The sequence below is a fragment of the Triticum urartu genome, chromosome 1A, assembly GCF_056163025.1.
Source record: "Triticum urartu cultivar PI428250 chromosome 1A, HENAU_Tu73, whole genome shotgun sequence".
Taxonomy (NCBI): Eukaryota; Viridiplantae; Streptophyta; class Magnoliopsida; order Poales; family Poaceae; genus Triticum; species Triticum urartu.
In genome coordinates, this window is record NC_141873.1 from 563,650,153 (window position 1) to 563,792,798 (window position 142,646).

The window sequence follows — 142,646 nt, forward strand, 5'->3', positions numbered from 1 at the left end:
TCATAGCTTCAATCAATTGCCCTACATGTTAGAACATATAAACCTTGATTAATAGATATAGATATATATATATATATATGTGTGTTTTTTCATTTCGAAAAGAGGGTAGTGTCCTCGGCCTCTGCATCGAGTGATGCACACAACCATACCTTATCGATTATTATATGATGTAGACAAAGTCTAACATCCATGCCAAATGCTTACAGAAAAAGAAGTCAAGGCCACCCAAAGTCTACCTCACTACAGGATGTCCACAAACCCTACTACATGTGATCGAACAATAATATACTACTCCTAGACAAAGCCTTGAAGAAGGAATCGTTATACGTGTGCCCATGTTGAAGACTCCAACCAAAAGTCAAACATGGGATTTTGATCCCCGAGGCCAAGCTTCGAGCCGACACCTTCAATAAGGGCATGCCACTCACACCCTGACATTGCCTTATCAAGCCGGAAAGGGTAGATCACGGGTTTTCACCTAGAATACATGCAAACTAGTCGTCGAATCCATCGCAACCATCAACCTCAATACCGGCTGACGACGTATCACTAGTCGAACCTGTTGGAGAAGATGTCGGATGCAAGTCAAACAACTCACACCATGCTTCCGGCCACTGCCGCACCTCCTTCTATCCATGCCGATAGGAGGTAGAGATGCTTGAACATAAGTTACTCATTCAGATCTAGCCACCATTGCAGCCACCTCACAGATCATCGCCGCTGCAGCCACCTCATTGATCCACTAACCATGTCCCCAGGGTTCCTACCCCGGCGTCCTCCACCTACACCTTGTTGACGGGATCAGGCCCCTAGGCAGGGCCACATCATCAGATCCACGATGCGCCTGTCCCTATGCGTCGCCGCCAACCATTCCTCCATGCGCTTGGGACCGATGGGAGAACAGGCCTGCCGCAGTCATCGATGACATGGAAAAGGAGGAGCGTCGAGGAGAATGCTGCACCCAGCCACTCCTGACTCCACACGGTGACGATCCTATGTCCGGCTGCTGTACTAGAGCTCTCACTGGGATCATGAGATCCACGACCACCATGACATCATCTACCAAGCAACCAGATGCCAATTTGGCATAGACGTAGCAATGCCTCGATAACACACGCAGGATCCGCCTGATCAGCGTGCGCCAATGACCTCCACGACACCCACCACCATGGACGACGATTGATTTTACGCCGCAACCACGGTTGATGCCCTTATTTGAATCCAACACTATGTTTCCATTTCTTCCCTTTCTTTTCCTAGTTGTTCAGCCAATATTTTCTTAGGCATGTTCAAGAAAATTTCGAGCATGCTATTTTTCTATTTAAATCACAGGGCTAGCATGGAACTTGCAAAGTCCTATGGATACAACATATCAGGATCTCAATAAATTACTGACTACATTGCATATTGCTTTTGTTCGGAGCTGGCATTTTAAAGCATCATCAGCAATAACCTTTGTAAAAAAAATGTTGCAAGGTTCTCTTACGAAATATAGGCTCATTTGTTCATATTGGAGTAATAGTTGGGAGCATCCTTATGTGCCCAGGGGCAAAAAAGCGACCATTCCATGGCTAAGGAAACCATATACTCCCTCCGTTCCTTGATATAAGGTGTATAGTTTTTTAAGAAAAAATCCAAAATATAAGGTGTATTGAGTTGCACCACTCTCTTGGATAATTTTTTTAGGGATTTGATTACATTTCCTTACATCAAGCAAACTCCTCTATTTTCTCATGTCAATTAGTTAGGTGTAATCTTGCCCAGAACTTGTAAAATTTTCCCTCCACGTGTGTTCTTTAATTTCCGTGCCAAAAACTATACACCCTATATTTAAGAACAGAGGGAGTATAACATTGATTGACGAAGAATGATGTGATGAACATGATGGATATGGATGAAACTCTTGACCAGGGAATTGAGTTGAGACATTGACGGACGATAACATCTAGCAACTCGCGCCGTGTGTACGTGTAGTCGATGTATTGGCTGATTCTTGCTTGGATTTTGACATTAGTTAAGTGTCCACATGATGATGAAACTAGTCAGTGTTGTTTGTATCATTCCCTATATAGAACCTTGGAGCGGAGTGGTCCAACTACTCAAAATCTGCCTCGGGGCTTTCCGATCAATAGTCAACACACTCACTTTTTTATCAAGCCACTGGACGAGCAAGTGGTACTCTATTTTGCAAAGGCTTCAAGAGACAAGCTGCTTCTGTAGACATTTTGCTTGTGTGTTGGTTACATTGCGATCTCTTTTCATGGCTCTTGATGGGCCAACTTTTTCATAATTTTCTTGTGCATCTTATGGTCTTCAGCTATGATCTTGTGTCCATGTGTTGACCCCAGATGGCAGAAATATGGTTACTAAGGATGAATGGTACGTGTAGGCTCTTTCTGCGACAAGCTTTGTTAGCTCATAGGGTTTGGTGCTTGGGACTTGAGGTGCTTTACATGAGCTGTCTTTGTTAGGGCATCTCCAATTTTTATGTAAGTATGTATGTATAGACATGCATATCATCAAACAATGGTATTTATACCCTTCGCAAAAAAACAATGGTATTTATACATCTACTCTAATTGTTCAGATGTACCACTAGTCCATAGTTATATATTTCATGTTATTCTTCTTCTCTTATGTTTCCTTCACTCTATTTTTTTGTTGTCTTGTGTGAAGACATGGCATGAAGTTTTACCAACAACAAACCATCGCTCTCCTATTTATTACCCTGCGCATAGGATTTAGATTATGTGGCAAGAGCCAATTGACATTACATGTCATTGTTGGAGATGTTGTCGAAGATGCAAGACGCGAACTACTTGTGTTACTAACTAGGCCATTTAGTATAATAATTGCCATAACCTGGAAAATGGGAGGTTTTATTAGGGATTTTTTTCTCCTGCGGGAGTTCCCGCCAGCAATGAGTTTATTTCTTCCTATTACTGCCAGAGTTTAATCTGCGGGGTTCACCAGGGTTAGTAAAGGAAGGCCCGAGTACCGATGCCCGTCATTGGCCTCTCAACAGCAATCTATCTTAGCGCTGATTCCACATCCTCATAGCAATCTTGGGTTCCATGGTGGACAACTAGGGCATGGGATCCAAAGGATGCAAATCCGGCATTCCCACATAAATTCATCATAACACAATGTCCCCGCCCCATAAAGGTGAAGTGACTTGTAGTCAACGGTCACACATTATAGGAAGTTACAACACAACATATAATAAAAAATTCAATTATTAATGTAATATATCAACTAGTTTTCTCCCATGTCCTTAAGAAGGTTATAGAACTACTCACAAGTCACAAACATGGGAAACACTTCCTATCTTTAGTGTGATAAGAAACAAACGCCAGACCACCCAATTTGTCGTTATCCCCTCACCATCCCACGACTGCTAGCTCGGGAAAAGAACTGGTCCAGACCACCCAATTACTACGCTTCCTCCTCCATTCCCAAATCACACACTTTTCCCGTTCCTCTGTCCTTCTCACCTCATCAACAAGATGACTACGGATCCATCTACGCACGCCACCATGGTTATCCTCCGCCAGTGTCCGAACCCCCCCCCCTTTCAAGCTCATTGTCCATGTCTTGCTTCCGACACACTGCACCGTCGACCTCGCAATCCTCCTCGCCTCCATCTAATTTGTCTGCTGAACTACCAAGGATTGGATTCCCTGCCCCACACCACAAGACGATGCGTCCTCCGATCCAGCCCCTCCCCCGGTGCTCCAATCCGATATTAGACGGCCATGCCCTCCATCACCAGGGCATTGCTAGTCTGACCTACCTTCGTGGAGGATAACTAGGCGGACAATAGTAGGTGGAGGCCAGAATCTTTCTCCGCTCATCTTCGCATCTTCACAAGCCCGGTTGGAAATGAAGCCAATACGGATGGAGGATTTTCACCAATCGCCTCCTGCACCATCATCAGTCGACCTAGGTTTTGGTTCACCTTGTTTTGATAACTTCTAATTTTTGCATAGCTAGTTGATCTGTAACATATTTTTTTGTGTGCTGAGTATTGATTGATAAGTATGTTGGGTGTGATTATTAGCATCCACTGCCTATTGGATCACTAAACTATCCCTGTGTTGGCCGCAACATATTCTTTTTGTTCCATTTTCACATTTACATGTTTCCAAGTAATACTAGTTATGTTTCCATAGAATCTTTTCTGTGATTCGTACTTATCTTGCTTCTTAATTGTAATATATATATGCTTCTGTCGACGAAAAGGTTTGCTTCCATTGGGCAAAAATAAGACATGGTGAATTGTGTACGTTGGTGACACGAAACAGCAAACATACACATGTTGGCTGCAAATTACTTTGTTTCCATTTTTAATGTTCCAAGCTTCCACTTTGATACCAACAAAAGTTTGCTTCAGAGCCTCTGTACTTCCTAGGTCCATATATGTGCTTCTTATGTATTGATCGATTGCCGCACTATAACTGAGAATTCTTCGATATTTGGCAGCTCCCATGGGCCTTGAACTCGACCCTTCATGCCCATACTCCATCCATTGAAACTGGACAAACTCCGAGGAATTCTCCACCAAATCATCCTACCAGATGTAGTTCTCTGGTCATCTTTTGCCTTTCGGCCCTACTAAGGTTAGGAAATCCAAGATCACCCTAAGTGCAAGCTCTTTGCTTGTCTTGCATGATAGAAACCTCATAACTGAGAATTTGGCAATTCATGGACGGCTTCATTACCCTATCTACCGCCTATGCGTTGCGTCCAATGAGATAGTTGCACATACTCTCGAAACAACCCTTTGTCACAGGAAAATTTGAAGGACCGCCAATGCCGCTGATGGGATGCCTTACCCGAGCCCGCCCGATCTTGGCATATCCATTAACCTGTGGTGGGAGGGTTATCTTGCTGCTACCTCGGATAGGAGCGTAGTGGCGTCACGATATATTCATTTTGGAACATACGTAAGGAAAGAAACCGCCTTGTCTTCACTAGCAAGAGGATAACGTACCGCGAGGTGGCACAACCTTGCATTAGAGGATATTTGTATGCACATATCAAGTTTTTTTCACGTTCGTGAGTAGTCTGTATGTTGTTGTATTTGGGGTCCTCTTGGCTTACCTCTCAAAAAAATGCCTCGTGTAAATTTTTTTGAACATAGTACAAGCATAGACGCTCATGTATACGCACATACAATCACACTTATGAACACACGCACACACACCCAACCCATATGAGCCTCTCTGAGAGACTGGGCCAGCACATCGTCTTAAGATTGAGAAAGTTCCCACAGGCACCTCGTAGTTGATGAGAACGTCTCCTCCCACTAAACGAATAAATTGAGGGCGAATAGCTCCCGTGCGACGTTTTTTATGTGAATTGGAAGGTGTGCGACGTTGTTGGAATGAATGGCTGTGATGTGACACATTTGAGCGTGTAAATAGCCCAGGGCCACATGGGGTGTTAAATGTGGTTAAATTGGTCGTCAACCAAGCCCGCCCGTTTATGTTAGGACATGTGGGTCCAACTTAATTATTCCTCAAAAAAGCTGACCGTGCCCTGCCGCCCGATCGTGCCGGGCCCGCCACTCTGCCCCCCCCCCTCCCTTCTTCTCCGGTGGCAGCGGATCTTGCGTTCTCGGTGGCGGCGGCGGAGCCCTCGTTCTCAACGGCGGCGGAGCCTTCGTCCTCAGAAAATGGTGAGTGAATTCGAACCCTGGTCGCCCTCCTGTTCCTCTCTCGGGCCCGTTGATACGTCTCCAACGTATCTATAATTTTTGATTGCTCCATGCTATATTATCTACTATTTTGGACTATCTTCGGCTTTATTTTCCACTTTTATATTACTTTTGGGACTAACCTATTAACCGGAGGCCCGGCCCAGAATTGATGTTTTTTGTCTATTTCAGTGTTTCGAAGAAAAGGAATATCAAACGGAGTCCAAAAGACCTGAAACTCCACGGAACCTGTTTTTGGACCAGAAGAAGCCCATGGAGTACCGGAAGCTCACCAGGGGAGTCCCGGGCTGGCCACGAGGGTGGGGGCGCGCCCACCCCCCTGGGGCGCGCCCCCCTACCTCGTGGCCAGCCCGGAAGTCCACCGACGTACCTCCTGCACCCATATGTACTCTCGTGACCTAAAACTTCCAAAACAGAGATTGGATCAGAAGTTCCGCCGCCGCAAGCCTCTGTAGCCACGAAAAACCAATCGGGGCCCTCTCCGGCACCCTGCCGGAGGGAGCCATCATCACCGGTGGCCATGGAGGAGTATCACGAAGGGGTCTTCATCACCATGAAGGCCAAGGACCAGAAGGTGGAGGCCATGGAGGAAGAAGCACAAGGGGGAGAACCTCTCCTCCTCTCATCCGGTGGCGCCGGAGTGCCATCGGGAGGGGAATCATCACCACGGTGATCGTCTTCATCAACATCACCATCCTCATCTGTTTTACGCGGTCCACTCTCCCGCACACCGTTGTAATCCCCTACTTGAACATGGTGCTTTATGCCACATATTATGATCCAATGATGTGTTGCCATCCTATGATGTTTTGAGTAGACATCTTTTGTCTTTGGGTTGATTGATGATCTAGATTGGTATGAGTTGTATGTTTTACTTTGGTGATGTCCTATGGTGCCTTCCGTGTCGCGTAAGCCTGAGGGATTCCCGCTGTAGGGTGTTGCAATACGTTCATGATTCGCTTATAGTGGGTTGGTGAGTGACTGAAACACAAACCTGAGTAAGAGGGATTGTTGCGTATGGGAATAAAGAGGACTTGATGCTTTAATGCTATGGTTGGGTTTTACCTTAATGATTTTTAGTAGTTGCAGATGCTTGCTAGAGTTCCAATCATAAGTGCATATGATCCAAGTAGAGAAACTATGTTAGCTTATGCCTCTCCCTCATATGAAACTGCAATAGTGATCACCGGTCTTGTTAACAATTGCCTAGGACAATTCCGCACACCGATCCACCATTATTCCACACTTGCTATTTATAATACTAAGTAATATATTCTAACTTTATGATAACAGCACCTACTTTTATGTTCTAGCTCTCCGTTACCTTGCAAAGTTATCCCCTTCATACCCACAACGTAGTTTTATTTCTCGTTGCTAGTTGGAAGCAAACGTCCGGTGCACGTAGAGTCATATCAGTGGCAGATAGGGCTTGAGAGAATATTGATCTTACCTTTAGCTCCTTGTGGGTTCGACACTCCATACTTATCACTTCCACCTTTGGAAATTGCTACGATGATTCCTTGCACTTGGGGATTATCAAGCTCTTTTCTGGCGCCGTTGCCGGGGAGCAATAGCGTGGGGTTGATATTCTCGTGTGTGCTTATTTGCTTTCTTCACTTAGTAGATTTTGTTTTTCCTTTTTGTTTCTGTTTAGTTGTGGGTGAAACATACAAAAAAAATTAAAAATGAAAATACAAAAAAATTATTACTTGCCTTTCATGCCTAAAAAGTTTTTCAAAAAGAGAAGTGATTGGAAGGTTTTGCATTGAAGAAGTGAGGGTCGACCTTGAGCACTTGTGCTCATGCTCACGGAAACAATGTAGAATTTTTCATGGAAGTTTCTCTGTAAATAATTATCCCCTTGTATATATTCATTGTATTATAAAAATAATGTGCCAAGCTTGGTTTTAGAATGATTAGATTGCTTGTTTGCTATGTGCAGAACAGAAAACAGAAACTTTGGCTGTAGTGCATGAATTTACATTTTTAACTGGAAAGTCAAATGGTTCTGATTCTTTTTGCACATTACTTCTGTACAAATTGTTCAAATTGTAAAATGTATTTTATATTTTTAGGAGTTACAGAAGTTTGCCAAACTTCCAGATTACTACAGACTGTTCTGTTTTTAACAGATTCTATTTTACATGTGTTGTTTGCTTATTTCGATGAATCTATGGCTAGTATCGGAGGGTATGAACCATAGAGAACTTGGAATACAGTAGGTTTAACACCAATAAAAATAAAGAATGAGTTCATTACAGTACCTAAAGGTAGTGATTTGCTTTATTACACTAACGGATCTCACAAGTTTTTGTTAAAGTTTTGTGTGTCCGAAGGTCGAGGAGCTATCAATATGAGAAGAATAAAGAGAGGCAAGAGTTCAAGCTTGGGGATTCCCAAGGCACCCCAAGTAAATATTTCAAAGTATACTCAAGCATCTAAGCTTGGGGATGCCCCGGTTTGCATCCCATCTTTCTTCTTCAACGATTATCGGTATACCTCGGTTTTTGTTTTGTTCACATGATTTGTGTCCTTTGTGTTTTTCTTTTTCTTCAAGAACCATGCTAGCATGAGATAGCCCTTCATTGGTTTATAAAACACTTCATGTGCTTCACTTAAATCTTTTAAGTATGATCTTATAGAATTGCTCCTTGTGCTTCACTTAAATCTTTTGAGTATAGTTTTATAGAATGCTTCATGTGCTTCACTTATATATTTTAAGCTTGAATATAGTTAGTTGTAGAATGCTCCATGAACTTCACTTATATCTTTCGAAGTATGAATAATACTATCATTTAAAGTAGGTTGGAAGAGTGTCAACTTTAGGAATTAGTGATCCCACTATTTTGGAAGAGGTTGAATCTTAGTGTGATATTTATGAAAGTGGATTTGGAAGAGTGTCAACTTTATCTAGTAATAATTCCACTATTTCGGAAGAGGTTCCAATTGAGTATGAGAACAAAGTTGCTATCCATGATGCCTCTGAAAATTATTATGAGGGAGGAATACGTGCTTGTAGGAGTTGTATTAATATCAAGTTTCATCCCTATGTGCTTAAAGTTTTGAAGTTATACTTGTGTTGCCTTCCTATGCTAGTTGATTCTTGCTCCCATAAGTGTGTATACTCACAAAATCCCTAGGCATAGGAAGAAGGTTATATTTAAATGTGCTAGTCATATTCTTCAAGATGCTCTCTTTGTGTTTCAATTGTTATCTTTTATGTGAGCATCATTGAAATCATCATGCCTAGCTAAAAGGCATTAAAGAAAAGCGCTTGTTGGGAGACAACCAATATTTACCCTTACTGTTTTTGTGTGTATACATGATTAAGCTACTGTAGTAATCATGTTTGATAGCTTTTGTTTCAATAAAGTGCCAAGTAAGACCTTTGGGAAGACTTGGGTGAAAGTTAATGTGATCTTGCTGTAAAAAACAGAAACTTTGCACTCACGAGAATAGATGTCATTTTTTTACAGAAGAGTGCTTTTGAGCTGATTCTTTTTGCAGAAGATTAATAGACAAATTCCTCACGTCCACCAATTTATTTCATAATTTTTGGAGTAGCAGAAGTACGGTTATTGTTCAGATCATTACAGATTGTTCTGTTTCTGACAGATTCTGTTTTCATTGCATAGTTTGCTTGTTTCTAGTTTCTACGACTTATATTCCTCAATATAATTTGTAGAAATGATATGGTACAGTAGGCATTGTGTGAAAACAATTATGAACCTTGTCTTTGTCAGTACCAAAGTGAATGGTTTGCTCTTTATCATACTAACCTATCTCACAAAGTTTGGCTAAGTTTTGTGTGATTGAAGTTTTCAAGTTTTTGGTGAGATATCGACATGAGGAGAATAAGGAGTGGAAGGACCCTAAGATTGGGGATGCCCAAGGCACCCCAAGGTAATATTCGAGGAAGACTCAAGCGCCTAAGCTTGGGGATTCCCCGGAAGGCATCCCCTCTTTCGTCTTCAAAACTATCGGTATACTTTACTCGGAGCTATATTTTTATTCATCACATGATATGTGTTTTACTCGGAGCGTGTTTGAAATTTTAATTGCTGTTTGAATAAAATCATTGGATCTGAATTACTAAATGAAAAAATAATCCTCCCATGGCTAGTTAATTATTTGACTACTCAATGTTCTTCACTCATATCTTTTGGAGTAGTTTGTCATTCGCCCATGTGCTTCATGTATATCCTATGAGTAAATGGTTGAATAAATTGAATATCATAAATCTGAATTTTTATAAGTTTCGTATGCTTATAACATGGGGAGTAATGGCTTCACACATAATAAGTATAGGTAGTAAACTTATTGGAAGTTAGCAAACGTAGAATTGGTTACTTGAACAATTCATGAAAGAATATTGAAGGAAGAGAGGTTTCACATATTGATATACTATTATTGACATATTTTATGATTGGGAGCACTCATTAAAATATGACATGCTAAAGAGTTGATGTTGGACAAGGAAGACAACGTAATGAGTTATGTTTTCTTATATCTGAGATAAAGTATGTTGTCATGGATCCTCTAACGTGTTGAGCTTGCCTTTCCCCCTCATGCTAGCCAAAATTCTCAGTACCAAGTAGAGATACTACTTGTGCTTCCAAAATCCTTAAACTTGTTTTGCTATGAGAGTCCACCATATCTACCTATGGATTGAGTAAGATCCTTCAAGTAAGTTGTCATCGGCGCAAAGCAATAAAAATTGCTCTAAATATGTATGATTGATTGGTGTGGGAGAAAAAAGCTTTGTACGATCTTGTGATGTGGAAGTAATAAAAGCGACGGACTGCATAATAAAGGTTCATATCACAAGGGGCAATATAAAGTGACGTTCTTTCACATTGAGATTTTATGCATCCAACCATAAAAAGCGCATGGCAACCTCTGCTTCCCTCTGCGAAGGGCCTATCTTTTATTATTATCTTCTACCTTATGCAAGAGTCATGGTGATCTTCACCTTTCCTTTTTCATTTTATCCTTTGGCAAGCCCAGCATGTTGGAAAGAACATGATATCTAATTGGATGTAGGGGAGCATGAGTTATTATTGTTGACATTACCCTTGAGGTAAAAGGTTGTGGGGTAAAACTATAAGCCCCTATCTTTCTCTTTGTCCGATTAAAACTCCATAACCACAAGTATTGCGTGAGTGTTAGAAATTGTGAAAGATTAAATGATAGTTGAGTATGTGAAGTTTGTTGAATCAAAGCTCTGACATAGACTCTTCCCGAAATAGGATGAATTGCAATTGTTTGATGACTGATAATATTGTTTGTTAGTTTTCAAGAAAGTTTATGATCCATACTTTAAACTTGTGACTTGCTTGTTACTTGATCATGAAAAGTTTTATGAGATGAGCTATTGTTATGATATGTAATGATGCTAGAAAAAGTGATGAGAATTATCATTGATCAAACTTAAGCACTTACTAGCATTCCACATCAAAAATTATCTTTTTTATCATTTACCTACTCGAGGACGAGCAGGAATTAAGCTTGGGGATGCCTGATACGTCTCCAACGTATCTATAATTTTTTATTTCTCCATGCTATATTATCTACTGTTTTGGACTATCTTCGGCTTTATTTTCCATTTTTATATTACTTTTGGGACTAACCTATTAACCGGAGGCCTAGCCCAGAATTGCTGTTTTTTGTCTATTTCAGTGTTTCGAAGAAAAGGAATATCAAACAGAGTCCAAAAGACTTGAAACTCCACGGAACCTGTTTTTGGACCAGAAGAAGCCCATGGAGTACCGGAAGCTCACCAAGGGAGTCCCGGGCTGCCCACGAGGGTGGGGGCGCGCCCACCCCCTGGGGCGCGCCACCCTACCTTGTGGCCAGCCCGGAAGTCCACCGACGTACCTCCTGCACCCATATAAACTCTCGTGACCTAAAACTTCAAGAACAGAGATTGGGTCAGAAGTTCCACCGCCGCAAGCCTCTGTAGCCATGAAAAACCAATCGGGGCCCTCTCCGGCACCCTGCCGGAGGGGGCCATCATCACCGGTGGCCATGGAGGAGTATCCCGGAGGGGTCTTCATCACCATGAAGGCCAAGGACCATAAGGTGGAGGCCATGGAGGAAGAAGCACAAGGGGGAGAACCTCTCATCCTCTCTTCCGGTGGCGCCGGAGTGCCATCGGGAGGGGAATCATCGCCATGGTGATCGTCTTCATCAACATCAACATCATCATCACCATCCTCATCTGTTTTACGCGGTCCACTCTCCCGCACACCGCTGTAATCCCCTACTTGAACATGGTGCTTTATGCCACATATTATGATCCAATGATGTGTTGCCATCCTATGATGTTTTGAGTAGACATCTTTTGTCTTTGGGTTGATTGATGATATAGATTGGTATGAGTTGTATGTTTTACTTTGGTGCTGTCCTATGGTGCCCTCCGTGTGGCGCAAGCGTGAGGGATTCCCGCTGTAGGGTGTTGCAATACGTTCATGATTCGCTTATAGTGGGTTGGTGAGTGATTGAAACACAAACCCGAGTAAGAGGGATTGTTGCGTATGGGAATAAAGACGACTTGATGCTTTAATGCTATGGTTGGGTTTTACCTTAATGATCTTTAGTAGTTGCGGATGCTTGCTAGAGTTCCAATCATAAGTGCATATGATCCAAGTAGAGAAAGTATGTTAGCTTATGCCTCTCCCTCATATGAAACTGCAATAGTGATCACCGGTCTTGTTAACAATTGCCTAGGACAATTCCGCACACCGATCCACCATTATTCCACACTCGCTATTTATAATACTAAGTAATATATTCTAACTTTATGATAACTGCACCTACTTTTATGTTCTAGCTCTCCGTTACCTTGCAAAGTTATCCCCTTCATACCCACAACATAGTTTTATTTCTCGTTGCTAGTTGGAAGCAAACGTCCGGTGCATGTAGAGTCGTATCAGTGGCAGATAGGGCTTGAGAGAATATTGATCTTACCTTTAGCTCCTTGTGGGTTCGACACTCCATACTTATCACTTCCACCTTTGGAAAGTGCTACGATGATTCCTTGCACTTGGGGATTATCACCCGTAGATCTCAGCTCGTTTCCTCTGTTTTCGCTTGTTGAATCGATAGGTTGTGAGGGGAGCCCGTGGACATACTAAGATGGAGCTGCCAGATTCAACTTCGAATAGGTAATGCGCCTCTCTCCGATCCAATTTTGCATGCAATTAGGGCCTCTTCTGCTCTTTCTCACGGGCTCACACTGTCAGCCACTGACAAAGGGGATGCTGCCGCTCGGACCTTCGAATTGACAGTCAATTTCTTTCCATCAAAGGCAAAATTAGTTGATGGTAGCATACAGAACATTGAGAGAGACACAATTGTTAAATGGGAGGTTGAGTTTACAGAGATTGATCCATAAGTTCTACAGAACATGGGAGAGACGACAGTGAAGAAATGGGTGGAAAAAATTGGGGAGAATATTGTTTGGGGTCCAGAGCAAGAAGTATCACTGTTGCGGTTTGATGATTGGAAAGGAGAGTATGTGAGAATAGAAGATGGTGAACAGATTGTTGAAGAAATCGATCGGCAAAACGGCTGGACAAGCAAACGGGCTAATTTTTTTGCTGAGCTCGTTGATCTGAACATTTTTTCGAAGGTTGGATATGTGCCATCACAATTGGCTGCTCAGATGGTAGATGATGATTGGGCTACACAGAGGCCATTGATTCCCATGTGTATTGAACTTACAGTAATAGCCGAAGAGGGACAGGTGACTGGAACTGAAACTAAAACTGCAGCAACTGTTGATTGGAATGTAGTTGAATTAGATGAGCCTACTGATTTGGTCATTGCACCAATGCCTGACATTGAGATGGCCAAACTTTTTGGCATTCCAGTCGATGACAGAGATAAGCAGGAGAGGGGCGAATCTAGTTTGCCTGCTAATGCTGATGAAGAAGTAGATGGACAGTTGATGGAACAAGCTGCGGATGAAGTAGATGATGCACATGATGATGAGCTGATGTATGTGTATGACAAAGAAAACCCTGTCATTGAAGTAGGCAAGTTGTTCCCAAGCATGAAGGAGTTTAGGATGTGTTTCAAGATTTATGCAGTGAAACATGAGTTTGATGCCCAGACTGTTTGGACTGATAGAAAGAAGTTTTATGCGAGGTGTAGAGGATTTGATGGTAGTGTGAAGCCTTGCAAGTGGTACATATCTGCTAGACTGCAACCTGATGGAAGTACTGTCAGGGTTAACCAAATCCCCAATCAACATACTTGTATTACAAGTTCACAGAGAGTATCAACCATGACATCACAACTTTGGGTTGCAGAAAAGATCACCCCAATTTTAGCCAAAACACCAAACACTACTGCCAAGAAACTCAAAGTAGACTTGGAAAAGATGTACCCCATTAAACTGAAATATACCACAGTGTGGAAGGCAAAACAAAGGGCAATGAAAAATTTATATGGTGATTGGGCAAATACATTTAGGATGCTTTACAACTTCAAAGCATAGGTGGAAAAGAGGTCACCTAGCAGTGTTGTGGAGATAGATACAAAGGTATAAGCCGAAGGTGAAGTCAAGTTCTCCAAGTTTTTTATGGCTTTGAAGCCTTGCATTGATGGGTTCAAAGCAGGGTGCCGTCCATATTTGAGCATAGACTCATCATTTTTGACAGGCAAGTGGAATGGTCAGTTGGCAGCATGCAATGCTCTAGATGGACACAACTAGATGTTTCCTATTGCTGTTGGCTTGTTTTAGTCAGAAACAGAGGCTTCATGGACATGGTTCATGATCCAGTTGAAAAGATGCCTAGGGCCAGTGTCACCTTTGGCTATACACACAGATGCATGTAAGGGGCTTGAAAATTCAGTGAAAAATGTTTTCCCACATGCTGAGCAGAGGGAGTTCTTTGGTCATTTGTGGATGAATTTGATCAAAAAAATTAGAGGAGAAGAATTTGGGCGCATGTGGCCAGCAGCAAGATCTTACACTAGACAGACACACAAATATCATCTTGATAAGATAATGGCAGCATGTGATGAGTTTGGTCCATGGCTGAACACCTACCATTCTTTGTTATGGTACAGGTCAGCATTCAACACTGCCATCAAGTGTGACCACATCAACAACAATTTGGCAGAGAGTTTCAACAAGGTGAAGGAGTTAAAAGATTTGCATGTGCATGACATGGTTGACCAAATCAGGATCATGCTCATGCGGTTGTGGGAATTGAGAAGAAGGATAGGTGATTGTCTGCAAGGTGATAAGCTTCCAGCAGTGGTACAACAGGTGTTTGATAGGAGCAGATGTCTTTCACATTTGTTTGTTGAAAAATCTTCACCTTGGGGTGCTGAAGTTAGAGATAACAAAACTGGAAGGAGACATGTTGTTAACACTGAATTGCATGATTGCACTTGCCTCGAGTGGCAACACACTGGTAAACCATGTGAGCATGCCATTCTTTTCTTAGCATCCCAACCGAAGATAAACATGCACCCATATTTGCATGAATATTATTCGGTAGCAAGATTCAAAGCTGCATATGCTACTCCAATTCCAGCACTTACAGATCAGTCTCAGTGGCCTGAAGTGGACATTGAATTTTCCATGTGTCCTCCCTTGACGAAAAGAAAGGCTGGCAGGCCTAAACAGAGTAGATTCAAGGCATTGTTTGAGAAAGGTGGGAGTAGTAAGAAGGGAAAGAAAGATGGAAAGCCAAAAAAGGGCCCAAAAAGGTAACAAAAACAGATGCAAGTTGTGCCAGGAACTTGGGCATAGAGTGGGATCTGTCAAATACTGTTACACTCCTGATAAGCCAAAGTATGTTCTTATTTATTTGTCTGTGTTTTGATTTGGTGCTTTTTTCCGATTACTATATCTATAACATTTTCCCAATGGCCAGGAGGAAGCGAGAAAGTCAGGCCCCTGTTGTTGAAAAGTGTTGGCCAACAAAAAAAGCAAGAGTCAATGGCGGTAGAAAGAAGAGAAGTGTGCCTGATCCTGAGCAGACTGAAGAAAATCCTGCTGCAGTCAACATTCAGACTGAAGAAACTGATGTGGAGGTGCACACCGAAGAAACTGAAATTGCAGCCAACATTCAGACTGAAGAAACTGCTCTCGAGGTTGAAACTGAACCTGAGCGTGTCGAGGTTCAGACTGAAGAAACCCATGTTGAGGTACACACCGAAGAAACTGAAACTGCTGTCAACATTGAGACTGAAGACACTGATCACGAGGGTGTTAGCGAGGTGTTGAAAAGACCAGTGAAGAAAACCAAGATGATCAGTGAACGTGTGTGTGTAGTAGAACCAAAAATAAGAAGTGCTAAGGCGAAGAAGGGCACACGACGTGGTAGGAAGAGGTAGAACAGAGAACAGTTTGAAAATTTGGGGCATGTAATAATATTTGTAACTTGGTGCATACTGGTAGTCACTATGTATCCCTGTATTTCTATTCGAACTTGTTTGTTGGTACCTTGTCTAAACCAGCCAAATAAAATTCAAATTTGGGCTCAAATTTGAATTAGGGATGGGGTATTGATGTTTTAATGCTATCTAAAGTACCTCAACTGAAATATGTTTGCTTGCTGATCATTCCGAGCCCTTTTGGTAAGTTGAACTCATAGTCATGAAAAGTGTGTCTCAAATGACCTCCAAAGGTAAGGTAATGTAACACCCCGGATATGACTTTCCCAATTTGTACTCCAACTCTTGCCGTTTCCGGCGTTAAGTTATTTTATTTTCTCGGGTTCGGGTTTTTGTCTCCGTGTGTGTTATCGTTGTCATGCATCTCATATCATGTCATCATGTGCATTGCATTTGCATTCGTGTTCATCTCATGCATTCGAGCATTTTCCCCGTTGTCCGTTTTGCATTCCGGCGCTTCGTTCTCCTCCGGTGGTCTTTTCTACCTTTCTTTTGTGTGTGGGGATTAAACATTTCCGGATTGGACCGAGACTTGCCAAGTGTCCTTGGTTTACTGCTGGTAGACCGCCTGTCAAGTTTCGTACCATTTGGACTTCGTTTGATACTCCAACGGTTAACCGAGGGACCGAAAAGGCCTCGTGTGTGTTGCAGCCCAACACCCCTCCAATTTGGCCCAAAACCCTCTCCATCATATAGAGAGTTCGATCATGATCGCGTGGCCGAAAACCGCACCTCATTTGGACTCTCCTAGCTCCCCCTATGCCTATAAATAGGTCCTCCTCGAAAAATCCGGATCCCCCTCGTCCAAAACCCTAAAAATCGTCTCCGCGCCGGCCGGACACGTCCGTCCGGGCCGGACATCGCCGCCGCCCCAACCAGGAGCTGCCACGTGGCGCCCCCGTGACCACATCGTCGCCCCGCGCCGCCAGGCCCGCTCGGGCCCGTTCCCGGCCCCCGCGGCCCACGTCGCCCCGCCGCCTCCTTCCCGCACCGCGCCGCCTCTCCCCCGCGACCGGCCGCCGGCGCCGCCGCGCGCCATCGTCGGGTCCTCGCCGCTCCGCCACTCCGGCCGCCGCCACCATCGCCGGGGCCGCCCCGCCCGGCCACTGCACCGGTCCCGCGCCGCCCGCTACCACCGGCGCCGCCCCGGCCTCTCCTCCCCTCGGCCTCCTCTTCCTCCCTCTACTCTGGCCGCCGCACGGCCATCGACGCCGGCAAGACTCCGGCGAACCTCGGGATCCGCGCCGGCTGGATCTAGATCTGGATCTGACGCGGTTGACTTTTGCCCCGAAACCCTAATTATCTTGTCATGTTCATCGCATCGTAACTTTGCATCCGTAGCTCCGTTCTGGGAATATAGCATATCAAAATGTTCATCTCAGAGAGTACATCATTTCATCTCATTGCATCATTTTCATTTGAGTTCATCTTGTTGCCTGAAATGCTGTTAGAAGAGGGCTACTTGAGATATTTGTCAGATCTGCTACTCCATTTGCATATTTGTCATTTTTGCCATGATTATTGTGTGCATGATATGCCCATGAGCTCTACATATGTTTTGTTAAGGGTTTTGTCATCTTTCCATATGTGCAACCCATGTATTTTTGTGATGTGTGTGGTGACTAGCACGAGCTTGCAAAGTGGTGCACTTGGTAATGCTGATTTCAGGGACTTAGCATTTCCACCAAGTCCTTGACCTGTTTATCTCATGATGCCATATGTTCATGTTGTTTCCTAGTGATCCGTGCCTCTTTTGAGGATGATCAGTAAGGATGTTTTGTTAATCTTGTAGTGCTCTATCCATCCATGTCTTTGTTTGCAATTATGGAGCACCCTAGCTTGAGTCAATCGAGCTCTACTTTTGCTACTTCGTGAATCTGGGCAGATTGTCTACTTGTTAGCGATTTTGCCGATGATGTTGTAGTTGATCCGTGCATGCTATGCTATTGTTCTTGCCATGTCTAGCTTGCATTTTGTGTATTCTTGATGGTAGTATGCTTAGCTTGTCATGACTCGCTCCGTAGTGAGTGCATCGAGCTCGTAAACATGCCTACTTGATATATGTTTCAGCATGTGCCAGTTTTCACTAAGTCTGAGAACTGATTATGTTTTTGCCATGTTCACATGCTTGCAATTGTATTTTCTGATCCCTTTTGACTCAAGGTCACTAAGGGACTTTTGTTAAGCTCTTTGAGTAGCTCCATGCCATGCTTTACTTTGCCATGTTCAGGTCCTGTAGCATGTAGTTTTGTTGCTCCGAAGAGTGCTACCTGATCTGAAATTCCAGACAAGTGTTAATTTCACTAAGTCTGAGATCTGTTTGTCATATGCATTTTTGCCATGCTTGTTTGAACCTGTTAATAGATGAATTGGCCGTAGCTCAGTGCTAGACTTTTGTTAAGTATCTTGAATGCATCCCTGCCATGTATTTTTTTGTCATGTTTGGGTGCTGTAGCATGTTCATCTCATTGCATTTAGATGGCTACTTGCTGTAAATCGCAGACCGGTGTCATATTTGTTTTGCTTGCCATTTCCAAACCGTAACTCCGATTCCGGCGTTCTTTATATCGTTTTCAAGCGATTTCATCTCATCTTTCCAGTGGCACACTTGGATTCCCAAGTTGAGTCCAGATTCATGCATTCCTTGTCAAATCTTGCATATGCATCCCGCATCGCATCCCGCATAGCATATCATCTTTGCATCATATTGTTTGAGCTTTGCATGTGGTTGATTGTGTCCTTGTTGCTTGTTTGTCTTGTTTGGGTAGATCCGGGAGACGAGTTCACTAATGAGGAGCCCGTCGAGTTTGCTTTCGAGGATCTAGTCAACTCTGACAACTTTGCAGGCAAGATGATCATACCTTCGAAATCATTACTATCTTTGCTTTGCTAGATGCTCGCTCTTTTGCTATGCCAATGCTACGATGCCTACCACTTGCTTTCAAGCCTCCCAAATTGCCATGTCAAACCTCTAACCCACCATGCCCTTGCAAACCGTCGATTGGCTATGTTACCGCTTTGCGCAACCCCTCTTATAGCGTTGCTAGTTGCAGGTGAAGATTGGAGGCCGTTCCTTGTTGGAACATTTATTTACTTGTTGGGATATCATTATATTGCTATGTTATCTTAATGCATCTATATACTTGGTAAAGGGTGGAAGGCTTGGCCTCTCGCCTAGTGTTTTGTTCCACTCTTGCCGCCCTAGTTTCCGTCATATCGGTGTTATGTTCCCGGATTTTGCGTTCCTTACGCGGTTGGGTTATAATGGGAACCCCTTGATAGTTCGCCTTGATTAAAGCTTTTCCAGCAATGCCCAACCTTGGTTTTACCATTTGCCATCTAGCCTCTTTTTCCCTTGGGTTTCCGGAGCCCGAGGGTCATCTTATGTTAGACCCTCCCGGGCCAGTGCTCCTCTGAGTGTTGGTCCAAACTAGAGTCCTGTGCAGCGCCCCCTCGGGGAAACTCGAGGTTTGGTTTTAGTTGTATGGAGCGCTCATCTGAGTGTGCCCTGAGAACGAGATATGTGCAGCTCCTATCGGGATTTGTCGGCACATTCGGGCGGTGTTGCTGGTCTTGTTTTAACTTGTCGAAGTGTCTTGAAGAACCGAGATACCGAGTCTGATCGGAACGTCTCGGGAGGAGGTCTATTCCTTCGTTGACCGTGAGAGCTTGTCATGGGCTAAGTTGGGACTCCCCTGCAGGGATTTGAACTTTCTAAAGCCGTGCCCGCGGTTATGGGCAGATGGGAATTTGTTAATGTCCGGTTGTAGATAACTTGAACCTTAACTTTTTTTAAATGAATCAACTGAGTGTGTTACCGTGATGGCCTCTTCTCGGCGGAGTCTGGGAAGTGGACACGGTGTTGGAGTAATGCTTGTGCAGGTTGTTCTCTAGTTTCTCGCTCGCGCTTTGCCTCCTCTTCTCGCTCTCTTTTGCAAACAGGATAGCCACCATATATGCTAGTCGCTTGCTGCAGGTCCACTTATTATTTACCTTGCCTTACCTATAAGCTTAAATAGTCTTGATCGCGAGGGTGCGAGATTGCTGAGTCCCTGTGGCTCACAGATTACTATTACACCAGATGCAGGGCCTAATGATTCCGCTCCAGGTGACGCGCTCGAGCTCAAGTGGGAGTTCGACAAGGACTCTCAACGATACTATGTTTCCTTTCCTGATGATCAGTAGTGGTGCCCAGTTGGGGGTGATCGGGACCGTGTCGCATGTTGGGTTATCTTTTATTTTGGCGTCGTAGTCGGGCCATGTGTGTTTGGTTGATGTAATGTTTTATGTACCTTGATTGACGTGGCGAGTGTAAGCCAACTATGTTATCTCCCCTTTATTATTATATTACATGGGATGTTGTAAAGATTACCTTACTTGCAACATATGCCTTCAATGTGATTATGTCTCTAAGTCGTGCCTCGACACGTGGGAGCTATAGTCGCATCGAGGGTGTTACAAGTTGGTAATCAGAGCCTTCCCCGACCTTAGGAGCCCCATTGCTTGATCGTTATTAGCGGCCGTGTTGTGTCTAGAAAAAATGTTTTGAGTCATTCAGGAATTATATATCGGAGAGTTTAGGAATTCTTTTTACTTCCCAGTCTCCTCATCGCTTTGGTAAGGCATCCTGACATAGAGTTTTGACTCTTCTCTTCTCAAATTTCACTAAAAAAAATTTAGGATCACGCGGGTATCTTGGAATCATTCCGATGGTTTTATGATGAGAACATTGTCTTGGTGCCTCCTGTCAGGGGTTTTGTGGAAGTGTCCCGGGGAGTTGAGCTCTGAGGTGTTGTCGTCATAATTTTATCGTTGCAGTTCTGGAATACCTGAGTTTAGTACGCCGACATCGAAAATCTCTTTTATGTAGTTCGTTGGTGAGATAACCTTGACGCCACCCAGTACTGGGGCGGGAGTTCGGGAGTATCGCCATAACTTGTATAACAGATGTTTTTCGAAGGTTGAGGTAGATGGTTTCCGAAGTTTTTCTTGGTTATGTGTTGAAGGATGGATACAGCTGGATGTAGGATTTGCTAGATTTGGGTGAGATATTATGCTTCCCCTGTATCCCCAACACCTGATTGCATAACCGGAAAGGTTTGGGAGTTTCATAGGTGGGAATTCTCGTAGCTCTAGTTCTTCTTCCACGGATATTGGTTTGAGATTGGGATTTCTTACCGATTATTCGTTCTTGATCCATACCTTGTTGATTTATTTCTCTACCTAATTCTAAGTGGCTTCTCAATTTATGGATATGTGACCATTTCAAGAGGAATGCATTCGTTCATTTTGTTCGGATGTGAAGACTATATGTTGCAATTTTCTTTCCGTTGCATTCAGCTTCATTTTATCTGTCTATGTGCTAACGGTGGTCAACCTCTTCAGGATGGCTCCCGCTAAGAGCACCAGTCAGAATCAGAATCAAGATCGGCCACCACCTCCACCTCCTCCGGAGGCATGGCAAGCTGTGATGGCCGCAACCAATGCAAACACACAGTTGATCATGCAAATTCTTCAAGAGCGCAACCAAGGGAACCAAGGCAACAATCAGAATCACTCTACTACACTCAACTAGTTCCTTGCTAACGGGCCAAAGACTTTCAGCAATTGTGTTGAGGCAACCGATGCTGACGATTGGCTTGTGGATCTGTGCAAGCATTTCGAGTGCAGTAACGTCAGGCCTGAGGACATTGTCAAGTTCGCTTCCTTCCAACTCAAAGATCAAGCTGCAGAATGGTTCCAGCAGTACAATGATTCTAGAGGTGGACGTGTTATCACTTGGGATGAATTCCGTCAAGATTTCCGAGCTCACCATATTCCTCAGAGTGTGGTTGAAAGCAAGCGTGAGGAATTCCGCAACCTGAAGCAAGGCTCTTTGTCTGTCTATGACTACAACAAGTTGTTCCAGAAGCTCGCCCGCTTTGCCAAGCAGGACGTACCTGATGAGAAGAGCATGATATACCAGTTCAGGGGTGGTCTCAGAGAAGAAATTCAGCTAGCTCTTGTTCTCTTTGAGCCCTTGAGATACGATGAGTTCTACAACATGGCATTGAAGCAAGAGGCTGCTCAATTGAGGTGTGATGCTTCCAAGAAGCGAGTCAGAGATGTTACTCCTTCTTCCTCTACTCAAGTGGCCAAGCAGCAGAAGTATTGGCTTCCTCCTCCTCCATTCCGTCAGCCGTATCAGCAGAAGAGCAAAGGTGGCAGTGGTTCTTCCCACCCACCCAACCCTGGCTTTCAGAACAAGACTTCGTCTCAAGCTCCAAGATCGAGTGCTCCGTACCACCGTCCGCTTTCAGAGGTCACGTGCAACAAGTGCCAACAGAAGGGTCACTATGCCAACAAGTGTTTCAACCAGAGGCGTCTTCCTCCTCCTCCTCCTGTCAGATCGGCAAGTACAGTTGTGGTCAAGCATAACCCCAAGCAAGCCAAGGTCAACTTGATGAATGCAGCTCAGGCAGAGGACTCATCAGATGTCATCATGGGTAACCTTCATGTTAATGATATTCCTGCAAAAGTTCTTTTTGACACTGGTGCATCGCGTTGCTTCATTTCCAAACCTTTTGCATCAAAGTATGAGTGCGATTATCAATATCTACAAAGTTCCTTGCAAATTGTGTCACCGGGCAAGCAGATGATAGCTAGCACCTGCGTCCCGGAGGTTACTATCACCTTGGGCGACTACAAGTTCCTTTATTCCCCAATTGTTCTTGGTAACTCGGATATTGATCTTATTCTCGGAATGGATTGGCTTTCTAAGCACAAGGCACATCTTGATTGTGCTGCCAGGCAGATTCAGTTGACTCATTCGTCTGAGGATGTAATTGTCTTTGCCGCTCGGGATAATACTATTCGTCTGTTTTCTCTAAATGAGAAGGGTGAACTCGATGCCATCTCGCAAATTCCAGTCGTTTGCGAATATCAAGACGTCTTTCCAGAAGAGCTTCCAGGAATGCCTCCGCACCGGCCAGTTGAATTCGTTATTGATCTTGAGCCTGGCACGGAACCTGTGTGCAAGCGTCCTTACAAGCTCGGACCTGAAGAGTTGAAGGAGCTGAAGAAGCAACTCGATATTCAAGAGAAAATGGGTCTCATCCGGCCTAGTTCTTCTCCGTGGGGTTGTGGTGTTCTTTTTGTGAAGAAGAAGGATGGAACGGACCGACTTTGTGTTGATTACCGTCCATTGAACAAGAAGACCATCAAGAACAAATACCCACTTCCCAACATCAACGAGCTGTTCGAGCAACTCAAAGGTGCCCAAGTATTCTCCAAGCTTGATCTTCATATGGGTTATCATCAGATTCGAATCCGTGAGCAAGATATTCCCAAGACGGCTTTCAGGACAAGCTATGGTTCATATGAATACACTGTCATGTCTTTTGGTCTCGTCAACGCTCCTCCGACGTTCTCTCGCATGATGAACTTCATCTTCAACGCCTACACCAATGACTTCGTTTTGGTCTATCTCGATGACATTCTGGTTTTCTCGAAGAACAAGGAAGATCATGCCAAGCACTTGCGTTTGGTGCTTGATAAGCTAAGGGAACACAAGTTCTACGCCAAGTTCTCCAAGTGTGAATTTTGGCTCGATGAGGTTCTTTATCTTGGTCATATCATCTCTGCCAAGGGCATTGCCGTGAATCCTGAGAAGGTGTCTGCAATTGTGAATTGGGAACCTCCTTAGAACGTGAAGCAACTCCCTAGCCTCCTTGGTCTCACAAGCTACTGCCGAAGATTCGTTGAAAACTTTTCTAAGATCGCGAAGCCTCTCTCAAATCTTCTTCAGAAGCACGTCAAGCACGTTTAGTCTCCGGAGTGTGACATTGCTTTCAACACTTTGAAAGAGAAATTGATCGCTGCTCCAGTTCTGACTCCGCCTGATGAATCCAAGCCGTACGAGGTCTTTTGTGATGCCTCTCTCCAAGGTCTTGGCGCAGTATTGATGCAAGAGAAGAAAGTTGTTGCTTATACCTCTCGCCAGTTGAAGCCCAATGAGAAGAACTACCCCACTCATGATCTCGAGTTGGCGGCAGTTATGCATGCTCTTTTGACTTGGAGACATCTCTTATTGGGAAGAAAAGTGGACATTTTCACTGATCACAAGAGTCTCAAGTACATCTTCACTCAGCCTAATCTCAACCTCAGGCAAACTCGATGGGTCGAAATGATTCAAGAGTATAATCCGAGTATCGAGTATACTCCAGACAAGGCCAATGTGATTGCTGACGCATTGAGCAGAAAGGCTTATTGCAACAGTCTAATTCTCAAGCCTTATCAACCCGAGCTTTGTGAAGCCTTCCGCAAGCTTAATCTACAAGTTGTTCCTCAAGGTTTCCTCGCCAACCTTCAAGTCTCTCCTACCTTGGAAGACTAGATTCGCCAAGCCCAGCTTCTTGATGCTATGGTGAAAAAGGTGAAGATTGGGATTGCCAAGAGTCAACCCAAGTACAAGTGCTACCGCCTTGATGAAAAGGACACTCTCTTCTTCGAGGATCGTATTGTTGTACCCAAAGGTGACCTCCGTAAAGTGATCATGAACGAGGCTCACAATTCTCTCCTCTCCATCCACCCTGGGAGCACGAAGATGTATCAGGACCTCAAGCAGGCTTATTAGTGGACTCGAATGAAGCGCGAGATTGCTCAATTCGTGAATGAATGTGATGTCTGCAGAAGAGTGAAGGCAGAACACCAAAGGCCAGCTGGTCTCCTCCAACCTCTTGCCATTCCAGAATGGAAGTTTGACCACATTGAAATGGACTTCGTGACTGGATTTCCAAAGTCCAAGTGTGGCAATGATGCTATATTCGTTGTCATCGACAAACTCACTAAAGTAGCTCACTTTCTGCCTATTAAAGAGTCGATCACTGCAGCTCAATTGGCGGAACTCTATACCTCTCGAATTGTCTCTCTGCATGGTATTCCACAAGTGATCTCTTCAGACCGTGGCAGCATCTTTACCTCCAAGTTTTGGGATTCTTTTTAGAAGGCCATGGGCACAAACATCCGCTTCAGCACAGCTTTCCATCCTCAAACTAGCGGTCAAGTCGAGCGTGTCAACCAGATTCTTGAAGATATGCTCAGGGCTTGTGTGATCTCCTTCGGCATGAAGTGGGAGGATTGCCTTCCTTATGCTGAATTCTCCTACAACAACAGTTTTCAAGCAAGTTCGGGCAAGGCCCCATTTGAAATTCTGTATGGCAGGAAGTGCCGTACCCCTCTCAACTGGTCTGAAACCGGTGAACGTCAGCTTTTGGGTAATGACTTAATCATAGAGGCAGAGGAAATGTGCAAAGTCATTCGAGATAACCTCAAAGCAGCCCAATCCCGCCAGAAGAGCTACTATGATAGTAAGCACCGTGATTTGGCTTTCGAGATCGGAGATCATGTTTACCTCCGTGTCTCTCCTATGAAAGGTACTCGTCGCTTCGGTATCAAAGGGAAGCTTGCCCCCAGATACGTGGGACCTTTCAAGATTGTCAGCAAGAGAGGCGATCTCGCCTATCAACTCGAGCTTCCTTCAAACTTTGCAAATGTTCATGATGTGTTCCATGTCTCTCAGCTCCGAAAGTGCTTCAAGACTCCTGACCGCATCGTCAACTTCGACGACATTGAGCTCCAAGAAGATATCTCTTATCGTGAGCACCCCGTTGCTATTCTTGAAGAGACTGAACGCAAGACTCGCAATAAGTCAATCAAATTTCTCAAAGTCAAGTGGTCACACCATTCCAACCGTGAAGCTACCTGGGAACGCGAGGATCACCTCCTTTCTGAGTACCCGGCGTTCTTTCAGTCCTAGATCTCGGGACGAGATCCTTTCGTAGTGGTGGAGTGTTGTAACACCCCAGATATGACTTTCCCAATTTGTACTCCAACTCTTGCTGTTTCCGGCGTTAAGTTATTTTATTTTCTCGGGTTCGGGTTTTTGTCTCCGTGTGTGTTATCATTGTCATGCATCTCATATCATGTCATCATGTGCATTGCATTTGCATTCGTGTTCATCTCATGCATTCGAGCATTTTCCCCGTTGTCCATTTTGCATTCCGGCGCTTCGTTCTCCTCCGGTGGTCTTTTCTACCTTTCTTTCGTGTGTGGGGATTAAACATTTCCGGATTGGACCAAGACTTGCCAAGCAGCCTTGGTTTACTGCCGGTAGACCGCCTGTCAAGTTTCGTACCGTTTGGACTTCGTTTGATACTCCAACGGTTAACCGAGGGACCGAAAAGGCCTCGTGTGTGTTGCAGCCCAACACCCCTCCAATTTGGCCCAAAACCCACCAAAACCGTCTCCATCATCTAGAGCGTTCGATCACGATCGCGTGGCCGAAAACCGCACCTCATTTGGACTCTCCTAGCTCCCCCTATGCCTATAAATAGGTCCTCCTCGAAAAATCCGGATCCCCCTCGTCCAAAACCCTAAAAATCGTCTCTGCGCCGGCCGGACACGTCCGTCCGGGCCGGACATCGCCGCCGCCCCAACCGGGAGCTGCCACATGGAGCCCCCGTGACCACATCGTCGCCCCGCGCCGCCAGGCCCGCTCGGGCCCGTTCCCGGCCCCCGCGGCCCACGTCGCCCCACCGCCTCCTTCCCGCACCGCACCGCCTCTCCCCCGCGACCGGCCGCCGGCACCGCCGCGCGCCATCGTCGGGTCCTCGCCGCTCCGCCACTCCGGCCGCCGCCACCATCGCCGGGGCCGCCCCGCCCGGCCACTGCACCGGTCCCGCGCCGCCCGCTACCACCGGCGCCGCCCCGGCCTCTCCTCCCCTCGGCCTCCTCTTCCTCCCTCTACTCTGGCCGCCGCACGGCCATCGACGCCGGCAAGACTCCGGCGAACCTCGGGATCCGCGCCGGCTGGATCTAGATCTGGATCTGACGCGGTTGACTTTTGCCCCGAAACCCTAATTATCTTGTCATGTTCATCGCATCGTAACTTTGCATCCGTAGCTCCGTTCTGGGAATATAGCATATCAAAATGTTCATCTCAGAGAGTACATCATTTCATCTCATTGCATCATTTTCATTTGAGTTCATCTTGTTGCCCGAAATGCTGTTAGAAGAGGGCTACTTGAGATATTTGTCAGATCTGCTACTCCATTTGCATATTTGTCATTTTTGCCATGATTATTGTGTGCATGATATGCCCATGAGCTCTACATATGTTTTGTTAAGGGTTTTGTCATCTTTCCATATGTGCAACCCATGTATTTTTGTGATGTGTGTGGTGACTAGCACGAGCTTGCAAAGTGGTGCACTTGGTAATGCTGATTTCAGGGACTTAGCATTTGCACTAAGTCCTTGACCTGTTTATCTCATGATGCCATATGTTCATGTTGTTTCCTAGTGATCCGTGCCTCTTTTGAGGATGATCAGTAAGAATGTTTTGTTAATCTTGTAGTGCTCTATCCATCCATGTATTTGTTTGCAATTATGGAGCACCCTAGCTTGAGTCAATCGAGCTCTACTTTTGCTACTTCGTGAATCTGGGCAGATTGTCTACTTGTTAGCGATTTTGCCGATGATGTTGTAGTTGATCCGTGCATGCTATGCTATTGTTCTTGCCATGTCTAGCTTGAATTTTGTGTATTCTTGATGGGAGTATGCTTAGCTTGTCATGACTCGCTCCGTAGTGAGTGCATCGAGCTCGTAAACATGCCTACTTGATATCTGTTTCAGCATGTGCCAGTTTTCACTAAGTCTAAGAACTGATTATGTTTTTGCCATGTTCACATGCTTGCAATTGTATTTTCTGATCCCTTTTGACTCAAGGTCACTAAGGGACTTTTGTTAAGCTCTTTGAGTAGCTCCATGCCATGCTTTACTTTGCCATGTTCAGGTCCTGTAGCATGTAGTTTTGTTGCTCCGAAGAGTGCTACCTGATCTGAAATTCCAGACAAGTGTTAATTTCACTAAGTCTGAGATATGTTTGTCATATGCATTTTTTGCCATGCTTGTTTGAACCTGTTAATGGATGAATTGGCCGTAGCTCAGTGCTAGACTTTTGTTAATGTTCGGACATGGGCTAAGTTGGGACTCCCCTGCAGGGATTTGAACTTTCTAAAGCCGTGCCCGCGGTTATGGGCAGATGGGAATTTGTTAATGTCCGGTTGTAGATAACTTGAACCTTAACTTTTTTAAAATGAATCAACTGAGTGTGTTACCGTGATGGCCTCTTCTCGGCGGAGTCCGGGAAGTGGACACGGTGTTGGAGTAATGCTTGCGCAGGTTGTTCTCTAGTTTCTCGCTCGCGCTTTGCCTCCTCTTCTCGCTCTCTTTTGCGAACAGGATAGCCACCATATATGCTAGTCGCTTGCTGCAGCTCCACTTATTATTTACCTTGCCTTACCTATAAGCTTAAATAGTCTTGATCGCAAGGGTGCGAGGTTGCTGAGTCCCTGTGGCTCACAGATTACTATTACACCAGATGCAGGGCCTGATGATTCCGCTCCAGGTGACGCGCTCGAGCTCAAGTGGGAGTTCGACGAGGACTCTCAACGATACTATGTTTCCTTTCCTGATGATCAGTAGTGGTGCCCAGTTGGGGATGATCGGGACCGTGTCGCATGTTGGGTTATCTTTTATTTTGGCGCCGTAGTCGGGCCATGTGTGTTTGGTTGATGTAATATTTTATGTACCTTGATTGACGTGGCGAGTGTAAGCCAACTATGTTATCTCCCCTTTATTATTATATTACATGGGATGTTGTAAAGATTACCTTACTTGCGACATATGCCTTCAATGCGATTATGTCTCTAAGTCGTGCCTCGACACGTGGGAGCTATAGTCGCATCGAGGGTGTTACAGGTAAACGGCCTCATATTTAAGCAAGCTTTTTTGGCATCTTGTCTAAACCAGCCAAATAATTTTTCTACACATCTATTCTACCTGTATAGTGTAAATCTAAAGTCTCACTATTTATTGAATTAATTTTCTATTATTTTCTTTTCTTTTTGAAAAAACAAGGTTTAATAGAAAATTATATATATAACAAGTTTAAAACATGAAAATGAGAAAAGTAAGTTAAGATCTTTCTTAGTTAATCCAAAATAAAGTTTTGGTGAGGTTTTCACACTTCTGATTTTCAAAACCCCACCTACTCTCGGGTGCCCACTACTCTCTCCCTTGAACTCCATACTACATTGTTCGAGGAATGACAATTTTGTGAAGGATTTTTCGTAAAAATGTATGTAAACCATATTTATTTATTTTTCTCGTTACTATACGACATAATAAGACTGTGCGCAAGTTTTATAATTTTTTTGATTTTTTTGAATTAGTTATGCTCAACCCTAATCAGTCAAAACCCCTCAAAACCTCTCAAAACCCCTCAAAACCCCGCACACTACCGGGTCGTCGATCATTGTGCGTGGACAGTTGAGATCAGGCGCTAGGGTTAGCTACAGTGTGCATCGATCCGCATGAGACGCGCTGATTGGTTGAATCAGTGTGCATCGATCCGCATGAGACGCGCTGATTGGTTGAATCGGTGGGGTTTGGATCAGCCTCTCTCGTTGGGGCATCGGGACCGTTCATTTGAATTCAAAGGCAAGAGTTGACGTGGTGCATGGACCAAGCCTACGCAGTGCCCTTTTCATCGTTGCATGCATGCCCGTGCCTACCCGCAGCATGCATGCCCACCCGCGGAACTGCGCCCGTGCGTTGCATGCATGCCCTCGACATAGCCCTGCTCCACCACCCCTATCGACGCAGTAAGCTGTCGCATGCCTACCATTAGAACCGATGTAGCGTCGCATCAAAGCATGCACCCGGCCACAATGCAGCAGCCCGATGAAGACAACCAAAAAGTCAACGTTGCATGGCGTGATGTACATGGTGTGCTCCTCTTTGAGGATGCAATACTGGCATGGGGTATCGATGTGGGTATCGATGCAGTTCAAACGGCTTGCTGCCCGTTACAAGATGGGCAAATGAAGGCGTCCATTATTGTCACGTCTCCCATCGACCGAACGTTGCCCTCTAGCCAGGCCCTAGCAAGATGGGCAAATTAATGGGCTACGGCATGAATGCACGGGCGGCACACGCAGAGAACCCGGGGCAGGCGTGTCCCCTTGACCCACGACGGCACAGATGCGTGCGTGAGCCCGTCCCCCTTGACCCGCGACCGGTGGCACAGAAGGATCGCAACCCGTTTCCTATGCTCGTGTACACACTTTCATGGGGCGCCACCAAACGCCACCCGCCCCCTTAATTCTACGGGGTGAAACCACGTCGCACTTGGGCTATTTAAGCCGGGCACTATCGTCTTCCTCTCCCTCCTCATCCACACCCCATCCTCTGCCTCCTCTGCCCTCCTTCTTCCTTCTTCTCCATCAAACCCGATCGAGCCCTCGAGCCACCCCGCCACCATGCAGTACAACGCCCCCACCTACCGCTTTCCCCCAACCGTGTCGGAAAGGCTCTACCTGGCTGGAGTGTATGTAGAGAGAACCCTTAGGGTTTGGACGATCTCGAGGTGGAGGGGCGCAAGGGAGTTAACGGAGTTCTTCCTTGTGGCCGGCTTTCGCCACCTCCCCCGCGGCTCTCCTCGGATGTACCATCTTGAGGAGGTCAACCACAACGGCATTGTGGTTGGGCTCCTCGCCACGTTCACTAACCCTTTTGATGCTTTCCATCTCCTCGGGCGAGCGTATTGGGTTGGTTGTGAGTTCATAGCTTTCACCACCTACAATATCTTCACCGACTTCAACAGCATCTTCCCCAACAATGGCGTTATGCACATGCTTCCGTACCCCATCAACAACGGGGAGGAGTGAAGGGCGGCGCCCGGAGGAGTGAGGGCCCGAGGAGCGAGGTGGCCCCGGAGGAGGAGGAGAAGAAGAACCCGAAGAAGAACCAGCGTTTGGTGCCCCCCGATCTATTTAGCTTGTTATAGATCTATCGTATTAGTTTTTTTAAGTTGTAATCATTATGCTACTATTATTAAGTTTTATTAGTACTTTAAGTTGTAAGGCTATCATGGAGTTGTAAGGCTATCGTGGAACTATGGGTTGCAAACATTATGCTTCTATATAATCGTTATGCTACTATATATATTGTGTGTTTCGTGCTATTATTTGTGGATTGCTATGGGTTGTTCTTGCTTATTATTCGTGTATTGCTATGGGTTGCTACGGGCCCGGGTTGCTACACCCCAATCACCACACACACCATCTTGAAAATATTGTCCAAACCATGGACATGCAACTAGGAGCCCCATGCAAACCCACTATGGACATGCAACTAGGAAATGCAAACTAATTTACTTCGAGCACTTCATGCAAGCATGCAACTCATTTAGTTCATGGAACCGTAGACATGCATAAAAACAATTAACATTTAGTTTTAGTGCATCAAAAAATGACCCATCACAAAATTTAGTGCAAGAAAAGGCCAAAGTAAAAACAAGTAACATTTTATTGGGCTCCATTTTATTTGCCGATGTTAGAGGTGGGCTGGTGCATGCCCCTACGCTGGTGGGCTGGTCTTGGGCATGGTTATTTTCTCAGGGCCCATTTTCTCACGGCCCAACATCTATTCGGCAGCCCAGTTTTGTTTTTTACTAGAAACTGAATTTGGGTGGGGCGTGTACTCTATTAACTGAAGAACAAAAACAGAGGAAACAGAGCATGAACACTGAATAGGGCCCCTGAGAATATCATTACAATAATTCAAGCAAGTTTTGCTTCACACAAATTCAAATTCATCTAACAAATGATCCCTGGCTAACTCAAACTACTGGGCACCCCTGAAACTAGCTGACACACTAACTGAAACTCTAACAAATTCTGGCGATTGATGAACATCAAGTAAAATAAACCCATAGCAATGACACAACCATAAAATGCTCCAGCCATCATATTTGCTTGCTGCTTCAAATCGACCAGATGCTTTAGTTGCTTGCCAATTTTCTTCAATTCACACTTCAGTTCTGCACTGTGCATCATCGGATCGGCTCTGTCCGCCAAATTGGGGGCTTGTTCCACGGCAAGCCGCCCCCCAAAATTGAGCTCTTGGGTTCGGGTTGATCCCTCCAATTTCAACCTTTCAACATAGTCATCGAGCCACTCAAAATGCCCACATTTCTTCATAACCTGAAAAACAGGGGGCCGGCGGCGCATGAATCCTAGATCCACCACCCAGATCCACCGCCCTAATTCGAGGAAAAAAGAAAGAAATCGGGAGAAATTAGACCATAGGATTGGTCAAGAACACAGATCTAACCTGCCCCGGTTGTGGCTTGCTCAAGCATTTCACAAACTCGCGCCCACGGTTGCCATTTTCTTCCCTCACACAAGTCAAACGCTTCAGAGGCTCCATGCGCGGGCAATCGGGGCCTCTTGTCAACAGCAGTGGACCGTACTGCGTCCATGATTGGCGGGAGGCCGAAGTCGAGCTAGACATCACTCGTCGGCGGCGCGCTTCGTTGCCGGAGCAGAGGAAGAAGAAGGTGGGAAAGGAAAGGGGCAGGGCAAGCAATGGAGGGCGGGGGGGAGGGGGTGGGCTGGCTCGGGTCGGGGCACGCTGATGAGCACGGGCATGCTTGCGTGGATAAGTTGTGGGTCCCACCCGCATGCGAGTAACTGCTAGGTCCCGCGTGTCATAACTCGAATCGCTAACCCGTCGTGTTTTTCATTTCATGGTTAAACAGAGCCATGTCGCATTGGAGCTATTGTTTGCTTCTAAAACGTCGCATCGCAACCATTCATTCCAACAACGTTGCACTCCTTCCAATTCGCATGAAAAACATCGCACAGGAGCTATTGGCCCATAAATTGAGGAAAATGCGAGCACCAATGCTAAGTTTAGAACTTGGAACATCTGAGCTAGGCTCGGTTCACTCTTTTCTTCTAATTGAATGGAGCTCTTACCGGTTACTCAAAAGAAAAATCATGACCAGAAGTAGATACTTCTGGACACAAATTTAATTGTATTAATTTTATATCAGAAAAAGTATATGCTAATGTGTAACAATTGTTTTTTAACGCAATACAATTGCAAATGCCCACATACACTCACGATGTGTAATAATTGTTGAAAAGCTTGTCCTAAAAAATACAATACGCCATGAATTTTGGGTTTTTGGCATAGAAAGTGACTTGGAGCTTGCCGAGGAATTAGCCCTCTTGGGACCGATCATGACATCCATGCTGACGATCGTTGCAATTTTCCTTCTTCTTTTCTTAGATTGTCGATCGTTGTCACTTGACTTGTCGAATCGTTAAATTTTTTTCCCTCTCTGACTGTGCTTTGTAATTTATCGTCAGCACGTTCCTGCTGGTTATAATATAATCCGAGAGGTTCAGACTTTGTGCAGCAGCCACCGTGGTCGTACCGGTGATGCTGGAAATGTAGCCCACGCCATAGGCCGTTGCCAGATGTTGGAGGCGTATTTTCCACAGCAGAGCTTTCGCTGAACTTTCTCGTGGAGGCTACAATATTACGTGAAAGAAGAACACCGTCGCAAACACTAGTTACCTTGCGACGTTTGCAGCCACGTTCGTCAAAATGGGATGCAATTCTTACCTGTATTTGCGAGACTACAGCAGCATTCATTCATCCAATCCAAACCTATAAATAATCCCTCCGTCTCACCATCCCTCCCACCCTCCACAACGAGAAGAGACAGAGGCCCCGCCCGCGACCTGACCGCGCGAGACGCCGCCGCTGCTTCGAGTGAGACGCCGCCGCTTCTCCGTCTGACCTGCGGGCGAGGTGAGCTCCACCGCCGCCCTCCCGCTGCCGCTGCGATATGCTTTTCTCGTTTGATTTTTCTAAGGTTTTCTCGGGGACTTGGGCTCTTCTGATTTTGTTGTGTCGCCCCTCGGGTAGTGGCGGTGCTACAAACAAAAAATTGGGCGAGCCAAGCTACAGAAAAGCACAAAGTTTGGAATTGATTTGGGATGATATTTTATGTTTCATCTCCATACGACAGGTTAATCCTATGTTTGTTATTAAGTACACTCTCCGTAACAAAACAAGTGTCTTAACTTTGTACCAGTGGCGGAGTCAGGATCCGAGTATAGGGGGAGGCGAGTACATATATTGATCTAATCTCGTTGTTAATTACTCATCGCTGCTACTAAAATTGTCGATCGTTGACGGGGGCCAGGCCCCTGCTCGTCCCCCTGGCTCCGCCCCTGCTTTGTACTAACTTCAATACAAAATTGTACTAAAGTTGAGACTACGGGTTGATTATCTCAAATATCATGGAGTTCTCGGCAAACAACAGAACATTTTTTGTACTCACTTAAAACTAGACAGAGGGTTTATTTAAAGAAACAATAGGGATTTTATGCAAAACCCGAAACATTTTTTCTGGACTCACTAAAACTTAAAATCGTGGGTTGATTTCAAGAAATAGCAGGGGTTTCTAAAAAGCGTGATGGACCAGCAAAAGTGTTTCTCCATGATTAACGGGTAAAATACCATCACATTCAGATTTTACACATTTTTCTAATATAAGTACATATATAACATGTTAAAATTGGAGTTGAGGTTTAAAAGATATGATTTTTTTAAAGCATTTGATATGGACTACTGGTTTATTATCCCAAATATTTGGGAGCTTTCGGCAAACAGCACAACATTTTTGTACTCACTTAAAACTGGACCGCCATTTATTTCAGAAAATAGTAGGGCCTTTTTTTTATTGAAACCCCAAACTTTTTTCGTCGACTCACTAAAAGTTAAATTGTGGTTGATTTCAAGAAAAAGCAGGATTTCCTAAGATAGCGCGAAGGACGGGCATAAGTGTTTCTCCATGGTTAACGGGTAAAATAACAACATATTCAAATTTTACACAGCGCAAAGCCTAGTGCCATTCCTAGCAACCGACACCTAGAGAAACACAGCTACCCAGGGCCGCCACCCAACGTCCAATGTTCCAGTGTGCCTTTCATGCTCTGCCAACACCGCCCTTCGGGGCCGCCGCCTCCACATCCCCAAGACGACTAGAGCCACAGCACCGCATGACCTGGACATCTCGCAACCCACGCTACACACGACATCCGCTCCCAGACCACGACCCCCACGCTAATATCCGGGGACAACGCCCCCGTGTTCAAGTCATGCCGCGCCGGAAGGACATGACGCCCTGGTCGACAACCTCACAACCCACACGACACCAAATTGCCACCCAAGCCATGCCAAGCCATAACCCTACTTCACGGGGCCATCGCAGCATCACAATCCGAGGCTACCACCTCTACGTAGCACCATCCTCACTGATGGAGCCGTGAAGCACAAATCACAGCTCCCGTGGGCACCACCAAGGTCTTGGTCTGCAAAAGGTGATGCCTCCAAGAAGGTGTAGTGACATACCCACTGTTGTCGCCTACACTGGCAAAACTTGGGTTTTCACCCCGGATCCAAGACCATCGCGGCCCATAGCTGAGATCGAGGGCCGCTAACGCCACCTTGGGGAGGAGCCACCCCCAGCACCGTCTGGCAGTGGCTCCTCTACCGCGACGCAGTGCCAACGGAAGCAACGGTGAGGGAGCACGAGAAAGGAAGGGGCTTTGACAGCGGGCAGTGGTGTACCCAGTGTTACGAAGATAACTCGGCGCAGAGAAAAGTTCCGTTTCTAAGCCTTTGGTTAGGTCTTAAAGCTGCAAAGGCTCGTGGGAATTTCTCAGAGTTTTGTACCGTCTGGACACGTTGAGTAAAATGCACAAAACTACCGTAGTAGCCACGCGATTAGCACTTTGTGCAACATAAAAAAATGGCAATGACAAAATACACTGACGGCGAATATTGAACACTTTGATGACATCATTGACTGTTCAGGCCCGTCCGTCAGGCTAAGTTGGAAAAGGAGGTAATAGCACCGCAGGTCCTCAAACTTGTCTTACATGTGATGATTTGGTCCTCAAACTTGCAAAAGTAGATTATTTGATCCTCCAACTTGTTCTCAAGGTGCAAATTTGGTCCTGGGCCAATGAACAGCCGCCAAGTGGAGCCAGCTCGGCCGAGCCGGTCAGCGCACCCCATTTTGCATTCAGCCCCCTACTGTATATGGAAATTAACCCGCAGGACGCCTTGATCATGACGAGCGCCTGCTGCCCAGGTTGTGGCCGGAGTGGAGGAGGGGGAGCACGTCGGCGCCCGGCGATGGTGGCCTGAAGCTGCCGGGGCAACCGAAGCTGACCTCGTTGCCGCCCACGAGGAATGGCACGGCGGCGTCCTGCTGCTGCTGCCGCTCCACCTGCGAAGTTCAGCAGCACAGAATTTTACATAACCTGACTAATGATGCTCAACTCTAGACAACAAATCGATCAGCAAGCAAGTAAAAAGTACTATAGGAAACTAGTTGCATTTGCATTGTTCAACTAGGAAACTACCTAGTATGTTGATACCTCTTAGGTTCTTAGCCCATCAACCAACTCTGGGAAACTGCTTAATCAGACACAACTCTAGGATACAAACTACCTAGTAAGTTGACAGAAACTATAGGAACCAATGCTGAAACACTGAAGCATCGATGAACAACCGACATTTCTGGCATACAACGGAATAAAAGTGAGGTAATCTCACGAGTAAACCAAAACCAAAAAGGAGGGCACAAATACAACAAGAAGTTGATCCATCACGTACACAAAATGATGACCGGAACAAACTGAAAAATACAAAGAACCCATTTCTGAGTTGGTGTGACGGTACGAATTACTCTACTTGTACATGTGTCATGTGTGTGTGCTCTACTGTACGAAATTCAGAGCTCGAATACAACACTACTCATATTCTGTGATTCACAAATTAATGACACCAGGAAGGACATATACAGCAGAATTAGCAGTTTAAAACATGGTATAGAGGCAACGTTGCTGGGCAAAATGCAAAGTAGGGCTTGTGTACTTGACATGCATGTAATCTGAAACATGTTACTCTGCACGTCCTTTCACTGCCTTGTTTCCAAAAACAAATGCATTTAAACAAGAGTGGTAACACGATAAATAAAGACCATGTACGATGACAAGTTTATCAGTGCATAATTCTACAGAACCTGACCAACATTAAGTTGCATTTGCACAACTCTAGAAAACTGCTTGATCAGACACAACTAGGAAATTGCCTAGCAACCAACAGAAACTAACTTAGCCCAGCAACCAACTCTCCAAAAACTGTTTGATGGGACACAATTAAAGGTAACTTTATTCAGGTTTCTGTAGTTGATCAATCCTAAGTACTGATAAAATCATGAAGCTTAGCGCAGCTACCAACATTCTGTCATAAGCTAGAATTTAACCGTAGTGAGTTCATCAGTCAAAACCGAAAAGATGGGAATATCAAAGAGTTTCAGTAAGGCTGATCCTGTATCTGAATGACGTTCGTCCTACATGATCCACGGTGCAAAAACAGAACATGCAGTCGATCAATCATGCACACCTTAACAGATCAGAAACAAGATGAACACCGTAATTAAGTTCGAGCCATAACCGAAAGGGGACTGCCAAAGACATTCAGTTAGCAATTTAGCATGATCCTATATAACATTCACGTTGTATAATCCATGGTGCAAAACACATAAATATGCAGTACTTCGGAGTACATCATAATAGAAGAACGAAATGATCATTGCAGTGAGTTTGTGGCATCCGGTCCTGTGCCTGATCATCAAACGCACACGCTTTTCAAACAGAATCCTAACAAGTGAACAACATTCCTTATATGCATAGGATGATTCAGAGTAAAACTGGAAGTGAATTGAGCAATCTAAACAGTAACTGATGCATGCATGAAAAAATTAGCACAAGCAACAACAGAAGTTGAACAAACAGTCGGAACAGAGCACAAGAAGATCAACCAAATTCGCACCAAAATTCATTCAAGTCGTACTGGATAAGCTAGACAACAACCATTCGGTGCCACAGAATGCAATCATAAGTACATAACACAGTGCTCATCTCTCATCTGAACCTCTATTGAACTAAACGACTACCCAAATCACTCATCCAAACCACTACGCACTAATAGCAGTAAATCCTCCATGGCTAGAAACATAACAGAGCAAGACGACTCACGTACGCGTCACTCGGCGAGGCTGGCGAGCTTCTTGGGCTCCATGAAGTGGGAGAGGACGGAGACGGCGATGTCGATGCGCTTCACGGCGAGCGATCCTGCACGCGCAGTACATGTAGTCGAGCGACTTGCCCACGTCGCCGCCGCCGCCTCTGGCTGCCTGACGGGGCTTTCTGGAGCCGGACTTGGCGGTGGCGGTGGTGTCCGGGTCGTCGGAGAGGTCGACCTTGGCAAGGGCCTCGGTGGCGGCCACAACCGGGTCCGGGTCGTCCCTGTCGGGGCTGCTGTCCGGCGAGGAGGTGGAGGAGTCGGGGGTCTTTCCGGGGACGGGGGCCTTGCCTCTGGCGAGGCACTCAGCGCAGCGCGGGATGAGGTGCTCCTCCAACAACTTGATGGCCAGGACGGCGGCCATGACGCGGTCGAGGGCATGGGCCTGGGATCTGGGGCGGACCGGGAACTGCTGCGCGAGCATCGCATCGTGGCGTGGGCGTCGGCGTACGCGTCAGAGGTTGGAGGCGAGCTCGCCGAGAGTGGCGTCTGCGTCCGCAGGGGTGGCGGTGGGGGCGCCGTCGTCGGCTGGAGGTCCTGCAGGCGGTGCTGGAGTTGCAGGAGGCGGTCGCGGGTGTCCTGCGGGTTGAAAACGAGTAATGGCAGGGGGCAAAATGCAAAACGTTCGGCGTTGAGCAGCTCGGCCGAGCTGGCTCCACTTGGCAGCTGTTGATTGGCTCAGGACCAAATTTGCATCTTGAGGACAAGTTGGAGGACCAAATAATCTACTTTTGTAAGTTTTAGGACCAAACCATCACATGCAAGACAAGTTAAAGGACCTGCAGTGCTATTACCTCTTGGAAAAATAACTGCCACATGGACATGTTGACTGGGTCTTCATCTTCCTTCTCCCCTCACTCTCTCTCTCTCACATTACATCAAACACTTCGTCGCACTGTCGCGAACCATGGTGCCCTCCCCGCGCCAGGTCAGGGGAGCAGCCGGAAGCCCCCCATCCCGAAGGGCCCGTCCTTTCGCGCGCCGCCAGGACTACCTTCCACCTCGGCGCCGACAAGGGCAGCTCCATGGCGTTCTTGAGGAGGAGGAGCTCCATGGCGTCGGAGCAGCGGCGTCCCGAGCAGCTCCATGGCGACCTCTGTCAAGGCCTAGGTTGGAGAGGCCCCGAGCGAACCCTCGATCTAGCCATGGCCGTGGCGGATCTGGGACCAGCTCGCTCCCTTGATCTCCCTCCCTCTGCTACTGCTCCTGCCGCGGCTGGACGGTGGGGGACCATGCCGCCGCTGCCTCTGCTCGCAGATGCACATGATGTGTTTGATGTAATGTGTGTTAGAGAGTGAGGGGAGGAGGAAGAAGTCCTGGTCAACATGCCCATGTGGCAGTTTTTTTTCTTCAACTCAGCCTGACGGGCGGGCCGAACGGTTCGTGACGTCAGCAAAGCGCTTAGCATTTACAGTTAGTGTTTTTTGCCACTGTTTTGGCCGGTGTAAAGTGGTGTTTTTCTGCTAATCGCGCCGCTATTATGGTGGTTCTGTGCATTTTACTCGGGCATGTTCGTAGGATATTGCAGGTCATTGGTTGAATTCTCTGCTTTCGTTTCATGAATTCAGGGGAAGATGAAGATCAGAACTGAGCGAGGACTGGGGGGTTGCTAAGAGAAGCGTTGAGATGGGGTTCAAACCACTGGAGTGGTACTGTCAGCCAGTGAAGGATGGGGCATGGTCTCATGCCGTCGAAAGCGCGTTTGGCGCATACACACCCTGCGGCATTGACACCATGGTGGTGTGCATCTCGTACCTCACACTTTTTGGCGTTTGCTTCTATCGGACATGGAGGACGACGAAAGACTACAAGGTGCAGAGGTACAAGTTACGCTCGCCGTACTTCAACTATCTGCTTGGGCTGCTTGTTGTGTACTGCATAGCAGAGCCGCTGTACAGGATTGCCACCGGTACCTCCATCATGAACTTGGATGGGCAGTCTGGCCTTGCTCCATTTGAGGTGAGAATCCTTCATATCACCGCTGTCAAATCTTTGCTTAATTTGTATGCTGAAATGGCAATTATATTTGTTGAGAACTGTGTAGCAATAGATTGCATTGGAGGGAATATATATTGTGTTTGGTATGCATCTCACAAGTCACTCGGAATGTGATTTTTTATTTTTCTGCTGCAAAATGATATGGGGTTTAGTTACGTGCCATCTGCAATATGCAGATAAAAGCTGAATGCGTAACCAATTATCTAAAGTTAAGCATTGACAATAGTTTTTCAGTGGCATTATATTATATGCTCTGCTTTCAGACCTTTACTTGTACCAAATACTTGTTCCCGTTACCCTTTTTAGTTACTTGAAGCTCTCCCTGTGTACAGATTACTTCACTGGTCATCGAGTCTGCTGCCTGGTGCTGTATGCTTATAATGCTATTGCTGGAGACAAAAATTTACATCACCGAGTTAAGATGGTACATCCGGTTTGTGGTCATATATGTATTGGTTGGGAAAGCTGCTATGTTCAATCTTGTGCTTCCAGTGAGGCAGTACTACAGTTCAAGGTATAGTAAGTACTTAATGAAGCTTATTGGGTGGTAACCCAAGGAGTTCCCCTGTTTAGATCTCTGTATATGTAGGCTAACTTTTTTACTTTGCTTATGCAGTTCAATATTCTACCTATACTGCAGCGAGATAATATGCCAGGTTTGCCTCTTGTGTTGTCTACTCTCTCAGTTCCTTCATGAAAGGCGTATTTTCTCTACCCAATTTCAAGCTTTGACCAATGGATGATCCATTAATATATGATTATGTTTGATACTGCTTGATTTGTCTCAGAAAGCACTACCTTATGATTGTGATTTTGTAACCATTAACAAAATATTTACAAGAAAATAACAGTAAAAAGAACTCATATAATATTTTACAAAAAAATCACGGTAAAACTCATACTTAGCCAAAATATGCCCTACCGGGATCTCTGCTGTATACTGAACGCATTTTGTGCAGTGCATTTTTGGAATTCTCATGCTGGTGTATCTGCCTAGCTTGGATCCCTACCCGGGTTATACTCCAATCAGGAGTGAGGTGCTTGTTGATAATACTGATTATGAACCTCTGCCAGGAGGAGAGCAGATTTGCCCCGAAAGGCATGCGAATATATTTTCCTGTGAGTAGATATAAATCATTGCACACTGTCAGATACTCACATTTTCTACTCTCATGACCTCTCTAGAAGTTTATTGATGTAAATTTGCTTGCCTTGTTGCTTTTCTACAGGGATATTCTTTTCATGGGTGACTCCTCTAATGCAACAAGGATACAGAAGGCCCATCACTGATAATGATATTTGGAAACTAGATAATTGGGATGAGACAGAAACATTGTATAGCCGGTATGTTCTACAACTGTTTTGGCTGAAATGAGTATACTTTTGTACATGCAAATCTGACATTGGGATCTTGTCTCAGATTTCAGAAATGCTGGAACGATGAACTTCAAAAACCAAAACCTTGGCTGCTACGAGCTCTCCATAGTAGCCTCGGTGGAAGGTAAATTTGTACATATGATACCTATATTTCTAAAAAATTCCGGGGTGCAGCTACTTGCTATTTGGTTTGTGCTAACATTTATTATTTTTCTTAACTTTCAAGGTTCTGGCTAGGAGGATTTTTTAAGGTTTGTACATAAATATCTAGGCTGTTATTTTAGAAGATCTGTCCTTCAGTTCAGTTTTTATATTAGTTTGAGTCGATCGCAATTATTGTGTGTTAATCTGGTAATCATCTCCCCTCCCAATTTGTAGATTGGCAATGATGCTTCTCAATTTGTTGGCCCAACCGTATTGAGCCTCTTGTTGGAGGTATGCTTCTCCTTTCATGACATTTCAGAGTCACTACGGCAAAATAATCTGTTTTATCAATTATTTATATCCATCATACTCAAACTACCACAGTTAGAACACACGAACCTTGCATATCTTAAATGCTAACTAATAATAGCATTTCTACTAGGTGAGAGCAAAGGGAATAAAAAATTTGGATGTACTCCCTCCATATCAAAATATAAGACCTTTTTTGACACTATGACAGTGTCAAAAAATGCATAGTGTCAAAAAAGGTCTTATATTTTGATATGGAGGGAGTACATCCAAATTTTTTATTCCCTTTGCTCTCACCTAGTAGAAATGCTATTATTAGTTCTGTGTGCCACTAAAGGTTGGTGATTTTGGCAGTCTATGCAAAAAGGCAATCCTTCTTGGAATGGGTACATCTATGCTTTCTCAATCTTTGCTGGAGTGGTATGGACTATTTTGTCTCTTCCATACTGTACATTGCATTTCTTTGCTAATGACGTGCACTTGAACTCCAAGATGCTGCTTGTGACTTGAAAAAAAAATCCTTTATAACTTTCTGTACCATTCTTCAGTTACTGGGAGTTCTTGCTGAAGCACAGTACTTTCAGAATGTCACGCGGGCTGGTTTCAGATTGAGGTCTACATTGGTAAGTCTTATATATAAAAGCCTAAAAATTACATCACATGCTTTTTAGCTTTCTGTTAAGAGGCAGAGTCAACAGGCAATCACTGAATCCCTTGTCCAACTTTGTTTTGTTGTCACTCTCATTTCTACTTATGGTTGATATGTTGATATGGGGCTTGCACTTCCTGATTCATGTAACAAGACATGTCTTACCTCGTGATTTACTAGTTTACTTTCCCTCAAATAAACTAGCTTAGCTGTCTCAGCTGCCCTAAAAGACGCATGGTTAGTTGTCATCCACTTATGACACACTAGACATGTGGACCTACTTACTCCCAATGATTCAACAATCATTTCATCAGTTTTATAGAAGTTTGTGGTTTCCTGATGTTCCGCAGATTGCTGCTGTTTTCCGTAAGTCCTTGCGACTGACAAATGATAGTTGCAAGAAGTTTGCTTCTGGAAGGATTACAAATTTGATTTCAACCGACGCGGAGTCCCTTCAGGTATGTCGTTTAGACTCAGTTATTGTTTCTATGTTAGGGAGGAGGGAGAAATTTAGTGCATACATACCATGCATGCTGGTAATTTGTCTCACTTTGCACACTTCTAATTTTATCTTCATATTTGCAGCAAGTATGCCAGCAACTTCACAATCTGTGGTCAGCTCCTTTTCGCATTGTTATTGCCATGGCCCTGCTATATGCACAACTAGGTCCTGCAGCACTTGTCGGTGCCATCATGCTGGCTCTTTTGTTCCCAATTCAGGTATATTTCTCTTTAGGGATGGGCAATTATGAAAACTCGTGTGTTACATATTGAAGGGTGTCTATGCCTTCTGTTCTAGTCCCAAGATTACTAAATATGTGATTCATGATGGCATTCGCTGCTACTTATGTTAGAGAAAGATGTTTTTCATATATAGATTCTTTTGCAGAGCCTAGAGTTCATATTATAGCCTTCATGTAATCATGTACTCTCTCCGTTCCTAAATATAAGTCTTTCTAAAGATTCCAATATGGACTACATACAAAGCAAATTGAGTGAATCTACACTTTAAACTACGTCTATATACATCCGTATGTAGTCCATAGTGAAATCTCTAGAAAGACTTATATTTACGAACGGAGGGAATAGCTGTGAACATGCTGAATTCCTATCTCAGAAACTCCTGGTTATGTTTTTTCTATGTATTTATCCCAATATGTAGATTGGAGTTGACCAAAGCTGCAATAAGTAATATCCAGAATGAGTAGTGGTTGAAGCAGTTCTCTCACTTGGGGTCACAGTTGAACTCCTTAATCATGGTTCAATCATTTTACTGCTTATATTTTCCCCTTTAAGCCAATAATGCCGTTTCGACAATTTGCAGTTGGATACCACTACCATATTCCATTTATAAAAATGATATATCTCCCTTAAATTATAGTAGTTTTACTCTTATCTCTTTCAATTTTAAATACACATTTATGCTTTCAACATTGGTTGTTCTGGCTGAAATTTTTGTGTATTCATTTTATCAGACAGTTATCATAAGCAAAATGGAAAAACTTACCAAGGAAGGGTTGCAAAGGACTGACAGACGAATCAGTCTCATGAATGAAATATTAGCTGCGATGGATACAGTCAAGTATGCTTACATCTACTTACAGTTTCATTAGTATTAATACTTGTATAATATATTTTTGGTATAAACTGTCCCAACTGTTTCCCTGTCTAGATGTTACGCTTGGGAGCAAAGTTTCCAGTCAAAGGTGCAGGACATCCGTGACGATGAGCTTTCCTGGTTTCGCAGTGCTCAATTGCTTGATGCGGTATGTTCCTCTTTTACCTGCATAAGGTTCTTGGAGATAAGTTGTCTTTCACTTGTTTCAAGCTTCATTGTGCAGCGTATTTGTCCGTTCTTTTTTATGTTGGTTGTCACACGGACTTCTTTGTTGCCATATGAGAATCGGAGTTCCGTGCTATAGCACCAACTCTATTGGTGGTTCTTAATCCCACGGGGTTTACTTTAAATTAGTGCTGTTACTTGACTTCAAAATAGGACTGAGAGTTTTTACATTCACTAATCTTTGCCTGTTACCCTCTTTCCTTACTTTTCCTTGCTTGTTGCAGCTAAATAGCTTTATCCTCAACAGTATTCCTGTCGTTGTCACGGTGGTTTCGTTTGGTGTTTACTCTCTGATGGGGGGTGAGTTGACAGCAGCAAAGGCGTTTACCTCTCTTTCACTATTTGCAGTGTTAAGGTTCCCACTTTTTTTGCTGCCAAATCTGATAACTCAGGTGAGCAAAATGATGCAAATCTTGTTTTCATGAAGTAATTTTGCAAAATACTGACAAGTTAACAAGTAACTTTGGATTATTAGACATTTATGATTTTTCTATTCCTTCAATTTCATTCTTCTGTGGCAGACATAGATAGCTAATTGTTGTAGTTAGCATTTTTATTGAAACAAATGATGGCTTGACATGGTTTGCTAATTGTTTTTCATTTCAATTTAACAGGCTGTTAACAGTAAGATTTCATTGAAACGACTGGAAGATCTCCTCTTGGCTGATGAGAGAATACTTCTGCCAAATCCACCTATTGATCCTGAGCTTCCAGCCATTTCTATCAAGAATGGAAACTTTTCATGGGAATTGCAGGTATATTAGGTCCAGATGAGTTTTCGTACTTGTCAATGTTCTTATTTTACTATTGCACATGCAACTTTACATTGAACACGAATCTTCTGATTTTGTGGCCCAAATATTATCTATAGGAAAGCATTCACACAGCTTGACACGGGAATAGAGTCGTCATAGTCTAGCAGCCTAGCATGCTTTGTTAATGGGAATGACAACTGCGAAAAAGCAGCTAATTAATGGATAGGCGAGGAGATGTATTTTACTAGTTCATAAGGAATTGGTGGTTATTTTGAGGGGTGCTATTCCCCATCAGTTGTGATATGAAGATATTTCCATTTTCCTAGTTCTCCTATTATTCTATGATGTTGCTTGAGAACTAAATTTTCAAACATTGGCAGGCTGAGCGACCAACACTATCAAATATCAATCTGGATGTGCCTGTCGGCAGTTTAGTTGCAATAGTAGGAAGCACCGGGGAGGGGAAAACTTCTCTTATTTCTGCAATGCTTGGTGAAATACCACCAGTATCAGGGTCAGATACCTCAGTGGTCATTCATGGATCGGTGGCTTATGTTCCTCAAGTTTCATGGATCTTCAATGCTACCGTGAGATACAATATCCTTATTGCTATTGTTCTGCTAATCGAACCCTTTATGACTGTAAGGAGAATTTTTTGTGATGTCTACAGGTACGGGATAACATATTGTTTGGGTCTCCATTCCAACCTCCAAGCTATGGGAGAGCAATAGATGCTACTTCATTACGACATGACCTTGACCTACTCCCAGTAAGTTCCAAGTTCCAACTATCCCACTTTACAAAAATCAATGTGTGTAATTTTGGAAAATCTAGTTGTCATTTGGCGAAGTGACTTTGCTAGAGGACAACTTCCTAGTTTTTCATTTCGGCTGGTTATATCCAAATTGTGTCTTGGTACAGTCTACTTTGTTTCTTTTACCTGCCAACTGACAAATAATGGATTTTCTTGTCCTTGTTTCAGGGTGGTGATCTCACAGAGATTGGAGAAAGGGGAGTTAATATTAGTGGGGGGCAAAAACAAAGAGTTTCAATGGCAAGAGCTGTTTATACTGATTCAGATGTTTACCTATTTGATGATCCACTAAGTGCATTAGATGCCCATGTTGGTCGACAGGTGCATTCATCTTGATTCCGCTGTGATGCTTTCTATTTTTTAATCTTTGCGTACTCACAGTCTCGACGATTAGGAGTTGGGGATGATGTTTCTTTGGTTGAGTTTATTCATCCTTTTGTCTTGATCTCTTCATACCTACTCCCTCCATCCCAAATTACTCGTCGTTGAAATGGACGTATCTAGAACTAAAATACATCTAGATACATCCATACGTGCGACAAGTAATTCGGAACGGAGGGAGTAGGTGCCAAAGGACATTATTGGGCATTTTAAACATTGCCAATCTTTCTTCAGAAATAGTTAAGACGTGCATTGTTGTATAACTTTTAACTTGTTTTCAACAGATACCCAAGATATAACATCCTAGCTTGATAATATATAATGGATACACTATTTATGTAGTTATTTGAACTCCCACTTTATAGTGTATAGAACTAAAGTCCGGAACGAGAGAAAAATGTTGGACAACTTACCCTAATTTATTCCATATTTTGGGTATGACAAATAAAATAAAACTATCAGAGACTTTTGTGGCATTGTTTTGGCATGTATCAGAGCCATGTTTTTGGTGCTTGTGTAGATATTCATCCATGGCCTTTCTTCCTTAGTGTTAATACTACTACATAATGTTATTAATTGCCCTTTATGAATGCAGGTATTTGATAAATGTATCAAAGAAGAGCTACGACATAAAACTCGGGTCCTTGTTACTAATCAGCTGCATTTTCTGCCATACGTGGATAAAATTCTGCTGGTCCATGATGGAGTAATTAAAGAGGAGGGTACATTTGATGAACTTAGTAACTCTGGGGAGCAGTTCAAAAAACTTATGGAAAATGCTGGAAAGATGGAGGAACAAACAGAAGAGAAACAAGACGAAAGCAAATCACAGGACGAGATAAAACACACTGAAAATGGGGGCGTTGTAATAGCTGATGGTGGTCCGCAAAAGAGCCAGGATAGTTCAAGTAAAACAAAACAGGGAAAATCTGGTCTTATTAAGCAAGAGGAACGTGAAACTGGAGTTGTCAGTACAAAGGTCCTTTCACGGTAAAAGCTACTACCATGCAATATCATATTTGATATATAATACAGAGTCGAAAAAAGGTGTAAAGTAGGCTGATGATTATGCATATATCTATATTAGCATTATCTATGTTGCCTGAAGCTCAGTATTTTTTAAATTATTTTTATCAATGTATAGATATCAATTAGGTTGGTAGCGTCTTTAGTACCTTTAAATATCCTATAAGACTTCATAATAGATCATAAAGCCCTCGAAAATATGCTTACTTACTATGTTTATTTTGCAGCTACAAAAATGCAATGGGGGGTATTTGGGCGGTGTCCGTTCTCTTCTTGTGCTATACACTGACTGAAACTCTACGGATTTCAAGTAGCACATGGTTGAGCATTTGGACTGATGCGGGTTCTCTGAAAATCCATGGCCCTGGTTACTACAACTTAATCTTTGGCATTCTTTCTTTTGGGCAGGTACTTATACCCATTGCCTTTTCTTTTTTCCACCTTGTGTGTGTGTGTGTGTGTGTGTGTGTGTGTGTGTGTGTGTGTTTGTGTGTGTGTCTGATTGATCACGTGCGAGCTGACGAACTGACAATATCTTGGTTTAGGTTTTAGTCACTCTCACGAATTCTTACTGGCTGATCACGTCAAGTCTTCGAGCAGCCAAGAGGTTGCATGACTACATGCTCCGGTCTATATTAAGAGCTCCCATGGTATTTTTTCATACCAATCCACTTGGACGGATCATCAACAGATTTTCGAAGGATTTGGGTGACATTGACAGGAATCTTGCTGTCTTTGTCAACTTGTTTATGGCACAAATATCTCAGTTGCTCTCAACATTTGTTCTCATTGGTGTTGTCGGCACTATGTCTCTTTGGGCTATCATGCCACTTCTCATTTTATTTTATGCAGCCTACCTTTATTACCAGGTAATTTCATGCAAGATGACAATTAAGCAACTGTATTTTTGTTTTTACGTGTACCTTCTTGACACTTTATAACCTTGTTTTCTCAGACTACATCACGTGAGGTAAAGCGCATGGATTCTATTACTAGGTCTCCTGTGTATGCCCAATTTTCAGAGGCATTAAATGGTCTGTCGACAATCCGTGCCTACAAAGCCTACGATAGAATGTCAAACATCAATGGGAAATCAATGGACAACAACATCAGGTTCACACTCGTGAACCTGAGTTCAAATAGATGGCTAGCCATCCGGCTGGAAACACTGGGTGGCATCATGATATGGTTCACCGCAACATTTGCTGTGATGCAAAACCAAAGAGCAGAGAATCAGAAGGCCTTTGCTTCCACGATGGGTCTTCTTCTTACTTATACCCTCAATATCACCAATCTGCTCACAGCTGTTCTTCGTCTTGCTAGTCTTGCTGAAAATAGTATGAATGCGGTTGAACGGGTAGGAACATACATCGAGTTGCCTTCTGAGGCTCCTCCTGTCATTGAGGATAACAGGCCACCTCCTGGTTGGCCATCATCTGGTATCATCAAGTTTGAAGATGTTGTGCTTCGGTACCGACCAGAACTTCCACCTGTTCTTCATGGAATATCATTCATTGTTAATGGAAGTGAGAAGGTAGGAATAGTTGGCAGAACAGGTGCTGGTAAATCTAGCATGCTTAATGCTCTGTTCCGCATCGTGGAACTGGAGCGTGGGAGAATATTGATTGATGATTGTGATACATCTAAGTTTGGAATTTGGGATCTGCGGAAAGTGTTAGGAATAATACCACAGGCACCAGTCCTGTTTTCAGGTTTGTTACTATACATATAAGATCTTCATATGTGTTTTTTGTAAATTAGTACAATAGTTCTGTACAGAAATCCAAATATGTGTTTCTAGCTTATTCTTCCGATGACTTCAATTATTTGTTTGAACGATTGTTTAATGTATGGCTATCCAGGTACTATTCGATTTAATCTGGATCCTTTCAGCGAGCATAATGATGCGGATCTCTGGGAGGCTCTTGAAAGGGCTCATCTAAAAGATGTCATAAGGAGGAATGCTCTAGGACTAGATGCTGAGGTAAGCTGTTAATATATTCTTTGGTATCCTGTTAATATATTTATCTTATACTGTTAATATATTCTTTGATATCCTGTTCTTTATTTGTTTTACTGTCTGCCACTCGGTGACTGGAACTTGATTCATGTTTAATAATATGGCTGTATGCATCTTGTGATGCCGAGGCCGGGTAATCCCCTTTTTGAAGAAAAAAAATCTGTTCTTTTGACAAATGATAAATTCTTGCACAAATTTATCAGTTTGTGGTGCCAGACTAACTGTGGCACATGGAACTGGTAAGCATTTGTCAATCTATGTAGTTCTAGGAGTTTATTTACAATGTTAGAAAGGGGTTGCTAAACAGTAAACAATAGACTACTGCTGTTTTTGACATGGTAGGGAATTTAATGCGGAATAAACATTTGGACCAGACATTGGTTCCTTTTACCACCTTTTACAATAGATCCCTTTTTCTTTCAAGAATAATCAATATCGAAAGTTCTTACTGAGCATCACTCTGTTAACAGGTTTCTGAGGCCGGTGAAAATTTTAGCGTTGGACAGCGGCAGTTGCTGAGTTTAGCTCGTGCATTGCTACGAAGGGCAAAGATACTTGTTCTTGATGAGGCAACAGCAGCAGTTGATGTTCAAACTGATGCTCTTATACAGAAGACAATCAGAGAAGAATTCAAGAGTTGTACAATGCTTATAATCGCTCACCGTTTGAATACCATCATCGACTGTGACAGGTTGCTTATTCTAAGTTCTGGGAAGGTATGATACTGAATAGAGCTTTGCTCTTTCATTCTTGGGCATGTGTCTGTTTTTTCAAAAAGGGGAGTAACCCGGCCTCTGCATCCCAGGATGCACACAGCCGTAACTTGGGCATGTGCCTGTCTGCAGCTTTTGTTCTTTCACTCTTGGACATGCGTCTCATTTGAATTTGTATGCTAGTATATTCATGTCATTTTTATTTCATGCCAGTCAAAGCCAGGATTTGCTAGCTGGGGTGTGGACGTTTTTTGGGATCTAACAAGAGTTCAAGGGTGTATTATATACTTAAATATTTTACTAGCTGTGAGATAGATTGCTGCAAGTAGATCTGTTCACTTCACCTGAAGAAGTTTATATATACTGCTCTTTTTTCATATTCAGTCATACTTGCATGATTTATTCTGTTTGCCTCAACTGCACAACTCAAACTTAGTTTAAGGTAATACTTTTTGTTTCAGATTTCGGAATTTGACACCCCCGAGAATCTTGTGAGCAACGAGGGAAGTGCTTTCTCCAAGATGGTTCAGAGTACAGGACCTAGCAATGCAGAGTATCTTAAGGTAATCTGCAGATGCTACCATATTTATTTTCTATAATCTTGACATATGCACTTGTGCATAGAACAGAGCTAATAATGAGTATCATCATTAACTTTCATTAACTTGGGCTACTGCACGCAATCCATTATCTATTCCTTGGCTCAAGTAGTATACATCGTTGGCCTACTTTCAGTGCAAACATTGATATGCATTTTGATTCAAATTTTCTGTGAAAAATCCAACAGTCTCTTGTGCTTGGCAATGGTGAAGAGCGGCTGCGAAAGGAAGAAAGTAAGTTGCAAGATATTCAGAGGGAATGGGCTGCGTCTAACCGATGGGCTGTCGCTGCCCAGTTTGCGCTTGCTGCTAGCCTCGCGTCATCCCACAGTGACCTCCTCTCATTGGAGGCTGCGGACGGAAACAACATCCTCAGGAAAACAAGGGATGCAGTAATCACCCTGCACAGCGTCCTTGAAGGGAAGCACAATACTGAAATCGAGGAATCACTCGCCGAGTATGAGGTTCCGCTTCTGCCTGATAGGTGGTGGTCGTCACTTTACAAAGTCATCCAAGGTAACTGCTTACTTTCACTTGCTGACAAGCTTTCACACATTTCCTTTTCACTAGTAATTTGAAGTACTACATAATGTCTTTTCAGTATTCAACGCCATGCATCCTCAAAATTTGTAATTTATTGCTTTCAGGCCTTGCCACGATGAGCAAACTGGGTCGCAACCGTCTACGGCAACCTGGTTACAGTTTTGAAAACCACGGCTCATCGTCTATTGACTGGGATCAAATTTAGGTGTAGGAAACTGCATTGCAGCACCACTGAATCCCTGGAACCTGCGTTCGTGGAATAGTTTGAAGGCGTGCAGTTATTAACCATGGTCGGTTTAATTTTCTACAGTCTTGTAGAACGTTTTGTGTCCAGTACATTGTGACGTGCAAGTCGGGAATTATAGCTGCTTTAACCGCTAGATGAGTTGTTTGATCTTATCTCTAGTCGCCAGCACATCTCTTTCTAGGTTCCAGCCTAGCTACACTATGTAATATACGTGCCAGACATTTATGGTATAGTTCGTTTCCAATAATTCTTGGTGACATGCATGCTCATCTAAGTTTTCACGGAGTTCAACTGATTGTGAGATCGGCAGTGTAAGGTGTCTGCTGAGTTTGCTGATAATTGAACTCGGCAAACATCACAGTTTGCCAATGCCACACAAAAGGAACTCGATATCAAGAAGAAACTCGGAACTCGGCAAACATCACAGTTTGTCTAGTGCAACACAAAAGGAACTCAGACATCAAGAAAAAACTCGGCAATGTTGCACATTCGCTCAGTTCCTCTTGAAAGAAACTAAGAAAGCAGTGTCCTTGTTAGAAACAATGGGCTAGGCCCATATAAAATTCCTGAAATCTCAAAAAAGAAGGCTCGTGGATAAAAGTTTAGTCTCACCCTGGAATTTGAAAAGACGTGAGACCTCTTTATATCACTAGTGCAGAAATGCCTACTAGCGGCGTTCGGAGAACGTCGTTAGAGGTGCTTAGGTCCAACGCCACTAGTATGACGCAAGTGATGAGGGTTCACTAGCGGTGTCAAGACCCGATGCCACTAACTGACTGCACATTACCTTCGTCGGTACTCAACATCCTGCTAACATGATTATAGGTGGCGCAGGAGCCACAACGCCATAGGTAAAGAAAATAGTAGTGGCGTTCATACTGTTCGAGCGCTGGTAGTCAATGATTAAATAGTGGCATTCTGCTTCTTTCCGGCGCCGCTAGTAAATGCTGACGGTTTTACAAAAAAAGATGTTGCCCAGGCAATTTTTTCTGTAATTAGACACATGCTACTATACATAACCTAAAGCAATGACAAGTAAATCTTAGTTGTGCATCACATCAATTAGTAATTTTATATTAGGAGTAGTATTTGTTGCCAACAATTGCAAAAGATAATGGCATACAACTAATATGAAAACATCACTTAGTAGCATGGTATCCTTAGACTTGAGCTGCAACTTGTGCATTCTAGCAGTAATCTTCCTCTTCATTTTGAATCTTTTGTTTTCGGCCTCTTTATCTCTTAGTTTCTACTCAAGCATCAAATTCTGGCTGGCAAGCTCAGTGATAACACTTCTAGTCCTCCCCTCTTTCTTTGTCAACCCACTTGACATAAGAGAGTGGTTCTTCTACACCCACTCTCGATGCACCCACGGTGCACCCACGCAAGAAAACATATCAAAACATTTCGAAAAAATCTGAAACTTCGTGGAAATGATCATCAACAAATGTTATGGGGGCTTGCAAAATTTGGTGGCCAAATAACATTCGAGGAGCTCTCTATAAAAAAGACAAAATCACTGAAAATTAGTCAAAATGTATGTGCACTGTTTGAGCAGATTTTGCAATTTTGTCTTTTTTGTAGAGCGCTTCTCGAATGTTATTTGACCACCAAATTTTGCAAGCCCTCATAACATTTGTTGATCATCATTTCCACGAAGTTTCATATTTTTTCGAAATGTTTTGATATGTTTTCTTGCGTGGGTGCATCGAGAGTGGGTGCAGCCACTACTTTCTACTTGACATAATCACATGCAGTGGAATAATCCTGCGAAGTGCAACAAATATACAAATTACTTTACACTCATAAATATAGGGGTTGTACGAAAATCAAGTAGGAATAAAATTAACCTCGTAAGGGCACCCCAAAAACCTCCTTCCAGAGTCACTTCCCTGGGTGCACACACGAAGAACACAATCTAGATGATGTTTACACTTTTGAACCTTATGCTGCACACGACTGACATTGCTACTGGGGTCACACTCTGGCAGCACATCATTGTCAACATCCTCGGGGGCTCATGGTCCTCAGGGGCCGAGGCTGAATTACATACATCCTGCCAATACAGTACGAAGGTAGTCTCCCATTGTTCCTCGTGACCGCCCATTGCACTACTGAAAAAGAAGACGGGTAACAAAAGATAAATGGTATATAGCTTAATTGCCAGGACTTCAAAATGATTAAAACAAACTCCATAATTAAAATTTTGACTTCAAGAAAAATATGACACGTTTTGCAGGTCAAAACGATCTACAGTAGTAATATACATTGCTCCGCTTCATGTGTACAACATAGATGAGCAAATCTAAGCCCATGAACTAAATTTTCGCTAACAATTTTGTCTAAGCGCCGACGTTGACATACTCCGCCTGCAAGCATCAAGATAAACTCAGAAAAGCACACGGAATCATCGGAGACTCATGGTTTTTCTAAACATGGATAATTAACTTGGAACAACTCCATGTTATTCATATTTGAGAGAAGTGCATATTTCAACTCTGAACTTTTGGACTAGTCTAATTTACAACCCCGAACTCCAATACCGTCTAAACTACAACCCCCAACTCTCAAAACCGGTCAATATTCAACCCTCCCCTCTTTGTTGACCGGTTTTGACCTGGTTGACCGGTTTGACCAGTCAACAGGTCCAGTCAGCATGCCACATCAGCAAAAAATGCAAATTTTCCAAGGAAACAACCTGTAAAATCGAAGAATATACAGGAAAAGAAATAATAAATCCAATTTCCGAAAAACACGGAAAATAAAAAAACGAATTTCCAAAAAAAATCATAAAAAACCCAAAAACTCAAATTCCAGAAAAAAAATCATTTTTTATTTTCCCTAGCTTTTTCGCGAACAATTTTTTCGGAATTTTGCTTTTTTATATTTTTTTCCTGATCTTACAGATTTTTATTTTCTTTTTCTTGAAATTTTGAAAAAAAAATCTCACGTGGCATGCTGATTGGACCCGTTGACTAGTCAAAACTGGTCACCCCAGGTCAAAACCGGTCAACAGAGAGGGGAGGGTTGAATCCTGCCCGGTTTTGAGACTTGGGGGTTGTAATTTAGACGGTATTAAAGTTCGGGGTTGTAAATTAAACTAGGGCAAGAGTTCAGGGTTGAAATATGCACTTCTCTCTTCATATTTAGAAGAACAAGGAGTCACAGATGATTTATGTGAATTCTTTGATACCTATTCATGTTAGCTAGGGAGGGCAAATCAAATGCGGGAACTTAAAAAAAGTTTTAAACAAAATATAGAACAATGACTCGGAACTGCCCATCTGTGTTGTACTGATGAAAAAGAGCAACATATAGTGCTACTGATTACGAGAAGTGCAGCGCTGCACGCAGTGGCAGCTGCACGCGCGGCATCAACGGCGGGAGGACCATCGCGATTCGCACCAAGCTGTCACCCTGTGCGTTCGGTTTATTCGGTTTACATGATTCGGTTTATACGGTTTTTCGGTTTGTACGGTATTAATACTTCGGTAAATACGGTATGAAATTAAAATACGGTTCGGTTTTGATATATACCAAATTATTTCGGTATGGTTTCAGTATATACCATAAAAACCAAAGTTGACGCGAATTTGAAAATGACGTAATAATAATTTTCAAATTTATGACTCAAAACACATACTATTTTACACAAATAGTATATGACTATATATATAAGTATATATGCATGCATTAATTCATCTGTTGATGGTTATGGACGTGCTTAGCATTTTAAAAAGAGAAAAATGACTATGTTACAAGAAAATTTTACATGCTTATTAGTGAATTTGACTCATGCACAAGAAAAATGACAACTTGTATGGTTGTTCATCTCAAGAAATATAAATTTATTTTTACTTCGGTTTATTCGGTTAACCGTTCGGTTTTTCGGTATATACCATAAAAATCAAAGTTCAAATCGGTATGAAAAGTTCATACCATACCGAAACCAGAAACCATAAAAACCATAAAATCGGTTCGGTTCGGTTTATTTTCGGTATGGTTTTTCAGTTCGGTTTTGAAATGCACAGGGTGACCAAGCTGGCATGCTTCCTAGAGTATAGTCGTGCGGGGATGGAGAGTGCCGTTTTATGCGTATTTAGGAAGGGACCGGGCTGACAGTACTTACTGACACACTGGTTTGCGCAGCACGGCCATGGTACATGCGGAGCACAGCTATCGTCAGTGCCATCCCCATGTCCAGTGGTTAATAGATTTCACAGCCCTTGGCAAAAAAAAAATCACTGCCACAAAGCGATTCTTTTGCCGATAATGACACCACGACTTGGAATGGAGAAGGCTTGCAGTTCGCATCTAGTAATTCAATTATTGGATGAAAAACTCCACCTGTAACACTCCCATCCAGTCTGGTAAGCTCAAACTACCAAGGAAATACAAACGTAATTCGTAGAAAACAAATGGCTTTTATTAATGAACCAGAACATAAGTCTTTCGAATCCCAATCGAAAGCAAATAAACCAGTGCAAATACAGACCTTCAGGATCAAATAGGGATACAAAGACACAAGACAGATGACTAAAATCGGAGATACAGACCCAAGTAACTAGTTTTCTTGCGCCCAGCGACACCACCGCTGCAGGTAGCCGCGGCGCCCAGTGAGCTGCCGCCTGCACGCCCGACGAATGTGTGCCAACCCCTATGTCCGCCGATGGCTAAGCGCCGCCGCCAGAGCTCAATGTCGTGCACACCCCCGATGACTCCACATCTGACGCCGGTGTGCCCCCCAACACATGTGCTTCGGGGACCGGCGGCTCGACGCCGCACCCCGCGTGTGCACCCCCGACCACATCTGGAGCGCTCGCCGCAAAAATTGGTTCGCAAAAGGCGACAGGACCATGGAGGAAGGAGGATAGCATAGACCAGCGCGGTCAACCGGCAAGAACAGAGCCACAGATTTTTACTAACATGTCGCCCAACGACGGCACCGCCCTGATCCGGCTGGCGCATATCAAGAGAGAACGCTCGCACGACCGAATTCGGCCGCCGCGGCGCCGCCACCGCCCGAAATGGACGCCCCCAAGCGTGCTCCTGGATCGTTGACCGCCGACATCGATCTGCAGTACCGGCGAGCGGAGCAAGCTCGTAAGTTATAGATTCCAACGACAAATGGTATAAAGGAGCAGAGTTCCACTCACCCAGATTCTGCACCAGTCGCCATGAGCAGAGCCTGACGAACCACGGGCGCCACCACTGCCTCCGGCTTGGCGTGGTCTTTGCCCCAGATGTGAAAAGGGATCCCGTGGTCTTTGCCCCAACCTGGTTACACGCCACCAAGCCAGGGCCCGCCTGTCAAAATTAATAATGTACCCTCTGCACGCTCTGAGCGGACCGACCCTGCGTACGTCAAAAGTCAAAACCTGTACCAGGCAAGCCCACCGGAGGCGATGTGTGCGGTGTATTTGCTTGTATCCAGCAATGTATGTCAGCTTTAGTTATTTTCACGTTTTCTTTTGCACACATCACATCGCGCAGCACGGCCGTCGATGCGCTGCGTGCAGGAAGGCCGCTCTCTACTGATTACCAACTTCTCATCATTGATCAAGATATAGTCTAGTCCAACATCGATTCATAGAAATCTATTTCAAAACAATTACAAGATAACCTCAGGCAATATTATGGACCTTATGTCATACCCAAATGTGCGCCCAACTTTCGACACATAGTTAGGAATTCAACTAATTCCTAGACAGGTTGCTTAATTGAAAGATAGGAAAACACTTAGCAGGTGTGTAGGTCTAAAGTAGTGCTAACCATTAGTCTTCCTATCTGTACAACAAGATAGTAAGACAATTAATACTGCTCATTCCAACTTGTTGTACAGATAAAGAAGTTAATGATCGGTCCAGTGGAACATCATAGTGTACAAAGAGTTAATGATCGGTCTCTAAATATTCTTACTCTCATGGTTTGAAAGCTTGGTTTGCTCTCACCCTTTGCGTCATCGGTGCAACGGGTCATCTAGTTACACTAACAAACAAGGGAGCCACATAATATATATTTTTTGATGGGGAAAAGCTAGTGTTGGACTGCACATTCTATAATGGATATATTTATGATATTATCCTCAAATATGAACCCGATATGAACCAGACTAAGTTGTCTGTGAGGGGGGGGGGGGGGGGGGGCATTTGCACCATGATATCCTGGTTGGCATATTGTTTATATTGCACATTATCCATGTTACTGCATAAATAAAGGGAGGAAGCAGAGTGAGAGGATTCCACCGGGCGAGCCAGTTGCATTTTTATGTTGAACAATGACCAGATTTCTAGCGAGGAAGGATCTCTGTTTAACTTCATCTCAAGTTGAGAGTTTTGTTTCCTGAAAGAAACATGCATTAGTTTTTAACTGAATAAGTTCAGATAAGACGTCAGAGCATTTTGGCGGGAGGCCAAGGCCACATACGTTCCAACAGCAAAGTTTGAATTTTGTATTAACCATAGGCAGACAATTGCACCGAATTGAGAGGAAAATGGGTAATGTAAGCAGCAAATCGAGATTGAAATTAAACGAGAGTACCGTTTTTTTACAGACTAAAGGGATGAAAGCAAATACTGAAACGAGTACTGGGAACCCAAAAGAGCATGGCATGGTCACCTGCAATGGCGCTAATTGTCTATGATTGACAACATAAAAAGATCGACTACCTGGATGGGCAGCGACGGATGGCGAAAGGCGCGATCGTCTAATATGCTGCAACTTGGCGATCATGCAGTTTAACTGAAACTGAATCAGTCAAACATATGATGCCAGGAAACAACAAAAGATGAAAAGATCATTAACGAATCAGCCTATTCTCCACGCCAAATCATTTGCTGACAAAGGACTGCAAAATATAAAAAAGGAAACAACCAAAAGTATATATATACACCACTGATCTGTTCTACGTATCGACCATAGCATATTATTAGTATTTGAAATGAGCACTTGTAAAATGTAAGCTCAAATTGAATAATCAGTAGCAAGGAAGCTCTGAGTACTCATTTGGTTTAACTCAAAGTGCATCAGCCAAACACTTGAGGCAAAACCACAGCGTCAGAAAAGAACCAAATATTAACGAATCAAGCTGCCTGCTCTCAGAGTTCAGAAATCATCCTCATTCACAGTAGCTGCGCTTGTTGGCATGGGACAGTTCAACTCATGTAAATATGATAAACTGATAAATCAAGTAGTATAACATTTTCCCATTTTCACATTCTGTGTCAGAATGAGCTCAGGAAACCATTAAAAACAGATAAGTGTAGCTTTTAATGGCACCTAAATGTACACAGAAGAAACAACATGTAAAGTTTACATACTTTTCTTTATATGGCAATAGAATAAGTAGCGACAAGTGCAAGAAAACGAATTTCAATTGTGTGAAATAAATGGTTCTGACACAGAAGATACATTCTTGCCTAAACATGCAGAGACAGGGTTGCACATATTACTTGTGTGTTGCAATTTCAAATAGTGATCATACCTGCTGATAAAGTTGTAATAAATTGCATCCAATGAAATAAACTCTGTACTGCATATTTCTAGACAAAAGTTACAAGGTTTCTAGACAAAAAATACAAGGGTGTGTTCTTTATTAAAGCAAGAGTAGATACACAGATAAATTAGCTACAGCCAGCAGGTGCTCCCAGTAACGACCCGACATAGAATAGGAGAGAAACAATGAGTATTAACCAAACAGAAGACACAATACTAGCAACATTCTGGCTGGGTCAGGCACCACCTCCTCAGTCCTGTTTTCCCCCACAGTGAGTTACAAAGCACTGCATTGTTGAATCGAGTAGAAGACCATTTTGCAGAGCTTCACAAGAACCATTATATAGACTGAAGAACAAGGGAGCCACATAATACCATTGCTTTGGACAGAGAGGGTGACGCCAGCATCAAAAAGGCTAACTATATCTAACACACTTACCACATCCACACGAGGACTTGTCAAAGGATCAGCCATTGACAAATCATGGGTATGCCCGTGGTTTGCTGGGATCGCCTTTCCATCCCTTTTTAGTTCAATTCGAGCATTTTGAGAAGCTCTGTTATCCAACTGAAGCGGCCTATGTTGATCACGCATCCATTTGTCACACATACATCTGTAGCTGCCGTCGTCAAGAACTCCGATTTCCATTTCCTCCAGCACTTTGGCATTCAAAATAAAGAAGTTTGCAAAGTCGACTGATGGACTCTTGTCAGCATTGTAATTCTTCAACACCACTTTTTTTAGATGGAGTTCAAGGCATTCAATTTGCTCGAGTGGGTCAAACTTCCGCACATTATTCATAGCCTTTTGGGGATGCGACTGGGAATAGCAAAAATAAACGATATAGTGTCAGGTGACAACAAATTAGCAACAAAATACTACTAGTTCACTAGATCATAAGTCTGAACCACTGCTAAATTTGACATTTGTAGCAACAGATATAAGCACTCACAATGACATGGAGCTTCTCCAAGCAGGGGAAGCACTTGAGAAAATCAATAACTGTATCCAGATTAGGGCCAATTGAGTCAAGAGCCAAAATCTTCATTGTGTACATCTTGGTTGTCAAGCTGACAGCAAACATTTTCTGAAGAAAAACAAAAAAGTGTGTGATATATAAGAAATCATAGCCTGAATATAGGTATGTTGAATGCGATATTGTCCTGGCTGCTACCTGAAATACTGTCGTTCCAAATTGGAGTGTGGATATGCCTTCCGACAAAAAACCCAATATCTGCAGTTTAGGAGCCCGAATCACTCGTATAGTCGCGGGGCCATCATCTGGATAAATTGGCAGCAATCTATCAAGGCAAGGGGCATCCTCGATTACCAGCTCCTGGAAAGTGGTGACGCCTTGTGTGCGAGGAGCATAGAAGCCGATGCTCCGGAGGGTGGGCGACCTGATGCAAAAGCGACCAAAGCCCATGTTGTGCAGCGAGACGCTTTGCAGAACAAGGCAGCCCGAGATCACACTTTGCAGAGAGCTCTCCGAGATGCCGACATCGTATAGGATGAGCTGATTGAGGTGCGGGAAGCTCGGTGGCCGGGCAAGGTCAGGGAACCGGCAACCGCCGAGGCTGAGCACGCGCAGCGTCGGCGCGAAGCGGACCAGGGCGTGCTGCGGCAGCGGGTAGTAGCTATTCCGCAGGTTGGTGGCCTCGAGCTGGTGGAGGCCGGCGAGGGTCCCGGACCGGAACCAGCCGTCGACCTCGTCGAAGCTCTCCGGCAGGAACATGAGCTGGATTGAGAAGCGGCGGGCCGGGCCGGGGTGATCGGCGAGGATCCTGGAGACCAGCGCCGCGCGCGAGTCCTTTTCGGAGAGGTGGTAGTCGGCGATGAGGTTGAGCGGCGCCATGGAGGAGCGCCAGAGCGGGCGCCAGCGGCGGGAGAGTAACTGCGTGCGCGCGCCGTCCTTGGTGGGGAGGAGCGAGACGACGGTGCCGAGCAGCTCGTCCGGGAGGCGGCTGATGAGGTCGAGGTCGAGATCGAGATCTTCGGCGCCGTCGCCCGGTGGCCCCTGCCGGTCGTCCTCCATGGCCTGCGGTCGGCGCGCGCGAGGGTTTCGGCCGAGGACTAGGGAATAGACAGGGATCGTCTTCGGGAGAGACGGAGGGCGTAAACGGACGGCGAGCCACGGCACGATGTGGCCCAGCCCAGGCCGAACGAGACGATCGCCTTACCATGGCCCAGTGGTGTCAGCCCGTACAAGAACGGCGGCCTTTTTTGCACTCTCGTGATTTTTGTTTTATTTAACCAGGCGCCGATTTGTGGGAGCTACTAGTTAACGAGCGCTCTTTCGAGAGCCTCGCAACGATCAATGCCACTTGGCGCGCTCTAAGCCATTCACCACATGTCACGCTCTGGGCGCTCCCTCTGGATTTTTTTTTATTTTTTGGCACACGTTTTCGGCTTTTTAAACAGTTTTTCCGGATTTTTTGATGTTTTGGTTTTCCACCGGTCTTCCTTAGTTTTTCAATCAAAAAATTTTAAAAAAAAATGTGTGAAAAAACGCATTTTATTTTTTTCCTTTCGAGAGAGACATGGTTTTGCTTTCGCGAGAGGCACGGTTTTACTTTCACGAGAGTCACGGTTGTGCCTCTCGAAAACGAAAAAAAAACGCGTTTTCTATTATTATTTTTGTGAGTCATGGTTTTTCTTCTGCGAGAGGTACGGGTGTGCTTTCGCGAGAGTCACGACCGTGCCTTTCAGAAACGAAAAAAATGTGTTTTCTGTTTTTTTTTCTTTCACGAGTAACGGCTTTGCTTTCGCGGGAGGCACGTTTGTGCTTTCGCGAGAGTCATGGCCGTGCCTCTCGGAAAGGGAAAAAAACATGTTTTCTGTTTTTTTTTCTTTCATAAGAGTCACGGTTTTGCTTCCGCAAGAGGCACGGTTGTGCTTTCACGGGAGTCACGGGCGTGCCTCCTCGAAATCGGAAAAAACGTGTTTTCTCTTTTTTTTTCCTTCCGCGAGAGTCATGGTTTTGCTTCCGCGAGAGGCACAGTTGTGATTTGTGAGAGGCATGGGTGTGCCTCTTTCGGAAAGGGAAAAAACCCGTGCTCCCGGTTCGGTTTTTTCATCCGGTTTTTTTCGTCCGTTTTTTTCGTGAAAGAAAAGTTCGTTAAAATCTATCAACATAGGATCTAGTTTCGAAGATCTCGACGCGAGGAATCCAACGATGAAACCGGTTCGAGATTTGGACCCACGGTTTGAGAGATAAAACATTTTGACAAAAAAGAAAACTCCCAGCTTGCGACAAGTGGCGCGCTGCATGGGCGCCACTTGTCGCAATCAGAGAAATTGGAGTGATCTTCGCAACGAATACTCCTTTTTTTGGGGTTGCAACAAATACTCCTGAATTAGTGATTTCGCCGATTTGGGAGTTGGCGCTCACGTGCATGCCAACGGCGGGCGGCCCAATCTCGCCCCCGGCTCACTCGGCTGCTCGCTTCGCCCCACACTGGCCCGGGCACGCTGGCACGTTTTTAACGCTACTTACTTGTGTGACAAATTCCCTCAAAAGACATTGTGTAAAAAAACTGCTAATGTTTTTTGTCCTTTTAGTTTTTTCTAAAAATTTGAATGAACTCAAAAAAATTCTGATTAAATGAATGCGGTTTTGAATTTTATCACAAATATGCAAACGTTCATGAATTTTGCTAAAAAAATCTAAATTCAAAAAAATGTGGATTTGAAAAAAAATCATGGATTTAAAATTCATGAATTTGTAGAAAGTTTGCGGATTTAAAAAATCATGATTTCTAAAAACATGGATTTGAGAAACTTTAGGAAATTGGAAAATTATTCACCAATTTGAAAAAGTTCATGAATTCAAAAAATGTTCATGAAATTAGAAAAACTAGAAAACAGATAAAAAAAGTACCAAAAATAAAAAGGGTAGATGAAAAAGGAAAGAACAAAAGAAAACCCAAGCAAAACACAAAGGAAAAAAAACCTGAAAACACCGGGCCGAAAACTTGTAAAAATTTCTAAGAACCAGGCTCGAAAGAGCAAAACCGAGCAAAAAGTTGTGAAATCTTCTGGAAAACGAGAGCGTGCGAGACCTTTATATATAGGTCGGCCCATACAAGACATTCAATTGGCGCCGTGTACAATTAATTCATTATTTGGCGGATCCCCTGGCGACCTCTTTCGGGCGCCAGTGGTGCACGCGCTGCTTTAGGCGAGCCTTGGAGACGACAGCCGGCGGCGGTGGCCCGTGGCGGCACAAGACGTACACGGCGGACCAGCGGCTTTGGCTTGGTGCCACTATCGGCGGGAACCACGGCAGGGACCGCCATGGGTTCGACGGGAGGAGCAGTGAGACCGGCTGGCGAATCGGCGGCGGGTGGGATGTGGACGGGGAGCGGAAAACTTTCGCGGGGCCGCTGGGTTTGCGCGTGGCCGAGTTTAGGCCTCCTTTGGTTTGTAGGAATTTTATAGGAATTCTATAGGATAGGATTTGTAAAGGAAAAATTCCTTTGACGCCCTTTGGTTTATAGGAATGGATTCCTATTCCTATGTAGGATGGGATTCAATCCTTCACATTTTGAAGGAAAAAAAACATTCGCCTAGAGTCAATGGAAAAATTTCTATTCTTTGCATCAAATGACATCTCTTCCTTTATAGAAATTGAGATGCATGTCATCTCACTTCCTATAATTTTCCTATTTCTTAAAAAATTTTATCATATGAATCAAAGAAGGCATATAGTTTTTGTGGCAGCTGCATGGTTGCTGCGAATATGCAGCAGCGGGGGCACTGTTTGGGCATGATGGAAAAAATCGAAAGATCCAGCTGATGGCTGGCTTGTATTTCATTGATAAGCAGGGAGCAGACTGGGAAAAAAAGATACATACAGTTTCCACTAGTGGAGATAACTGCAGAAAACACACTCAAAACGTTGCACTCACTACTCCCTACTGTCCCCCATGGGGTGCTCAATGCAGATCGCTCCAGCTTGCCTCCAGAGCTCAACATCTCTCTTAAATAGCGGCTAGTATATCTTCATGGCTAGCGACAGCAGTTCTGAAAGTGCATGCGTCTCTGCTTCCAAATTTCCCAGAGTATGATCAAGATCATAGTCCGAATCCCTTTCCTATGTTCAGGTTTGGTGGTCCCGATCTTCTCTGTCACAATCTCCGTTGTGTTTTTCTTTGTATACCATCTGGCCGGTTCAATCCAACCCAAGCCGTTGTTGCTCACCATATAGCAAGGGAAACATTATATTCGCAGAACAAGTGAGCCAACTTATTCAAAAGTTCGAATTGATGGAGAGAAATGGGCAATATATTTTAACACTCCCCCTCACGTCTAGACTATTTTAGTCCTTAGACGTGGGATCGATGTAACACCTACGATGCGGCTATATCTCCCACGTGTCAGAGCACGACTTAGAGGCATAACCGCATAGTAGGCATGTCGCAAGAGGGGTAATCTTTACACATCCCATGTACTGAATATGAAAGGGATAAAGAGTTGGCTTACAATCGCCACTTCACACAATACATGAATATAGCATTACAACATCCAGAATACAATCAAGGTCCGACTACGGAATCAAAATAAAAGAAGACTACCCCTAATGCAAAAGATCCCCGATCGCCCCAACTGGGCGCCACTACTGATCAGCTGAAACGAAACAACACAATGAACGAGATCTTCATCGAGCTCCTCCTTGAGCTCGGTTGCGTCACCTGCACGAAATCATCGGCACCTGCAAGCTGGTTTGGAAGTATCTGTGAGTCACGGGGACTCAGCAATCTCACACCCTCGCGATCAAGACTATTTAAGCTTATAGGAAGGGTAAAAGGTTTGAGATGGAGCTGCAGCAAGCACTAGCATATATGGTGGCTAACATACGCAAATGAGAGCGAGAAGAGAAGGCAAATGCACGGTCGAGAAAACTATGATCAAGAAGTGATCCTAGAACAACCTACGATCAAGCATAACTCCAACACTGTGTTCACTTCCTGAACTCCGCCGGAAAGAGACCATCATGGCCACACACGCGGTTGACCCATTTTAATTAAGTTAAGTTTCAGGTTTTCTACAACCGGACATTAACAAATTCTCATCTGCCCATAACCGCCGGCACGACTTTCGAAAGTTCAAAACCCTGCAGGGGTGTCCCAACTTAGCCCATCACAAGCTCTCACGGTCAACAAAGGATATTCCTTCTCCCAGGAAGACCCAATCAGACTCGGAATCCCGGTTACAAGACATCTCGACAATGGTAAAACAAGACCAGCAAAGCCACCCGGTGTGCCGACAAATCCCGATAGGAGCTGCACATATCTCGTTCTTAGGGCACACCGGATAAGCTAAGCGTACAGGAGCCGACGTAACCCAAGTTGCCAAGGGATGGCCCTGCACGGTGCTCTAGTTTGGACTAACACTCAGAGGAGCACTGGCCCGGGGGTTTAAATGAAGATGATCTTTGAGTCTGCAGAACCCAAGGGAAAAAAAAGGCTAGGTGGCAAATGGTAAAACCAATGTTAGGCCTTGTTGGAGGAGTTTTATTCAAGGCGAACTGTTAAGGGGTTCCCATTATAACCCAACCGCATAAGGAACGCAAAATCAAGGAACATAACACCGGTATGACGGAAACTAGGGCGGCAAGAGTGGAACAAAACACCAGGCATAAGACCGAGCCTTCCACCCTTTACCAAGTATATAGATGCATTAATTAAATAAGAGATATTGTGATATCCCAACAAATATCCATGTTCCAACATGGAACAAACTTCATCTTCACCTGCAACTAACAACGCTATAAGAGGGCTGAGCAAAGCGGTAACATGGCCAAACAACGATTTGCTAGGACGATGTGGGTTAGAGGCTTGACATGGCAATATGGGAGGCATGATATAGCAAGTGGTAGGTATCGCAGCATAGCAATAGAGCGAGCAACTAGCAAGCAAACATAGAAGTGATTTCGAGGGTATGGTCATCTTGACTGAGATCCCGCAAGGAAGAAGAACGAGTTCATGAAGAAGACAAACGGGCATAGTCGAACGGATCCTCACAAACGCGACGTTATCGGAACCAACCTGAAGAAGCAACACCGGAAAGAAGCAAACTGTTGGGTTTCGTAGTAATTTCAAAAAAAAAAATCCTATGCACACGCAAGATCATGGTGATGCATAGCAACGAGAGGGGGAGAGTGTGATCTACATACCCTTGTAGATCGACAACGGAAGCGTTAACTTGGTTGATGTAGTCGTACGTCTCCACGGCCCGACCGATCAAGCACCGAAACTACGACACCTCCGAGTTCTAGCACACGTTCAGCTCGATGACGATCCCCGGACTCCGATCCAGCAAAGTGTCGGGGAAGAGTTCCGTCAGCACCACGGCGTGGTGACGATCTTGATGTACTACCATCGCAGGGCTTCGCCTAAGCACCGCTACAATATTATCGAGGACTATGGTGGAAGGGGGCACCGCACACGGCTAAGAATATGATCACGTGGATCAACTTGTGTCTCTAGGGGTGCCCCTTGTCTCCGTATATAAAGCCTCAAAGGAGGGGGGCCGGCTGGCCATCATAGGGCGCGCCAGGAGGAGTCCTACTCCTTCCGGGAGTAGGACTCCCCCCCTTTCCTAGTTGGAATAGGATTGTGAAGGGGGGAAAGAGAGAGAGAAGGAAGGGGGCGCCGGCCCCCTCTCTCCTTGTCCTATTCGGACTAAGGGGGGAGGGGCGCGCGGCCCATCCCTGGCCACCTCTCCTATCTCCCACTAAGGCCCACTAAGGCCCATATACCTCCCGGGGGGTTCCGGTAACCTCCCGGTACTCCGGTAAAATCCCGATTTCATCCGGAACACTTCCGATATCCAAACATAGGCTTCCAATATATCAATCTTTATGTCTCGACCATTTCGAGACTCCTCGTCATGTCCGTGATCACATCCGGGACTCCGAACAAACTTTGGTACATCAAAAATGCATAAACTCATAATATAACTGTCATCGTAACCTTAAGCGTGCGGACCCTACGGGTTCGAGAACAATGTAGACATGACCGAGACACGTCTCTGGTCAATAACCAATAGCGGAACCTGGATGCTCATATTGGCTCCTACATATTCTACGAAGATCTTTTATCGGTCAGACCGCATAACAACATACGTTGTTCCCTTTGTCATCGGTATGTTACTTGCCCGAGATTCGATCGTCGGTATCCCATACCTAGTTCAATCTCGTTACCGGCAAGTCTCTTTACTCGTTCCGTGATACATCATCCCGCAACTAACTCATTAGTTGCAATGCTTGCAAGGCTTCAGTGATGTGCATTACCGAGAGGGCCCAGAGATACCTCTCCGACAATCGGAGTGACAAATCCTAATCTCGAAATACGCCAACCCAACATGTACCTTTGGAGACACCTGTAGAGCTCCTTTATAATCATCCAGTTACGTTGTGACGTTTGGTAGCACAGAAAGTGTTCCTCCAGCAAACGGGAGTTGTATAATCTCATAGTCATAGGAACATGTATAAGTCATGAAGAAAGCAATAGCAACATACTAAACGATCGGGTGCTAAGCTAATGGAATGGGTCATGTCAATCAGATCATTCAACTAATGATGTGATCCCGTTAATCAAATGACAACTCTTTGTCCATGGTTAGGAGACATAACCATCTTTGATTAATGAGCTAGTCAAGTAGAGGCATACTAGTGACATTCTGTTTGTCTATGTATTCACACATGTATTATGTTTCCGGTTAATACAATTCTAGCATGAATAAAAAACTTTTATCATGATATAAGGAAATAAATAATAACTTTATTATTGCCTCTAGGGCATATTTCCTTCACAAACAACATAGTAAACAACCATCACATAAGCATGGCATGATGCACAAACAATTATGATGCATGTCCGGTTTAATGAAGAGTGGCAAAGTGCAACAACTAAAACTACAAATTAAGTGGAGCTCAATATGCAACGGGTTGCATATTGACGAAACACCACATCAATTATTTAGTTCTCTCCCGGTTAGGTACTCAACAATATTAAATGTTGGTTAACATGGCAAGAGGTGAGGCATGACAAAACTACACCATCTAAACAATTTAAATGGGGCCGGATATAACAAATAACGAATCCGGTAAATCTCCATATGCCTTAGTAATTTATTACAACAACAATCTAAACATTTTAATTGTTGTTATCATGATGCGGATGACATGAACAAGTTTATGCAATTTTTATTAAAAGTTGACAAGAGCATCATGAAGCATTTGTCACCGTGGTGGAAAGGAAAGGGGTCCCACGGCAACGATAACGAAAACGGTGCCACGGCAGCGTTCCGGTTCCGGTAACTCGATTGAGATACCAATGCAAAGGAGAAGTGTGCGGATGAGTGCAAAAGATGGTGGGGCGCTCCCGGATTCCGGGTGTCCCACGAGTTGGCGACAAGAAAACGAGTGACAATTTGGACACGGTGCAAACACGAGCATCTCAAACATCGCAAGCATTCGTTAACGCACGTCGTCAACTCAAGATCTCTTGGCTCTGATACCATATTGAATTCATGCTCCAGCCAACTTATCCAAAAGTCCGAACTGATGGAGAGATGTGGGCAATATATTTCAACAAGCCGAACTCTCCAGGTTTTTGAAACAAAATTGACAGAAGTAGTTGTTGGGCCATCCCCTCCTTTGAAGGCCGTCATTGCACCATAGCCTGTCCCTATTAAGGATGGCAATTTTACCCATGGACAAGGATACCCATGGATATCCGACCCGTATGAACAGGGTTTGGATATGCTTTTGCGCCCATGGGCAGCGCCCAAACACGACCCGGTTACTTGTGGGTAGGGCATGGATATAATCTGGTACCCATGGATATACCCAAACCCGATCCGGTAGTTTGACATAATGGGCAATATTCTGCTATCCCTACCCTAGAGTCACACGTCCCACTGTAATTTTTCCCATTATTATCTAAAACATGCAATACAAATTGCACAATCCACACCCTAACTTTTATTAGTTGACATTCAATCCCCACCTTAATATTACTTCAGCCCTCCTTCTCATCCTTTTACCTCGTTGCTAAATGACTCATCATTAAGTATCAGCTCTGTCTCCTCTTCTTACTCCTCCTGCATTCTGAGAGATGGTCGGCGGTGTCAGCTGCTACCTCCATGTATGGTGGAGCACTGCAACAACCAGCACCATCGGCCTACGACAAAGCAACTCCGTATCCCCTCGACCCCTCTGTCTCTGCTTTTTCACACACGCATTGACGCATGGGTGTAATAGCTTATGTGCACATTGTGCTATGTCTTATGTATATGTCTTGAGAGGACCCGATGGACATCGAATGGGTATGGATATCCATCAGGTTTGGACATGGACACAAATTTTCGCCCATGGGTTTTTTTATTGATGGGCAGAGACTGTCTTTATGGATATGGATATGGATTTGATATTTTTTAACTCGATCCAAACCCGACCCATTGCCATCCTTAGTCTCTATGAAGCAGCCAGGCGAAAATCTTGATGTGTCCTGGCGCCCATGCTTTCGAGAAGATGTGCCTGTAGTCCGACAAGCTGAGGCCCTGAAACTGTATCTTGAATGCAGATGTTGTGGAGTACTGTCCCATGGACTGGTGTTTTTGCCCGTAGGTGCCTAAACGACAGTTTTTATAACACAATGGTGTTTTTTCATGACCGCGGTGGTGCTTTTCATCACCTGTTGGAGATGCTCTGACTGCTCAACGTTGCCAAACAGGGGCAACAAGCCAACAATGACACTCCACACCGGTGCGGTGTTGGCAAGGAAGCAATCGCAGGTGGACACATGATTGACCAATCGTTTGCTTGAGCCTTGCACGCACCATTTTCGTTTTGGACGTTTCCAGATCAATTTGCGTGCATGCATGCATGCCGATCGAGCGCAGTTGGTTCTGAGCCGTCGGTGAGTTGCGTGCCGCCGGAGAAAACAAAGACATGTGTACGAACGACGTAGCACGTACAGCGCACCGATGCTGATCAAGTGATCAGAGCTGGGAGAACGTACGTGCTCCGGCTCAGATCATCAGGAGCTGCAAAAACGTTCCACCAGCACAGTTCCTTGGCGTAGCAACAACGTGCATGCGCGCATGTTCGTTCATGGCAGTGGCACGTACGTACGGTGGAGCGGACCGGAGTTCCTGCTGGCGGGCACCGACTGACCATCTTCCCGATCGAGGAGCTTTTGTCGTCCACGCTTCAACTTGTCAGATTCATGTTGTGTCTAAAGAGATATCGGCCTTTTCCCGCAAAAAAAAAGAGTGAATTCCACTTTTTACTCCTTAGTTATGCATTTTTGACACTAATTACCCTATCGAATGAAAAATTGTCAAGATTACCCCTTTTAAAAGCTTTGAAACCTTGTTTTTTTATGCGTGTCTATTGGGCAAGGTGTAAGGTGTTGACCAGAGTTTAAAAATATGAAGACGAGGAGGAGGATTTGAACATATGGGTAAGAGAAATCTGAACATAAATATCGATTATGCCCTCAGATCTTTACGCATTTTACCGTGCCACGTCGGCGTAACATGCCGGTACTATCTAACAGAAACAAGCAAAGTGCTAAACTGGGGTAAAACTGTGTTCAAAATCTTCTAAATGAAATATTTGGTAGAAGTTGCACTAAATAGGGTAATATGTGTCACAAATGCAGAACTACAGAGTAAAAAGTGGAATTCACTCAAAAAAAAAGAGATATCGGCCTTCATCGTTTTTCCGGAGAAAACGGGTCAAGAAAGGACTGGACGGGATCGGGCTGATCTGAGGCCAGCCACGCAGCGCCGTTCATTGAGAAAGCGTCTGCGATCTTTTGCCAGAACCAAGTCGCCGGTCACGGTCAGTCGACGGCACTGCCCTTGGATCGCTCAGGGCATCCCACTTTCGGTGGATCTCCCAACAGTGATACTCTTGGCCGAAAATGCGACCAAGTGCGCGCAGCGGTAGAAAAAAAAGGGCAAGCGAAAGGACGGGGAGAGCGACGAGACGTCGCATTGTAGATGGCTTGGGAAGAGGCGGCTAAGAAAAAGCATGTTTGGGAGATCTGTTTTTATTTGACAAAACTTATATAAGCACGGGTTCTTTTTTGACACCCTATTTATGCATAAGTTCTCTATATATGGGTAAATGTTGAAATGTCGTCCGAGAATTGAGAATCGTTCCCTCATCTATTAATTATGGAGAAAAGGGTTATTCAGTTTTTTTTGGAAAACTAAATGAAAACCATTACAAACTTGGTCATGAAAGTCAACCAAGCCAAAAGCCACAATCCCATGATGCAAACAGACTACTCCAAATTATGAGGCCACGAGACCACAATGATTAGACAGGCAAACGCCCCGGCGCACTACCCCTACAACCCTCTTGCACATCAGACTCAACTTCACGAGTGAGCCCAAACAAACTCGTGGTAACTCGAGAAACAAACATCGGCAGAGGCAACGGACACAAGCATAACGTGACGGCGGGGCAAAATACAAATAATCGTCCATCAAGCAACCACAGACACCTTTCTCATGTTATCACCTTCTTGCTTTTGCACTTGTCTGGTTTCTACTTCAAAATGATACTAGGAGGGCTAACACCACCTCTCTTCTTATTTTTTATGGCCTTGTCCTTCACGAGACAATCAATCATCTTGCTGGATCCAGGGTTAGCAGCGTCCAAAGTAGTGAGGAAACTGCAAATCTCTTTGACGAAGAGAGCCTCGGGCACATATGCCAACCCTCTGGACGCAACAACCACATCACCTACGGGAACCACATGCCCAATGGTCTCGGGCGAGTGAGAGGTTGTAGTGGTGATGTTGAGCAATGTAAGCAATGTATGACCATTTTGAGAATTTGAGAATCGGGATATACTATATAGACTAAAGTCAGATAATCTATGGCCATTTTGAGAATTGGAGTAATGAGAATTTTAACTTTTCTTTTAGAAACATGGTACAAACGCATAAGCTCATACACACGCACACACACTCACCACTATGAGGTTATGACCACAAGACCTATTTTACGGGAATAAAAACACAAGAGGACTAGCTACAAGTTGGCTTCCGTTGCCTCCCTCCAATAAAAAGAGAAGACAACGTTTGCTTTTTATAACACCACATTCACGCTCGTTGCATAGTTAAATTGTCGGTGTGCGATACTGTCAATAAAAAAATTAGTGATCGTCGGTGTGCGACAGATAATAATCCAAGAAGATACAGGGAGGGATAATAGTAATGTCAGTGTCGCAAGCATGCTTGCCAATTTTTATGCGAAACAAAGTAGTAGTGTTTCGTTTGGTTGAAAAACAAGTTTGGGGTAACATTTGGTGTTCAATTTTTTTTCATAGGCCAAAACATCTAAACCTTTTACCTAAACTTTGCAGGTGGCATTTGGATGTGACTATGAATACATCAAAGTTTTGTTGGGACCTTTTTGACATTTTGAAATCATTTTCACGTGCAGGAGCACGTGCTCCAAATTGGATTTCCGCACATTCACACTAGCTGGTTTCATAGTTAAGTCGTCGGGGGGCGACACTCTCAATGCAAAAAAAAAAATAGTAATAGTCGGTGCAACAATATAATCCAAGAAGATGCGGGGAGGGATAATTTTTCTGTCCGCCTTATCTGCCCAACAAAGCACAACAGATATTTACATAAGTTGGCCAATTGTTGCACGCAGTTGCTGCAACCTCACTTTTCTTTAGTTGCTCTGGATCTGCCTAGGGCATTCCACTTTGGCGTCGCACCAGCGGTGGTGGGCCGCAGAAGATGGAGTGGAAGCTAGCGTTGCTGTCGTACACAGTCGATGGCTACGTGGTGCATCGACGATGAGCAGAAAACAACAGCCGAACAAGTGGACGGCGAAGAGGGCAACGCGACGGATTTGCTTTGGTCCTGATCGGCCTGTCGATCGGGGTAAAATGGGAAGAGCTGCTTGTTTTTTTCACGTGATGTGATAGGCATGGACTGTACGAGCCATCCTACGGTGCAGAATTCAGATGAGGTACTGGTACTTTTTTTTAGGGGAGATGAGGTACTGGTACTTTGAGTCGAAGCATTCTTCTTCTTTTTCCTTTTTTTTTTTGCGGGTGGAGTCAAAGCATTCGGATAAATAAAATTTCTTTGGTTTCAAAAAAAGAAAAACTTTGCGTGGCGAGCATTCAGATCATCAATGTCATTGTGTTTTCTTCGAAGGGGACAAGGTATATTCTACTCTGATTCGCAGCTTGTAGATATCATAGTTGTATACTAGTTGGACGGACGTGCACGGGTATTTGAATATTGAATATCAGCTCCTACAAGTTGACTCTCGCCTAGCCTTTATCCAATGCCAGAGAACGCCCGGTTTCTAACAGCTTGTATTTTTCTACTAGTATTGGCTAGGAGTACATAGCTAATGCTGATTCTTTGGTTCATCGCGAAAAATATATATATATATAAGTGCTGGTTCATTTGGTGTGCGAATGTGCGATAAAGATATTCAGGCCGGAGCACGCATGATTTGTCCACCTTATCCATCTGCTCAAACAAAGTATAGTACACCCACTTTTTTTTATATACTAGAAAGTAGCAGACACCCCTTATCTACTACCACTATAAAAGAAAGAGAGGGCGGAGAACCAAATCATTCTATCCATCGAAACCTGCAATCTGATGATCTATATCCCTCCAGAATACTAAACGCGTTTTACGCTTTAATTACCCACCATGCCATTACTTAATTAATTACCAATCATTGCCATTGGGTTAACATTGTTCCCGGCCACGTCGCTCCCCTCTCCTCTCTTTTTTAATTACCCACGTCGCTCCCCTCCGCCCCACCCCTCGCCCGCCCGCGCCGCGCCGTCCGCCTCGACCGCCGCCGCGCCGTCCGCGCCATCCGCCTCGACCGCCGCCCGTGCCACCCGCGCCACGCACCGCCGCGCCGTCCATGCTCGCCTGGACCGTCGCGCCGTCCGCGCAGCCGCGCAAGGCGCCTGGACCGCCGCGGTAAGGACCATCTCGAGCTTTAATTAGCATCTTCGGAATGCTTCCGACCATCTCTACTGTTAGACATTTTTATTCTGCTCCATCTCGAGCTTTAATTTTGCTTGAGCACATGTCAGTCAGATGTCTCTTTCTAGAGGTGCTTCGTCAATGTTCTTTTCAATCAAAAAACATGTTTCACAATATAGCAAGAGGTACCCCATCTCCCTCAGTATAGTAGATATGACATAACTTAGATACCATTGAGATTTGCAAGGTTGACAATACAATTCAAAGAATGTGTGTATGTTTACTAGCTATATTTGTTGTCGTGTTCCAGGGTTACGTGCAAGATAGTGCATATGTCGTTGGGTTGCTCCTGGGCACATATCCTTGTAACCCCGAAACTGAAACTGCAATCAGAAATTACTATAATTGATATTCTGTGGGCTACCAGCACTGATATTAGACATTGAGTGGATCGAGATATTTGACGAAATGTAATACAAACCCTATTAGGTAAGCATGATGAAGTTTCTGAAGTACTCAACAATGTAGTACTCCGCACAGTTACATAGTTTCATATCCTTTCGGTTTTCTGTATCAGAAACTTCCATAGTTCCAACTTGAATTTATTTTCTGTTCTCCATTTGAGTTTCACATCCTCTTTTCACTTACGATTCAGGCAAAGGCTGGAGCAGGCTCTGCAACTTTGTCAATGGTAGGTTATGCCGCCTACTTTGCATGATTAGTACGTGAATCAAGTTATATCCAACACATGCATAATTACTTGACATGTGTCAGCCCTTGTGCATAGTCTCTAATTTTGATCCGCCCAGTCAGACAAGGATTTGCAGAGTGTCTAATGAAGGTTCTTCCATTTACCAGCCTTTCTTTCCTGATTAAGAAGAAAAACATATTCTAATTACCTTTTCTGATAGTATCTTTGAGTTAGCTTGCATCCGAGAGTTAAGTGCTCCATCATTAGGCAACAAAAACTTACGAATATTGCATGTATGATCGGCTGGAGATGAGATTCTGGCTTTGAGGATGATTATACATTTTATAGGTTATCTTTTCTCGAGAAGCGGTGGTGCCTAGGTGTTGCAGATGGAAGAAGACTTGGGCATGAGCATGTTGCTATTAATCCATGTGTGCATCTTCTACGAAATGACAACCACTCCATAAGCGTGTGTCCACGGTCGCGTCTGCGGCTCCTCCACGGTCTCGCCTGAGATAGCCACGTACCCGCCACCTGGTAATTTTATACATGTGAATCCGTTCATTAGTTTTGGATGTGCTACCCTTCAGATTCGTGTTGTAGAACACATGATGAATCAATGGCTGTAGAACCAACGAATAGCCCGATCCTGGAATGAGGGATGGAGAAGATGGAGAGGGACCACGTTACCCTTCACAGAGCATATCATGGAAAGAACACAGAGGTACAGGGCATATCATGGAAAGAACACAGAGGTACGTAGGTGATATCTTTCTAATTAGTGTTTAATTGAGTACAAAGGGGTACTATATAGAAACTTCATCATTCTAAGGGGTAGGGGTACCGGGTACTATATATTTCTCAGAATATATTTTTACCGACTGTGCACAAGATGTGATTAGTTGATGACGTGTATGTTTGCAGTGAAACAAAGGACTGGAATCGACAATTTCCTGGTTTAGTATAGTCATTAAATTATGCTTCGGTTTCTATTTGCCGGATCTTCCGTTGCTATGCTGAAAATTCCACTTTTGGAGTGTGTCAAAGTGGTTGTGATTGTATTTCTAAGGCTATATGTTGATTAACTTATCGGACAAGAACATTCGAGTGTACTGCATTGTCTCTTTGTGCATGTTGCCTGCCAAGTTTCTTTAGCATGAGGCAGATATACTGTATTGCTATTTGAGATGTGATTCTCTATCCTTAGAAGCATGTTCTTCGTCCAGATTTTCTGTATGCTCTCTGATCTTCAGAGATTATACTCATGCATGTCACAATCTCGGCGGGCAATGACGTCTCTCATTATGCTTATCTCATGAGAAATTTGGAAGGAGAGGAATGCTCAAGTCTTCCGCCACACCGCGGTGCATGTAGGGGTTCTTGTTGCTAGAATTAAAGATTAGTCGAAGTTGTGGTGTCTTGCGGGAGCTAATTTTTTTAGTAATGTGATGCCGCCAGAGTAATGTGTGTAATTTGGAGGCCAGAACATCTATACCTTCTTATTGAATGAAAGTGGCAAATCTTTTGCCCAGTTTTAAGAAAAAAAGTCTTGATTAAATTGATTATAATATGTTATCCTTGGAAATCTCCTCATCGAGAGAGAAGCACTTCAAGCTATATGTAAGATATTTGGTATATACTTCAATTGCACTTGTGATTTTTCATCAAAGGAAATTTGTTCGATGCAAAATAATTGTTATCTAGACAAATCTAAGACAAGTAATTGCCCTTATGCGATATGTGTCGCAAGCTTATTCTAAGGCAAATAATGTGTGAGCTTTTAGATTCTGTAATTTCGTTACTATTACTAACCGAGCATGGATCCATAGATGTAAAGGGTTGCATGAATATTTTACAGGTCAGAATGGATCCATAGATTCTGCAATTTGTTACTTTATATTTTTTGCGAACCGGTGATCTTTTTTTACATTAAAACGGGGTTAATTTTCATGACAGCAAGTTGTTGGTAGCTCGAGAACAATGTTTAGGGCTCTGATTTTAGGGATTGAAACTTCAAGTTGGTATAATAGTATGCATACAAGTTCAAGGTTTAGAACAAAGTTAATGCAAACCTTTGTTCGAAGGTCACACGTGCGTTGTACGTGCACAATTACTAGTTATAATAATAACAACAAAACCTCCAAATAGTCTAATCCATCAGTGGGTCAATTATTGGATGCCTTGCTTGTCCTCTCTGCCTTCCTTTCATTGCTGCCTTCACACCGGGATGGTGGACCATCACTCACCGGATGTGCTATCTGCCCTGCCGGATGAGCACGACGGGTAGGGGCCCCGCCTTCTGGCGTGCACGCGAGCGAGTGAGCGACGGGGTGCGCGGAGCAGAAGCAGCAACATATCTCTATCTCACTCCGCGCACACGCCATCGTGGAAAAAAATTGGGTGGAGACGGGCTGCAAACCTCCTCCTACCCGCTCTAATCTAACGCCACCTGTCCCTGCTCTCCATCTAACGCTAGCCTCTCATCCACCCCTGCGCGTATGTTTCTCGGCTCGAGTACCTCGCATCGGCTCCAGGAAACAACCACGCGGCTCGTATCAATCACTTCCGCAATAATCGGAATTTCCATGGCTGAGCGATCGGAGCCCTCTTCTCCAACACCACGCGATCGGACTGGTGGGCGTGGGATCCCTGAGTCGGGGATGGCCGCACCACGCCAGAACGCCTCGCCGCCCTCTCTCTCCCATGGCTGCATCGGCCCGGAACGAGAGCCATGGCCGCCGCGGGTCGTGCACCCGCTGCGTGAAGTGTTGCCTCCATCGAGAAGCACGGGAGTCACCACGCCGGAGTCCGGCACTATCGCCGCCTTGGATCATGTAAACCATGCGGATGAGGACGGCCGCTGCTCCACCTCGTACAGCCCGCTGTCGACAGTGGCATCGGAGGCAGCAACATGCGACATAGACTTGCCGCCACCGCACGTAACAGAAGATCAGGAGTATGACACAACCAACATGACTAGAGAAAGAGGCCAGGAGGACGATGTGATCGACAGTGGTCGTGGAGCTGACGGAGAGGAGATACAACAGGTATGGTTGTTGCCTGGTTCTTTGAGATTGTCCCTTACAACAATCTCAGCTTGCATGTGTATAGTACATTACAGTACATTGTCATGCCAAAAGCTAGATCAGGAAGTCAAGATAAGATGTTTCTCTGTAATGAACAATTTGAGGATGACATATTAATAATTTTGTAAACAATGATTTGCTCATATTTGGCTTGATAGTACAATAGCTTATTCAAAACAAAGTATTCCATCCATGACGCACCTAATGTAAAATTAATGGGTTGTGAAGAAGAACATAATATATATTTTACATTGTGGTAATGTAATTTTAATTCTCAACACTTTTTATTGTAGGTGGTTGATAAAGTTGGGCAAGCTTTGATTGTTCCCGAAGTGGGAAAGTCATTCGATTCAGAGCAGAAAGCATACGACATGTACAACACGTATGCCAGCAAGATTGGGTTTAGTATCAGAAAGAGCCAGACAAAGCGCCGCCAAGATCGAACTATATACCAGAAATATATAGTTTGCAGTAATCAAGGAGAACGAGAAACCGAATCATCAAAGGCCACTACAAGAACAGGTTGTCAGGCTCGTGTTCAATTTAGTGTCAGTAGAGAGGGGATTTGGACAGTGCAAAAGGTTGTAACAGATCACAATCATTATCTTGCTAGTCCCAATAAGTCACACAAGTTGAGGTCCCAACGACGTGTTGTAGAAGCCGACAGAGCGCTAATTGGCCAGATACGTGAAGCTGGGATGAAGCCATCTCAGGTGTATGATTTCATGGTAGCATTCTATGGAGGAGTCGACAAAGTGCCATTCTCAAAAATGGATTGCAATAATGAGATTGGTAAGGAAAGGAAGAAGTATTTAGAATCCAATGATGCAAAAACATTGTTAGAATACTTGAGGAATAAGCAGAGGGAGGATCCAACATTTTTTTATGCGATTCAAGTAGATGAGAAGGATGGTCAGATAGCTAATTTTTTTTGGGCAGATGGTCAGTCCATTATGGATTACGCATGCTTTGGTGATGCTGTATCATTTGACACCACGTTTGATACCAATAAGTTTGAATTGCCTTTCGCTCCAATCCTTGGTGCCAATCATCACAAGCAGACGGTAATATTTGGGGCTGCACTGATATTTAATGAGTCCATTGATTCATTTGTTTGGCTATTTGAGACATTTCTTGCGGCAATGTCAGGCAAGCATCCAAGCACAATTTTTACTGATCAAGACAGGGCCATGGACGGAGCAATTGCTTATGTATTTCCATATACAAGCCATCGTCTTTGCTTGTGGCACATCTATCTAAATGCTGCTAAACATCTCGGGCATGTAATTCATAAGCATCCTGAGAAGTTTCTACCGGATTTTAAGAGATGTGTCTATGAAGACAGATCTGAATGTATCTTCAAGAGGAAGTGGCAAGAATTGTTGGAGGAGTATAACCTTGAGGACAATGAATGGATGGCAAAATTGTATGAATTGAGGGGAAAGTGGGCTGCAATTTATCGTGACTCATTTACAGCTGATATGAACTCGACTCAAAGGAGCGAAGGAATGAATAATGTCTTTAAGAAAAGATTCCGTAGGAAACTTGGTCTTTCCGAACTCCTTGTAGAGTGTGACAAGGTTTCAGCGAGCCTTCGCGAGAATGAGTTGGATGAAGATTTTAGTTCGCGTCGAAAGAGCCCGGTTACTTATAGCAGTTTACCATTGTTGAAGACCGCGGCTGAATCATATACAAGTAGGATGTATTCCGAGTTTGAGAAAGAATTTAAAATGCAATTCACATTCTCGTGTAAACTGCTAACAAATGAAGGGCCAATCTTCACATATATGGTTACACATATGCGCAGCGAGCATGGAGCAACAGTTGTATTCAACAGTACAGATATGACTGTTACATGTTGTTGCAGAAAGTTTGAATCCATAGGTATGTGTACACATTTTTTATTGCAATATGATTTTTAATACAAGCTGATAAAATATGAAATGCATATCTGATAGGTTTGTTGTGCAAGCATGCTCTCAAAGTCTTCACCATGAACGATGTGTTCATTTTGCCATCGCAATATATACTAAACAGATGGACAAAATATGCAAAGAGAGGCTTCTATATTGATAAGCAAGGAACTGATACGGAAAATTTGAAAACACAAGCGGCCCGTATCTCACGGAAGGCAACATCTGTTGCATTGAAATGTTCGACAGTGAAAGAGCTTCTTGATGATTTGGAGAAAGCCATAGATAAGTTGGACTTGGAAGCAGATAATTCTCTTAGCAAGATGAAAGAAAAATCCAACGAGGTTCCGCTAGTTTCGACTGAGTGTGTTGCAGAGACATTAAAAGGTATTGTATCATTTAGAGTGCCTCCGGTGGTAAAAGGCGCAAAGAGTAAACGATCAAAAATCTCTCTTGAAAGGAAGAAAGGAAATAAAAAGAAAAATTCTAAAAAGAAAGGTATTGATCGATTGTACCCAATCTAGCAAAGCTATAATCCAGTATATGTTTCTATAGTCATTTTTTTTGTATGTCTGACTATAGGAGAAGATCCAAAGAATGCAACAGAAAATAGAGAGGAACACAATGATCCAGATGAATTGATCGTAAGACATGCCTTGTACTCATTATTTTCCTTTCATATTGTATTTAATCTGTTGTTTTAAACTTTTTCATCTTCCATGATGTAGGACCTTAATGCTAGTAGCATCGACGCTATGACAAACTTTGCAAATGATGTTCATTGGCAACCTTTGACCATAGGTTCTTCCGTGATCCAAGGCGGATATGCTACTGCCTCAATGCCAACATTATCAAGTGACTTGTATGGTCAGCCTTCGACCATGGCTTCTCCGTTTATTGAAGGCGGATATGTTAATGCATCCATGCTAACATTCTCAACAGATGTGTACGGGCAGCCTTCGGCCATGCCTGCTCCTTTCGTCCAAGGCGGATTTACAAGTCTTCTACATGGAGTTCAACAAGAAGCCACATTGTCCTCGTCCGTTAGAAAGTTACATTTTGATAAATAGCAGTTCTGGACCTGTAGCATGTTTTCTGTTTTAACATGTGAGTGTGACATGGTTGAAGTTTGACGATTTTCCATATGCTTTCGAGAACAATTTGCTCTATCATTCTGATGGAGTGCCAAATCATGAAAATATGGAACCTTGCTTTGTAATATCTACAGGATTATCTATTTATTCTCATAGGGATGCTTTACTGGAATGCTACTCATTGGTGTTTAAATCTCAGTCCAATTTGAATCCATTTGCAAGAATCTATCCTTTTACAGATCAGAAAAATTACAGTCAATAATTCTGATCAATTTACAATAGAGTATCATTATTATTTTCATTATAAGTTTCTGAATCTTGAAATTCACTGAAGAAAGTATGTTGTAACCAAAAGAACATGCTTCCTTGCAATCCATTGAGCAGAACGTCAGCGAGCATTTTGACATCTTTTCAGACCTCATAGCAGGCCATGATAATGCAGAAATAATATTGTGTAGGAGAAGTTAAAAAAACTCTGACATCTAAACTGTAGGAGGCTTTGTGGAACACAAACAAGTTGCATGTGATGGTGTCGGCAACATAGAGCACATAACAATGCAATCCAGGAAACGGACATGAACAGCTGCTGCAATAAAAGGGAAACTATTTTGCTTATTGATAATAGAAATACAGTGTAATATCATACAGAGTTGAAATCTGAAAATTATACTCGCTCAACTATTATAGCCATGCTCTATGGAGAGAGGATATTACAATTGTGATGCCCGTTGACAAGAAAATTGCAACGACCACAAAGCTAGAAAATCAAACTATTATGGAAGGCGCTGGTTCATCAGTGAAAAGCTACTCTTCTTTTCAATCGGGAAACTGAATTCATTCAGTTGGTGAACACGGATATCATATCCAGCGAGCTCAAGCTACGAGAGCACGCCGGTGCCATGCACGCACATACTCGCTGAGCGGGCGCTGCACGCCGTGAGCCAGCAAGGGCGCCTCCATGCCCAACTTCGCCCGCCAAGGCGGCTGCCATCTGATCTAGGTCTTCTGACGCCAACAGTTTGAGCAGCTCTCCCACGGACACGCATCACTCGTGGAGTCGTGGGCATAGGTGCCCATGGTGCCTCCTGGTCCGCCGTCGCCGCCGCTCTCCGTGGGCGCCGCCACCTCGCTCCGTCGGCATCGCTCGGCCTTGGCTGTCCGCTGGACGTGGAACAAGATGGGGATTGTGTTCGGTTTCTTGAGCCGATATAGCAGCTTACCAATCGAGCCGAGCGGAAGCGCCGGGAGCGACAGAATCGAGCCGAAGAAAGGAGCGCTACAGCGGGCGCGAGCGGATGCCGTGAGATGCATTGGTACGACAGGTGGCGATAGATTAGAGCGGGTACGCACGGGAGGAGGTTTGCAGCCCGTCTCCACCCAATTTTTTTCCGCCATCGTGCCTCCTCATCCTTACCCCAAACGGTGCGGCTGCACCCGAGGCTGCAGGTCACTGGCGGGTGGGGCCGGCAGCCCACCTGGCCAGGAGCGGCTCGCGTTTAGCTCGGACGGGGAGGTTCCCACTTCCACGAGCAGCTCATGTGCGCGCTGTATCTACGAGGAGGTTGCAAAACATCCATCTCCGTCACCGTCAGACGGTGACTGATTGTGCACCATTGCTCTCTCATTCCAATTTCCCTTTTTTGCTATCATATCACGTTCCCACGAACGAATGCGAAAGCCGTGGACGCTAACAGCTGCATGAAAGACACGGCCGTGACCGGAGAAAGCGAAGATACCCCTGAAAATTCAGTTTTTTTTTGGCAATTATTTCAAGATGCCATTCTGACTAGAGAGGTCATGAAGAAAAGAAAATGGCCTGGGAACCCTAGATGCTCATTTTGTAGGAGCATTGAAACATCTTAGCACCTGTTCTTTACTTGTCCAGTGGATCGGGTAGTCTGAAGGACGGTAGGCTGTGTGCTGGGCACAGACCTATGCCCAAATAACATCTGGCAATTTTTCTCCCGGTGCTATGTTTTTTTACCTGATGGAGCCAGATTCTATACCTTTGGACTGGCAGCCATATGCTGGGCTATTTGGAATAGCCGTAACCAAGCTACTTTTGAGCATAAACAACTTAAAACACCATTTAATGTGGTATGCTCTGCATGTGGTTTTTTGACATACTGGGCAGGCTTGATGACTGGTGCTGATAGGGAGGCAATGGAGCGTGGTGCCAAGATGCTCAAGACGAACGCTTCGGCAATGATGAGGATTTGCGCAGCTCCAGCCAGGGCGATGATGGATTGAAGCTGGTGCTTTCTGGTGTTAAGACCTGCGTCCCGGTCCGACCTTCTGCCTTGTTCTTTTGAGTCTCTTTCACTCCTGTGTGGGTGTATGTTTGCTTAGCTGCGAGCCTTGTTGAAAGATCGTGGATGTCGCCTAGAGGGGGGGTGAATAGGCGTTTTACAATAATTATGATTTAGGCTTGAACAAATGCGGAATAAACCAAACGGTTAATTTGCCAAGCACAAAACCTAAAACAACTAGGTTCACCTATGTGCACCAACAACTTATGCTAAGAAAGATAAGCAACTATGTGATAGCAAGATATATGACAAGAAACAATAAGGCTATCACAAAGTAAAGGGCTCGGGTAAGAGATAACCGAGGCACGAGGAGACGACGATGTATCCCGAAGTTCACACCCTTGCGGATGCTAATCTCCGTTTGAAGCGGTGTGGAGGCACAATGCTCCCCAAGAAGCCACTAGGGCCACCGTAATCTCCTCACGCTCTCGCACAATGCAAGATGCCGTGATTCCACTAAGGGACCCTTGAGGGCGGTCACCGAACCCGTACAAATGGCAACCCTTGGGGGCGGTCACCGAACCCATACACTTTGGCAACTCTTGGGGGCGGTCACCGATACCCGTCAAATTGCTCGGGGCGATCTCCACAACCTAATTGGAGACCTCGACGCTTGCCCGGAGTTTTGCACCACAATGATTGAGCTCCGAACACCAACAACCGTCTAGGGTGCCCAAGCACCCAAGAGGAACAAGCTCAAGGGTACCAAGCACCCAAGAGTAATAAGCTTCTCAACTTGTAACTTCCACGTATCACGTGGAGAACTCAAACCGATGCACCAAATGCAATGGCAAGGGAGTCCTTCTCTCTCAAATCCCACCGAAGCAACTAATGCTAGGGAGGAAAATGAGAGGAAGAACAAGAAAGAGAACACCAAGAACTCCAAGATCTAGATCCAAGGGGTTTCCCTCACATAAAGGAGAAAGTGATTGGTGAAAATGTGGATCTAGATCTCCTCTCTCTTCTCCCTCAAAAACTAGCAAGAATCCATGTAGGGATTGAGAGTTAGCAAGCTCGAAGAAGGTCAACAATGGGGGAAGAACACGAACTCAAAGGATAAGGTTCAATGGGGAAGAAGACCCCCTTTTATAGGAGGGGGAAAATCCAACCGTTATGTGCTCAGCCCGCACACGAGCGGTACTACCGCTCCATGAGCGGTACTACCGCTCAGGCGGAAGAAACAGGGAAAAGGAGCAACAAAACATGAACCTTGGGGCGGTAGTACCGTAGGAGACAGCGGTACTACCGCTGGGTTAGGCGGTACTACCGCACCCTTCGGCGGTACTGCCGCACAGAACGAAAGGTAAAGGGAAAGAGGGAATCGGGCGGTACTACCGCGGAGGAAGGGCGGTACTGCCGCTAAGGAGCGGTACTGCCACACTACTGCCGCAGCGAGGTACTGCACAATCCGACACAGAAAAAGACCCCTCGAATCGACGCGGTAGGGACCTGGTAAGCCAACTGTAGTACTGCTGCGGAGTCACCGCCGGCACTACCGCTGCGGAGCGGTACTGCCGCTTGTGACTCCTCAGCGGTACTACCGCTGGGTACCACGGTACTACCGCTGGGACCCTGACAAAAACCACACTCAAGAAAATCAAAACTACCATAACTTCTGCATATGAGCTCCGAATTGAGCAAACTCAAGCTTGTTGGAAACAAGACGACGAGTAGCATCAAAACAGCGACTGGTTATAGTAAGAAGAGGCAGGGGAGGTATGCCTAACAAAAAGAGGAGTGAAACCTCCAACCGAGAAGAACCGGCAAAACCTCCAACATCGAAAACATCATAGAAGATGCAAGCGAACTCCGTTTTCGATGAACTCAAACTTGTCAACAAAATGACCGTAAGCTCTAAGACTCACAAAGAGAACCAAACAAGAACCAAGAAAGATGATGCAATGGTTTGAGCTCTCTACGAACGATACGATCAAGCTACTCATCGAGAGCCCCCCTTGATAGTACGGCAATCGATCCTATAACCCGGTCTCCCAACTACCATCATGAGACCGGTAAAATAGAAAACCTATCAAGGGCAAACCTTTGCCTTGCACATGGTCCACTTGAGCTAGATGATGACGATCTTGACTTCCTCAAGTTGGACCACCTTTCTTGATTGTGTTGGCTCGATGAAGACTAGTTGATTGCTTCCCCATACTCCACTATGGGTGAGCCTTTCTTCCGCATATCTTCACAAGTCCATTGTCACCACAAAGGACGGCAAGCTTCAAGTATTTGATCTCTTCGTGATGCTCCACTTGAACTTGCACACCGCAACCTTACCCCACAAAGAACCCTCACAAAGACCATGGGTTAGTACACAAAGCGTAATTGACAATGCTTACCATCCCATGGGATCACTTGATCCCTCTCGGTACATCTTCTACGCTTTGTGGGTTGATCAACTTGATTCACTCTTTAACTTAGTCTTGATCGACCTCTCACAAGACCAATCTTTAGGTAATTCCTTGAATAGCACCTTGGTCGACACAAACTCTCCTTGAAACCAACACATGTACTCCAAGAAAAGTCTATGGACAAAACCTTCAAATATAACTCAAGGCAACCATTAGTCTATAGAGATTCTCATCAATTACCAAAACCAAACATGGGGGCACCGCATGTTCTTTCACTTGTGTCCTCGGGGTTGATACTGTTGGTTCTTTTGTTGCGTGTGGTCTGAGGGTGGAGTTGGGTGTCACTGGGTTTTCGCCCCACAACGGGCTGCCCGATGACGGGTGCTCGTGGTGGTTTTCCCAGTGGTGCTTTGAGCTCGCGCTCCCTTTCCGGTTCCCTTATGTTTGTTGGTAGGGTCTTTGCATCTGTTTGAGTGGACCTAGGAGATTGTGTGGTGACTTGAACTTTGTATTTCCGTTATGATGAGTAATGGAAAGGGGTGGCGCCCGGCTAAAAAAATCTCTTTTTTTAGAAAATGCATACATCCGGCTGTATCTCTACAGATTGCAAACGGGTCGAAGAGTCTCATCGCCATCTTCGATTCGTGCAAGTCGATGGCGCGCCATGAGCCTAACTTGATGCCACACCTTTATTTTAAAACGGTAGGGTTACGAAATTGTCGTAACTACTAGGGCCAACAAGTAATTATATGTCATGAGAAGACGCCAACGGTGACAATCTAGAACATCAAGAGGTCAACCTAGAGAAATAGATGAAGGCGTTACGGGTAGTCCCTTCGGTGTTGATGCCAAAAAGCGTTTGTCGCATAATCTTGTCGGTGCATAGATAGTATTTTGCGAAACCAACCCTCGCGCACCCGCCGGTCACAGAAGCAACTCTACCACGATATGGGACGAGATCGAATATGCTTCTTCCTCGTCGCATCACCGCCGGGGCAAATGGCACAAGGACATGAAAGAAAACCTAACAAACTAGGCCAAGACTTTACACTAATACGCGCCCTCACCCGTCGGCGTCGAAACCAACTGGGAAACATGAGGGAAGGGCTTTGTGGCGCCATATGGTAGTATTTTTTTTAACGGGAGATAATTACCGCATGGTTTTGACCGTCATCACTGGCGGGGCTACGTTGTAGCAAAAAGGGCCATGGCCCGCCCAAGATTTTATGCAATTGGCTGGGCTAAGAGTAAATGTGGCTCATAATTATCAAAAATAAAAATATTGGACTTGTCTTCAGACTAGCCCGCTCATGCTTTTGAGAGTAGCTCCGCCACTGGGCCCAGGTGAACATTGGAGACAAGCAAACCAATAAATATAAGTAGATGCAACTTCCAACAGCAGTGTACTGTACTCACTCCTACTAGTAATTTTGATTACTACAAATTTAGCATCCCATGGCCAGGCCGAATGCGATGTCCTTGCACGGATATTATGGAACCAAATTACTTACTTCCACGCAAAGCAACCCACCAGGATCACCCGCAACAAGCTTCCCCCATCCTCGGTGCTCGCCTCCCTCACGCACGCACCACTTCGCGGGGTAAAGGTAGCAGTTTCGCTTTCGCGTCCCTATCCTCTCATCCGACGGCTCGCTCGGCACCGACCACGATCCGACGGCCCGGGTGAGCTCCATCGGGCCCGAGGCCCGAACCGCTTTATATAAACAACTCGCATCGGGTCCGTGGTGCGGCACACGTCACTTGGCTCGGCTCCGCTCTCCTCTCCTTGATCCTCCTCCGGTTTCTGGTGAGCTCCCCCCTCCCCCTCTCCCTGCTAGCAGTGCGCTTCTCGTGGACTCCGCTCGACTGACTGCTTTCTAGCGCGCGTTAGAGTGCGGGAGGTGGTGATTCTCGTGTGCGGGTCACTGGGTTTTTGGTGTGGATCTGCTCCCTTTCCGGGTGTGAGTTCGAGGACTCGATCTGGCCTTTTCGCCGATTTATTTTGTCTCTTTTGAGCGCCGGTTTTGGTCTGGATTGTGCTCGGCGTCGGCGGTCAGATTTCGTTTCTGCTTGTCCGGCTCGCGTTTTTGGCGTCGGTCGATTCCAGGCTGCCTCTCGCGTGCTCCGCGGCGTTATCTGCCTCCGATTTCTCTGGAATTTTTCCGATTTCGTTGGTTCCCGTTTCAGTCGCTCTGAACCCTCGATTCGGCCCTTGCTAGTAGGTTTCTGTGGGATTTCCGCGCCTAAATTCCCACTCGGCTGTGTTTTTTGTGGGATTTGGTTGCGGTACTACTGTCAGTCAACTAGTAGTTAGGAGCGTGCTCTGCTACTTTCCCCACTAGGATTTACCCAGTCTCGATTCCCCTTACGGTTCGATTAACCCCTCCGATTTGCTGCAGATCGCGACCATGGGAACCCGCGGACTCGCCGTGCTGCTCCTAGCGGCGGTGCTGCTGCAGGCCCTCCTCCCGGCGTCGGAGGCGGAGGGCCTGGTGCGGATCGCGCTGAAGAAGCGCCACATCGACCGGAACAGCCGCGTCGCCACGAGCCTCTCCGACCGCGAGGAGGGGCAGCACCACCTCCTCGGCGGCGCCAACACCCTCCGCTCCGAGGAGGAGGGCGACATCGTGTCCCTCAAGAACTACATGAACGCCCAGTACTTCGGGGAGATCGGCGTCGGCACGCCGCCGCAGAAGTTCACCGTCATCTTCGACACCGGCAGCTCCAACCTCTGGGTGCCCTCCGCCAAGTGCTACTTCTCGGTGCGTCCTGCCTCCTCCTCGGTGGTGCTGACGCCGTTTTTACTTTTATTTTAGGATTAGGAGGATTTGGTTGTCTGTGATGCAGGGGATTTGACTTTTGGTTTGGTGCTTTGTTGGTGCAGATTGCGTGCTACCTCCACGCACGCTACAAGGCGGGTGCGTCCAGCACCTACAAGAAGAATGGTTAGCGTCTGGAAACTTCTCTCACCACCATGCTAGTGGTTGTGCTTTACAGTTGACATGTTCTATTCCTGTCTATTTACTTGCTGCTAAAGATAGTGTGTATTGTAACATCCCTCTGTGATTTGTGCACTTCACATGCATTTCCCCCACCACCCACCAACCGTAGCATGCTATTTGTATGTGCTGCAGTCATTCTTGCACTTGATTTTAAATCTGCCTAGTTCCAGGTAGTGTCTTAGCTTATCCCATATGTCAAGTTCCAGCTACCAGGTAGTGTCTTAGCTTATACAGGTAGTGCCTGGTTCCAGGTAGTCTGGAGAAATTCCTGTCTGTTAAGCCGAAATTGAACAGTTATGAGCTGAGATTGCTTCGTAAAAATATTTTCTGTGAAGTCAGATGTGTACTGATGAACTACTGTAAACCATTCACGGTTGAATGTGAAGCAGATGGTCAGTTCACTTTAGGTGCAACATCCTTGAAAAGGATGCTGCAAAATGACTGATGTTGATGTAGTGCCCATTTCTGTAGTCAGACATAGTTATGGAGGTGTCGTAAGTTGTAACAGTAGCTGTCTTTGTTGAGCCTATTAAATAGCATTTGCAAGTTGCAACTCTAGTCACATACTATTATACAGGAAATGATAATGTCCAGTCCTTGCTATAGCCTTTTTATGTTTTGGCAGAGTCATACTGATGATTCTCCACATTTTCATTGGTTTCCTTTTTGTTTGCTCTGATTAATTCATCTCTCTATTTGGTAGCCGTTCGCTTTTGATAATGTTGTTTTCTCTTGTTATGTCACCAGGAAAGCCTGCTGCCATTCAGTACGGCACTGGTTCAATTGCTGGATATTTCAGTGAGGATAGTGTTACAGTGGGTGATCTAGTTGTGAAAGATCAGGTTTGTGTCTCTTTATATTTCTGAGTTGATTTGTTGATTATCTCTGATTGTATGCATCACATTAATGTTTTTTCTTGTTAATATCTTATTTGGTTACCATATTAGGAATTCATTGAAGCTACAAAGGAGCCAGGTGTTACTTTCTTGGTTGCAAAGTTTGATGGTATTCTTGGGCTTGGGTTTAAGGAAATATCTGTTGGCAAAGCAGTACCTGTGTGGTAAGACAATCTGGCCATTAGGATTGTCTTTATTCATCTCTTTTGCATAGTTCGATTGCTTTATTGCTGTAAGAATAATATGTTACTTTGCATATAGTGCTTTCGGCCATGCAGTGCTATTACAATTCTTTCACTGGTAGCTGCAAGGACATTGGCTTTTAGTAGTTCCTATGTGCAGAACATAGCATATATAATTGTCAGTATCCTAAATATTGACCTGATGAGGAAATCAGTAACCTCCCTTTATTTAGTTGTCGCAGTTTAAATGATACTCTGCTGGACTTCTTGTTGTGTGTTCATGTTTGCTGCATCGGTCATGGTAGCTTTGCTTCTAACAAAACAAATACTGTATATACTTAAGTATTTACGTTCATGACTTCATGTATGTGGAACTGTCCTACAGTTTGGTTCATGCATTTACTTGTTCTGTTTCTCTCATACATGTCACGATTAGCCTTGCACACTCTTTGGATTGTAGCATATTCATGATCCCTAATGATACATAAACATTGCAGGTATAATATGGTAGAGCAAGGTCTCATCAGTGATCCTGTTTTCTCGTTCTGGTTGAACCGACATGCTGATGATGAAGGAGAGGGTGGTGAAATTATTTTTGGAGGAATGGATCCTAAACACTATGTGGGTGAACACACATATGTCCCAGTCACCCAGAAGGGATATTGGCAGGTTAGTCTTGTTCTTGTGTAATTTGAATAATATTTTATCCTCTAGCTTATGAATGCACACTTACTTGCTGCAGTTTGACATGGGTGATGTCCTGGTTGGAGGGAAGTCCACAGGTACGGAATGGTTATCTTCATGTTAAAATCTTAATGTGTTTAAATCTGAATTATCTTATGCGTGTTCACACCTATGTGGTTATCAGGATTCTGTGCTGGCGGTTGTGCTGCAATTGCTGATTCTGGAACTTCATTGCTTGCTGGTCCCACGGTATGCTGTGATCTTCATATAATTGTTTATCTTCAGAGTGGCGAGTGACATCCACTTTTTCAGTTGAAATCGCTGTTATGTATGGCATTATCTACTAAATATTGCAACATTTTTATCTAATTGATTTATTATTTCGGGGAAATTATCTTAGTAATGATCAAATTCACACTATTTTTGTACGATCTTCCAGATTTGTAGGCTAGACACAGGCTATGTGCTTAAGAAATGTGATGATATAGCACCTGCACCTTTTACTTACAAATCACAATATCGGAAGAACATTTTGCTTGATTCCATTAGTATCATTGTACAAACTTAAGCTTACATTAGTCAGATACATGGGAAGGGTCAATTTCAGAAATCTTTTAGATTCCAAGCTTAATTTTAAGAAGTAAAGCTTACACTAGGATGGTTTATTGTTAATCTTATGCAAGATTCAATCTGGATCACACTGTTTATCACTGGTTCTCTCTTCTTTGCTCCATGTTGACACGTTCCTATTCACCAATGTAGGCCATCATTACTGAAATTAACGAGAAGATTGGTGCGGCTGGGGTAGTCAGCCAAGAGTGCAAAACAATTGTTTCTCAGTATGGACAACAGATCCTCGACCTGTTGCTAGCAGAGGTTTGTATGTTCCCATACCGCCTGTTTACTATTTTGGTAGCTGTTTGGTGAATTATATTATCTCTTAAAGGAGAGGACTAAACCTGCTCTGGTTTCATGTTACAGACACAGCCCAAAAAGGTCTGCTCCCAGGTTGGTCTGTGCACCTTTGATGGGACTCGTGGTGTTAGGTGAGAACTGCAAATTCCATTTCTGAATTTACAAAACAGAGTATCTACTATTTGACTATTAGCTAGTTGTGATGTTAATTGTTACTAAATACAAGTATTGATTAACTACTGTGACCGAGTTTGTTACAGTTGACTGAATAAGTGGAACAGTCCCAAGGCATTCTTTCATTATGCTGTTATCGCGGCTCGCATTTGTCTTCTTCCTTTCGTGGCTCATTTTCCCCTTGTTTATCTGTGTGAACAGTGCTGGAATTCGGAGCGTGGTCGATGATGAGCCTGTGAAATCGAATGGCCTCCATACCGATCCCATGTGCAGTGCCTGTGAGATGGCTGTTGTGTGGATGCAGAACCAACTTGCACAGAACAAGACCCAGGATCTCATACTAGATTACGTTAACCAGGTGAGCTTAGTGACCTCCTTTGGTGAAGTTCGTTCTATACTGATGTGGTGGCACTCTGCTCATGTGTATAAATTTTGCAGCTGTGCAACCGTCTGCCAAGCCCCATGGGAGAATCAGCTGTGGACTGTGCCAGCCTTGGATCCATGCCTGACATTGAGTTCACCATTGGTGGCAAGAAGTTTGCGCTGAAACCAGAAGAGGTGTGACCTCTTGTTCATTTTCCTCTCCTATTTGTTTCCTTCTGTGCAACCAGATTGACCCCCATGTTGTTTTCTTTGTTTCTAACTCTTCTACTCCAAATTAAGCCTACTTGCCTTAGCCTTTAGCCTTGTGGCTGAATTTTGTTCTCTTCGATCGTGCAGTATATCCTGAAGGTTGGCGAAGGAGCTGCTGCCCAGTGCATCAGTGGATTCACAGCCATGGACATCCCGCCTCCTCGCGGTCCTCTCTGGTAAATCTATCTACACTCTCTGCTGTCTTGTTCAAGGGCATACCAGTTATGTTACACCTGATGAAATCCCCGGCATGCTATAAACAAGTTCTCCATTTACCTTGTTGACGCTTGACCTCTGCTTCTGGCGCTGATACATACATCTCTCAACTGCAGGATCCTGGGAGACGTCTTCATGGGCCCCTACCACACCGTCTTCGACTACGGCAAGCTGCGTGTCGGATTCGCCAAGGCGGCCTGAAAGGGTGGTCGAGCGAGCGCCCCACCCTGGAGGCGAACACTTGCGCCGGGAGAGAGCTTAGCTTTTTTACTCCGAATTTGACCGGTGCTGTGTGTGTGTATATATATGCTACATGCTGCTTTTCAAAGACCCTGACATGACCAAGGGTTGTTCCTAAGATGGCAAGACTGTTTGTGGACGTTTGCCCCGAAGATGTTGTTGAATTATTATGTGATAAACAACGTTTGCCTTCTAGAAACCTGTGGTTTATCACGCCAGAAGCTTAGCTACTTGTCCTGTTTGGCCTCCATGCTATGAAATCGTTCGTTTGGGAGCATGAACCGAGATAATTTGGTGGTTGATGTATCCATCTATGTTAGGGATCCAGTACTCTACTCACACGAGATGTAGGATTGAGTGGCTGATTACAAGCACAAGTGTGCTAAAGGAGAAGATAGCAAGAACAAGGAAGAGGATGAGAGCCGAGGTGGGAAGAGGAAGCTGCCGCCGTGACGTTACAGTCGTGATCCCAAGCCCGGATGATCTGATCGATGCCCTCGGAGTACTTGTAGTGCCCGGCTTCCAGGTCTGTTCGCTAGGCCCGCCCCTCTCATGCCGGCCCAAGGCCCACCGGTGTGGAGGGTTGCTAACACCCCTCCCTCCTTAAAACTCAGCTTGACCTCAAGCCGAAGCTTAGGAGAAGACTGAAAGGCTAACTAGCTTGACCTCAAGCCGAAGCTTAGGAGAAGACTGAAAGGCTAACTTGCCGGGATCCCACGGCGCTTGAAATCCCTTGATCTTACTAGGGTCGCCATGGTCATGATAGTAGCTGAGGTTGGGGTAGACTCGACCAAGGTAGTAAGCTTGCTTGCCTGTGTTGCCAAAGTAGCCTTCGAGGTTGCAGCCGTGGCCGGATTTGACTTGAACAAGGTTAGGGTAGTCATTATGGCCGACAAGAACCAGGTTGAGGACGACGTCGAGGTAGTAGTTGTGGTCGACGAAGGTGGTGAAGAACGTGAGGCTCTTCCCTCCTTGAAAAGGTGCTCGTCCACAACCAGTAGAGAACTCCATGTCGTCCATTGGAGAACTACAGGGAATGGTGAGTAAGACTTGCCGAACAAAATAAGGATTTCCTTCTCCATGAATATCTTCAAAAACAATTCTCAAGTCACCCGGATCCCATGGGAGAAACAATACGGCCACGATCTTTAATGTGCCGCCATCGCTAGCATGAATCTTCAACCGCCCCCATGAGTCTTTAGCAATGTTGTGGGAACTATATTCATTACCGAGAAGATAACCCTAGTACGGTCCTTGGGAGCTCCTATGTGTGACCGCCTCCATGCGAATTGGTTGTTTAATTCCGACTGTAGCATAACCTGTTGCCCGCTGTACCTTTGGAACCATTGGAGTGGACATTTTAGACAAACAACAATCACCAAGTATCCAGATGCTTCTGATCATAAATGGAAGAAGAGCAGCAATGCTTATTCTGGCCAACTGGTATGTAAGAAGTTCACGAGGAGCCTGCATCAACTCATTTGTCATGAGAAAAGTGAACTCAATGCCCACATCTTGCTTGTGAAGTTGATCAACGCTAGCCCTCCAAACCCCAAGCAAGTAAGCAACCTCATCTCCATTGCATAGCACCCTCTGGTAGTGGTTCCATTTGGCCCGTGGAATTGACCCAAACATACCACTACACCACAGCTCAAAAATAAAGCCTCCCGGTGATGAACATGGCTCCTGCAGATGTCCTGTTCCAATGAATACCAGAATTTTACCTATGGAAAAGACGACATGTACAACTTGATGAACCTGCAGCATCTCATTTGGCACCGTATATAACTTGTTGGTGGTTGTAACTGGGACAAGCACCTATCAGCAGTAGCTGAGAACAGCATAGTCATGTCCCCAGCGACAAACTCTATTCAGCAATATTCCAGGAATGTGACGCCACAATTAAACGACCCTCCTTCCGCAACTTGCCCTATTGGACCCAAAGCTGCAAGACAAATTTGTATCAAACAACGATCATGCCCAGGAATGCTCAACGAGTGTATTGTTGCTGACTTTGCCATCTTCCTCTCAAAGTTGACACGAAGCACACAGGAGAACCCAACTTCAACTAACAAGTTCAGCGCTGGAGCCCAAGCACATGTACTGCAGATGTATAATGGCAGCCCTTCAGTGCAGATGAAGCTAGAAGCACCACCACACTCCAACTTAGATAATGGCTCATGTGCATGATCTGCACCACCAATAGGAAAAATTTCGGGTGTACTATGCTTAACGACATGATACAGTAACTTTTTTACCTTGAAATCGGTTTCCTTCTGATAAGGATTAGACTGATGTGACTGCATGTAGTTCTGATCCTTATAGGCTGCATATACCCAACCTTTAGTGAAACAGACCACTGATTCCATGTCCTTCTCCTGAGGAGTTCTCTGTGCAAACATGTAGATGCTGGAACTGTTGGCTGCAGCTGAGGTCAGACTTGTAATGGTGCCTAAGCCAAAGTAATCTGCCATTTGAAACCTTGGTATAGAGTCAGTCAACAAATATTTCCCCTCTGAACTATTGACATTCAGTTGGATACGTTGCGACCAAGGTGGTCGTGGCTCACTGATGATATAGCATTTTTGCTCCTCTTGTAGGGTAGTGGCAGCCCTCGGTACAGACGCCCAGGAACCGGCCATGTTTGAACAGTTTGTCCAATTTCATAGTGAAATGCGTGATTAGCACACTCATTTAGATTTTGCAAATGACTTGATTGAGCACGTGTGGACTCATATTGGCAACCAATACATGTATTGATTCATTATATTCATTCAAGACAATTTCAATTTGGTTGTAAAACTATTTTTATTAGAGACAATTTCGATTGGGTTGTAAAACTATTTTTATTTTCAGACAATTAATATTTGGACATGCAAACTTGTTTTAAACATTGAAATATGAATATATAGGCATTTTTGGCCGTGGCGGACAAGATGGGGCCAAAGAATGCGTCCGCGCGCTGGGCGCACGGCCACCGCATCCCAGAACATGCCCGAACACAACCCCATTACCCTACCCAAACGGATAGAATCCAGGCAAAACAGACGTCCGTTTGGGATCATGCGCTGGAGTTAGCCTAATGCCTCGGCACAAGGATGCACGTAACACTTACAACAGGGTCACCACCATTGGCCGTTATATACCTACTAGATCGGAAACGCGCCACTAACGCTATGGCCAAGTAGTGAATGCTCAATTTAGTAGGAAATTAAGTATAGCATACACATTCAAATAGGATATAACAAAATAAAAGGAAGAGGAAACATTCACATGTAATTGGAGCGAAGCACCGTTAAGTTCAACATCATCATGAAACTATAAGGCAACGTATAGTTCTGGGTGTTGCAAAAATTATCATTTAGCTCACACAAATTTAGAAGCATCAAGGTTTCAAGGCTTTGTTGGATTAGAAAGATTACATGCTTTCTTTTATCTGATATTTTTCCATTCAAAACAATCATCCATGATATAAAACTTGTAAATAACATCCAGGTTCTTCGCCCATGCACATGATTGCATATAAAAAAAATTATGTCAAGCAATGATCAATGATTTTTTTTACATAATAGGAATTAATAAACAATGAATTAAACCTGCTCGAATGCTAAGATGTTTCTAACACCATCAGGTTAGAAAAGGATAATGTAATCATTTTTAAACACATCATGATGGCTCCATGTCCAGGTAAATCTTTGTGGCAGCAACAATATAGTAGAGGCAACAGAAAATAAAAGAAAAAGGTTGTTCCTCCTTTGATGCTCGTCATGGTTCCGAGGAACATTTCCATCCCGAGAAAGACATCACAAACGAACGTTAGTTAGCAATGGAACATAAATGTATTGAATACAGGATGAGGCTTAGGATGATCAGTTGACTGGAAAAAATTCATAGTCATTGTGTCATTCATATATGGAGGAAACATTGTTCGTTTATTTTGAAAGATGTATCGACAATAAATAGAGAATGGCTCAAGAAGTCTGAGCCGTTGCCTAAAGTGTTGTGTCAAGAAAATGACTAACCGATACTGCATATGTTGAAAGCAAGAGCCAAAAGACCGTGGTCAAATATTGAATTATATTATGATCAAGTAAATGCTACATGTTCCACATAGCAAATAGGTCCAATTATTAAAAAAAATAACAAAGCATACATAATGTGGCGAAGAACCTGAAACAATTACAATTTTAAACTTCTACACAGGTGCTTAAGAAAACCTTGGCTAAAGATTTTGTGTCGAGGAAACACTTCAAATTGTTCCAGATCAACTTGAACACACTGCCCACATACACAACAAAAATATGATGCAAGGTCTGCAATTTTAAATTAAAATTATTACTGCACTACACCATAATACTTCTTTTAAACTATTGTCATTTTCTGAACCTATCACTTCCTCATATGATAATAATGGTAAAATCATATAATTATATTTCTCTACATTAGTAATCTAACACCAAGAAAATAAATAAGCAACCATAATCATTTGTCCAAACCACCATTTCTCTTATAATTTTGTAGAAAAGGGCGAAGTTTAGTTCAGGAATAGAAATAAGAAAGATAACAAGATATACTAAAATATAGGAATTTAACTGTTTGTCAAATCACGAGTTATGTGCTACTATCAAATCTTGAGTTTCACACGAGTGAGACACATCATGGCTAAGCATTCAAAAGGAAATAACAAGAAAATCATTAGACGAACAAAAATGGAACAAATTACGAATTACTATAGTGAGTTACAATTTCAGTACACACACATACGCAAGACATTTATTCCCTGAGTAGGGAATGCATATGAATGAAAAGTACTTAAAGCTAGTTATTTTCAGTTTAGGCTTCTCCAGAAAGACAGACTAAAATCACTTGATCTGTACATGGGCAATAGCTTCTTTCCTTTACTGTTGCATGCTTCTTTTTATTAACCCAGTCAAGCAAGCACACTAACAAACGATTTTGTATGAATATCCTCAAAGCATTCTACACAAGCGGGTTCATCTGTCAACATGTTTTCTTTTGGTCTTGCAAGTGACTATCTAAAAAGTTCTGTTCAAAAGGGGTTCCTACAAAATTTAAAAATCCAAAGCCTTTTACAAAGCAAGTTGATGACTTCCGGCTAACCTTGATAGGTGCATGCATCTTGTTATTGGAGGACGCAAAGCCAGGTGAACCTTGGTCGAGAATCTCATCGGCGTTCATGGCGGGCTCAACTTTTGCCTGGGCTGCATGCAATCAGAGGAATCGAACTCGGTGGCAAGAGAAAAGAATCACAGGAAATAAGTGTGGCTTGAGGCACCAACCTTTCGTGCGATGGTGTCCCCTCCGATGTCCCCGTTGAAGGCTCGACATTGGGTAGAAGGCGATAGTAGTTATTAGGTCAGACTTGTCTTGAACTTATCCTGTCAAAAAAAAACAGTGCAGCTTTACATCACTGAATACACGAAAAGTACACATGGTGCAGCTTTACATCACTGATTCAACAGCTCACGCATTCAAACACATACTACTAAGAAACATCCTTACATACCATATTGGGCAAATGAGAATATTAAGTATGATGGCAACTAATTATAATTCAGCCACTAAACCGTAAAATGATATTAAGTACACATGTGTCCCTTGGGTTTCTTGCTTCGCTCATGAAGAATACACTGAAGCATGATTTAGCCACACATGTATCCCTTGATATGCATTGCCCGGCCCAAGCGCAAGATCCAAAATAGTATTGTAGCTCACATCTCGACATATCAAATTTTGCAGAAAGGAATAGGCCAAAAGTCACGCAGTTTGATAGATAAGAATTAGAGCAAGTCATTTATATAGAAAACAACATGCCCCACAGGTCTTCCATAATAATTAGATCAAGTCATGTGTATAGATAGAGACCGGAGGCTTGAGTAATGCATTAGAGAGTAGCCAGATAGTACAAAATACATGTCCCAATGCTCTGGACAGAAGTATAGAAAAGCACAGTGGCAATGATTGTGTTATGCGATACATCCTTCGATGGTAAATGGCTCTAGGAATTCAAAGAAGGACGCTGGTATCCACCTGACTTTCAGTCTGAGAGCTTCCCAGACCGAACGAAAGGTTCGGTGTCGAGCTTTTCCCGAACAAACAATTTTGTTCTATAGGAATCACCCTGCAGCCCGAACACCTCATGCCAGGAAGGACCTTTCTAGGTCTCCTGGCCCAAAACAAAAACAAAAACAGAAACCTAACAAAAAAGCGCATACGCAGTGAGTATTTTGCAATGTAGTGTACAGTAATAAATGCCAATCTTATACTAAAACCAATTTGAAAACCTATAATACAATACATTTGGGCAAATGAGAATATTAAGTATGATGGAAACTAATTATAATTCAGCCACTAAACGTTAAGATGATATTAACTACACATGTATCCCTTTGGGTTTCTTACATGGCTTGTGAAGAATACACTTTTCACAAATATAATCCTTTTACTGGTTACTCCCAATCTAAAGTCAATGGTTAAATTACTGTGTATCGCCATCAAGCGAGCATACATGGTTCATAATTTCATATATAAATATCTACTCACATAAACTAAATCAAGCTAGCATACACAGTTCATCTTCAAATAGGATTCATCTCCTGGGCTCTTGTTACCCAGATCCAACCAGAGATCCGCACAGAAGAGGAGGGGGGAGTGGTAGAAGAGCAAGAGAAGCTTACTTGCAAGTAGAAGCAAGAGTGCAGGGAGCGCAAGCGCTAGACATGTCGTCACAAGAACCATTACGACCCCTGATCCAGATCCCCTGCTTCGCCGTATGATGCCACTTGAAAACAGAGCATTTTCTACCCGTAGGAAAAAGCATGGCTCATTGGGCATTGTGTAGGATAGGTTCCACCAATTACACAAAGGTGTAGAAAATACCTGCAGTAAATATCAGCCTGGTCAAATCAGGAAGCAGTTACTGGTTCCTCCAAAAATTCATTTTAGATGACAAACTGTGGGAAGAAAAAAGAACAGGTCCTGATTCCTATACAAATTGACTTTAGATGACAACCCATGGTAAGAAAAATCAGGAAGCAACAACAACAAAGGAAGTAGAATTGATCACTCGTTGCCCTAAGCCACAAATGCATCATACAACAGCAACAACAATGTGCACCATAGGGGGGAAATCCCTAAATGAAAGGCACAAATGAGCAAAATTGCAACCTAGGTCCCTTGAGAGCATGCCTATATCATCCATATCTGATCATCATAGCCCTGGCCATGTCCCATACAGTAGCCAAAGCAGAGGAGCAGGAGGAAGATGGAGCTCACCAAGGGAGGTTGTAGCCGAGGCAGTACTCAGTGGGCGTCGGGGTTGCGCCTGAACGCCATCCAACCAGCAAGGAACCACATCACATTTGTGCCTTGCACCGTCCCGCCGACGAGCACGAACGCCACGGGCACCGAACCTAGTACTCCCATTTTCAGGGAGCAAGAATGTGTGGAGGCATTGGGGTTTCAATTATTGCTCTTTCATCTGCTCATGTGCCACCTCCGCCGCATCCTCGAGTCGCAATACAGCTAGGCAGGCGCACAGTGTTCGCACACCATCGCCTTGCCGGGAAACCTAGAGGTGTCCAGGAGAGAAAAATTAGGAAGTGGTGGAGCTGAAGATCCACATGGTGCCAGCAATTTGTCACCACAAAAACTGTACATAAGCAGAGGGGTTTGGATAATCTATGGCACATATGAAATAAATACCAGTTTTGGCACAAGTTTTAGGTAAGAATGATACTTAGATAGTAAATAAAATAATAATTGATTAGCGCTATTTCTCAGTTCAGATAGAAAAGAGAAGCAGTGATTGTTTACATATAGCATAATTATGTCTCAGTTCAGATAAAAAAGAAATAGGCACCGATTGTTTCCTTATAGAAGAATTATGGCTGCTACAAAATTTGAGTCATTTCCCTAAAACAAAGAAAGGCCCATGAAACACACACTTTAATAGCAAGAGTGCTATTTATTTATCTATGCAAACCTACAGTTGACCCATAATACAAACATATATAAAGCTTCTGTAAATGTTAAGGTTTGCCATTTTTCTAACCCAAAAAATACATAAAAACTAATTCATCTTGGTCTGGTCTAACATGTTTAAATCCTAAGTACATGAGTGGGAGGGGAACAAGACTACAAGAACGGAGGGTCTTACGGGTGCATCTGCTCCACTATCCACTCCTCCATGGCGGCGGCGACCTGCTCAAACACCCACGACCACCTCACCTTGGCGTCCTGCCACAGCACACCGAGTCAACCACAAGCACGTATTCCATGGAAGAAACACGACGGAGGACGGAATTAGGGGCAGACCTTGACGGCGGAGAGCGAGCTCTGGCCGTAGCTGTCGTAGAAGACGCCGTCGAAGTCGAGGGCGAACAGGTTGCCGCCGCCAATCACGGCGCGTGAGGGCCTCGCCGCCCTCACCCCTCCCCTCCCCGCTCCCCCGCCTGCCTCACCAGGCCGCCAGGTGCCGGAGCCGGACTCGCAGCCGACGGATCCGACGACCGCGGCGTGTGGCGCCCATCCACCCCGACGCGGTTGACCCGCGGCGCCGACGCCTCCGGCCACAGCGGTGCGAACCCGCGGAGGCACATGCCCACCCCGTTGCGGCCGCATGGGTTCACGACCCCGGCGGACGGAGGGGATGGTAGCGCGGCTGCGGCTGGTCGGTGGCGGCGGCGGACGGGGACGGCGGTGGCGGCGGCCGGCCAACGCGGGCCTAGGGTTTGGAGGGGGGAGAGGCGAGGCGCGAGTGCGGGAGGAGGAGGCGGCGCGAGCGAGCCGGCTAGGTCAACTCCACACGAGCCGTGGCCTTTTATACCCCTGTGAGTGAAATGACGAAAATGCCCCCGGCGGGGCAGGCTATTTACGCGCGGTGGCACGAACAAGAGGTTACTATTCATTTCAGCAGTAACTTCTTTTGATCCGACGAACGAGGTCCTCCCACCTCTGGATCCAATGGCTCAAGATCCATCAAGCGGCCAGATCCGACGGCCAGGAATCCAAATCGCTGAGGAGGCTCGGTGGAACATCCTTCTCTTATTTCTTGATAAGGCGAGGTTCCTCAACTGATCGGTTGTGCCCTCAATACATCGTACCCTAGTTCAAGACGATGCCCTCTTACCCCTAAAAAAAGAAAAAGAAAAAAGAAAAAGAAAAAGAAAAAGGCGATGTCCTCAACCTTTTTTTATGTGGAAATAATTATTGTATTACTCAATCAAGAGGTATAATACCACGTGGCAAGCGTTGTAAAAGCAATCTCAAATTGACAAAAAAAAAGTCAAGAGGTACAATAATCACGCATAATCGCGTCCAAAACGACCTCAGGTCCAGAACCAAGCCAGACAACAGTATGGCCTTGAGTCCTACCAAAGTTTGCTAAAGTATGATTAGAAGAATTACAACCTGTGGGAGCCTCAACCTGTGGCAGCCTCACAAACTCCCTGGACTGAAGGCGTGGTTTGATGATAAACCAAGAAGAGACACTTCTTGTGCGCTAAAAAAACACCTCTTGTTGTTATAGTAGATAGATGAAATATATTTGTATGGTCCTTGTCCAGTCAAGTCAGATCGACTACCTATTAAAATAGTTTTTTTCCTTATATAACTATTTTTGTATAGTTTTTTATTACTATTTGGACTTTTTGTGAAAAAATACACAATTTATCTATTTTTTTTGCGAGTGCACAATCTACCTATCTATCTATCTATTCATCTATCTACTCCCTCCGTTCCTAAATATGTAACCTTTTCAAGATTTCAACATGACTACATACGGAGCAAAATGAGTGAATGTACATTTTAAAATATGTCTATATACATTAGTATGTAGTTCATATCAAAATCCCTAAAAGGGCTTATATTTAGAAAAGGATGGAGTATCTATCTATCTATCTATCTATCTATCTATCTATCTATCTATCTATCTATCTATCTATAACAATTAGAAATTCCTAGAAATTCCCACGTTTATTAGAAATTACAAGCCGTTGATCTAGTGGTACCGAGTTGTTACGGTAGAGATCCACACATAAATTACCGGCTAAAATTGTGGCGTGCCCCTTTTATTTTCTCAATCTATCTATTTATACATAGTAAAAGTACATGACAGGCTCACCAGAAAAAGAGAAATAGGCTTAAAAAAAATCTCAATTGAACGCCCACAATCGATCATGTCCCTTTGAATGCCCACAATTGATCATGTCTCTTTTAATGCCCACGATCGATTATGTCTCTTCGGACGCCTCTCATCGAAGCCAACGAAGACCGTGGCAATCGGCATGACAAGATGGCATCGGCGTCCTTCTACGTGTTGCACCGATGACATCGACAACCATGTGCTTCTAGAGAGGAATAAAGCATAACAAGATTAGGAAGATGATTGTTGGAACTAATCTTGTCATTAGTATTAAGTTCATAGGATTAGTTCATGTGTGCATGCGTGCATGTGTGTGTGTGTGTGTTGTCTTAAGGTTTCACATGTGTGCATGTGTGTTCTTAAGAGAAACAAGAGACTAGAGAGATTGTGAGGTAGAAGAAGAAGCCGCATTGCGAGGAGGCAGCGCCAACACTTGCATCTGTTCTTCTGAGTTGCCATCCTTGGAAGACCAAGAGTCATATGGGTATACGCCGCTTAGTAGCGGTAGAGTTCTTTTTTGGAAATAAATCAACTACATGAGCAGATGACGTGGATCATGTAGTGGGGGAATAGATGATATAGGAATGAGTAAAAATCATGTGTGGCCTACATGATGATGTGGATAGGCTGCATGTGAAGAGAAATAGAATAGTGTGGATGAACTATTAAGGTATTATATATTACTATAAATATTATATAAAAGTGATAATATAATAGCTTGAAACAATAAAAAATTATAGATACATTTGAGACATATCAAGCATTTCAGGGCATAGCAGGTAAAACCAGAGAGGTGAAACAACTTTATTATTGCCTGTAGGGCATATTTCCTTCAGTAGTTGGATATATTCTTCCACGCGAGAGTGTATCTTATCCAAACAACTGGTGCACCAGGATCACCAACAACTTATGGACCATTGAATTTTATAATGAATGGGCAAGATCGAACGCAGAGGTGGTGTGATGGCATATTTGCAAAATAAACCGATAGTTCATTTGTGAATGGAGCGAACTCGCCGAACAACATCCCAAACCCAGTCACTTCTCTACCTCGCCGTCTGCTGTATGTTTGTACCACATGAGGTAGGGTTAAAGAAATCCGTCCATGTTGTCTCCCTCCCTCTTAGAAATAGTAATAACACAACAATGATGTTTGTTGTTACCCTACAATACAAAATCAGCGCAACAATTAGCAGGTCATGGTTATTTACATATGTACTTAATTATAAGATATTGGAATTAAGAAGGAAAGCTTCATTTACATAATTCTTCTAAACAGAAGGCTGACTATGCTCTTTAAGTATATTGGCATTGTACGGCTCTTGTATATGCAGTCGTTCTCCGCACATACATTTTGAGACAAGAGATGAATTCCTTTCAAATCTATTTTCCCCCTAGAAACTAGCCCGTGCCACAAGATGCAAGAGGATGAACAAAGACGAAAACCATCTAATTGTGTATGTACATCCAAAAATAAATCAACTACATGATATGATTGGATATGATTATTGTATACATAATGAAGATAATTCAGTGACATTGATGAATAATTATGTTCAAGATCATGGTGTTTACCCCTAAAATCATTCCGAGTGTTTGGTTTGAAGAGCTTGTTTTCACTTGCTGACGTTCATTCAAGTTTTTTGTTTGCATCTTCACAGTTTTCTGCTTACTCTTTTAAGCCGATATGCTACAAGATAATTGAAATTCTTGTAGCATATTATATTAGCTTAAAGGAGTGAACAGAAGGACATTGTACGAAGGATCAAACCCTAGCCACCGCTCTTCCTCACCGATCCCCAATCCCCTGACGTCACTCGAGGTCGCCGCCAACGAAGCCTTGTGACCATATTATGTACCAGATCATGGTCTTTACCCCTAAAATCACTCCGAGTGTTAATTTAAAAAAAATCACCCCGAGTATTGATTTGCAGAGCTTGTTCTCACTTTCTGACATTCGTTCAAGAGTTTTGTTTGCATTCTTACATTTTTTCTGCTTTCTCCTTTAAGATGATATGCTACAAGATAATTGACAAACTTGTAGCATGTCAACTTACAGGAGTGAACATAAGGACCCTATACGAAGGATCAAACCCTAGCCGTCAGCCTTCCTCACCGATTCCCCACCCATCGTTGTCGCTCGAGATTGTCGATGGCTAAGCCTTGCGACCACCAAGGGCAGCGGCGGCGAGGCACCACCGTTGAGCTTGGTTTTGGCCATCTCGAGATCCTATCTTGGTCGTGGAGGCAGGGGCCTCTGGCATCGATGGTTGAAAGAACATGCGGTGCCCCCATGTTTGGTTTTGGAAATTGATGACAATCTCTATGGACTAATGGTTGCCTTGAGTTTGAAGGTTTTGTCCATAGGCTTTTCTTGGAGTACATGTGTTGGTTTTAAGAAAAGTTTGTGTCGACCAAGGTGCTATTCAAGGAATTATCCAACGATTGGTCATTTGAGAGTTGAGCTTATTGCAAGCATGTCTTGAAGAAGAAGATTGTGTGATCATTCATGTTTACCTTCAAGACATCATCCAAACGAAGAGAGTTGGAAAGACTCAAGGTTGATCAAGACTAAGTTAAGAGTGAATCAAGTTGATCAACTCACAAAGCATAAAAGATGTACCGAGAGGGATCAAGTGATCCCATGGTTTGGTAAGCATTGTCCATTGTGCTTTGTGTACTAACCCATGGTCTATGTGAGAGTTCTACGTGGGGTTAGGTACATGTTCATGGGCTTGTGTCAAGAGGAAGATATCTCTCAACCCATGGAGAGGATGACATCAAGTGGTGATCGTCATCAAGATTGCCGTGTGCAAGTTCAAGTGGATCATCACGAAGAGATCAAGTGCTTGAAGCTTGCCGGCCATTGTGGTGACAATGGACTTGTGAAGATGTGCCGAAGAGTGGCTCACCCATAGTGGTCTATGAGGGAGCAATCATCTAGTCTTCATCGTGCCAACACAATCAAGAAAGGTGGTCCAACTTGAGGAAGTCAAGATCGTCATCATCTAGCTCAAGTGGACCATGTGCAAGGCAAAGGTTTGCCCTTGATAGGTTTTCTATTTTACCGGTCTCATGATGGTAGTTGGGAGACCGGGTTATAGGATCGATTGCCGTACTATCAAGGGGGGCTCTCGATGAGTAGCTTGATCGTATCGTTCGTAGAGAGCTCAAACCATTGCATCCTTGCATCATCTTTCTTGGTTCTTGTTTGGTTCTCTTTGTGAGTCTTAGAGCTTATGGTCATCTTGATGACAAGCTTGAGTTCATCGAAAACGGAGTTCGCATGCTTCTTCTATGATGTTTTCGATGTTGGAGGTTTTGCCGGTTCTTCTCGGTTGGAGGTTTCCTCCTCTATTTGTTGGCATTCCTCCCCTGCCTCTTCTTACTATAACCAGTCGCTGTTTTGATGCTACTCGTCGTCTTGTTTTCAACAAGCTTGAGCTTGCTCAATTCGGAGCTCATATGCAGAAGTTATGGCAGTTCTGATTTTCTTGAGTGTGGTTTTTGTCAGGGTCCCAGCGGTAGTACCGCTGAGGAGTCACAAGCGGCAGTACCGCTCCGCAGCGGTAGTACCACGGGCCACAGCGGTAGTACCGCTCCTCGAAGCGGTAGTACCGCTCGATGGTCTCAGCAGTAGTACCGTTGCGGCTCCGTGCTCCTACCGCCTCGACTCGAGTGCGCTTTTTCTCGTGTCGGGTTTTGCGGCACTTGCTGCGGTAGTAGTGGCGATAGTACCGCTTATTAGCGGTAGTACCGCCCTGCCTCCACGGTAGTATCGCTCTGGGTCCCAGCCCCAGCCCCTTTTCTTCTGGCGCGGCAGTACCGCTGAAGGGGAGCGGTAGTACCGCTTATGAGCGGTAGTACCGCCCTGCCTCCACGGTAGTACCGCTCTCTGCGGGGCTGAGTGGGGGATAACGGTTGGATTTTCCCCCTCCTATAAAATGGGGTCTTCTTCCCCTTTGAACCTTATCCTTTGAGCTCGTGTTCTTCCCCCATTGTTGACCTTCTTCGAGCTTGCTAAACTCTCAATCCCTCCATGGATTCTTGCTAGTTTTTGAGGGAAAAGAGAGAGGAGATCTAGATCCACATTTCCACCAATCACTTTCTCCTCTATGTGAGGGGAACCCCTTGGATCTAGATCTTGGAGTTCTTGGTGTTCTCTTTCTTGTTCTTCCTCTCATTTTCTTCCCTAGCATTAGTTGCTTCGGTGGGATTTGAGAGAGAAGGACTTGGGCACTCCGTGTGCCCTTCCATTGCATTTGGTGCATCGGTTTGAGTTCTCCACGTGATACGTGGAAGTTACAAGTTGAGAAGCTTATTACTCTTGGGTGCTTGGTACCCTTGAGCTTGTTCCTCTTGGGTGCTTGGGCTCCCTAGACGGTTGTTGGTGTTCGGAGCTCAATCATTGTGGTGCAAAGCTCCGGGCAAGCGTCGGGGTCTCCAATTAGGTTGTGGAGATCGCCCCGAGCAATTTGACGGGTACCGGTGACCGCCCCCAAGGGTTGCCAAAGTGTACGGGTTCGGTGACCGCCCCCAAGGGTTGCCATTTGTACGGGTTCGGTGACCGCCCTCAAGGGTCCCTTAGTGGAATCACGGCATCTTGCATTGTGCGAGAGCGTGAGGAGATTACGGTGGCCCTAGTGGCTTCTTGGGGAGCATTGTGCCTCCACACCGCTCCAAACGGAGATTAGCATCCGCAAGGGTGTGAACTTCGGGATACATCGTCGTCTCCTCGTGCCTCGGTTATCTCTTACCCGAGCCCTTTACTTATGCACTTTACTTTGTGATAGCCATATTGTTTCTTGTCATATATCTTGCTATCACATAGTTGCTTATCTTTCTTAGCATAAGTTGTTGGTGCACATAGGTGAGCCTAGTTGTTTTAGGCTTTGTGCTTGGCAAATTAACCGCTAGGTTTATTCCGCTTTTGTTCAAGCCTAAACCGTAATTATTTTTAAACGCCTATTCACCCCCCCTCTAGGCGACATCCACGATCTTTCAACGGTGCTGCCACCGCTGGTCGTCTTTGGCGGGCCGTCACCCTTCTCCATCGTCCCTGCCATTGCCCTCAGCAATGGATGCTGTCCTTGACTCTATTATGCAAAAAAATGTGCTATTATAGAAAATAGTAGGAGAATTTTGCAAATGTTCCATCGGCCCACCTCTCAGCTGGATCTTGTCATAAGCGGCTCGTGCATCAGGGCATGAGCAATGGTGGCAGCACCTTGGTGCTGCCCCAGCCCAACCACGCCAGCCAACAGAGGCGATACCATTGTTTAATTTAATAGCCGTCCAACGCATCTGTGGCTTCCTGACATGAGCCAATTTTTCTTTCCCATTCTTTATGTATCCTACTGTGGAGCATTAGCCGAACCACCTGCGGAGCATTAGCCAGGCCCGAGCCAAAGGGGGTGTGACCTGTGCGCCCGCACGTGCCCCCCGTTTTCAGGGGCCTCCAAATCTACACGCAGCACTACTACTACCCATCTAACCTTTTTGGCCTCTGAAAAAAATCTGACCTTTTTGGCCTCTGAGACGCTTGGCCTGGCGTCTCGCAACCTGGAGCAGCCCTCGAGCAACTACGCCTCATGCCCTCATCCAGCAATCATTCCCTCAAAAAAAATCCAGCGATCAGTTCCCTCGAAATCAGAAAAAAAAACAGTGATCAATCGAGTCATCGAGACAAGCGAAGAGACGAGGCGTCTCTTCGTCTGGCAGGTTAGGGTTCCTCCGATCGTCCTTCCTTTCCTTGCTCAGGTTCAGGAATCTCCTGTCGAGCAATTCTGTTCCAATTTCCAACGCTGTAGGTCCTTTTCAGGATTCAGGAGGGTAGGAGGAATGGCCGGACATCAGCTGGCAAGGACCTGAATCACATGAAAGGCAAGGAAACTTCATGCCAATGTCTCGATCTCCATTTTTTTAAGCGTTGTTGCGTCAATAACCAGTGATCCTGTGAGCCCTTTACTTCGAATTTCGATTTCCACCAGCTAATTTTGCTCTTCTAAAATCATATAGTTAATTTTATTATTCTTTTCATCTATTAGTTGTCTAGTATTGCAAGATCCAAGTCATGTCTGCATTTAGAAAACATGAATTTGGTTACAAAAAGCGTTTGAAGAAACAAAAAATAGAGGAATTAACCCAGTCTCAGAAAGAAGATATGAATAAGTTTGTTATAAAAAAAACCACAAGTGTCCTCCGATAATCAGTTACTTCATGAAAAGCATGCACATGAAAAACTGTTGACAATGATCCTAACACTAAAGATGTCCAGACAGAGATACAATCAAGAATAGATACAATTTTTATATTTCCAGTTGGTATCTAAGATATTATAAATTTTATATTATTATAGTTATGTTCATGTAGTGTTTTTTTTAGTGAGATAAGGCCCATTTTAGAGTTTCGCACAGGGCCTTAGATTTTACCGGCTCGGCCCTGGCATTAGCCGAACCACCACCGTGGCATCCGAGCCTACCTGTCCCTGCGGAGCAGCAGGCTGAGGCGACGCGTTGGGCATGCCCTCAGGTGCACGCACGCACGCTCATTGTTGTGCCGTATTCTCGTGCTCGGCGTTCAGCCTGTCATGTCACTGTCGGCGTCCTCCAGCCTCTCATCATCGTCCTCCTCCTGTCTGTCGACACTGAGCACGAGAAGCAAACTGCCAAAGTGTGCAGCATGTCGGACAATCACAATTGGCGTACGTGATTCTGATTTGAAAACCAGGACGTACACACACACACACGGGCGCATGCGGTTGCACACAAATCATGTACGTGCCTGTTCGGGGAGCACAGAAATCATGTGACACAGCTGACGGCTATGTCGTACAGTACTCGTACCATACGGTAGTGGACCTGCATGACTTTCTTCCGGCAACAATGGCCTACGGAACTGTATGTATACGATGTCGGGCGTCTCAACTTTAAAACTAAATGTGGCCAGAGATCCCAGAGATTCATTTGAGTCGGTCGATCCACTAACCAGTAAATTTATACTATAATAATGCCTCGGCACAAGGGTGCACGTACAACACCTACAATAGGGTCACCACCATTGACGGTTATATACTTAAGGCGAGGTTCCTCAACTGATCGGTTGTGGTAGCCCGGATGCAGTGGAGGCGATGCCCTCAATACACCGTACCCTAGTTTAAGACGATTCCCTCTCACCCTAGCTTCAACGTGTCATGCTTCCATCTTTTGTCACCTCTTGCTTGTCAAGTAGCCAATTGGGTTTAGTCCCATGTTTCCTGCAATAAAATTCTTCTCATGACCGATCAAACACAATATGTGTATTGAATGTAATAGGATCTTATATTATGGGACGGAGAAAGTGCATGACAATCTTGATTTGTTTTATTTGATCAATATTCTACTATTCAAAAATAAATCTGAATGTTATCAGTTATTATTCTTATGGAGTATTTGGGAGTTGTGAGCATGTAGTATTCAACATGAAAAATTTAATTCACCACATGCAGGTACAAACACATGGCAACTCTGAACATTTGTTATGACAAATTTAGTTACGTGAGGATGATAACTTTAGTTGGCAAACATGGCACTTCGTGCTTTAGTTTATTATTGACAGAAACTTGCCATGTGTCACTAGAATTTGCCATCCTTGCTTGACTGGAATTGCCATCAAAAAACGTCAGGGCCAGAGTGCCACACACCTGACAAGTGGCACTTATCATTTGGGAAGGATTTTGAAGAGATTTTTATGTTTATAATGCGGAGTCTAGCAAATCTTGTGATTGTGAAGCGACATGTGACATGAGTAAACATGTGAAGTTTGCGCATATTTTATGACAAAGTGGCATAAATGAGAGATGGACAAATGTGCGAAATAAGTGTTGCCATCTACTTTGTGTTACTATAAATTAATGAAGCCAATTATGGTTTCATCCCGTAGCAACACACGGGGATTTAGCTAGTAGGCTTAAAAATCTCAATTGAACAGATCTGCCATTTATTTAATATATGCTAAAAATCAATAGCCACTAAATAGTGTTTAAGTGAAACATATTAACCACCATTGCCATTGCCATTGTAATGAAAAAAAAAGGTTCGCTCACCCTTGGCTTATTAGCTACGTGCAGTCAAATATGAAAAAAAAACATAGGTACGTGGGATGCGGAGTTGATGCCGCTATATTGCTACGTGCCATCAAAAGAAAAAAATTACTTTTTTTACTTGGGATGTGGGTTTAATGCCTTGATATATGCATGCTAAGTGAGAAATATGCGTGGGATGTGTGGTTAAAACTTTTAGGGAACACCTTACATCGTCCGCTAAGAATTTAAAAATAAAATTAGGAAGTGCATCCACCAATAACGAGGGAGTGTTTGCATGACCGCAGCGAGCTAGCTCATGACCAACTACATTTGACTCTCTATTACAATGCTGAACAGTAACATTCCCTGCGTGTCACCACTTCTCCTTCTCTATCCTCTTACTCCTCACCGATGCGGATAGCCAACTTGAGCGGCAGTGCAGGCTCATTGTGGAACTTCCACATACGGTCTGCTCCTCCTTCTGAATCGACCAAGATATATGAAGGGATTCTATCTGACGTTGATGCATTGGCTATGATTTCTAGATGCCAAAGAAAGTAAATAAAATGATCGATCATGTCTCTTTGAATGCCCACAAACGATCATGTCTCCTTTTTAATGCCCATGATCGATCATGTCTCTTCGGACGCCTCTCATCGAAGCGAACAACGACGGTGGCAATCGGCGTGACAAGATGGCACTGGCGTCCTCCTACATGTTGCACCGACAACATTGACAACCATGGGCTTCTAGAGAGGAATAAAGCATAACAAGATTAGGAAGGTGATTGTTGGAACTAATCTTGTTATTAGTATTAACTTCATAGGATTAGATCATGTGTGTGTGTGTGTGTGTGTTCTTAAGAGAAACAAGAGACTAGAGAGATTGTGAGGTAGAGGAAGAAGCGGCATTGCGAGGAGGCAGCGCCAACACTTGCATATGTTCTTCTGAGTTGCCATCCTTTGGAAGACCTAGAGTCATATGGGTATACGACGCTTATTAGCGGCCAGGAGCCCGTGGCCACAGGGTGTCCAGAGAGTGTCCTTGCTGCTGGAGTTCGTGTGGACTCCTGCCGATACTTCTGGAATCCCTCCTTCGTCTTCACGGTGCCTTCTCCGCTTTCATGATTTCCTCGCATATGGTGTTGGCGTTCTCTTGTGCATGACCTCCTCCAATGCACATTTTCCACTTGGCTCAATCTATTGGTGCAAAGTAAAGGGAGGTCGAGTAGTCTACCATTCATGGGAGAACCAAAAAGACACACATACGGGATATAAATCACGTTAGCTATGTGATGTGCGTGTCCCTTGGCGATGGAGCAAAGGCTATCATGATGACCTTAGGGTGCTCCACAACACACCATCTGTGTGTTACTTGGCCATCAAAGGGCTAATGAAAATATGAGTTTCACCTTCGGAAATCATCTTTAATCATGGCCAATGCATTTGGCACTCATGAAAGCGTGCTTGGTATGTTGGGGCACAAGAAATTTTTATGTTGAATTATTAGGAGAGATTTTTCTTTCAACATTCTTTCACGTGGATTGATAACATTAGTTAGGACTACCAAGGGAAACTCTATTGATTTCTACAAGCCTATGAACTTTGGGCCCCAACAAGTGATATTTTGGTCAAGTTTCGATGGAGATCGGAGTGTTGGTCGGAGTCGAGGAAGACGACATGGAAGTGTGCGTGATTGCGGGGTTCAGAGGCTGCTATTTATAGCCAAATCTCGGCTCATCGTGAGTGCATCTATGTCGGAGTTCGGGCGGTGGTAAATTTATGGCGTCCTTGCTACAATAGTGAGGATTGTTAGGCTGCCGTGCGTAGTAGGGATAGATGACTTGATGTGAAGCGGGAAGGGTAGGAGGGCACGCGAGAGTGTCTTGTGTTGCCTCGCGGGTGCGGCATAACCGTGAAGAGTTGGGCAGCACCACAAGGATCACAATGGTCGTTCTGAGACATATACACTTAGTATAATATTTTGTGTCGCATTGAACCATTTTTAAGCACCAAAACTCTAGTTTGAACCAGATTTACAGTTAGGATTCCATCGTGACAGGTTTTGCTCTAATTATCAAACTTGCCAGGCGACCTAGATTTTTCAAAAAAAATAAGACAACTGAAAATTAGCAAAAGCAAATTTATAAGCATCCATTTTATTTTTGCAATTCATCTGGTCTTGATACAATTTAAAACACCTCATCCTGTTACATAGAGAGAGAGAGAGAGAGAGAGCCCACATGTCAAGGTGATATGGCTTCCTAATCAGTGTCATGTGGGTCTCGATTTTATTTTAAGCATGAGACGTGGTTTTATTTTATCATTATGCAACATCCGCATAGAAATCCTGAATTGTAATTCGGGTCGCAACTGGAATCCTCACCACTTGTCGGTCATTCTGCCAAGTGATGCTGCCAAACGTGTAGCCCCCTTGCAAGTTCCAGATAGGTGACAGCTTCACCTCGAATTTCCGGACTTTGTTCGCAGCATCGAAAACAAGAACATCTGGGAAAACCTCCATCTTGACTCCAGTCGGGCTCTGGACTGCGACGTGGTACACAGAATGGAGCTCGCCAACGTTGGTTACCGTCCTCGAGACGGTGATCGCACTCCTCAAATCGGGAACCGAGATGGACGGCAGATTGAGGTTATACTCTGGCATAGAGGTGGTGTCGCAGCTTGCGAACGCAGATATCCCCTCCTTGACGTTGGCACATCGAAAGAATTTGTTGTAATCGTGTGGATCAATGTCATAAATTAGGCCGGGATGAGCTGCCCCGCATGGGTTGATGTTCCCGCCTCCATAGTCGAACGGGTCGGCGACCTTCCGCGGTAGTCCTTCCGCCAGGATCGGCATGCCGTGTCCATCAGTTACATGCGCTTCATTGTACCATGCAAGCAAAACCAACAGAACTTAGGTAAAGACCACAAGTGCATGAACTAGCTAGGATTTATTTGGAATGTTCTACTTGCATGTTGTTACTAACCAGTGGTGATGATGGCTGACTTTATTGCAGCAGGAGACCAATCCGGGTGCAGAGCTTTGAGCAGCGCGGCGACACCCGCTGCATGCGGGGCTGCCATGGACGTCCCTGACTTTGTTACGTAGGAGTCTCCCACTGCTGCTAAGATGTTGGCTCCGGGCGCAGCTACATCAGGCTTGATGAAGGCCGGGTAATCAGCCGATGGGCCTCTCGAAGAGAAGGACGCCACTTTCGAAGCCAGCACATCTTTGCTCATGACGGTGCGCGTGGGTTTGATTTTTGCTGTGGGGGAGCTGCTTATTGCAAAAAGAAGATCAGATTCAGGGATAGACTTATGGAATCCATTTTATTTATATAATTTTCGTGAAACTTTTATGATGTAGTCTGTGTAGACTGCATGCACTCACGTATTTTTACTGTGGGTTTTCCAACCAAGTGATGCCACATCAGTAGGTTTAATCCGTGACTGTAGAATTACTTGTGTGGACGTACCTTGTGTCCATGGCGTACTCGCATATCCTCCTGGAGATGTAGATGTCGACGATAACGCAAGCGATGCCCGGGCAGTAAGCCACTGTGGAACTCAGGGCGTCCGTTGTGTATTGCGCGAAGATGAGCCCGGATCCCCCGCCTTCCACCACGTACTTGGCCGCATGGGCGAAATCATCTGATGGATTGATCGCGTCATTATCATTTAAGCACACCAGGATAGCCCCTTTCACGTCAATCCGATGAAGAACCTCATGTCTCGGCACACAACTAGATCCAGAAAAGCAAATCAAGTTCAAGCATGGGTAAGATATTTCATGCATGCATGGTTGGTCAGGTCAGAGATAGGGAGTTTTTTCGTTTGTACTCACGAGGGTGCACATATAAGCTTTGTGAAACTGCTAGTCGTGTGTGATGATGAGTTGATGTTCTTCACTTGGTAATAGAGAGACTGCCCCACCATCTGCTGCTTGTTTCCCAACTCGATCACCGTCGGGAACGAGCGGTCGATCTTGCTCGCCGCGACGGTGAGGACCCACGGCGAGGTGTCCTCGACGGTCTGCGGCCTGGGCCCGTCGTTTCCGGCGGAGTACACCACAGTGATCCCCTTCTGGACCGCGTGCAGGGCACCGTACGAGTTCTCGTACGGCACAGTGAGGGACAGCGACAATACATCCACCCCGTCGTGGATCGCGTCGTCAATGGCGGCCAGCACAGTGGCCGAATCGCCATAGCCAGCAAAGATGGACTTGTACACCGCGATGCGAGCCCGCGGTGCGCCTCCCCGCGCCACCCCCGCGGCAAGGCCGTGGAAGCTAGCCGCCTCGCCGTCCACGCCTACGGCCGAGCCCGCTGCGGTGGAAGCACAATGAGTGCCGTGGCCGTTGTGGTCCCGCGGCGACAGCGAGTCCCTTTTAAGGTACTCGTCGGGGACCCCAGCGGTGTAGAACCGCGCGCCGATGATTTTCCGGCTGCAGTTGTTGATGCCCCAGTGCGGCCCGGTCTGGCACTCCCCTTTCCACCTCGATGGCACCGGCCCGTACCCTACATCGCTGAAGCTTCTTGACTCCGGCCAGATCCCTGCATCCATTAACGGATTACTCCGTATGTTGTCACTTGTTAAAATCTTTAGAAAGACAAATATTTAGCAACGGAGAGGGAGTAGTATATTAGTTAGTGGCCGGCTTTCAATCCATTAACCAACTACTAATATTAGTGAGTGGACGGCCAAGTAAAAGTAAGCTGAGATGGTGCCAATTAATATAATGACTGACCGGTGTCAACAACTCCGATAATTACGTCATCTCCGAAGTTGCTCATTTGGAGCAGCTCACTGGCCGGCGTGTGGGAGGACTGGTAGTTGAGCCCAAGGAAGTCCCAGCTCCGCGTGGTGGTCGTCCTGACCCTCCTGCTCGGCTTCACGCTGATGACTTCCGGAAACTCTGCACGCGCGTAAGCATGCACGTTAGCTACTTATTATAGGACTTGATGGATCTTAGATCAATCCAGGTTAGCTAGCTAGAAATCAAAGCAAAACTCTGTGCGATGACCTGCAAGTCTTGTTGCTTGGTCTTGGGTGAGCATGGCGGCGAAGCCCGAGAAACCATGCTTGTAGTGGTAGACCATGGAGGCCACAGATTCCTCCTTGCTACAAAGTTTCAAAAGTCAGTGGTGCAAATTAAGCAAAGGCCGTTTGATTAACTAATTTCGTTCTACAAAGTACCTTTGGAGAAGAGTGCCGAGCATGTCATGGTGCGAGGCGACGACATCATCTGGGTGCCCATGCCTCACATCGCCTAGGTAGGTTATGTAAAGCTAGAGAGGCATACATGCAGATATATACATTATTCATGGTCAATTAATTATCTAGGATTTAACATGCACCGTTACGTATACTAGAGTCGTATGTGCATGAACTCTAAACATGCATATAGTACCGATCAAGCTTATTACGTACCTTGCGAGATCCTCCTCCGTGTGCCCTGATTAACAGCGTGCACGAGCAAAGCAGCAGGAGCACCCAAGCTACCCGTGCTTGCGAGGAAGAACGCGTGTAGAAACCCATATATATTGTTTCGCCTAGTGCTAGTGGAGTAGTGTTACTTACATAATCAATGTGCCGACGCTATGCAGGGCGCTAGCTAGTTATATAGGAGAATGTATCCAGTGCAACCTGCAAAACTGGTGCACCCAACCATTCATGGGCCGTTCCATAGAGGAGGAATAATGGACAAGATCCCATGTATCCAGTGCAACCGGCAGAACTGGTGCACCCAGCCACTTATGGGCCGTTTGATAGAGGAGGAATAATGGACAAGATCCAGCTACAGCCACATTTACAGAAGCTCCATAGCACATTTGTACAGTGGTCCTAATAGTATACAAAATACAGTAAAAAATGGGCCAGCCCTTGCTGGGCTCGCTTGCTCTCCCATGAATAATCCATCTCTTTGCTTCAATGGTCCATTACACATAGCTTAAGTCATGGCCAATATTCACTGCATACTTACTACCGGTAATACTTTTTATTTATTTTTGCAAAGACATGTGCCAATAACATTCCAGACACATTACTATTGATGCGGAGTATTATACAAACATATTTAACAATTGGAAACATGAATCCTCTATCAACTGAATTAGCAACATAACTTTAGTGATGCATCAATAATATATTGAATTCATGCTCCAGCCAACTCATCCAAAAGTCCGAAATGATGGAGGGAGGTGGGCAATATATTTCAACACTCCCCCTCACGTCTAGGCTATTTTAGTCCTTAGACGTGGGATCGATGTAGGCCGTAGAATCATATTATTTAATACTGCGTTGGCAGGGTCTTGAACTCTAGACCTCTTGGCTCGGATACCATGTGCGACAGGCGGAAATGTCTTACCTCGACCTGAGGCGACGTGCTACGTGTTATATACAGGGGCACACCTCCCTGGAAGTGCATACATCGTTGGAGATTTTACAGGAGGTGTACAACTTGGAGAACAAGAGATAGAAGTAGTTACAGGAGATAAAGAGATAGAATTACATGTAAACCGAACCAACTATCTATCCTAGATCCTGCGCCAAGTCTTGGACTCCTTCATGCGTGACAATGCACTCCATACGTGACATAGTGCATACTGTGTTTAACACCCTCCCTTAATCACAACTTCATCAAGTTGAGATTATGTTTGAAGTTCTCAAAACTTCTAGTGGGTAGAGCCTTGGTGAATCCATCTGCAATCTGATCCTTGGAATGCACAAAGCGAATATCAAGCTGTTTTTGAGCCACTCGTTCTCTGACAAAGTGAAAATCAATTTCAATGTGTTTCATTCTGGCATGAAAAACAGGATTAGCAGACAAATAAATTGCACCCAAATTGTCACACCATAAGCATGGAACTTGTTTACTTTTCACACCAAGCTCTCTCAATAAAGACTGCACCCATATGATCTCAGTTGTAGCATTTGCTAATGCTTTGTATTCTGCCTCAGTACTGGACCTAGAGACAGTGGCCTGCTTCCTTGCACACCATGAAATTAAGTTAGGGCCAAAGAACACTGCAAATCCTTCAGTAGAACGTCTATCATCCAAACAACCTGCCCAGTCAGAATCTGAGAAGGCACTAAGAAGTGTAGATGATGACTCACTGAAGTTGAGACCAATATTAGGGGTGTTCTTGACATATCTAACTATTCTCTTGGCAGCAGTCAAATGAACAGTAGTGGGTGCATGAAGAAATTGGCAGACTTTGTTAACAGCAAATGATATATCAGGTCTTGTAAGAGTAAGGTATTGAAGTGCACCTACAAGACTTCTGTACTTAGTGCTGTCTTCCTGACTCAAGGCTTGTTCTTCTGTGAGAGATAATTTTTCTGAACTTGATAATGGAGTGGGTGAAGGTTTACAGCCTTGCAGACCAGCCTTTCTTACTAGATCAGTTGCATATTTTTCTTGAGACAAGTGAAGTCCACCATCATGTTTCTTCACTTCTATCCCTAAGAAATAATGCAAGTCTCCAAGATCCTTAAGAGCAAACTCTACACTGAGATCCTTCAACAATCCTGTTATAGCTTCATCAGATGAGCTTGACACATGATGTGAAATGCCAAGTGTTTGGAAGAAGGAATTTAATTTCTCGTATTCCCCTCCCCAGTCGGATTGGACAACAATGATCTTGCTATCAAACTTGCGTTCAACAAGTGCTTGAAAGTTTTTGAACACTTGAAAAACGTTGGATCGTTTCTTAAGAAGATTCCAAGAAAATTTGCTATAGTCATCAATGAAACTTACATAGTACGTGTGTCTACCAACAGAGCTAGGGGCAGGGCCCCAAGCATCGGAGAAAATTAATTGCAATGGTTGAGTAGAGACACTTGTAGAAATAGGATAAGGTAATTGATGACATTTTGCTCTTTGGCAAGAATCACAAATAGTTTCAACATTCCGCTCACCAACAAACGGGAGCTTATTTTTCCTAAGCAAACGTTCAACAAGAGAAAAAGAAGCATGCCCTAAACGATCGTGCCAACGTGTTGAAGAAAGTTTGACAACACCATGGGCTTGTTTATTGAATCTCCTAAGCTCCGAAATCAATGGGTAAAGCCCTCGAACGCATCTACCTCGATATAGTACCTTCTTTGTGGCCCGATCCTTTATCAAAAAGAAAAAGGATGGAATTCAATAAAGACATGATTGTCGATGGTAATGCGATGAACGGATAGGAGATTTTTGTTGGCACTAGGAACATGCAAAATTTTGCGAAGATGAATTTTACGAGAAGGGGTACGTATAACCGAGTGACCAATGTGACGTATGTTCATACCTGCACCACTGGCCGTATGAATCTGGTCCTTCCCGTGATATTTTTCACGGAGAGTCACCTTCTCCAGCTCCCCCGTGAGGTGATTGGTTGCACCACTATCAAAGTACCAGTTAGTTTCAACACCATAGGATCCTTCAGCGGCGGCAGCAACTTTTTCATCATCTTCAGAGGAGGCATCATCTTCGTCAAAACGATACCAACAATCTTTGGCAGTGTGACCTGGTTTTCCACAGATTTGGCAGCGAACGGCGTCGGGCCGCGAACGGCTGGAGCCGCCGCGGCGACCCCTGTTGTTGGTGGAGTTGGGGCGACCGCCGCGGGAGCCGGAGTTGTTGGTGTTGCCGCTGCTGTGCTTGCCCTTGGTGCGAGGAGGACCGCGGTGCCGGGAGGAGTACCCACCACGCCCGCGGGTTGCTACGTTCGCCGAAGACTTGAACCCGCCGCCAGCACTATGGCACTGGGCGACGCGTTGGTCGAAGTTGCTCAGCATGGCGTAGAGCTCATCAAGGGACACCGGCGTGACGCGGGCATCCAGGGCAGACACGAGCGGCTGGTAGTCCATGTCCAGTCCGTGAAGCAGATACGAGATCAGCTCATCGTCCTGGATGGGCTTGCCGGCCGCGGCGAGCTCATCAGCAAGGCCACGCGTGGCGGCGAAGTAGGCGGCCACCGATTGGTTCCCTTTCTGCGCATTGATCAAGGCAGTGCGGATGTTGTTGACGCGGCTCAAGGACTGCGACGAGAACATACCTGCGAGTGCTGTCCAGAGTGCGTGCGCGGTGGTGACCGCAGTGACCGCGATGAGCACCTCTTTGGTGAGGTTGTTGAGCAGGTAGCCTAAAACCTATTGGTCCTCCCTTACCCAGATGGGATGGAGAGGATTGAGCTCGGACGACTCCTTCCCATCCTTGTCCTTGGTGACGAGAAGGCGGGACGGCTCCGGCTGGGTGCCGTCGACGTAGCCATAGAGGCCGGCTCCCCTCAACTGCGGCGTGATTTGGGTACGCCACAGGACGTAGTTCGTCTGGGAGAGCTTCTCCGTGACCTGACTGCTTAGATTGGATTGGGTGGCACTGGAGGAAGACATGGCTGGCACTGGTGGAGATCGAAAGCTAGGGTTTGGAAGAGGAGGCTCTGATATCATATTGAATTCATGCTCCAGCCAAATCATCCAAAAGTCCGAACTGATGGAGGGAGGTGGGCAATATATTTCAACATAATACACTCCTAGCGTATGATGGTTCATGATGCGAAAACATTGATATTGTCACATAACTAGAGTTGCGGCAATAGTTACATCTTTTAAAGAAATAAACAACATCATGTGTATATGTCCCCCGCAAAAAAACCCGTCATGCGTATATTTGTCCTCACAAATTCATGGTTTGAATAAATATCATGCCAATCTTTGTTTTTGAAAGCACATATAGTAATAACAGGAACGATGTTTGCTTAGAGAAAGATACACCAAGTATATGGTTTGGGGAGATGATGTGTTGAGCTCGCTGAATTCAACGCTACTATAAGGACCCCAGTTCCAGTGGAGTAGTATTACTTAGGCCCTATTCGGATCCACTCCTCTCCCCAGCTGCAGCTCTGGGAGCGCCAGCTCAGTCGCGTGGAACGGCTCGAACCCAGCTCCTCGTGCGGAGCGGAGTTGAGAGTCTGGAGAGCTTCCAAACAAGCTCTTAATCAATCAATGTGCCGGCGCTATGCAAGGCGCTAGCTGGTTATAGAGGAGAATGTATCCAGTGCACCAACCACTTATGGACCGTTTGTACAATGATCCATATACTATACACACCTCTTTTTTTTTTACAAACACATACTATACACATCTAGTGTACGTGCAGCAATGCCCAGAGTAAAAATGGGACAATCCCTTTTCTTATTTTTTTTGCATGTACAGTGTTTGCTGTGCTACCTCGCTATCCTGTAATTTGCTCCAATAGTAAGTCATCGTTGAAACTTATAATCTTACGAGTTTTGTAGTAATCCAGTGTCCTGTAATATAAGCGGCTGGTGCATCAGGTGCAGGGGTTCTGCCCATAGTTTAAAAAACCAGACCGGATAGGCAGTCGGACCGGAAAAAATCAGAACTGGCACCCCTAACGGTTTTTAAGCTAAAAAGACCAACCTGCAATCAGATCCAAAAAACCAAGTAAACCGGCCGGTTTTTGAATGAACCGGAGGTATAAAACAGACGGTCGAACCAGTGCCACGCATAAAAATAGAAAAATAACTTGCGTCAAAGGAAATTCAAACCCAGAATGCTAGATACAAGTGCGTAAGTTGCACCTTTGGCCCAATAATCATCTTGGCTGGCCAACTTTCTTGTCAAAATTAAGTAAATGATTGTAGTTTACATCTATTTAGTACGACACTCGTACACCAAATATATTATTTATGGTATAAAAAACCAGACATCGAACGGGTGAACGGGCGGTCCGGCCGGTAAAAACCTTAACCGGTGGCCTCCCTCGTTTGATCACCGGCTCGGTTTTTTAAACTATGGTTCTGCCGTTGCTTAGGATCCGTTACGCCCTCCAGGTCCACCACGCTCATTATTGTACTCGTGCTCAGTGTTGAGCCTGGCATGTCACCATTGGCGGTCTCCACGTACGCCTCATCGTCCTCCCGCTGTCGGTCAATGTTGAGCACGAAAAACAAAACTGCCAAAGTGTGCAGCATGCCGGACACTCATAATTGGTGTACGAGTGTTCCTGATTTGAAAATCAGGACGAGCACGCACATGCATGCTGGTGCGGTTGCGGCCAGCATCAGGTTCACGGACCGGCCACCATTCCTACAAAAAACAAACTGCAGAAATCATGAAAAAAAAATATAATTTGGGTGTTTTTTTTTGCGGGATAAGAATTAGGGTGTTTAACATCGCAGACTAAGGAAAAAAATGGTCTCTCTAAAAATCATGGCAAACTTATAAAAATTTCTGTGGTATTAAAAAAATGTCATGTATCTATCTATTCTATCTATCAACTATTTATCCATTATATATTAAAAATAAAATAAAGCAAACCAGGAGCAAGATAAATATGCTAGAAAATTCCACGTTCATTAGAAAACAATGTCCCTCAATTTGGTAAACTTTTATAAATAGGATTATGTACATATGTCAAACAAAATATATCTGGTAAAAATGCGCATCACTCGAAAAGAAATTTGTTTATTTGGCTATCAAAAGCAAACTGGACTCTTTCTTTTAACAAAAGACCCGTCATAAATAATGGTGAGTGGTGAGCCTCAAACTTATGTGATATCCCCTAAAAAGAAACATGCAACACATGTGGTAAGCAATCCAAAAAAATTCCATAAAGAAACCTTACGCGATAGATGTGCACGTACATATATGTATACCAAGATTGCGTGCAGCCCAGGGAAAAGAAGCAAAAACAAATCAGACTCTTCCATCCAAAAACAAGGACGTGTTGTCATAGGAAAGAAACTAGACCATGATGGCGCGCGTTGCTGCGCTCGTCCATTTATTTAGTACATGTGGCAATTTTGTAAAAGCTATAGCCACAGAAATCATGAAAATTAACTACAAAAATTTTGGTAAGTGAAATGAGCAAAATGGCTATGCACATAGATACGTAAGAAAATGCAAATGCAACTACGTTATTAGCATTGTTCACGCTAAATTGAGAACACGCGAGTTATAACATTACTAAAGAAAATATTGTGGTACTTTGCTTATTGCCTAAGGAGAGCACATCAGGAACTTTGTTGATTGTCGCCCTGACTCCTCTGAGAACACTGTGATCTAGGCTCGACATAGAGATTGCTTCTTCCCCTGCTCAACTTAGCGCCTTGGAGGTTGCCATTCATGTGTATGTTAACGATGGATGCTGCCCTTATAACTTCTCACCCTGATCTATCAATGAAATGATACGCAACCTTGCGTGTTAAAAAAAAGTGTCATATATTCCAAGTGGCAAGAGGATGAATTAGGTCCCCAATAGGATTCAAATGCCCACATTAAGAAATCATTTGGATTCAGGTTTTGTTGTTTTTTTTTCCTCATGAAATAGTAGTATCAGCCAATGACACTTTTGAGCAATTTAACATGGTTTAGATATGTTCTCCGTCTACAGTTATACATTTTTGGGTCCATATAGAACTGGACCTGAAGATGTGCAACCAGAAGAATAAATTAGAAAGAAAACGAAGCAAAGTATAGCCTATATGTTTACTGCCACAATGAAAAAGCTTATGTCGTGCCATGGTATAGTCACTGTTTGTAGCCATCTTAGCAGCACGATACAGGTGAGGTAATAGCCCAAACATAAACTGGGTTGCTTTAATTTGAATTGTACAGTGTCAGAAGAATATATGGAGATGATCTATATTGTGTTGGTGTGGAATATACCACCAGTTTATGTAATTTCCTATATCTAGTGAAAGAAAAGTAACATGTGTAAGTGCCAAAGTGACCTTCACAGCGACCTTCCAGTCAAAGAAAAGAAACTTGAGTTCCACACCCAACAAAGAAAATAATTACATCCAACAAACACAAATTTCCGAGACAATAAGTATCGTTCAGTATCTAAACTTAGAAGGGCACGGCTGCGCTGACATCTATAAATAACACAATGGAAAAATATATACATACGTTGGACAATAACCTAGCCCCCGAAGTATATGAAGGAAAAGGAAAAGAAGAAACAGGCAGATGGATACGTGGTAAAGACGACAACAGTAGAAGGCAGTTGTTGATCTGTTGTCTCAGTTAATCAAACTTGCACATTTAAATTGATTTTCAAATCACTCTGGATGTCATGTTCTGCATTTTCTGATCAAACAAGGAGAGAAGAAAGCAGAAGAACACACGGATAATTAGAGAAATAAAATCCTACGAAGGCATATGATTGAAAATTAAAGAATCAAAACTAAACTACAGAGTGGGAATACATGACCCCATATGCATGACTATCCTTGACTGCAAAATCGAAACATATGCGCAAATTATCAAAACCCGATTGCACATAGCATTGACAGATCTCTTAAAAAAAATCTTCTCACACAATAATTATTTTACCCAATAAATGGACCACCAGCAAACCACAACAAACACCTCATGAGGACGTTCTCCACAGACTTGGATATAATCGACCTAGCTTCTGCTGGCTTTCATGTCTCACAAGCAGGGAGCACATTGGCTGCATGTGATATACTCCAGAGCTATGGAAAACACAGATCGGGCATCAGGTCGGACGGACTCGTGAAGGCGATGGTCGAGGTACGCGAGGGGAAAGAGGCGACGGCCCGCCGCCGCCTCCATCTCCCCGCGAGCCTGTTGGCCGGCGTTGCGTCGGTATCCGAACGAAGCGTACGGTGAGAGAGAGATGCGAATGAAGCGACACAGTGTCCGGGTCTATGCAGGAAGAGGAGAGGTCACCGACGACGACGCAATCGGGGGCAGGACGGCGGCAGCAGGCGCCGCCACTATGCCGCTGTGCGGACGAACGGACCCAACCATGGGGAGAGGAGGGAGTACGGATGGATCTACAGGACGCAGGGATTGTGGGCCTTTATTTTCCAGGGAAAGGGATTGTGGGCCTTTGTGCACCTTAGATGTGAACGGCCCGACTAAGGAGGTCACGCCCAGGTCCACTTGCGGAGCAGCGGCCCAGTTTACGGTGGGTCGAGCGGGACGCGCAGGTAACGAAGAGAAAACGTCGGAAGTGAACTGAGGAACGACCGTGTGATCTAATCCAAACCATAATCGAACGGTTAGGCACCTCAAATTGCTGTGGGGGCTTGTAGGTCGCCCCGTTATACTGTTTCTTAATGCCTCATGAATAATATGCGGGCCTCAATGTTATGTGATAGATTCCCCTGGAAAAAAACTTACATGATAGATGCACACATACATATGTTTAAAATGCCATTATCAGTTAAAAACATTTCATGCTGCCCAGAAAAAAGAGGCAAAAAGAAATCAAACTCTCCCATCAAAAAACAAGGAACGTATTGTCCAATAAAGAAATTTGTGTCAGTTTGCATGAAAAGAAGATTCGCACGTACCTTCATCCACTTGCAAAATAGATTAGAACAAAAGGAACATCACGTATGTATACACCTCAGAAACTAAATACATGATCATGTCAACATACTACTTAATATTAGTAGCTAATAATTTACATTTAAAATTCAATTTAGTGATCAAATATCCCCACTGTTTAAACCTTAATTCGGCAGATCATTTCTCTGCCACACAAACCTAAATTTCCACTTATGATTATATGTCATGACAATAAACCAATGACTTTGTACAAATCACAAATTGTCTGGTTGTGTTCCGACCTTTACTTGCACATACTGAGAAATATAACGCAAATGACTAAAAGTCACATGAAGTAATCTATGCTCTAGGTTGTGGTCTGATGGTTACTTCTACGCACTAAAAAAATAGCATGTAGATGATTAAATGTCACATGAATTAATAAACTATTAGCTCAATAGCTAAACTGCAAATATGCGTAAAAAATGTAATATCTGAAAATTAGTGTCAAGGGAATTCAAGGAGCAAGATAAATATGCTAGAAAATTCCACGTTAATTAAAAACACTGGCCCTTGATCTGGTTAACTTTTATAAATAGTATTATGTACATATATCAAACAAAATATACTGTATTTGGTAAGAAAAACTGTGCATCCCTCAAAAAGAAATTTGTTTTTTGGCTTTCAAAAAGCAAACTGGTCTCCTTCTTTTAACAAAAGACTCTTCATAAATAATATGCTTAGCCTCAAACTTACATGATAGATTCCCCTAAAAAAACCTTATGTGATAGATGCACACGTACATATGTAGTCAAAGATTGCAAGCATCCCAGGAAAATAGTTACAAACAAATCAGACTCTTCCGTCCAAAAACAAGGACGTGTTGTCATAGGAAAGAAATGCCTCGTGAATAATATTATGGGCTCAAACTTATGTGATAGATTCCCCCGGAAAAAAAAACTTACATGATAGATGCACACATAGACATGTTTAATGCCATCTTCAGTTAAAAAGATTTTATGCAGCCTAGAGAAAAGAGGCAAAAAGAAATCAGAATCTTCCATCAAAAAATAAGGAACGTATTGTCCTATAAAGAAATGTGTGTCAGTTTACATCCAAAGAAGATTCACACGCACGTTCATCCACTTGCTGTTGGGTTTCGTAGTAATTTCAAAAAAATTTCCTACGCACACGCAAGATCATGTGATGCATAGCAACGAAGGGGAGAGTGTTGTCTACGTACCCAACGCAGACCGACCGCGGAAGCGATGACACGACGTAGAGGAAGTAGTCGTACGTCTTCACGATCCAACCGATCAAGCACCGAAACTACGGCACCTCCGAGTTCGAGCACACGTTCAGCTCGATGACGATCCCCGGACTCCGATCCAGCAAAGTGTCGGGGAAGAGTTCCGTCAGCACGACGGCGTGGTGACGATCTTGATGTACTACAGCAGCAAGGCTTCGCCTAAACTCCGCTACAGTATTATCGAGGTATATGGTGGCAGGGGACACCGCACACGGCTAAGGAATAGATCACGTGGATCAACTTGTGTGTCTAGAGGTGTCCCCTGCCTCCGTATATAAAGGCGTAGAGGGGGGGAGGCTGGCCGGCCAAGGAGGGAGGCGCAGGAGGAGTCCTACTCCTTCCGGGAGTAGGACTCCCTCCCCAATCCTATTCCAAGTAGGATTCCCAAGGGGGGAAAGAGAGAGAGGGGGGCCGGCCACCTTCTCCTAGTCCTAATAGGACTAGGGGAGGGGGAAGTGGCGCAGCCACCTTGGGCTGCCCCTTTCTCCTTTCCACTAAGGCCCATGTAGGCCCATATGGCTCCCGGGGGGTTCCGGTAACCTCCCGGTAACCCGGTAAAATCCCGATTTCACCCGGAACACTTCCGATGTCCAAACATAGGCTTCCAATATATCAATCTTTACGTCTCGACCATTTCGAGACTCCTCGTCATGTCCGTGATCACATCCGGGACTCCGAACAACCTTCGGTACATCAAAATGCATAAACTCATAATGTAACTGTCATCGTAACCTTAAGCGTGCGGACCCTACGGGTTCGAGAACAATGTAGACATGACCGAGACACGTCTCCGGTCAATAACCAATAGCGGAACCTGGATGCCCATATTGGCTCCTACATATTCTACGAAGATCTTTATCGGTCAGACCGCATAACAACATACGTTGTTCCCTTTGTCATCGGTATGTTACTTGCCCGAGATTCGATCGTCGGTATCCAATACCTAGTTCAATCTCGTTACCGGCAAGTCTCTTTACTCATTCCGTAATACATCATCTCACAACTAACATATTAGTTGTAATGCTTGCAAGGCTTATGTGATGTGTATTACCGAGAGGGCCCAGAGATACCTCTCCGACAATCGGAGTGACAAATCCTAATCTCGAAATACGCCAACCCAACATCTACCTTTGGAGACACCTGTAATGCTCCTTTATAATCACCCAGTTACGTTGTGACGTTTGGTAGCACCCAAAGTGTTCCTCCGGTAAACGGGAGTTGCATAATCTCATAGTCATAGGAACATGTATAAGTCATGAAGAAAGCAATAGCAACATACTAAACGATCGGGTGCTAAGCTAATGGAATGGGTCATGTCAATCAGATCATTCAACTAATGATGTGACCTCGTTAATCAAATAACAACTCATTGTTCATGGTTAGGAAACATAACCATCTTTGATTAACGAGCTAGTCAAGTAGAGGCATACTAGTGACACTTTGTTTGTCTATGTATTCACACATGTATTATGTTTCCGGTTAATACAATTCTAGCATGAATAACAAACATTTATCATGATTATAAGGAAATAAATAATAACTTTATTATTGCCTCTAGGGCATATTTCCTTCAGTCTCCCACTTGCACTAGAGTCAATAATCTAGATTATACTGTAATGATTCTAACACCCATGGAGCTTTGGTGCTGATCATGTTTTGCTCGTGGAAGAGGCTTAGTCAACGGGTCTGCAACATTCAGATCCGTATGTATCTTGCAAATCTCTATGTCTCCCACCTGGACAAGATCCCGGATGGAGTTGAAGCGTCTCTTGATGTGTTTGGTCCTTTTGTGAAATCTGCATTCCTTTGCCAAGGCAATTGCACCAGTATTGTCACAAAAGATTTTCATTGGACCCGATGCATTAGGTATGACACCTAGATCGGATATGAACTCCTTCATCCAGACTCCTTCGTTCGCTGCTTCCGAAGCAGCTATGTACTCCGCTTCACATGTAGATCCCGCTACGACGCTTTGTTTAGAACTGCACCAACTGACAGCTCCACCATTTAATGTAAACACGTATCCGGTTTGCGATTTAGAATCGTCCGAATCAGTGTCAAAGCTTGCATCAACGTAACCTTTTACGGTGAGCTCTTTGTCACCTCCATATACGAGAAACATATCCTTAGTCCTTTTCAGGTATTTCAGGATGTTCTTGACCGCTGTCCAGTGATCCATTCCTGGATTACTTTGGTACCTCCCTGCTAAACTTATAGCAAGGCACACATCAGGTCTGGTACACAGCATTGCATACATGATAGATCCTATGGCTGATGCATAGGGAATATCTTTCATATTCTCTCTACCTTCTGCAGTGGTCGGGCATTGAGTCTTACTCAATTTCACACCTTGTAACACAGGCAAGAACCCTTTCTTTGCTTGATCCATTTTGAACTTTTTCAAAATTTTGTCAAGGTATGTGCTTTGTGAAAGTCCAATTAAGCGTCTTGATCTATCTCTATAGATCTTAATGCCTAATATGTAAGCAGCTTCACCGAGGTCTTTCATTGAAAAACTTTTATTCAAGTATCCCTTTATGCTATCCAGAAATTCTATATCATTTCCAATTAGCAATATGTCATCCACATATAATATCAGAAATGCTACAGAGCTCCCACTCACTTTCTTGTAAATACAGGCTTCACCGAAAGTCTGTATAAAACCAAATTCTTTGATCACACTATCAAAACATTTATTCCAACTCCGAGAGGCTTGCACCAGTCCATAAATAGATCGCTGGAGCTTGCACACTTTGTTAGCTCCCTCTGGATCGACAAAACCTTCCGGTTGCATCATATACAACTCTTCTTCCAGAAATCCATTCAGGAATGCAGTTTTGACATCCATCTGCCAAATTTCATAATCATAAAATGCGGCAATCGCTAACATGATTCGGACGGACTTAAGCATCGCTACGGGTGAGAAGGTCTCATCGTAGTCAATCCCTTGAACTTGTCGAAAACCTTTCGCGACAAGTCGAGCTTTGTAGACAGTAACATTACCATCAGCGTCAGTCTTCTTGAAGATCAATTTATTCTCAATTGCTTGCCGATCATCGGGCAAGTCAACCAAAGTCCATACTTTGTTCTCATACATGGATCCCATCTCAGATTTCATGGCTTCAAGCCACTTTGCGGAATCTGGGCTCACCATCGCTTCTTCATAATTCGTAGGTTCATCATGATCTAGTAGCATGACTTCCAGAACTGGATTACCGTACCACTCTGGTGCGGATCTTACTCTGGTTGATCTACGAGGTTCAGTAGTATCTTGTTCTGAAGTTTCATGATCATTATCATTAACTTCCTCACTTATTGGTGTAGGTGTCGCAGAAACAATTTTCTGTGATGTACTACTTTCCAACAAGGGAGCAGGTACAGTTACCTCGTCAAGTTCTACTTTCCTCCCACTCACTTCTTTCGAGAGAAACTCCTTCTCTAGAAAGTTTCCGAATTTAGCAACAAAAGTCTTGCCTTCGGATCTGTGATAGAAGGTGTATCCAATAGTTTCCTTTGGATATCCTATGAAGACACATTTCTCCGATTTGGGTTCGAGCTTATCAGGTTGAAGCTTTTTCACATAAGCATCGCAGCCCCAAACTTTACGAAACGACAACTTTGTTTCTTGCCAAACCACAGTTCATAAGGCGTCGTCTCAACGGATTTTGATGGTGCCCTATTTAACGTGAATGCGGCCGTCTCTAGAGCATAACCCCAAAATGATAGCGGTAAATCAGTAAGAGACATCATAGATCGCACCATATCTAGTAAAGTACGATTACGACGTTCGGACACACCATTACGTTGTGGTGTTCCGGGTGGCGTGAGTTGCGAAACTATTCCACAGTTTTTCAAATGTACACCAAACTCGTAACTCAAATATTTTCCTCCACGATCAGATCGTAGAAACTTTATTTTCTTGTTACGATGATTTTCAACTTCACTCTGAAATTTTTTGAACTTTTCAAATGTTTCAGACTTATGTTTCATTAAGTAGATATACCCATATCTGCTTAAATCATCTGTGAAGGTGAGAAAATAACGATATCCGCCGCGAGCCTCAATATTCATCGGACCACATACATCGGTATGTATGATTTCCAACAAATCTGTTGCTCTCTCCATAGTACCGGAGAACGGTGTTTTAGTCATCTTGCCCATGAGGCACGGTTCGCAAGTACCAAATGATTCATAATCAAGTGGTTCCAAAAGTCCATCAGTATGGAGTTTCTTCATGCACTTTATACCGATATGACCTAAACGACAGTGCCACAAATAAGTTGCACTTTCATTATCAACTCTGCATCTTTTGGCTTCAACATTATGAATATGTGTATTACTACTATCGAGATTCAATAAGAATAGACCACTTTTCAAGGGTGCATGACCATAAAAGATATTACTCATATAAATAGAACAACCATTATTCTCTGATTTAAATGAATAACCGTATCGCATTAAACAAGATCCAGATATAATGTTCATGCTCAACGCTGGCACCAAATAACAATTATTTAGGTCTAATATTAATCCCGAAGGTAGATGTAGAGGTAGCGTGCCGACCGCGATCACATCGACTTTGGAACCGTTTCCCACGCGCATCGTCACCTCGTCCTTAGCCAATCTTCGCTTAATCCGTAGCCCCTGTTTCGAGTTGCAAATATTAGCAACAGAACCAGCATCAAATATTCAGGTGCTACTGCGAGCATTAGTAAGGTACACATCAATAACATGTATATCACATATACCTTTGTTCACTTTGCCATCCTTCTTATCCGCCAAATACTTGGGGCAGCTCCGCTTCCAGTGACCAGTCTGCTTGCAGTAGAAGCACTCAGTTTCAGGCTTAGGTCCAGACTTGGGTTTCTTCTCTTGAGCAGCAACTGGCTTGCCGTTCTTCTTGAAGTTCCCCTTCTTCTTTCCTTTGCCCTTTTTCTTGAAACTAGTGGTCTTGTTGACCATCAACACTTGATGCTCTTTCTTGATTTCTACCTCCGCAGCTTTCAGCATCGCGAAGAGCTCGGGAATAGTCTTGTTCATCCCTTGCATATTATAGTTCATCACGAAGCTCTTGTAGCTTGGTGGCAGTGATTGGAGAATTCTGTCAATGACGCAATCATCTGGAAGATTAACTCCCAATTGAATCAAGTGATTATTATACCCAGACATTTTGAGTATATGTTCACTGACAGAACTGTTCTCCTCCATCTTGCAGCTATAGAATTTATTGGAGACTTCATATCTCTCAATCCGGGCATTTTCTTGAAATATTAACTTCAACTCCTGGAACATCTCATATGCTCCATGACGTTCAAAACCTCGTTGAAGTCCCGATTCTAAGCCGTAAAGCATGGCACACTGAACTATCGAGTAGTCATCAGCTTTGCTCTGCCAGACGTTCATAACATCTGGCGTTGCTCCAGCAGCAGGCCTGGCACCCAGCGGTGCTTCCAGGACGTAATTCTTCTGTGCAGCAATGAGGATAATCCTCAAATTACGGACCCAGTCCGTGTAATTTCTACCATCATCTTTCAACTTTGCTTTCTCAAGGAACGCATTAAAATTCAACGGAACAACAGCACGAGCCATCTATCTACAATCAACATAAACAAGCAAGATACTATCAGGTACTAAGTTCATGATAAATTTAAGTTCAATTAATCATATTACTTAAGAACTCCCACTTAGATAGACATCCCTCTAATCCTCTAAGTGATCACGTGATCCAAATCAACTAAACCATGTCCGATCATCACATGAGATGGAGTAGTTTCATCGGTGAACATCATTATGTTGATCATATCTACTATATGATTCACGCTCGACCTTTCGGTCTCCGTGTTCCGAGGCCATATCTGTATATGCTTGGCTCGTCAAGTATAACCTGAGTATTCCGCGTGTGCAACTGTTTTGCACCCGTTGTATTTGAACGTAGAGCCTATCACACCCGATCATCACGTGGTGTCTCAGCACGAAGAACTTTCGCAATGGTGCATACTCAGGGAGAACACTTCTTGATAATTTAGTGAGAGATCATCTTATAATGCTACCGTCAATCAAAGCAAGATAAGATGCATAAAAGATAAACATCACATGCAATCAATATAAGTGATATGATATGGCCATCATCATCTTGTGCCTGTGATCTCCATCTCCGAAGCACCGTCATGATCACCATCGTCACCGGCGCGACACCTTGATCTCCATCGTAGTATCGTTGTCGTCTCGCCAATCTTATGCTTCCACGACTATCACTACCATTTAGTAATAAAGTAAAGCATTACATCGCGATTGCATTGCATACAATAAAGCGACAACCATATGGCTCCTGCCAGTTGCCGATAACTTGGTTACAAAACATGATCATCTCATACAATAAAATTCAACATCACGCCTTGACCATATCACATCACAACATGCCCTGCAAAAACAAGTTAGACGTCCTCTACTTTGTTGTTGCATGTTTTACGTGGCTGCTACGGGCTTAAGTAAGAACCAATCTCACTTACGCATCAAAACCACAACGATAGTTTGTCAAATAGACTCCGTTTTAACCTTCGCAAGGACCGGGCGTAGCCACACTCGGTTCAACTAAAGTTGGAGAGACAGTCGCCCGCAAGCCATCTATGTGCAAAGCACGTCGAGGGAACCGGTCTCGCGTAAGCGTACGCGTAAGGTTGGTCCGGGTCGTCTCGTCCAACAATACCGCCGAACCAAAGTATGACATGCTGGTAGGCAGTATGACTTGTATCGTCCACAACTCACTTGTGTTCTACTCGTGCATATAACATCAACATAAATAACCTAGGCTCTGATACCACTGTTGGGTTTCGTAGTAATTTCAAAAAAATTTCCTACGCACACGCAAGATCATGTGATGCATAGCAACGAGGGGGAGAGTGTTGTCTACGTACCCAACGCAGACCGACTGCGGAAGCGATGACACGACGTAGAGGAAGTAGTCATACGTCTTCACGATCCAACCGATCTAGCACCGAAACTACGGCACCTCCGAGTTCGAGCACACGTTCAGCTCGATGACGATCCCCGGACTCCGATCCAGCAAAGTGTCGGGGAAGAGTTCCGTCAGCACGACGGCGTGGTGACGATCTTGATGTACTACAGTAGCAGGGCTTCGCCTAAACTCCGCTACAGTATTATCGAGGTATATGGTGGCAGGGGGCACCGCACACGGCTAAGAAATAGATCACGTGGATCAACTTGTGTGTCTAGAGGTGTCCCCTGCCTCCGTATATAAAGGAGTAGAGGGGGGAGGCTGGCCGGCCAAGGAGGGAGGCGCAGGAGGAGTCCTACTCCTTCCGGGAGTAGGACTCCCTCCCCAATCCTATTCCAAGTAGGATTCCCAAGGGGGGAAAGAGAGAGAGGGGGGCCGGCCACCTTCTCCTAGTCCTAATAGGACTAGGGGAGGGGGAAGTGGCGCAGCCACCTTGGGCTGCCCCTTTCTCCTTTCCACTAAGGCCCATGTAGGCCCATATGGCTCCCGGGGGGTTCCGGTAACCTCCCGGTAACCCGGTAAAATCCCGATTTCACCCGGAACACTTCCGATGTCCAAACATAGGCTTCCAATATATCAATCTTTACGTCTCGACCATTTCGAGACTCCTCGTCATGTCCGTGATCACATCCGGGACTCCGAAAAACCTTCGGTACATCAAAATGCATAAACTCATAATGTAACTGTCATCGTAACCTTAAGCGTGCGGACCCTACGGGTTCGAGAACAATGTAGACATGACCGAGACACGTCTCCGGTCAATAACCAATAGCGGAACCTGGATGCCCATATTGGCTCCTACATATTCTACGAAGATCTTTATCGGTCAGACCGCATAACAACATACGTTGTTCCCTTTGTCATCGGTATGTTACTTGCCCGAGATTCGATCGTCGGTATCCAATACCTAGTTCAATCTCGTTACCGGCAAGTCTCTTTACTCATTCCGTAATACATCATCTCACAACTAACATATTAGTTGTAATGCTTGCAAGGCTTATGTGATGTGTATTACCGAGAGGGCCCAGAGATACCTCTCCGACAATCGGAGTGACAAATCCTAATCTCGAAATACGCCAACCCAACATCTACCTTTGGAGACACCTGTAATGCTCCTTTATAATCACCCAGTTACGTTGTGACGTTTGGTAGCACCCAAAGTGTTCCTCCGGTAAACGGGAGTTGCATAATCTCATAGTCATAGGAACATGTATAAGTCATGAAGAAAGCAATAGCAACATACTAAACGATCGGGTGCTAAGCTAATGGAATGGGTCATGTCAATCAGATCATTCAACTAATGATGTGACCTCGTTAATCAAATAACAACTCATTGTTCATGGTTAGGAAACATAACCATCTTTGATTAACGAGCTAGTCAAGTAGAGGCATACTAGTGACACTTTGTTTGTCTATGTATTCACACATGTATTATGTTTCCGGTTAATACAATTCTAGCATGAATAATAAACATTTATCATGATTATAAGGAAATAAATAATAACTTTATTATTGCCTCTAGGGCATATTTCCTTCACTTGCAAAATGAAAAAAAGGAACATCATGTACGTATACACCTCAGAAACTCAATACATGATCATGTCAACATACTACCTATATCAATTTGGTGATCAAATATCCATGCTGTTTAAACCTTAATTGGGCACATCATTTTGCTGCTACACAAACCTAAATTTCCACTTATGATTATATGCCATGACAATAAACCATAACTTTGTACAAATCACGAATCATCCGGTTTTGCCCCATGCTTTACTTCTACATACTAAGAAATATAACGCAAATGTCTAAAAGCCACATGAAATAATCAATGCTCTAGGTTGTGGTCCGATGGTTAATTCTACGGACTAAAAAATAGCATGTAGATGACTAAATGTCACATGAGTTAATAAACTATTAGCTCAATAACTAAACTTCAAATATGCGTAAAAAATCTAATATCTGAAAAATTAGTGCCAAGGGAATTCAACTAGATTTGATATCCATGGAACGATCATCCATAACCTATTTTGCACAGGTCGTGTCAAACGGAAGATATCAAATGTCACATATGCATGGAAGGGAAGAATTTGTGGTGAGTAATTACACATGTGCATGCCAAAGGAAAGGAATCAATACCACTAGAGAATTACCAATGTCAACAAAAACAAGTTTGTTGTTTAGAGAATTCATCGATATGGTTCCATCTTCCCTATCCACAATGCAGTTATGAGCATTTTATTCAAAGGAATTTAGAAAACATTGAATTATAAATCTCATGAGTTTATAATAGATATTTTTTTTGATATATAAGATTAGAAATCTTACAATGTTCTTCTACATATCCTTTAATTTGAATGGGAAAGGTTTTTGCTCTCATCTAAAGTTGTGGGAAGTTAAATGGTCATGTATGGTTTCTTATGTTATTTCTATGATGCACTCAAGCATGCTTTTATGTGAATTTAAGAGGTGTCAACACAACCATGCAGTAAAATTGATAATATTGATTAAGACTTGGGAATCATAGTGTCCAAGCCTATGTAGTCATGTTAAGAGGTGTCAACACAACATGACTATATATATTGATGATGTTCTAGGAAACTTTCTGTAGAGTTTCTCTAAATTCTAAAGTGACTTCTAACCACGGGGTTCTTGACAGCAAGGACGCGCCCGTCACCGAGGCGTCCGGAATGTGGGATTTCATCTCCGTCAATGATGAGCATGCATAACTTCTCCGGCAAGAAGGTATCAAACATCCAAAACCCTGCCATTCTATTTTTTAAGGACATCTGCTAACGATGTTCCATACACATTAATATAAATGCAGATCATTTAACAACCATAAAAAAGCAATTTGATCAACTGAACAGCAATGTAGCTTTAATCATGCATTAATAATACAATTCCAGGGCCTAGCGGTTCATATATGATGTGAAACCAATTGGCATTGACATGGAACTATAGTTGCCACAATACCTTGCATTTTTTTCATGAAATAAATAACGTCATGCATATATTTGGCATCACAAACGCATTGCTTGACTACATATCATGACATTTTTGTTGTTGTCGAAAGAACCCTCAGAGATAGTGTGAATGATGTTTGCTCAAGGAGAGAGACGTCAAATTTATGCTTTGGGGAGATGATGTGTCGAGTTCGCTCAATTCAACTGTACTATAATGATCATTTTGTAAATGTACCAGTTGACCATCTTGTTGGCGGATCTTGTCTCCCATTCCCCACCGTACGACCTACGAGTCTTACTGCAGCAGATGCACGAATTTCCTTCTTGCACATGATACATTCTCAGTTATTTAAATATCGCACGCTATAGATGCAGGTCCACCTAAAAGCGTATCCCATGCAATGAGACAACTAGTGGACCAGGAGCACCATGTGCTTACGGGGAATTGGATTAAAACTAAGGGGCAAGATCCATCTCATAGATGGTGTGATGGCATATTTGCAAAATAAACCACACAGTGCAACAGCCGAACATGTAGTTGCATACATTCTTCCACACGAGTGCTTATCCTATGCAACGACACAACTGGTGCACCAGGAGCACCAACAACATATGGGCCATTGGATTTTATAATGAATGGGCATGATCCAACACAGATGTGGTGTAATAGCATATTTGTAAAAGAAACCCCATATTTCATTTAAATTGAGCGAACCCGTCGAACAACATCCCCAAACATAGTCATTTCTCTACCTCGCCGTCTCCTGTAAGGTTGTATCACATGAGGTAGGGTGAAAGGAATTTGTCCATGTTGTCTTTCTCCCTCTCAGAAACAGTAATAACACAATAATGATGTTTGTCGTTACCCAACAATACAAAAAGTATCACAACAATTAGCAGGCCATGGTTATTCACATATGTACTTATAAGATAATGGAATTAGGAAGGAAAGCGTCATCTACATAATTCTCCAAAAGAGAAGCCTGACTATGCTCTTTGAATATATTGACATGTATCCAGTGCAACCTGCAGAACTGGTGCACCCAGCCACTTATGGGCCGTTTGATAGAGGAGGAATAATGGACAAGATCCAGCTACAGCCACATTTACAGAAACTCCATAGCACATTTGTACAGTGGTCCTCATAGTATACAAAATACAGTAAAAAATGGGCCAGCCCTTGCTGGGCTCGCTTGCTCTCCCGTGAATAATCCATCTCTTTAGTCATGGCCAATATTCACTGCATACTTACTACCAGTAATACTTTTTTATTTATTTTTGCAAAGACATGTGCCAATAACATTCCAGACACATTACTATAGATGCGGAGTATTATACATACATATTTACCAATCGGAAACATGAATCCTGTATCAACTGAATTAGCAACATAACTTTAGTGATGCATTAATAATACACTTCTAGAGCATGACTGTTCATGATGCGAAAACATTGATATTGTCACAGAACTAGAGTTGCAGCAATAGTTGCATCTTTTAAAGAAATAAACAACGTCATGCGTATATGTCCCCCGCAAAAAAAAACTCGTCATGCATATATTTGTCCTCACAAATTCAGGGCTTGAATAAATATGATGCCAATCTTTGTTTTTGAAAGCACATATAGTAATAACAGGAACGATGTTTGCTTAGCGAAAGATACACCAAGTATATGGTTTGGGGAGATGATGTGTTGAGCTCGCTGAATTCAACGCTATTATAAGGACCCCAGTTCCAGTGGAGTAGTATTACTTAGGCCCTATTTGGATCCCCTCCGCTCCCCAACTGCAGCTCCGGAAGCGCCAGCACAATCGCGCGGAGCGGCTCGAACCCAGCTCCTCGCGCAGAGCGGAGTTGAGAGTCTGCAGAGCTTCCAAACAGGCTCTTAATCAATCAATGTGCTGGCGCTATGCAAGGCGCTAGCTAGTTACAGAGGAGAATGTATCCAGTGCACCAGTGCACCAGCCACTTATAGCCACTTATGGGCCGTTCGTACAATGATCCACATACTATACACACCTCTTTTTTTTGACAAACACATACTATACACATCTAGTGTACGTGCAGCAATGCCCAGAGTAAAAATGGGTCAGTCCTTTTTTTTTGCGTGCACAGTGTTTGTTGTGCTACCTCGCTATCCTGTAATTTGCTCCAATAGTAAGTCATCATTGAAACTTATAATCTTACGAGTTTTGTAGTAATCCAGTGTCCCGTAATATAAGCGGCTGGTGCATCAGGTGCAGGGGTTCTGCCCATAGTTTAAAAAACCAGACCGGACAGGCAGTCGGACCGAAAAAAATCAGAACTGGCACCCCTAATGGTTTTTAAGCTAAAAAGACCAACCTGCAATCGGACCCGAAAAACCAAGTAAACTGGCCCAATCGGACCCGAAAAACCAAATAAACCGGCCGGTTTTTTAATGAACTGGAGGTATAAAACAGGCGGTTGAACAAGTGCCACACACAAAAATAGAAAAATAGCTTGTGCCAAAGGAAATCCAAACCCAGAATGCTGGATATAGGTGTGTAAGTTGCACCTTTCGCCCAATAACCATCTTGGCTGGCCAACTTTTTTGTCAATTCTAAGTAAATGATTGTATTTTACATCTATTTTAGTACGACACTCGTACACCAAATGTATTATTTATGGTATAAAAAACCAGACATCGAATCGGTGAACCGGCGGTCCAACCGGTAAAAATCTGAACCGGCGGCCTCCCTGGTTTGATCACCGGGTCGGTTTTTTAAACTATGGTTCTGCCGTTGCTTAGGATACGTTACGCCCTTCAGGTCCACCAGGCTCATTATTGTACTCGTGCTCAGCGTTGAGCCTGGCATGTCACCATTGGCGGTCTCCACGTACGCCTCATCGTCCTCCCGCTGTCGGTCGATGTTGAGCACGAAAAACAAAACTGCCAAAGTGTGCAGCATGCCGGACACTCATAATTGGTGTACGAGTGTTCCTGATTTTCTAAAAAGATACTTCCCCACTTTATTAGTCTAGATCAGGTAGCTCGTATGATACAATATTGAGGATACAATCTGGGGGAGCTAAATCCCACGAAACCGAAACACCGTTACATAAATGAAAACGAGCTAACTCATGGGCTGCTTTATTCGCGTTCCTCCGGACCTAGGTAGCCTTGAAGTCTCCCAGATTCCTTGCCATTGTCTTGATCTCTTCCACCATGATGCCAACCGCCGACAGGTTTCTTTCTTCCTCATTCAGCATCCTAGCTACCACAAGAGAGTCAGTCTCCACATGCAGTTTTGGAATGTCTCATTGTAGTGCCATTTCTACCGCTCGTTTGCATGCCATCAGCTCGGTGGTCTCTGCCTGCGATATCCCAGGAAGAAAGAAAGATGCCGCTCCCCTGAATGCGCCCATATCGTCTCTGAAGACAACTCCGGCACCTCCGTCTTGTCCCGACCGGGATGTAGCACCGTCGACGTTTGCTTTGAGCCAGCCAGTCTCCGGTGGTTCCCATATCGCATGTTGAGCTGTTCTTGTTGAGGTCTCCGTCCGACCATGCACCCTCTTCCACTCGTTCATAAGAGCTGCAACCCGGCGCGCCACCATGTCCGCGTTTTCAATGCGCTTTCCATCCCATGTGTCATTCCTTGCCAGCCAAAGGGCGTATAGACCCTGGACCATCGCAGACTTGTCTTCATCGGATGCCTCGGACATCCATTGAAGCATCCACGATGCAATCGAGATCTGCATGCAGAACAAATGAGGTGGGGTCGCCACCCTCGCACCCAATATCGAACCCAACTCCTTCCAGAAGCACATCGAATGATAGCAGCCCCAAAACCTGTGATGCAACGTTTCTTCGCGTTCGCAAGCCGGGCAGAAGACACCAGGTTTGATTTTCCTCTACGGAGTAGCTCGGATCCCACCGCTAGGCCGTTTCTAATCAGCCTCCATACGTGGATGATTGCCTTACCAGGTGCACTCGTGCTCCAAAGCGCCAGCCAGCCTCGGTGTGTTGCTACCGAAGAGGACGAGCCGGGCTGTCCCGATCTCGCCCGTTTCTTTTCCATACATAGATGATAAGCTAACTTGACCAAAAAATGACCGTTCTTTGTGAAGTTCCAAGCCAGGGTGTCTTCTATGCCCGGGCCCCGACACAAATCTGCATAATATCATCAACGTCTCCCTCTGAGAACATCGCCTCCAGTTTTGGACGATCCTACCCTGTAGCATCTGCATTTAGGAGATCGCTCACTCGCGTGATCCCTGGCACAAACACTTGGCCCAGTGGCCGAAGGCTACCTTTGCGTGGTATCCAGCTATCATGGTGGATGCGAATGCTCGATCTGTCCCCCACTCTCCATATAAGTCCCTCAAGCAACAAGTCACGACCAAAGTGCTTTTGAAAGTGTTGGAAGCACCACTCGGACGTGTTGCATTGAGGATTGTCCCATGAGCAAAATAACGTGCCTTGAGGACACGTGCACACAGGGAAGAGGGGACTTGCATAATCATCCACGCTTGCTTTGCCAATAGCGCTTGATTAAAAGCCTACATATCTTGAAAACCCATTCCTCCCTCGCGTTTGCTCGCGCACATTTTCTGCCAAGCGATCCAATGCACCTTTTTCTCACCGTTAACTTCATCCCACCAAAAATTGGAAGAGATAGATGTCAGGTTCCCGCATAATTTCTTGGTGAGCTAGAAGCAACTCATGGTGAAAGTTGGGGTAGACTGGAGCCCCGATTCAACCAACACCTCCCGAGCCTTCTTAGATAATCCTTACCCCTTCCATCCCATGACCTTTCCCTTAGCACTCTCCTGGGCGTATTTAAAAGTACCTTCCTTGGACTTCCCCACAGCGGTAGGCAGACCCAAATATTTCTCACTCAGCGCTTCTGAATTGATTCCGATGACCGCCTTGAGCTGTTCTTTGCTCTCCTCCGTGCTCCCCTTTCCAAAAAATATAGACGACTTTTGCATGTTAACTTTCTGTCCCGATGCCATCTCATAGTCCCCTAAGATCGCTTTGAGAGTAAGAAGATTACTCTCAGATTCTTCAATAAACACAATGCTATCATCCGTAAAGAGAAGATGGGAAACCATGGGCGAGCACGCACATGCATGCTGGTGCAGCTGCGGCCAGCATCAGGTTCACAGACCGGCTACCATTCCTACAAAAAACAAACTGCAGAAATCATGGAAATATATATATAATTAGGGTGTTTTTTAACACAGTACAGACGCAAGCGCTCATATACACGCGCATACACTCGCCCCTATGAACGCACACACGCACACCCTACCCCTATGAGCACCTCCGAAAGACTGAGCTGGCATATCATCTTGAAATTTACGAGTCACCGTAGGCACCTCGTCGTCGACGGGAACGTCTCCTCCCACTGAATGCGCATCGCCGAAATCCTAAAATAAATTCAAAAATAAATGCAAGCACCAGGACTTGAACCCTGGTGGGCTGGGGATATCACAGTCTCTCTAACCATTCAACCACAGGTTGGTTCGCAATTAGGGTGTTTTTTAAGCATAAGAATTAGGGTGTTTAACATGGCAGACTAAGGAAAAAATTGGTCTCTCTAAAAATCATGGCAAACTTATAAAAATTTCTGTGGTATTAAAAAAATTGTCATCTATCCATCTATTCTATCTATCTACTATCTATCCGTTGTATATTAAAAGTAAAATAAAGCAAACCAGGAGCAAGATAAATATGCTAGAAAATTCCACGTTAATTAGAAAACACTGGCCCTCGATCTGGTTAACTTTTATAAATAGGATTATGTACATATATCAAACAAAATATACTGTATTTGGTAAAAAAAAACTGTGCATCCCTCGAAAAGAAATTTGTTTTTTGGCTTTCAAAAGGCAAACTGATCTCTTTCTTTTAACATAAGACTCTTCATAAATAATATGCTTAGCCTCAAACTTACATGATAGATTCCCCTAAAAAAACCTGATGTGATAGATGCACACGTACATATGTATTCGAAGATTGCATGCATCCAAGAAAATAGGTAAAAACAAATCAGACTTGTGACGCACTCGATTCAATCGTACACTAATCATACACGTAAATGTGTACGATCAAAATTAAGGACTCACGGGAAGATATCACAACACAACTCTAGACATAATTTAAAATAATACAAGCTTTATATTACAAGCCAGGGGCCCCGGGGGCTCGAATACACAAGAGTCAGCGGAAGCAACAATATTTGAGTACAGGCATAAGTTAAATAAGTTTGCCTTAAGAAGGCTAGCACAGAAGCAACAACGATCGAAAAGGCAAGGCCTTCTGTCTGGGAGCCTCCTAA

General features: G+C 44.3%; 9 protein-coding genes, 2 long non-coding RNA genes and 1 pseudogene across 16 annotated transcripts; 4 read left to right on the forward strand and 8 right to left on the reverse strand.

The window, feature by feature from the left end:
- Positions 1-31,851: 31,851 nt before the first annotated feature.
- Positions 31,852-32,530, reverse strand: LOC147992766 (uncharacterized). Its single transcript, XM_087539133.1, has 2 exons — positions 32,351-32,530; positions 31,852-32,220 (listed from the first exon to the last, which is right to left on the reverse strand). Exons 1-2 carry the CDS (start codon positions 32,528-32,530, stop codon positions 31,852-31,854), a joined length of 549 nt encoding a protein of 182 aa, XP_087395259.1.
- Positions 32,531-33,709: 1,179 nt separating this feature from the next.
- On the forward strand, positions 33,710-51,859 carry LOC125529464 (ABC transporter C family member 2). 4 transcript variants are annotated; one of them, XM_048693893.2, is made up of 29 exons: positions 33,710-33,841; positions 39,763-40,153; positions 40,525-40,706; positions 40,809-40,848; positions 41,152-41,311; positions 41,422-41,536; positions 41,613-41,693; positions 41,796-41,820; positions 41,948-42,004; positions 42,377-42,442; positions 42,571-42,645; positions 43,022-43,129; positions 43,257-43,391; positions 44,147-44,253; positions 44,344-44,437; positions 44,739-44,906; positions 45,129-45,269; positions 45,650-45,856; positions 45,940-46,038; positions 46,252-46,404; positions 47,060-47,454; positions 47,718-47,898; positions 48,036-48,359; positions 48,446-49,202; positions 49,353-49,474; positions 49,981-50,226; positions 50,685-50,786; positions 51,011-51,338; positions 51,470-51,859. In XM_048693893.2, exons 2-29 carry the CDS (start codon positions 39,821-39,823, stop codon positions 51,568-51,570), a joined length of 4,902 nt encoding a protein of 1,633 aa, XP_048549850.2. In that variant the 5' UTR covers positions 33,710-33,841; positions 39,763-39,820; the 3' UTR covers positions 51,571-51,859. The 4 variants fall into 4 exon arrangements, with proteins under 4 accessions (XP_048549850.2, XP_048549842.2, XP_048549836.2 ...); XM_048693885.2 differs by lacking the exon at positions 33,710-33,841 and adding an exon at positions 39,060-39,607; XM_048693879.2 differs by lacking the exon at positions 33,710-33,841 and adding an exon at positions 39,060-39,573.
- Positions 35,848-39,129, reverse strand: LOC125529484 (uncharacterized). The gene is made up of 3 exons (XM_087531641.1): positions 38,989-39,129; positions 38,149-38,773; positions 35,848-36,332 (listed from the first exon to the last, which is right to left on the reverse strand). Exons 2-3 carry the CDS (start codon positions 38,616-38,618, stop codon positions 36,134-36,136), a joined length of 669 nt encoding a protein of 222 aa, XP_087387767.1. The 5' UTR covers positions 38,619-38,773; positions 38,989-39,129; the 3' UTR covers positions 35,848-36,133.
- A 4,157-nt stretch (positions 51,860-56,016) lies between the features above and the next one.
- Positions 56,017-57,654, reverse strand: LOC125539169 (uncharacterized). The gene is made up of 2 exons (XR_007296699.2): positions 56,769-57,654; positions 56,017-56,687 (listed from the first exon to the last, which is right to left on the reverse strand). It is a non-coding gene; the product is annotated as an uncharacterized LOC125539169 (long non-coding RNA).
- A 111-nt stretch (positions 57,655-57,765) lies between these two features.
- LOC125539159 (F-box/FBD/LRR-repeat protein At3g26920-like) lies at positions 57,766-61,222 on the reverse strand. Its single transcript, XM_048702534.2, has 3 exons — positions 60,282-61,222; positions 60,060-60,194; positions 57,766-59,926 (listed from the first exon to the last, which is right to left on the reverse strand). Exons 1-3 carry the CDS (start codon positions 61,140-61,142, stop codon positions 59,384-59,386), a joined length of 1,539 nt encoding a protein of 512 aa, XP_048558491.2. The 5' UTR covers positions 61,143-61,222; the 3' UTR covers positions 57,766-59,383.
- A 12,757-nt stretch (positions 61,223-73,979) lies between these two features.
- LOC125539155 (uncharacterized) lies at positions 73,980-76,287 on the forward strand. Its single transcript, XR_007296698.2, has 5 exons — positions 73,980-74,109; positions 74,771-74,806; positions 75,155-75,343; positions 75,436-75,561; positions 75,731-76,287. It is a non-coding gene; the product is annotated as an uncharacterized LOC125539155 (long non-coding RNA).
- Positions 76,288-77,466: 1,179 nt separating this feature from the next.
- LOC147992767 (protein FAR1-RELATED SEQUENCE 5-like) lies at positions 77,467-80,552 on the forward strand. The gene is made up of 4 exons (XM_087539134.1): positions 77,467-77,845; positions 78,208-79,776; positions 79,851-80,303; positions 80,388-80,552. Exons 1-4 carry the CDS (start codon positions 77,467-77,469, stop codon positions 80,507-80,509), a joined length of 2,523 nt encoding a protein of 840 aa, XP_087395260.1. The 3' UTR covers positions 80,510-80,552.
- Positions 80,553-87,217: 6,665 nt separating this feature from the next.
- Positions 87,218-92,706, forward strand: LOC147992768 (phytepsin). 2 transcript variants are annotated; one of them, XM_087531648.1, is made up of 14 exons: positions 87,218-87,372; positions 87,965-88,327; positions 88,450-88,510; positions 89,315-89,409; positions 89,515-89,627; positions 90,143-90,314; positions 90,388-90,427; positions 90,514-90,578; positions 91,092-91,205; positions 91,311-91,375; positions 91,620-91,776; positions 91,857-91,976; positions 92,139-92,227; positions 92,384-92,706. In XM_087531648.1, exons 2-14 carry the CDS (start codon positions 87,974-87,976, stop codon positions 92,466-92,468), a joined length of 1,530 nt encoding a protein of 509 aa, XP_087387774.1. In that variant the 5' UTR covers positions 87,218-87,372; positions 87,965-87,973; the 3' UTR covers positions 92,469-92,706. The 2 variants fall into 2 exon arrangements, with proteins under 2 accessions (XP_087387774.1, XP_087387779.1); XM_087531653.1 differs by lacking the exon at positions 87,218-87,372 and adding an exon at positions 87,501-87,524.
- Positions 92,707-95,957: 3,251 nt separating this feature from the next.
- Positions 95,958-101,315, reverse strand: LOC147992769 (uncharacterized). Of its 2 annotated transcripts, none has more exons than XR_015609682.1 (6): positions 100,845-101,315; positions 100,687-100,766; positions 99,804-100,098; positions 99,206-99,407; positions 97,808-97,906; positions 95,958-97,724 (listed from the first exon to the last, which is right to left on the reverse strand). XR_015609682.1 is itself a non-coding variant. In XM_087531656.1 (6 exons), the coding sequence occupies exons 1-3, from the start codon at positions 101,148-101,150 to the stop codon at positions 100,053-100,055; spliced, it is 432 nt and encodes a 143-aa protein (XP_087387782.1). In that variant the 5' UTR covers positions 101,151-101,315; the 3' UTR covers positions 95,958-97,729; positions 97,808-97,906; positions 99,206-99,407; positions 99,804-100,052. The 2 variants fall into 2 exon arrangements, 1 of the variants encoding a protein (XP_087387782.1); XM_087531656.1 differs by having other exon boundaries at positions 95,958-97,729.
- An 11,561-nt stretch (positions 101,316-112,876) lies between these two features.
- Positions 112,877-116,320, reverse strand: LOC147992770 (subtilisin-like protease SBT3.9). The gene is made up of 8 exons (XM_087531660.1): positions 116,167-116,320; positions 115,933-116,024; positions 115,760-115,857; positions 115,484-115,651; positions 114,581-115,289; positions 114,213-114,479; positions 113,724-114,013; positions 112,877-113,616 (listed from the first exon to the last, which is right to left on the reverse strand). Exons 1-8 carry the CDS (start codon positions 116,272-116,274, stop codon positions 113,060-113,062), a joined length of 2,289 nt encoding a protein of 762 aa, XP_087387786.1. The 5' UTR covers positions 116,275-116,320; the 3' UTR covers positions 112,877-113,059.
- A 3,178-nt stretch (positions 116,321-119,498) lies between these two features.
- On the reverse strand, positions 119,499-119,637 carry LOC147992771 (small nucleolar RNA Z247; annotated as a pseudogene).
- Positions 119,638-141,093: 21,456 nt separating this feature from the next.
- On the reverse strand, positions 141,094-141,417 carry LOC147992772 (uncharacterized). The gene has a single exon (XM_087539135.1). It carries the CDS (start codon positions 141,415-141,417, stop codon positions 141,094-141,096), a length of 324 nt encoding a protein of 107 aa, XP_087395261.1.
- Positions 141,418-142,646: the final 1,229 nt, after the last annotated feature.

Coding starts and splice junctions, on each gene's coding strand:
- LOC147992766 (XM_087539133.1), bottom strand. CDS start 32,530: ATGTCTAGCTCGACTTCGGCCTCCCGCCAATCATGGACGCAGTACGGT. Junction 32,221..32,350: donor GCAAGCCACAACCGGGGCAG/GTTAGATCTGTG, acceptor CCTGTTTTTCAG/GTTATGAAGAAATGTGGGCA.
- LOC125529484 (XM_087531641.1), bottom strand. CDS start 38,618: ATGCTCGCGCAGCAGTTCCCGGTCCGCCCCAGATCCCAGGCCCATGCC. Junction 36,333..38,148: donor CCTCGCCGAGTGACGCGTAC/GTGAGTCGTCTT, acceptor TGAACTTCGCAG/GTGGAGCGGCAGCAGCAGCA.
- LOC125529464 (XM_048693893.2), top strand. CDS start 39,821: ATGGGGTTCAAACCACTGGAGTGGTACTGTCAGCCAGTGAAGGATGGG. Junction 42,443..42,570: donor TCTCAATCTTTGCTGGAGTG/GTATGGACTATT, acceptor ACCATTCTTCAG/TTACTGGGAGTTCTTGCTGA. Junction 47,899..48,035: donor GCATTCTTTCTTTTGGGCAG/GTACTTATACCC, acceptor ATCTTGGTTTAG/GTTTTAGTCACTCTCACGAA.
- LOC125539159 (XM_048702534.2), bottom strand. CDS start 61,142: ATGGAGGACGACCGGCAGGGGCCACCGGGCGACGGCGCCGAAGATCTC. Junction 60,195..60,281: donor TTGGAACGACAGTATTTCAG/GTAGCAGCCAGG, acceptor GTTTTTCTTCAG/AAAATGTTTGCTGTCAGCTT. Junction 59,927..60,059: donor TGGAGAAGCTCCATGTCATT/GTGAGTGCTTAT, acceptor TGCTATTCCCAG/TCGCATCCCCAAAAGGCTAT.
- LOC147992767 (XM_087539134.1), top strand. CDS start 77,467: ATGGCCGCACCACGCCAGAACGCCTCGCCGCCCTCTCTCTCCCATGGC. Junction 79,777..79,850: donor CAGAAAGTTTGAATCCATAG/GTATGTGTACAC, acceptor CATATCTGATAG/GTTTGTTGTGCAAGCATGCT. Junction 80,304..80,387: donor GAAAAATTCTAAAAAGAAAG/GTATTGATCGAT, acceptor GTCTGACTATAG/GAGAAGATCCAAAGAATGCA.
- LOC147992768 (XM_087531648.1), top strand. CDS start 87,974: ATGGGAACCCGCGGACTCGCCGTGCTGCTCCTAGCGGCGGTGCTGCTG. Junction 88,511..89,314: donor CAGCACCTACAAGAAGAATG/GTTAGCGTCTGG, acceptor TTATGTCACCAG/GAAAGCCTGCTGCCATTCAG. Junction 89,628..90,142: donor GGCAAAGCAGTACCTGTGTG/GTAAGACAATCT, acceptor TAAACATTGCAG/GTATAATATGGTAGAGCAAG.
- LOC147992769 (XM_087531656.1), bottom strand. CDS start 101,150: ATGCGGCCGCAACGGGGTGGGCATGTGCCTCCGCGGGTTCGCACCGCT. Junction 100,767..100,844: donor GCTCGCTCTCCGCCGTCAAG/GTCTGCCCCTAA, acceptor GTGCTGTGGCAG/GACGCCAAGGTGAGGTGGTC. Junction 100,099..100,686: donor ATAGTGGAGCAGATGCACCC/GTAAGACCCTCC, acceptor GGACACCTCTAG/GTTTCCCGGCAAGGCGATGG.
- LOC147992770 (XM_087531660.1), bottom strand. CDS start 116,274: ATGGGTTTCTACACGCGTTCTTCCTCGCAAGCACGGGTAGCTTGGGTG. Junction 115,652..115,759: donor CCAAGCAACAAGACTTGCAG/GTCATCGCACAG, acceptor ACGCGCGTGCAG/AGTTTCCGGAAGTCATCAGC. Junction 114,014..114,212: donor GAGTACGCCATGGACACAAG/GTACGTCCACAC, acceptor TGCAATAAGCAG/CTCCCCCACAGCAAAAATCA.
- LOC147992772 (XM_087539135.1), bottom strand. CDS start 141,417: ATGGTTTCCCATCTTCTCTTTACGGATGATAGCATTGTGTTTATTGAA.